This window comes from Eleutherodactylus coqui, chromosome 1 (genome assembly GCF_035609145.1).
Source record: "Eleutherodactylus coqui strain aEleCoq1 chromosome 1, aEleCoq1.hap1, whole genome shotgun sequence".
Taxonomy (NCBI): Eukaryota; Metazoa; Chordata; class Amphibia; order Anura; family Eleutherodactylidae; genus Eleutherodactylus; species Eleutherodactylus coqui.
In genome coordinates this window covers 42,137,566-42,272,941 of record NC_089837.1, presented here as the reverse complement: position 1 = coordinate 42,272,941, position 135,376 = coordinate 42,137,566, and the positions used below count along the sequence as shown (strand labels likewise).

Genomic DNA, 135,376 nt, shown 5'->3' with positions numbered 1-135,376 from the left:
ACTCCCTCTGCAAAAGGTCTAAAAATCTTATCTAAGAAACGTGCCACAGCCTGACACTATTGGCCTACCCAGTGGATTTTGTAAATTTTTGTGAATTTTTGGTAAGACGTATATTGTCGGGACTATCAGGTGTTGGATATCCAAGAATTGTAACAAACTACTGTCAATAACGCCATTTATTAAGGCTTCATTGTACATAATACGTAGTTGTGTTTGCAAAGCGGACTGTGGGGTTCCCATCAAGTCATTCATATATCGTCGCATCGTTCATTTGTCTCATTATTTCGCCTCGATATTGTACAGCATTCATGATGACAATTGCACCCTCCTTATCTGCAGCTTTAATGACTATAGACTTATCTTGAGATAATGTTTTTAAAGCTGTCTAGAGATGAGGGAGCACACTTGTCCGAGCTTGATGCTCGTTCGAGCATTAGGGTACTCGAGATGCTCGTTACTCGAGTCGAACACCACGCGGTACTCGCGTCAATTCCATTTCCTTCCCCGCATGTTTAGTGCCATTTTCTAGCCAATAGACATGCAGGGAAGGCATTACCACTTCCTCCTGTGACATGCCAGCCCTATCCCACCTCCCAGCAGTGAGGGGGTGGCGAGATCAATTAACCGCGGAGTACTTAAAGCGGTCCCGCCCGTGGCTCACCTCAGACACATGCTGTCAGAGGTTAGGGAAAGTGCTGCTGCTGATATAGGGAAAGTGTTAGCCTAGGTCCTGTCTTCAAGAACCCCAATGGTCCTTCTTAGGGCTACATCTGATCGTGTGCATTATACTTGTGGCTGGCTGGGAGTTGTAGTGCTTCCATTTTCGTATTACGCATCTAGGCCTGTTGGCAGCCTTTCAGTAATAGTTTTTTTAAGGCTGCAGTGCCGTACAACCAGCTCTCACCATAAAACTGCACTCAAATATTTTCTTGCTTGCTGCGAACGACTTCATTTATACCGTTCTCTGTCTGCAGTGCATAACAGAGTGCTGGGGCACAGCCACTTCTATAGGGAATGTTATATACACTTTACAGTCCGTATCCTCCATGCAAAAACCCCAAAGCTCCTTCGTTGGGCTACATCTGACCGTGTGCATTATACTTGGGGCCTGCTGGGAGTTGTAGTGCATCCATTTTTGTATTACGCATCTAGGCCTGTTTGCAGCCTTTCAGTAATAGCTTTTTCAGGCTACAGTGCCGTACAATACTGCTCTCACCGTGAAACTGCACTCAAATATTTCCTAGCTTGCTGCGAAAGACTTCATTTATACCGTTCTGTGTCTACAGTGAATTAGACACCGAGCATAGGGACACAGCCACTTCTGTAGGGGAAGTTATATACACTATACAGTCCTCAAAGTCCTCCGTGAAAAAACCCCAAAGCTCCTTTTTAGGGCTACATCTGACCGTGTGCATTATACTTGTGGCCTGCTGGGAGTTGTAGTGCATCCATTTTTGTATTACGCATCTAGGGCCTAGGCCTGTTCCCAGCCTGTCAGTAATAGCGTTCTCAGGCTGCTGTGCCGTACAACCAGCTCTCACCGTGAAACTGCACTCAAATATTTCCTAGCCTACTGCGAACGACTTTGTTTATACCGTTCTGTGTCTGCAGTGCATTAGACAGAGGTCTCACCGCTAAACAGTACTGTAATATTTCCGGGGCCACTGCAAAGTATTTCAGCTCTGCCGCTGTGCAAAGCGTCTCACAATACCATTTCCTTGGTGGGGTTGAGATAGTCGCAGTTACCAGCACTATCCACTGGCTTTAGAGTCTTCTCCCACTCCATACAGCCTCTATTATCCACAAGTCTCTTTCGAGCAGTAAATTACCCCTAGGTATCAGCACAAGACAGCGGGTTACTTTTTTCAAGTCACAGCATAGAGCCTCCGCTATCTACAAGTCTCTGTGTGCGGTGAATTAGCCACATTTGTCAGTGCTGCACAGTGGAGTAATTTATTTGGGCCCTGCTCTATTCTTAATCCGCCATGATGAGGAGTAGGGGTAAGGGTCGAGGACGCGGACGTCCAAGTGAGGGTGTGCGCACAGGCCGAGTTCCTGGTCGTGGTGAATCACAGCCGGCTGCTGTGGGATTAGGAGAGAGACAAGTTTCTGGGCTCCACAGCTTCATATCACAATTTATGGGTCCACGTGGTAGACGTTTATTACAAACAGAGCAGTGTGAGCAGGTCCTGTCGTGGATGGCAGAAAATGCGTCCAGCAATGTATTGACCACCGAGTCTTCTACGCAGTCCACTACTCCCGGCCTAGGGACTGCAACTCTGAATCCTCTGGCTGCTGCTCCTCCTTCCTCCCAGCCTCCTCACTCCATGAAAATGACATATTCTGATGAGCAGGCAGACTCCCAGGAACTGTTCTCGGGTCCATGCCATGAGTGGGAAAAAATGGTTCCTCTCTCACCTGAGGAGTTTGTCGTGACCAATGCCCAACCTTTGGAAAGTTCCCGGAGTCCGGGGGACGAGGCTGGGGACTTCCGGCAACTATCTCAAGAGCTTTTTGTGGGTGAGGAGGATGATGATGATGAGTTACAGTTGTCTGTCAGTGAGGTAGTAGTAAGGGCAGTAAGTCCGAGGGAGGAGCGCACAGAGCATTCGGAGGAAGAGCAGTTGGACGACGAAGTGTGGATGTTTTTCAGTGAGAGTGCGGACGACTGACAAACAGTGGTGTGCAACCTGTGTCACACCAAGATCAGCTGGGAAGCCACCACTACCAGCCTCATCACCACCAGCATGCACAGGCATAGGATGGCCAAGCACCCCACAAGGTGGGACGAAGGCCGTTCATCTCCTCCGGGTCAGATCACTGCCTCTTCCCTGTGCCCCAACCTGCCACAAAGATCCAATCCCCCTCTCAGGACACAGACACGAGCGCCTCCCGGCCTGCACCCACACCCTCACCTCCACTGTCCTCCACCCCATCCAGCAATGTCTCTCAGCGCAGCGTTCAGCTGTCGCTAACACAAGCATTGAAGTGAAAGCGCAAAAACGCCGCCACGCGCCCACACGCACAAGCTTTAAACGTGCACATTGCCAAATTAATCAGCCTGGAGATGCTCCCCTACAGGCTGGTGGAAACTGAGGCGTTCAAAAACATGATGGCGGCGGCAGCCCCGCGCTACTCTGTCCCCAGTCGCCACTATTTTTCATGGTGTGCCATTCCAGCCCTGCACGACGACGTCTCACGCAACATTGTATGCGCCCTCACCAACTCGGTTACTGGCATGGTCCACTTAACCACGGACACGTGGACAAGTACTGGCGGGCAGGGCCACTATATCTCCCTGATGGCACATTGGGTGAATTTGGTGGAGGCTGGGACCGAGTCAGAGCCTGGGACCGCTGACGTCCTACCCACACCCAGAATAGCGGGTCCTACCTCGGTGCTGGTATCTGTGGCGTTTTACGCCACCTCCTCCAAACCCTCCCCCTCCTCCTCCTCCGCCACCTCTACCTCTCAATTAAGAAATGTGAGCACGTCGCCAGCAGTCGGTATCGCACGGCAGCACAGCGGTGGGCAAGCTTCAGCAGGCCCTGCTAAAACTAATCAGCTTAGGTGACAAGAGGCACACGGCCCCTGAACTGTTGCAGGGTCTGACAGAGCAGACCGACCTCTGGCTTTCACCGCTGAGCCTCCAACCGGGCATGGTCGTGTGTGACAACGGCCGTAACCTTGTGGCAGCTCGGCAGCCTCACACGTGCCATGCCTGGCCCATGTCTTCAATCTGGTGGTTCAGCGGTTTCTGAAAAACTACCCCCACTTGTCTGACCTCCTCGGCAAGCTGTTCCGCGTCTGCGCACATTTCCGCAAGTCCACCACGGATGCTGCCACGCTGAGGACCCTGCAACATCTTTTCAGCTGCCAGAGCACCGACTGCTGTGCGATGTGCCCACATGCTGGAATTCTACGCTGTACATGTTGGCCAGGCTGTAAAGCAGAGTAGCTGCAACATGGGCAGTGGAGTGATAGTCAACCTCCCCAATTCTTTACTGAGGAGTGGGCCTTGATGGCAGATATCTACCAGGTCCTCGGAAACTTTGAGGAGTCTACCCAGATGGTGAGCGGCGATGCTGCAATCATTAGCATTACCATCCTGCTGCTTTGCCTGCTGAGAAGTTCGCTGCAAAGCATAAAGGCCGACGCTTTGCGGTTGGAACAGGAGATGGGGAATGACAGTATGTCGCTTGATAGCCAGACCAACCTCATCACTATATCTCAGCGTGTTTTGGAGGAGGAGGAGGAGGGGGAAGAGACATCTGGGCACACTGCAGAGGGTACCCATGCTACTTACCTCTCATCTGTTCAGCGTGTATGGGCTGAAGAGGAGGAGGATCCTGAAAGTCCTCTTCCTAGTGAGGACAGCGATGTGTTGCATACTGGTACCCTGGCACACATGGCTGACTTCATGTTAGGCTGCCTTTCTCGTGACCCTCACGTTAGACGCATTATAGCCAACACGGATTACTGGGTGTACACCCTTGTCGACCCACAGTATTAGGAGAACCTTTCCACTCTCATTCCAGAAGAGGAAAGGGGTAAGAGAGTGATGCAATACCACAGGGCCCTGGTGGAAAAAGTGATGCTAAAGTTCCCATCTGACAGCGCTAGTGGCAGACGACGCAGTTCTGAGAACCAACTAGTAGGGGAAGCATGGGGATCAGGCAGCATGTCCAGCGCAGGCATGGGAACACTCTCCAAGGCCTTTGCCAGCTTTATGGCTGCACAGCAAGACTGTGTCACCACTCCCCAATCAAGGTTGAGTTGGAGGGAGCACTGTAAAAAGATGGTGAGGGAGTACGTAGCCGATCGTACCACCGTCCTCCGTGTCAAAGCTGGGTGTCAAAGCTGGACATGTGGCACAAACTTGCACTGTACGCCCTAAAGGTACTGTCCTGCCGTGGCGCTAGCGTCTTGTCAGAGAGGGTGTTTAGTGCAGCTGGTGGAATCATCACAGATAAGCGTACCCGCCTGTCAACAGCCAGTGCCGACATGCTTACACTCATAAAGATGAACAAAGGCTGGATTTCCCCAGACTTCTCTTCTCCACCGGCAGAGAGTAGCGGAACCTAAAGATTCTTTTCGCTGCAACCAGAGAAAAAAAGCATTCTCTATCACCGGAAAAAAAGAGGGAAATTAGCTTTGTCAATCACTCTCGAATATTATTACTCCTCCTCCTTCTCCTAAAACAGCATGTCATCACGCTGAACTGCCAATTTTTCTGCGGCCCAAAAGGCTCTGCTTATAATTTTTTTTACAATTTTTCAAAGGTTCACAAGTATTGATACTTTAACAGAAACCAATTAAAAAATGTTTCTGAGTTTCACCTGCCTTCGCGGATGAGCAATTTTTCAGTGGTACACTTGTACTCTTGGTACACCAATTTTTCCGGCCTTCACCTACACTCATGGTACATCAATGTTTCAGGGGTTCGCCTATACTCTTGCTACAGAAATGTTACAGGGGTCTGCCTATACTTCTGCTACAGAAATGTTACTGGGGTCTGCCTATACTTCTGCTACAGAAATGTTACAGGGGTCTGCCTATACTTCTGCTACAGAAATGTTACAGGGGTCTGCCTATACTTTTGCTAAAGAAATGTTACTGGGGTCCATCTATACATTTACTACAGAAATATTACTGGGGTCTGCCTAAACCTTTGCTGCAGAAATGTTACAGGGATCTGCCTGTACTTTTGCTACAGAAATGTTACTGGGGTCCGTCTATACTTTTACTACAGAAATGTTACTGGGGTCTGCCTATACTTCTGCTACAGAAATGTTATAGGGGTCTGCCTATACTTTTGCTACAGAAATGTTACTGGGGTCCGCCTTTACTTTTACTACAGGAATGTTACTTGGGTCTGCCTATCCTTCTGCAACAGAAATGTTCCAGGGGTCTGCCTATACTTTTGCTACAGAAATATTACTGGCGTCCGTCTATACTTTTACTACAGAAATGTTACAGGGGTCTGCCTATACTTTTGCTACAGAAATGTTACAGGGGTCTGTCTATACCTTTACTACAGGAATGTTACTTGAGTCTGCCTATACTTATGCTACAGAAACGTTACTGGGGTCTGCCTATACCTTTGCTGCATTAATGTTACAGGGATCTACCTATACTACTGCTACAGAAATGTTACAAGGGTCTGCCTATACTTTTGCTACAGAAATGTTACTGGGGTCCGTCTATACTTTTACTACAGAAATGTTACTGGGGTCTGCCTATACTTCTGCTTCAGAAATGTTACTGGGGTCTACCTATACCTTTTCTACAGAAATGTTACAGGGGTCTGCCTATACTTCTGCTACAGAAATGTTACTGAGGTCCATCTATACCTTTGCTACAGAAATGTTACTGGGGTCCGCCTATACCTTTGCTGCAGAAATGTTACAGGGGTCTGCCTATACTTTTGCTACAGAAATGTTACTTTGGCCTGCCTATACCTTTGCTAAAGAAATGTTACTGGGGGTCCGCCTATACCTTTGCTGCAGAAATGTTACAGGGGTCTGCCTGTACTTCTGCTACAGGAATGTTACTGGGGTCCACCTATAGCTTTGATACAGAAATGTTACTGGGGTCTGCATATACCTTTGCTACAGAAATGTTACTTGGGTCTGCCTATACTTCTGCTACAGAAATGTTACAGGGGTCTGCCTATACTTTTGCTACAGAAATGTTACTGGGGTCCGCCTATACCTTTGCTAAAGAAATGTTACAGGCATGCGCCTATACCTTTGCTACAGAAATGTTACTGGGGTCCGCCTATACCTTTGCTACAGAAATGTTACTGGGGTCTGCCTATATCTTTGCTACAGAAATGCTACTGCTGTCCGCCTATGCTTTTACTACAGGAATTTTACAGGGGTCTGCCTATACTTTTGCTACAGAAATGTTACTGTGGTCTGCTTATACTTTTGCTACAGAAATGTTACTGGGGTCCGTCTATACTTTTACTACAGAAATGTTACTGGGGTCTGCCTATACTTCTGCTACAGAAATGTTCCAGGGGTCCGCCTATACCTTTGCTACAGAAATGCTACTGGGGTCCGCCTATACCTTTGCTACAGAAATGTTACTGGGGTCCGCCTATACCTTTGCTACAGAAATGTTACTGGGGTCTGCCTATACTTTTGCTACAGAAATGTTACTGGGGTCTGTCTTTACTTTTACTACAGAAATGTTACTTGGGTCTGCCTATGCCTTTGCTACAGAAATGTTACTTGGGTCTGCCTATACCTTTGCTACAGAAATGTTACTGGGGTCTGCCTATGCCTTTGCTACAGAAATGTTACTGGGGTCTGCCTATACTTCTGCTGCAGAAATGTTACTGGGGTCTGCCTATACTTTTGCTACAGAAATGTTACTTAGGTCCGTCTATACTTTTACTACAGAAATGTTACTGGGGTCTGCCTATACTTCTGCTGCAGAAATGTAACTGGGGTCTGCCTATACTTTTGCTACAGAAATTTTACTGGGGTCTGTCTATACTTTTACTACAGAAATGTTACTGGGGTCTGCCTATACCTTTGCTACAGAAATGTTACTGGGGTCTGCCTATACCTTTGCTACAGGAATGTTACAGGGGTCTGCCTATACTATAGGTGCACAAAGACTTCCCATCGCGGTGTTTTACATATCTGGCTCAAATACACTGACTGACTAGGGCAGAAATGTGGGCCAAGGCCAAGGTCCTTGCTGGGGTGAAACTCTCCCATGTTTAGGCACTCTGATTTCTTCCTGTGTAATACTATCTTTGTGCACTGACAGCATAGGCAAGCCCAAGGAACTCAAAGACTTCCCCTTGCAGTGTTGAGCTATCTGACACCTACACAGAATTGTGTGGGGACACATGGATTTCCCATTGCTATGTTACTCAGGGCACCTTGGGTCACACAAGGTGGAGGCTGGGACAGAGTCTGACCCAGGGCCCGCTCACATACTTCCCATGCAGACTATTGCAGGTCCTGGTCATGGTTTCTTGTCCTTGTAATGCCACCTCCTCCTCCTGCTTGGGGTCAGGGGATCAGCACAGGGCAACATGTATTTTCTCTCATGTTACCACAGTTGTCTGAGGCATTGGTTTGGGCCAAACATAAGGAGCATTGCTGCATTTATGAGACGTTCACTGCTGTACTAGCATCGGAGTCCGCTTTATGTCCATGATTGCTGTGGGTGTGGGCAGAGGCCTATGTCCTGGGGCAAATGCAGCTGCGCCAGGTTTGGCCCGTGGAACTTCTTCCTGGCTAATCCTGTCTTTGGAGCGGTGAAAGCAACCGTAACTGATTTAATGAGACGTTCACTGCTGTACTAGCATCGGAGTCCTCTTTATGTCCATGATTGCCGTGGGTGTGGGCAGAGGCCTATGTCCTGGGGGAAATGCAGCTGCACCAGGTTTGGCCCGTGGAACTTCTTCCTGGCTAATCCAGTCTTTGGAGCGGTGAAAGCAACCGTAACTGATTTAATGAGACGTTCACTGCTGTACTAGCATCAGAGTCCGCTTTATGCCCATGATTGCTAAGGGTGTGGGCAGAGGCCGAGGTCCTTGGTGGAGTGAAAGTCTGCCATGTTTGGGCACTGTAATTGCTTCATGTTCAATGGTTTCCTTGGGTTCCTTTAGCTCGCCTATGTTGTGAGTGCACAAAGACTTCTCATAGCGGTGTTTTTCCTGTCTGGCACAAACACACTGACTGACTAGGGCAGAAAAGTAGGCTGAGGCACTTAGCAGGGTGAAACTCTGCCAAGTTTTGGCACTCTGATTTCCCCATGTGTAGTACCATGCTTGAGTTCCTTGGGCTCGCCTATGCTGTGAGTGCACAAAGACTTCCCATTGCGTTGCTTTACTTGTCTGGCACAAATACACTGACTGACTAGGGTAGAAATGTGGGCCGAGATGAAACTCCGCCATGTTTGGGCGCTCTGATTTCTTCTTGTGTAATACCATCTTTGTGCACCGACAGCATAGGCAAGCCCAAGGAACTCAAAGACTTTCCATTGCGGTGTTGAGCTCTCTAACACCTACACAGAATGAATTGTGTGGGGACCCATGGATTTCCCATTGCTATGTAACTCAGGGCACCTTGGGTCACACACGGTGGAGGCTGGGACCGAGCCTGACCCTGGACCGGCTCTCGTGCTTCCCACACAGAGTATTGCTGCATTGTGGAGATGTGTAGAAGTGCTGGGCTGGCACCGGAGTCCCCTTTATGCCTATGTTTGCGGCTCCTGACAATTTTGTGACGGAGGTGGCACGGGACTGGAATGATGACCGTACGTCAATTTATCATCAATTTTCGATAGCATCATGGGCTATCACCCACACTTTCAAAGAGGTTCGCTGCCTGGCCCTGCCAACCCTCTGTAGTGTGTGCCTCCGCTTCCTCCTCATCCAGTACGCGCTTATAAATAGACATGAGGGGGGTGTGGCTATGAAGCGAGCGTGTGGCATGAGGGCAGCTGAACGCTGGGCAGGGAAATTTTTGGGTGCGCTGTGGATGCAGGATCGTGCGGGGGGGGTTGGACAGCAAGCCAGCATGTAACCCAGGAGAAGAGGCAGCGGTGTCACCCGCAGGCAGTGATTGTCCTTGGCTGCAGGTAGTGTGGTGCTTAGCCAAGGTGTGCCTTGCTAATAAGTGAAAATTGTTAGGGGGGTGACGCCAGACTCTTGTCCTATTTTCTCTTAATAGTGGGACCTGGGAGCCTCAGATGCAGCCATGCATGCTGCCCCTGCCCTTCCCTATCCAGTTCTGGGGTGTTTCCATGACTTTCTGAGGTTTTCCAATGTTTCACAAGTCATGACCTATGCGGAGCATCGGTCGCATACAAAAATGCTCGAGTCACCCATTGACTTCAATGGGGTTCATTACTTGAAACGGGCTCTCGAGCATTGCGAAAAGTCGACTTGAGCAACGAGCACCCGAGCATTTTGGTGCTCGCTCATCTCTAGTATCCATTTTGGGGTCTAAATGCTCATTTTCATGTGCACTATAGAAAAAAATGACATATTTGCAAAAATATGAAATTTTATTTTTCTCTTCTAAATTGAATTAACTCCTGAAAAAACTGTACGGTCAAAATACCCCTGATCCCCCTCAGTGAATATATTAAGGGGTGTAGTTTTTAAAAAGGGGTCATTTGTGGAGGTATCTCATTCTGACACCTACGAGCCTTTGCAATCTTGGCTTGTTGTAGGAAAATAAAGTGTTCCTCAAAATGTTGATAATTAATGTTACATTTGTATGTCTCCTAAATGGTTAAAAAAAACACTAAAGTTTGTTAAATCTGCACCCAGAATAAAGTAAACAGATGGAAATATATATCTTATCAAAAATGTGTACAGTATATATGCACATATGTGAGATATTTGTTTAAAACCTTAATAAATTATTAAAAATTTGATTTAGATATTTCATAGGTGGCCTTGTCCAAATTTACAAATCATTTGTGGTATTTGAACCCAGAGCAAGTTGCTTTCACTTTTTTTGATAAAATTTTAGGCAAACAAAACAAAACTCAAAACCTCTACAACCTAATTGATTCTGGTGACTCAATCTGACAATTCTACCTACCCAATTCAACCTACCTACTTATTTTATTGTTGTAAAAATGTAGACATAAAACCTGTTCTGATGTTACTACCTGCTATTTTTGGAGATTCTTTTTGTAATAATTAAGTCCAATGTTTTAAATTCATTATAGTTCGATTATAAAAAATAATTGATTTATATGTCAATATTTTCTTTCTTCTTTCCCCCTTCTATCCCACTCCTTCCTTTCACATATCAAGTTGAAAATCTACATTTTAAAAAGCATCTTACTTAAACTTTTTGATGGTAAAGAATTCCAAATTAGTAGGAAAAAAATTCAAAATAAAACAAATTGTCAACTTAGTTGAATTTCCAAAATTTTTGAAAAACGTCATTTTCTAGGTTCAGAATAAAATCAGTCCTCGAAAAAGCCAAATACCTCCCGATCTGTACATTTGTCAAACAAGCTGTGGAAGTAAAAATTGAAGTACTATTATTGCGACGAGAGAGCGCACTCTTTGTAAAAGAATGAGACTCACTTCTTAAAGTGTTAACATGTTTGGGTTTTTCCTGTCAAAGATACTGCAAAAAAAAAAAAAAATACCCTCTATGTATTTTTTTACATCTACTGTAAAAAAATTGTAATATCACCATATTCTGAACCTCAAAACATTTTTACTTTTCTTTGTGAGCACTTGTTTTTGTGGGGTGAACTGTAGTTTTTATTGCTACCATTTTGGTGTATATTTGACTTTTTGATCACATTTTATTCAAATTATTTGGGAGATAAGGTGACTAAAGAATTCTGGAATTGTGTATTTTTTCATCATTCAACATGTGTGGGAAAATACTGTGATATGGACAAGGCGATACCAATTCTTTTAAAGATTTTATTGTTTAGATATTTTTGTGTAAAAAATTGGAAGAGGGATGATTGAATTTTCTTCCCCCTTATTTTTAAACAATTTATTTAAAGGGGTTTTCCAGAGAGAATGCTATTGATCACCTTTCCTCAGGAAAGGTCATCAGTAGTTGATCGGCTGTGGTCTGTTGCTCGGGTTAGTGCCAGAAATACACAGAGGTCAGAGCAGAAGCAGTGGAAGTTTACGGGCTGACTTCCATGTAGTGGCTGGCGCTTGAAACCCTATGCATGTCTCTCATTGAAATTATTGAAGTCTCTTAAAATGTATGTCGTCAGGTGAGCTTTTGCCTTACCTACTAATGCTTCCTAGTTTTTGGATGCCATGAGATAGTGATTTTTTTCTGCAACTGCCGGGTGGCAAGTACTTTCGCGCGTGTCAGTTGTCGGCATGTGACGTGTCACTCCTACGCCAGCAGCGTCTAACCTCCGGAGTCGATGGCGAGAGCACATGCATCCCCCTCCCCTATGCGCATGCGCACTCGTCGTCGACGCTGGCGGTTAGACGCAGCCGGTGTAGGAGTGACGCGTCACACGTCATGTGTTGACCGCTGACCCGGGCGGAAGTACTTGCCGTCTGGCAGTGGTTGAGGCAATTGCAGAAGCTGGAACTTTGCCAGCTTCTGCACTGCCTTATACAGCCTGCAGGACGGACATGGAAAGACAAGGAGGTATCTGGTGAACAGCCCGTTATTATTTTTTTTTTTTTTGCTGACAGAACCCCTTTAATGGGAGTGAGGCAGTAGCCTATATAGGAAGTAGACAGAGGACATCATGTTGGGTATTCCCGACAATGATGGTTGTACGACCTAAGTAAACAAACTGTTCATGCTCTAGCAGCTGCTGTTGTTGGTTGACCATGATTGAGGCATGTGTGACTGTGGCATATCCAACTTGCATAATCTGTGTCTTCTCACAGTTAATCCATAAACCAACCATTGCTGCTTCTCTTTCAAGAGCTGATACTGTTTAGGGAGCGATGGTGCGAAGAGTGCTACAGCATCAGCAAAGTCCAAGTCAATAAACCATTGTAGTGGATTACCTCCCACAATGCCTACTATATTTGGCCCAATTGCTCGTTTCATCACATGGTTGAACACTAGTTTAAAAGTGAATGGCAACAGGATATAGCCTAGTTGGACAACTGCATTGATGTCAAAGAAATCTGTAGCTCCTGTATTGGTTTGAATGTAGCAATTAGAGCTGGAGTACAGTACACAAAAAACGTTAATGAACTGATCGAGTTTGCCATAGGGCTTGATGATATTCGTAGCGCATCTCGGTGGAGGCTGTGGAATGCTTTCTTAAAATCAATATAACTTACACACAGCTTCATCTGGAACTTAATTATATTTCGAAGTGTGAATATCCGTTTGATACATAAACAACCATTTCATAATCCTATCTGCTACTCACATAGTTGCTCCTCAGCCACTCTTGCAGGATGTTGCAACAGGACATTACAGAATACCTTTCCTGTGACCATTAAAAGTGTGATACTTCACCAATTGTTGCAACTTGAAAGGTCGCCCTTCTTTGAAAACGTTACAATAACCTCTCTTGTACAATCTCTTGGGACTTGGCCACTTGTCCAGCAAGCATTGAAGAGGGAGGTGAGGGCTCCTGTTTATGGTTCAAAAGTAGCAATTAGAGCTGGAGTACAGTACACGAAAGCTGTTAGTGAACTGATCGAGTATGCCATAGGATTTGATTATATCCATAGGGCATCTCTGTGGAGGCTGTCGAATGCTTTCAATAAATCAATAAAACTCACACACAGCTTCTGCTGGAACTCAAGGCTCTTTTCAATTATGGTTAGAAGTGTGAATATCTGTTTGATACATGACCAACCTTTTCGTAATCCTGTTTGCTCTTTATATAGGTGCTCATCAGCCACTCTTGCAGGGCGTTGCAACAGAACATTACAGAAAACCTTGCCTGTGACCATTACAAGTGTGATACTATACCAGTTGTTGCATCTTTAAAGGTCACCCTTCTTTGAAAACTTTACAATAACCTCTCTTGTCCAATCTCTTGGGCCTTGGCCACTTGTCCAGCAAGCATTGAAGAGGGAGGTGAGGGCATTAATCAGGGTTAGATTGGCAAGCTTCAGTAGTTCTGGGGTGATCTCATCAGTACCAGCAGTCTTGCCATTTTAACAGTCTCGGCCTCAATGCTGGTGATCATTCCAATGTTGAACAGAAGCTCCACAGCTTGAACTAGGGGTTCTTCTGATAGTGGAGTCACAGGAGTAGGCTGATTCAAAAGTTTTTTAAAGTGCTCGACCCAGTGCAGATCTTGGTCTGCTTGTGTGATAAGTGACCAGCCATCTTTGTACTTAACTTTGTACTCTTTGTCCAGTGCCCGTGGGGTAGTGGCTTTGGGGTCACAGACTTACCTTTATAGGCTATATCATATATCATTCCGAAGAACAACTTCTTGTGCTTTGCTTTCATTCAACTCATTCATGTTTGTCTCAGAGGCAACTGCGTTTAACTTGGCAATTAAGGAATTGATACTGCTCTTTTGTGGCATGTCATTGGTCAGTTGATACAGCATGGTCTCGCATCAGTTTCCTTGCTGTCGTTCATCTGTCAATCACCATGACAGCTCCTGGATCCATCACTCTTTAGAAGTTCCTCTTTGGCGTGCAATGGTACCCTTGGCAATGTACCCACTGGTGATACGAAACCTTATTTAGTGTTCAGCTCTTCAGTTCCCTCCAAAATGGTGAAGCAGTTCTGAATGTCAACATTGTATTGGTTTGCAGTGACAGGATCTTTAAGTTTGGTGACATCAAAGGGACTTGCTTGTTTTGTGCTTGGTTGTATACGCTTAAGGTATAGGCAGACTCAAGCCAAGATAGAGTAGTGGTCAGAGCCAATGTCTGCTCCACGGCATGTGATAATGTCAGTGATTGATGATCACCACTATCTAGAGAAACAGATGTAGTCAATTTCATTAGTTGTTTGACCACCTGGGCTCCGCTATGTTTTCTTATGGATATCCTTATGTTGAAAAAAAATAATTTCTGATGCAGAGACTGTTATCACTCGTTGTTTGAGCTGATCTACGAAAGTCAATGGTTTATTTGAATACACGATGAGTTGGACTAATCTGTGCATAAAAATTCCCTGTAAGTATGACCAGGTCATGCCAAGGAACCTCATTGAGGATCATTTCTAAGTGATCATAAAGAGCGACTTTATCTATATCATCAGCATTTTTAGTCGGAGAATAGGCTCGAAGGATTGAGGTCTTCACATGATGAGGCTCAAATCGTCCAATGATTACTCTATCAGAAAATGGCTTCCAGCTGTGGTTTGATCTGTTCATGTGTTTGGTAGAATGTCTGCAAACAAGACAGTCTTCTTATCATTAATGATCCGCTTTTCTCTCATCCACCTCATTTCACAAAAGCCCAGGATGTCAAACTTATAAGGATCAAATTTGTAAAGTAGCTGGGTTAATCAACTGCTTGGAAATACTGTACATATATAGTTATATACAGGAGATACCTAGGTTATACCAACATTGTCCATATCACTATATACAGGAGATGTAGAACTTATACCAGCTGTACATATATAATTATATACAGAAGATACGTAGGTTATACCAACATGCTCCATATCACTTAAACATGGTGGTATTCTGGTTACTATTCTGCGTCAGTATTTGGAAGCCAGAACCAGGAGTGGAACCTTCAGAAAGTAAGTATAATAGATAGATTTTCCCCTCCCCCATGATTTACACCTGCTGCTGGTTTGGGCTTACAAATACTGATGCTAAATACTAACCATCATAGTGCCATGTGAGAGTGCCCTAACAGAGGAACTGGCCCGTACACTTAGGGATCTGAGGCTCAGAGCTCTGGTGGGGGTCCTTACTAGGGTGCATTTACATGGCCGAGTGCGACATGGGTCCGAGAAACTTTGACTAATATTGCACTTGTGAATTTGTGATGTTTACTGCGAGTGCGTTGCAATTTGTGAAAAAAGTCACAACTGATCACTGAACATGTGATTTTCATGCACATCTTTCACGTGGAAAAATCGCTTCGCACTCAGATAGCACTCAATAGGTGAAATATAGAACATACTACGATTTCTCTATCCTGCGGCAAAGCTGCAAGAAAAACAGACCCATTAAGAAACTCATGTGATGCACCCTTCAAGGCATCTTTTTGGAGACTCTTTCTCTTAACTGGATGAAAGATGAACGGTTGAATGGGCTGTCATCCTTCGTTGTTCTATCAAAGTCAAGAAGTATATCATGTAGACCAAAACCAACAGAAAAAGAAATAAAAGGCACTCCGAGGTTAAAATAAAATCTCAATTTTATTAAATCCCTTAATTAATGTTCGGATGCCTGATACAGACGTCCCCACTGTTGCACTATGATTGACAATGGTATGCATATAGTAATCATAATCCATAAATACGAAAGGACAAAATAACCCATATTAAGTATATACTTATCAAAAAATTCATGTAATTCTCCTAAAGTGTGGAAGGCGACTGAGAAGTTAATTGATTAAAATGACCCCAAGCTCCGTAGGAAATGCATGTAATAGTCCATAAATGGCGATGCATTCATAGTCACTAATATGTGGCCATAAGAACTACATCCACCTTCTTGATGAATATATGCTATACTTGTTATTGTCTCCTTTGATTTGATGGAAGTCACTCATCATAATAATAAGGCCAAACATGCACGGCCGTACCGGTAAGATGCAGTGTTATACCGGCTCAGCGACTGCACTGTGCATGACCGGGTATCTCACACATGTGGCTATACGAAGTGTGACTCTGTCTTTTCTTTTTTAGATTCCCCCTCTGTTTCATAATGTTTTGCACTCGGACAGCATTTGCTTACGCTGCCTATACAAAAGTATGCGAATTACCCTTGGATGTGAGGTGTTTTTCTTTAAAAACGCCAGCCTTCACTTCAGGAAAGGAGGCGATCCTCCAGTATGGTTTAAAGGATTGACAAGTGTTTCCCATAGTTTTGAATAGGAAACCTCACATTGCCTGCTTGGTGCCCTACATGTAACTGTGTGACCGACACCCTGTAGAGGCCTCATCTATGTGCAAGTATAATACTAAGCCGCCTCCTCCTATGACCGGTCGCTGTGTGAGGGGCCGCTCCTCTGTAAGCCTGCATGGTGCCCTACATGTAACTGTGTGACCGACACCCTGCAGAGGCCTCATCTATGTACAAGTAAAATACTAAGCCGCCTCCTCCTATGACCGGTCGCTGTGTGAGGGGCCGCTCCTCTGTAAGCCTGCATGGTGCCCTACAAGTAACTGTGTGACCGACACCCTGCAGAGGCCTCATCTATGTACAAGTATAATACTAAGCCGCCTCCTCCTATGACCGGTCGCTGTGTGAGGGGCTGCTCCTCTGTAAGCCTGCATGGTGCCCTACAAGTAACTGTGTGACCGACACCCTGCAGAGGCCTCATCTATGTACAAGTATAACACTAAGCCGCCTCCTCCTATGACTGATCGCTGTGTGAGGGGCCGCTCCTCTGTAAGCCTGCATGGTGCCCTACATGTAACTGTGTGACCGACACCCTGCAGAGGCCTCATCTATGTACAAGTATAATACTAAGCCGCCTCCTCCTATGACCGGTCGCTGTGTGAGGGGCCGCTCCTCTGTAAGCCTGCATGGTGCCCTACATGTAACTGTGTGACCGACACCCTGCAGAGGCCTCATCTATGTACAAGTAAAATACTAAGCCGCATCCTCCTATGACCGGTCGCTGTGTGAGGGGCCGCTCCTCTGTAAGCCTGCATGGTGCCCTACATGTAACTGTGTGACCGACACCCTGCAGAGGCCTCATCTATGTACAAGTATAATACTAAGCCGCCTCCTATGACTGGTGGCTGTGTGAGGGGCCGCTCCTCTGTAAGCCTGCATGGTGCCCTACATGTAACTGTGTGACCGACACCCTGCAGAGGCCTCATCTATGTACAAGTATAACACTAAGCCGCCTCCTCCTATGACCGGTCGCTGTGTGAGAGGCCGCTCCTCTGTAAGCCTGCATGGTGCCCTATATGTAACTGTGTGACCGACACCCTGCAGAGGCCTCATCTATGTACAAGTATAATACTAAGCCGCCTCCTCCTATGACCGGTCGCTGTGTGAGGGGCCGCTCCTCTGTAAGCCTGCATGGTGGCCTACATGTAACTGTGTGACCGACACCCTGTAGAGGCCTCATCTATGTACAAGTATAATACTAAGCCACCTCCTCCTATGACCGGTCGCTGTGTGAGGGGCTGCTCCTCTGTAAGCCTGCATGGTGCCCTACATGTAACTGTGTTACCGACACCCTGCAGAGGCCTCATCTATGTACAAGTATAACACTAAGCCGCCTCCTCCTATGACCGGTCGCTGTGTGAGGGGCCGCTCCTCTGTAAGCCTGCATGGTGCCCTACATGTAACTGTGTGACCAACACCCTGTAGAGGTCTCATCTATGTACAAGTATAACACTAAGCCGCCTCCTCCTATGACCGGTCGCTGTGTGAGGGGCTTGTTGTCAGGAATTCCCACCTGTGTGACCTCCTCATATATCATTCTGCTTAGTACTAACAGTTGGTGTCTGTCCTTCACCCTCCTCACAGATCACAGGAGCTCCGTCCCTCCCGTCACATCACCGGCGTCACAGAGCCTTCATCTGCCACTTCTCACTGCTGAGCTCCGCCCCTTATATACTGATCACATGACTGTGACATCATCACAGGTCCTTCAGCCACCACTTCTCCCCCTGCTGAGCTCCGCCCCTTATATACTGTCCACATGGTGATGACATCATCGCAGGTCCTATTGCAGTGTAGCAGCTGCTTCTGTTCCCTCTGTTATCAGCCAGAGGATATATATACATATATACACATATACAGTGGTGACTGATATCACCTACATTATAGTTTTGTATCAGGCCTCTGCGTGTGACTCCGGCCGGCAGGTAAGAGACGGCGAAGGGTTTGTTGCTTGTGGTGACGTCAGACATGTTCTATCTGTATCCGTGTAGTCGGCCACCTCTCAGACACTTTACGGATCGGCGCTCTCCACGCGGTTCTGTGTTGTGCGGCTTCTTTCAGTTCCATCATGTTGGTGTCGGCTTTAATCCAGCACATTGTTTGGTGCCCGGGTCTTCTTTTTCCGCTGACCACTCCAAGCATCATCCCTGATCCTCATGAATTAGCTCACGTTATGTGGCCGGAGTGCGAGAGTCTCTGTTTCATTATTTTGCCCTCCAATGACAACTTTGGTTTGGTGCGATCTAGGACAGCTTTGTTCATGATCATGGCGGTCCAGGGTGTTCGTTGGAGTTTCCTCCAGCATCAGAGTGCAAAGGCATCAATCTTCCTCCCATTTTCTTCAGTGTCCAACGGGCGCAGCTATAAGTTGTGATTGGGAAGATGATTGCGTTGACCATCCGGCATTTTGTTACAATGCTTATGTCTTTGTTTTTTCAGATCTTATCCATACATAACATTCATTGTTGATTTAGATTTTTTTTCTTGTACCGTTACCGGCTGTTGTCATGATCAAGGTAGTGAGTTTAAATTGAATTCTGTATTTAAGGGGAGCCAGTGCAGTGACCGGCACATGGCAGAGGCGTCCAAGTAGCGGCTGGACAGGAAGATGAGCCTGGCTGGCGCATTTAGGATAGATTGGAGAGGGTAGAGTCTGATGCAGGGGAGGCCAATCAGCAATGAGTGGATGAGGGCAACAGTAAGCGTTTTTAGTGTGTCCACACCTATAGAACTCCGCTGAAGGAAAAATTAAAAAGTTATGGCTCCTATAATGCATTAAAGGAAAAAAAAAGAAAAATCAAATGGTCATTAAGGTGCAAACAGGTTTTGTTACTAAGGGGTTAACTTTTAGTATCAGTTATTCAAGATCCTCCTGACTTTCTGCCACAAGGTTGTATCATCTGCAGATCTGAGATTGTTAATGTTTCTTGCACCGATCTTGTAGGCGATTTTGTAGTTGATCTTGTACTGACTACAATGTTGGATTAGTCTAAATTACATTGCCTCTAGATCGCATCTGCATACAGGTTGAACAATGTATCCTTGGTGTACGCCTTTCTCGATTCTGAACCATTTTGTGTTACCATTGGAGGTCCTGACTGCAACCTCTTGGTTCACATATAACAACAGATGTCCTGGGACTCCCATTTGTCTTCGGCATGGCCACAGCTTTTCATGTTCAATGCAAGCAAAGGCTTTGCTGTAATGGATAAAGCATATGTACCCCGCGATCCATTAGAGATTTACAATTTGGTCTCTTGTCCCTCTTTCTTGGTGAACCCCGGCTTGTGTGTCAGGGAGTTTCCATTCCACTGTCGCTGTCATGCGTTCTTGTATAATCTTCAGTAGGATTTTGCTTGCATGAGATGTTAAGGCTATTATTTTGGGTACGAAAACTGTCCATACCCAATCTTTTGACACAATTTGGTTTCCCATATCTTGCGACAGAGTGCTGTCAGCATCTGGACTGGCAGGGGATTGGGGAGGTCAGGGGGTATGCAATCGATTCCATGGGATATATGATTTGGTAGCTGATTCACGGCCCACTCCACTTTATCCTCCAGGATATCAGGTTCTAATTCTGTTAGGCTGATTTTACATCTGCATTAGAACCTCCAGTTGGACCTCCCATCATAGATGTGGCTGAAGATACAAAAAAAAAAAGCCGGGCAGCTAGGTGGAGAGCGGGTGGACCGCATTCTAGTCAATAAGGTCCATCTGATGCTGTTCGGTTCCCGGCAAACAGTGCAAGTTTGATGACTCTAGCGAACAGAGTCGCCAAGAATAGTACAATCTGTGCCGTGGATCTGGGTAATGGTTACACTATAAGTGAGTGAGCGTGGTGAATCAGAGGATGGATAAAAGCAAGAAAACTAGGATGTGGCGAACATGTTCAATAGTGTGGGACGAATCTCACAATTAGGGCATGCCCTGAATTTTCTCTTATTTAAACCAGCATATATAACACAGTTCAGGCCAAGGCTGTATATCACACATGATGATGTCCCCTGTATGATTCAGAGTTTTTTCTTTACATAAAGATGATGTTAGTGCTAAAAACCATCCAGTTGATCCAATGATCTCACATTATCCTCCAACATGGTCCTTCTATCGAAAGAACTACCAAAAATGGACAAGGACAGGAATGGAGTTACCAAAAGAATATCCTTTCATACATATCCCGAATGTGCGGGACGTAACTGTACATCATGTAGTGTTAAGGGGTTAAGGGTGTTCAGATTGCAGAATTCAGCATTGATTTTTCCACATGAATACCGCGAACTGTGGATTTCTGAAAATCTGCATGTCTCATTCTCGGCATGTAAATTGCATGGAGTCCATGTTTTTTTTTCTGCACGGGGATTTCAAATCTGCATGTGGGAAAAATCTGTATAATATGAATTATAGCACAGATTCCCACTGATTATAATGGGTGCAGATTTCAATGTCAATTTCCACTGCAAAAATCTGCCATCTGTGTGAACATACCCGTATACATGTGGTGACGGCTCTGAGAACCTGCGTCTCTCAATGCTCAGTAAGTGAGGTTCTGTATATCACACATGATGATGTCCCCGTATGATTTAGAGTCTCTCCTTCTCTCATAAAGGGCCGGCAGCACTAGAACCCTCCAGTTCGTCCAGTTCTCTCATGTCCTCATCCAAAATGGTCCTCATGAATGACCCACCGAGGATGGAGAAGGCCAGCAATGAGATTACCAAGAGGATATTAAACTTCACCTTGGAGATCATCTACCTGCTGACCGGAGAGGTAAACTTTTCTGTTTCTAATATCTTTGGCTGCTAAACAGGTCAAAACAGTCAAATGACATTGCAAACTAAGGCCTCATGTCAGCTTGCATGCAGGGATTTCACTGCTAAATCTCGCAGTAGAATCCCTGTGTTCCCACGGACATGCAGAGAAGAAAACAATTTCTTACCTGTCTGGATCCAGTGCCAGCCTCCTCCGTGCAGGTCAGATCTTCTTTCTTTAACATGGCGGATGTGTCCGGGTGTGCCAAATCAAATCTCCTCTTTCCCGTGGATCCACGGCACATCCACAGTGACAGCTGTGGGTGTACCAAGGTTCGAACGGCTTTCATTTACTTCACTGGAAACTGTCTGTGTGGGATACGCAGGAAAATGGAGCATGCTACATGCTTTAAGCCTGCTATGCGGGCGCCTATGTATCCCCATGGGTGGCTTGATTTGCAAATCTCCCGTGCAGGTTCTGCAAATCAAACCCACCTGTGGGCATTGGGCCTATCGGATGAGAGTGCAATCATGTGCCTCACAAACCAAACTTAATAGATTTCTTGCAATTATCAGGTTGCAAAAACCTGTGAGCCACAATGTGACCACATTCACTTCCATTACTTTGTGATGTTGCAGGGCTAACTGCAATCTCTGATGCCATGACCTTTTTTCGGTCAAAGCCTTAGCCTCATTTATAGCTTACCTAACTTTTCAAATGATTTTTCAGAATAATCTGCAGTGTGAGTATGAGGAATCACTATTTATGGCCATTGTATGACTTGAATCCTGTATTATTTCCCCCTTTGTGGATATCTACGTGCCTCCTGCTATGTTATATGTACTGTGTTCTATAGATTGTACACAGAGAACTGCAGATTCTGCTCTCTAAGTCTCTACAACAGACACAGACATAAAATCATCCTGTAGAACACTATGATATAGAGAAATTACTGCTCTCCTACACTGTTTTCACATGATGTGATTGTTTTAATCTAAGGCCAGATACACATGGGCAGATTTGCATTGCAAAATCCGGGGCTGGCATCCGCCTCCAGGTTCCGCAGCAAATACTTGCCCTTTACATGTTATGAAAAAATGCTATTTCCTGTCCATGAGCAGAAATCAATTGCTATTTTACGCTCGCGTGGGAAAATCATTGCATGTTGTATTTTAGTACGTGCTATGCACAGCAGGCTACCATTGAAGTCAATGGAAGTCATCCATCCCGCAGGCCTTCCGCAATGAACTTTGCAGAAGGGTTACGGGATCCACATCATTGCCTAGCGACTGTGCGGGAGAATCTGTACTGCGCATGTCCAATAGCTTGCCAGCCGGAACATCCACAGTACAAAAGGCCATCTACACTCACAGGTACGCGGGGTCACCGGGCGGGCACGGACCTTCCAAGTGAAGGGAAACTAAAGAACTGAACAGCAGACAATGTTAAAGGGGTTCTGACATGAATAATGTTTTTATGCGTTAGCAGCCATTGTTCCCTGGTCTGCCTATAGGACACAGGGAACCCATGATTAATGGCTGTTAAAGCATAAAAACATGATACTTACCTTGTCTCCTGTTGTTGTTGACATCGGGGGGGGGGGGGGGGGTCATCTCCCGGCAGGTGCTGTTCTTCCTCTTCTTCCTCCACAAGCCGTGCCGCTCCGGGATCGCGCGCATGCGCAGTGGAGAGGTGCCCTCTGACAGGAGTCAGGACGGGCTGCGTGTCCACTGCGCATGCGCAGAATCTCAGAGTTCAGCCAGGACGGACGGGCCGCGCACAGCAAGCACTGCTTGTGACGTGCTTGCTGTGGGTGGCCCGTCCGTTCACCTGGGAAGTGACTGATGGACGGTGCGGAGCAGGAAGCGGTCATTTTGACCGCTCCTGCTCTGCTTCTACAAGCCACAGAAAAAGATGCCAGCTGGAGGGGACATGCCTGGCGATTGGTCCTAGCCAGGCAAGGTGAGTAAATTTTTTTTTTTTTAATGTCAGAACCCATTTAAGATCGGCCACCAATATGGTCAGTTCTTTATGGTGGGAACCAATGACCCAATAGTAATGTTGTAGGAGGAATGAGAATGGAAAGTAGGCTCCTTTTAATAAGGAAGAACCAACCAACAGCCCGGAACCAGCAGGATCACATGACCAGAGTTCGGTGGAGACTTGGATTTTTGCTGCTAGTTTGACATCTATGTAGAAACAATGCAGACTGACGGCAGGAGGAGCACATGGTCCATCTAGTCTGCCCTTATATTATTATCTTTTATGTATCTGCTAAGATAGATATATGTTTATCCCAGGCAGGTTTACAGTCACTTATTGTTGACTTTCCAACCTCTTGTGCCGGAACTTTTTTTTTCCAGTATCTACTACTCTTTTCGAAAATATTTTGTGACATTGCTTCTGATCTCCACTCACTCTAATTTCAGGTTGCTCCTACTTGTTTTGGAGTTTACTTTTTTTCTTCCTGTAACATTTATAATGGTTTCCATCATCTCCTCCCTTTTCCGTCTTTCTGCCGGGCTATACAGATGAAGTATTTTATCTCTCCTGATATGTTTTGCATTTCAGATCCTTAACCATCTTTGGACTTGTTCTATTGTTTATCAATGTTCTTCCGTACATGAAGTATTCCAGATGTGGTCTCACCAGAGCTTTATACAGCGGGATCACATTCTCTATCCCTCTTCTAAGGGAGGAATACAGGGTTCAGTCATCTACATGTCTCTCTCCATACACAGGATTACACAATGGTGAAGAAGACATCGGGTGACGGTACGACTCCCAACAGCCATCTCCATGAGTCAGTAGGATGGAGCAGGAGCCAGAGCCCCATCACAGAGGCTCCTCCTCACTTACCGATACATGAGCAGAAGATCCTAGAACTCACCAACAAGATCACTGAGCTGCTGACTGGAGAGGTGATACTGCTGTGAATGCTGGGTAATTATACAGTAACAGCACTAGAGGAGTCTGGGTAATGACGGTATCATTGTGTTGTCAGGTTCCTATAAGGTGTCAGGATGTCGCTGTCTATTTCTCCATGGAGGAGTGGGAGTATTTAGAAGAACGCAAGAATCTGTACAAGGATGTCAAGATAGAGAAAGAGCAGCCTTTTATATCACAAGGTAAGAAGATACAGGATATATATTATGTTGTACAAATAAAAACATATATACACAGCCCACCCTAAAGCTACATGGGAATAATACGTGTTGAAGAGGCATAATGGTCCTTATTGACTGCAAGCTCTGAGGGATTAAATGGTCGGGATCATAGTTAAGGTTTTATTCACATGGGAGGAATTGAAGTGCGATGATAAAATGCCCAAAAACACATATAATCTGGAAACCTGTTATGGCTACAGCTCTCACTTTAGGTTCCTTAGTGTACTGTGCTGATGCAAGGCATGGGCCAACTGAAGATAACATGTTATTTCTGTGGTCCAGGAATACCTTGGTGTTTTATGTTACATGCCACAATGTTGTTTTTTAAAAATTAATAAAATACTGAATGAGGAGAAGTAGAGATCCAAAATGGAGTTAGACATGTTTGTATCAAGGCCTTCTTGTCTTCAGGTCCCGTTAAAGAACCAACTTGTTCTACTTGAAATTTTAACATATAGCATACATATATATTAATATTAATCTAACTTTATATAACCATATAGTCTTTATAGTAACTCATTTATTAATTTGTAGCCTTCATATTACCTTTAATTTAATGCAGAAATTCCGCAGTCAGCATGTAGTTTACCTATGAAACCCATTTCCTATTTTGAGTCTAATTAATGTTAGTTTTTCTAACACCGGCTGTGTTTTTAAATCCCGTGGTTAAGAGAACACTCTCCGTCCTTCCCGGTGACCTTTCACCAGAACTCTTAACTTTTTGTCAAGTTTACCATAACTCATCACCGAATAATATCGGTTTGAATGCCCACTTCTGAAACCAGTAAAGCCACTATCTTGGCAGCTGTGTATGTGTGGTCACATGGTAGCTCTTGGTCAATTATTTATGACCCGAAGCAGTGACGCCAATTCTCTGGTCTGTGCTTTTACGATCACAGAGCAAAATTGGGGCATAATATCAATTACCCCAGGTGGAATAACCACCATTTGTTGAGCTGACAAGTCAATCCACAGCATAATGAGGCAGTATTGTTAAGGGAGACATATCCTTAACAACCTTATCTGCTGAAGTTATTATAGCTGAAATTCCAGCAGATAAGCAGCAACATCAGAGGCTCTGAATGCTGTCTCAGCAGCATTAGATTCCTCGTCTAAGGTTGCATGTAAAGAAATATCTCTGCTCCTACGCTGTGTACAGACTTTATTCATACACAACCAATTAATGAGGTGTACAACATCTAGGTCATCCACAATTGTCAGATCTATACAGTTCACTCATCTGTGTGAAATACTTGATTCCTTATTGGACACATTACCAAATCATCAAGTACTCACAGTGTGATAATAGGAGTTACAAGTTTCTGTTTCCAATCAATAAAGGAACTTAAAAATCTAGCTCGAAAAATCCTGATGAATCAACTACAAATTCTATGTAGTTGAGGAAACGCATCGATTAGATCAATTCAGGAGCTTAGGATTACAATAACCGAGTATCAGTCACATGGTACCTGGTACACTTATATACTGAGGTTTGTGATAAACACACGGCCTGATTTACCCTTGGTCCGTGAACAAACAGTAACTACTGCATTTAGACAGACTAATCTTTTGATTTACGGAGTATCGCAGGTCCTTGTAACAATAGGACATAGATACTCTAGGGCATTCCTTGGTTTTAAGACCACAATCTGTAGTGCTGAATTCCAATTTTTAAGAAACAAATTGGATTCGGCTACTTTGAAATGGTACAAGTCGGCCCCATAGCTATATCTGCAGCATAGTGAAGCACCGATTTATGTTCTGGGGAATAGAAACCTTAATAGGGATCATCCTAACAAGATCTTCTCCAATCCATCTTGGAGTGATATTATTGTAAGAAAATATTCCCTTATAATCCCTATATTCGGGAATTTTTTGTACCTCAAAAATTGGCTGTGGTCAAAAGCTGTCGTCTAAACCTTTAATAATCATCTGGGTATTTTACGACACTATATTTGTTTTATGTTTTATGTTTCTGTGTTTGTAATAGTGGGTTCCGCAGTTTTAAATATCCTTAATAAAAGTTAATTTTTAGTACATTTTCTAAAAAACATAGTGGGTTTTTCCAGTGAATACAACCCGCAGCTCTAAATGCATCAAAAACCTAAAGTGTTTCTAGCCTAAGTTAGTATTTACGTAGGTGATGCGGGGTTGCACCCGGGCACAACTTGCATCGCACAGTGCATGGAACTAATTATAAATTTGTCTACTTTGTGATTTGAAAATAAAGATATATAATTTAATCCATTTTAATCCTAACAGATAATCCCAGTGAAATCTTTGATGGAAACTTCATGTTATCGCCTAATTATACCGTAGAAGAAGATATCGTTCAGCAGTTTTCAGGAGAAAAGCTCACTACCCTTTATGTACAGCCAGAATATCACAGTTTAGATAAGAAGCCATACTGTTCAGAATATGGGAAATGTTTAACAGATAAAGCAAATTGTATTATACCTGAGAGAAGTCATGCAGGGGAGAAGCAAGTTCCATGTTCAGAATATGGAAATTCCAAACTCACAGATCTGCCAATTCATTCAGAAGAGAAACCATTTTCAATTTCAGAATGTGAGAAAAATTTTGCAAGAAAATCAAATCTTGTTACACATGAAAAAAGTCACACAGGAGAGAAGCCATATTCATGCTCAGAATGTGGGAAATGTTTTAAGCACAAATCAATCCTTGTAAATCATGAAAGAATTCACACAGGAGAAAAATTATTTTCATGTTTACAATGTGGAAAATGCTTTACACAGAAATCAAAACTTATTACACATGAAACATGTCACACAGGAGAGAAGCCATATTATTGCTCAGTATGTGGGAAATATTTTAAGCATAAATCAGTCCTTGTAAATCATGAGAGAATTCACACAGGAGAAAAAACGTTTTCATGTTCACAATGTGGAAAATGCTTTACACAGAAATCAAAACTTATTACACATCAGAGAATCCATACAGGAGAGACACCTTATTCATGTTCAGTATGTGGTAAATATTTTAGATACAAATCAAATATTGTTAGACATTTGAAAATTCACACAGGAGAAAAGCCACACACATGTTCAGAATGTGGGAAAAGTTTTAGAGATAAGCCAGATCTGGTTAAACATCAGAGGATTCACACAGGGGAGAAGCCATACACATGTTCAGAATGTGGGAAGACTTTTATAGATAAGTCAGGTCTTGTTAAACATAACAGGATTCACACAGGGGAGAAGCCATATTCATGTTCAGAATGTGGGAAGAGCTTTATAGAGAAGTCAGATCTTGTTAAACATCAGAAGATTCACACAAGAGAGAAGCCATACACATGTTCAGAATGTGGGAAAGCTTTTATAGGAAAATCAGCTCTTAGTAAGCATCAGAGGATTCACACAGGGGAAAAGCCATACACTTGTTCAGAATGTGGGAAAAGTTTTATATTAAAGACAGATCTTGTTAAACATCTAAGGATTCACACAGGGGAGAAGCCATACACATGTTCAGAATGTGGGAAAAGTTTTAGAGTTAAGACAGATCTTGGTAAACATCAGAGGATTCACACAGGGGAGAAGCCATACACATGTTCAGAATGTGGGAAGAGTTTTAGAAATAACTCAGATCTTGTTAAACATCAGAGGGTTCACACAGGAAAAAAGACATATTTATGTGCAGAATGTGGGAAAGGTTTTGCTACCTTTGACCAATGTAGGGAGCATCAAAGACGCCACTTAGAGAAGAAGCTATTTTGATATATTTTTTTAATGTGTAAACTGTCTTACGAGGAAATTCTGAAAGCTCTGTCAGAATTCACATAGAGAAAAACAATATTTTTTTCTAGAAAGGGGAAAATGTACCATATAATGTAATGAAAAAAGTTTTTTTTTCACTTTTTTGAGCGGAATGTAAGAAAAATTCAGTTTTTGGTGGGGGGGGCAGGGTTTTACAGCATTTATTGAGCAGCAAAAATATAAATGTTATTATGCAAGTTCAGCCAATTATGGCAATACCAAATTTGCTGTTAAGACTAAAAATAATCTCTAATTAAAAAACCTTGGTTCCTGTTACCAAATTTGAAGCATTGCTTTAATTTTCTTATTGCTGTGCACTTGTTTGTTGTGGGATGAGCTATAGCCTTTAGTGGTACCATTTTTGGGTGCTTACAACTTTTTGTTGCCTTTTTTTGACACTGTGTCCATCACCCCACCACAAATTTTGACTTTGCATAATATTTACAAAGATCACAGTGCAGGATATATGTTTATTTTACTTGTTGGTACTACCGGTAGTAAAGTATACATTTACAAATTTATCGAAATAGAAAACTAAAAGATCAAAAATCCCCCATATTTCTGTTTTAATTTAGTGTATTGTGTCAACCTACTGCACTCTGTGAAATATGAAGGAAGACTGTAATGGCAGCTGGGGCTTAGTGACGGCTCCCATTTCTGCCATATTAGCACTTGGGGTGTAATAGGATAGTGCTGATGGCACTATACACTGCAATACAGAAATATTACACTGCATTGCATAAGTGATCCCATGGTTGCATTCTCAAGTTTGACGAAATTAAGAAAATATAAAAAATCCCTCTTTTCCCATTTATCGTGTATAAAACTCTTAAAACGTAATTGCTATAGTCACGTCTGTAAAAGTTTGAACTATTACAATAAACAAAACAATTGCACAATTCAGTTTATTTTATTTCACTCCACTTCAATTTTTTTCAGCACACTACATAATAGATTAAATAGTCCTCTTAAAAATTATAACTTACTCAGCCCTCCTACTGTCATTCGGCAAAGCCCCGCAATTTTACTGTATGAAAGGCTCCATTGAAAACAATGGGACAGTTATACCACGATTAGCGCAGCGCTGAAAACTACATATTAATTGCGGAAAAAAGGGCTTGTGTAAGGGGGAGGCCTAAGTCAACAGAAAAATAAAACGTTACATTATGCCTCTTGAAAGGCAGTGATAAAAAATATAAAACTGCTGCTGCATAGGGAAGGGGTTAACATAAGCTGAGGATAGGTCATCAATAGTATTTTTGCTAGGAAAACCTATTTATTCTATAAAGCAGTTTTTTTTAATAGCCTACCTTCATTTTTCTTTTTCATATCTGTAATCCACAGCTGTAAAATCACAGGGCAATATTCGATGTGATCTAAATGATAGTCTGATTGTTATCTACAAGATTACTTGGTTTTTCTTGCTGAGATGAGACCTTTTAATGGCTAACAAAAATACGTGATGTTATAGCGAGCTTTCGAACCTACTCAGGGTTCTTCCTCAGACTTATGGAATAGATCCGAAGAAGCATGCATTTATTTATACATACATATGAAAAGGCACAAACATGACGTGATTAATTTGCTCTTAAAAAAATACCAGAACAGGATGAGCAGAGGTGTAGGAGGTGTCATAAATACTTAATTAGTTCACTGATTAGGATGTGAAAGTTTTATGGTCTCTGAATTGGTGTTAGGGGTCATCCTGTTCTAGTATTTTTTTAAGTACAAATTAATCACACCATGTCTGTGCCTTGTCATATGTATTCCTATATAAATGCATTTTTCATCAGATATCTTCCATAAGCATGAGGAAGAACCCAAAGTAGGTTTGAAAGTTCACTATAACATCATGTATTTTTGTTAGCCATTAAAAGTTATCACATCTACAAGATTACTTGGTTTCTCTTGCTGAGAACAATCACATTTTGCTCTACTGGCTAACACCGTACCAAACTTTGTAAATTTTAACTAAATGAATTCTATAATTCTATGAAATGATCATGATACACTTTACTTTAGTATTTGTTTCTTCCCCTTTTTCTTTATCTATCTGCTTAGATTTATTGCTTAACCCCTTCATGACGCGGCCCTTTTTTTTTCCATTTTCGTTTTTTCCTCCCCCGCCCTTAAAAAAATCATAACTCCTTTATTTATCCATCGACGTCGCTGTATGAAGGCTTGTTTTTGCGGGACGAGTTGTATTTTTCAATGGTGCTATTTAATGTTCCATATAATGTACTGAAAAAATAAAAAAAAATTCTAAGTGGAGTGAAATGAAAAAAAAGACATTCCACCATCTTTCAGTGCGTCTTGCTTCTACGCCTCACAAACTGCAACAAAAACTACATGATAACTTTATTCTATGGGTCAGTATGATTGCTACGATACCAAACTTGTATAATTTTTTTTTTACTATACTACTCTTTTTTTTTTTTTTTCAAACACATTTAATTTTTTTTCAATTATTTTCTGCCATCATCTTGTGCGCACAATAGCTTTTTTATTTTTCCGTCGACGTAGTTTAACGAGGGCTCATTTTTTGCGGGATGTCCCGTAGTTTATGTTAGTATCAATTTGGAATACGTATGACTTTTTGATCGTTTTTTATTGCGTTTTTTCTGGGAGACAGGGTAACTGAAAAAGTGCATTTCTGGCGTTCTTTATTCTTTACAATATGCGATACTTTGATCGCTCCTGCAGTATGACGTAATGCTATAGTGTTACGTCATACTGCATTCTGCCAGGCAGCCTATCAAGCCACCCCACGGGGAGGGCTTGATAGGCAGTCTCTCAAGGCAGCCCTAGGGCCTTTCAGAAGATCCCCGGCAGCCATGACACCTGCATGGCTCTCCCGATCTCACCAGGGGGGGCTGTACAGGACCCCCGAACAGCGTTCGGGGGCTTTAAATGCCGCTGTTAGAGTTGACAGCGGCATTTAAAGGGTTAATAGCCACGATCGGTTGCAAGCAGCTGACGCCTACGCTGTATGCAGAGTGGTCGCCCCGCGACCTCTCTGCATACATACCCTGCCGCTCCAGGACGTAAACATACGTCCTGGAGCGGTAAGGGGTTAAAAGTATTAGCCCAATTATTTGAATACAAAAGCCTAAAAGAGAATATAATCAAACAAAAAACACAAAACAATTGGCCAAATACTTACTATCATTATCTGCAACATAGAGGGCGCAGATAATGCACCATATCCCTCAGCTTGCAAAGAGCCAAACTGCTATCAGGAGGAGCTCAGGTTCAAGTTACTGATGACAGCCACTCACACATCCTCCCTACATGGAGGGGGAGGCTGCCTAGCACCATATTTGCACATAGGAAAAAAATGCGTGAGCAAGTATATGTATATATATATATATATATATATATATATATATATATATATATATATATGGTGTCAGACCACACAGTACGTGTACTGCACCAGGTAGAGGTACGGGGTTTTCTTTTACCCTTTTGAATAAATGCGCCCTTTAGCCATTCCTTATAACTTTCTGTTCATTTCTGTCACTTAATTGAGTCTATACTTGATCCAAGTTTTCTGGATCTACACATTCCTCACGTAGGAATTCTGGCTCTTCATTTGCAGTAATTCTACCACACTCCTTGCCATGCTTACTGATAACTATTCCCAGTGGACTTCGCCCTGGTTCTAACCACCACAGAGTGTGTCTGTGTCATTATGGCCGGCGTTTGCAACAAAAAACAAAGTCAGCACTTCTACAAAATAATTTAAAGTGAAGGTAGATGTAAGCCATGGCTGTGCCAAGTACAGTAACAGAAACACATGCTTCAACACTCATACAAATGTAATATCAGAATAAAATTGCAAAACTGCTGTTTACTCTAACTGCATAAGAATGTAAGGATCTTAGCACTAGTTTTGAGCAAAACATGGGTGCCGAATAATTTAGGGTGGTCGCAAGAAATCGCTGTCCGAATTTATTTGATGGGAACCACTAAAAAGATGTTAATTGTGTAAAAATGTCAGCTTGATCGGATAATGTACTGATCCGTCTCATCAAGCTTAAAACATTCAAAAACGCTATTTTTCTATAGAAAAAAATATTCTTTCTGCTATAAAATTTGAACATTTTATCTTAGGAATGTGTTATTGTTTTAGTTTTGTGGAGAATGTTCCTGACTTCAATATTAACTCGCACAATTTACTCATTATAACCAATTTGGAGCAGACCGGTGAAATTTTCTGAAATATGATATTTTCTCATAACATTCCACAGAAGTTAACAATCAGTAAGTCTACCGTACGAGTCTATGGACAGGGATGTCAAGAGGAAGAAGTACAGATTATTAAAAATAGGTTTGAAGATTTACATTTACATGGTGCTGTCCTACATTCGGTTGGTAAGGCCGCCTGTACACGGGCGGATTTGCATTGCGGAATCAGGAGTGAGCATCCGACTCTGGATTACGCAGCGAACACTGCCCATAACTTGCTATTAAAAATGCTCTTTCCTCTATGCTAGTGGAAATCAATTGTGATTTTCCGCTCACAGAGGAAAAATCGCTGCGTGTTCTATTTTTACGTGGATTCCATGCGGACGTCTTCCATTGAATGATATTGCAGAAAGGTCGTGGATTCTGCGTTATCGCTGGACGATGACATGGGAAAAGCAGATCTTGGGACCAATATAAGTGACTCTTACTAATTTTACTACTGAGGTCACTGTTACTACTGGGACCAATATAGGGGACACTATTACTACTGGGGTGGATAGAGGGGACAGTATTATTACTGGGGCCACTGTGGGGAGTCACTATTATTATTAGGGCTAATATAAGGGACACTATTACAACTGGATCACTATTACTACTGAGGCCACTGTGGGAATCATTATTACTACTGCACATGGCAGCATACCTCAAGCTGATGGTAGAGAATATTTACTCATGGAATAAATGCTGAATGTCTGCGGCAAATTCCAAAGCATTCCTGTATCCAAAAAAACCTGTTAAAATACGTAGCATTGGATCATACCATGTGGCGATCCCCCTCACCCCTGCAAAGGCTTCCCGGTGTCAGCGCTCCCCAGCTCCCAGTGGCTTCGTCAGGTGTGGCACCGTTGGTCAGTTAATCCCACTACAGGCCGCTGGGGAGCGCTGACAGCGGGAAGCCTTTGGAGGAGGTGAGGGGGAGCGCCGCATAGTATAAAATCAGCTGCAGGTATGCACTAATATCTCCCACTTATTATGTCTGCAGGAAGCAGTTTGGCTTTAGAATGCTGGAGGATCTCGGGGTGTCAGTACTTTGTGGGGTACAGAAGGTGCGGCACAGCCCGCCTGAGGTAATAGTATGGGGGTCACTAATAGGCGGTAAGCCTGCATGGTGCCCTACATGTAACTGTGTGACCGACACCCTGCAGAGGCCTCATCTATGTACAAGTATAACACTAAGCCGCCTCCTCCTATGACCGGTCGCTGTGTGAGGGGCCGCTCCTCTGTAAGCCTGCATGGTGCGCTACATGTAACTGTGTGACCGACACCCTGTAGAGGCCTCATCTATGTACAAGTATAATACTAAGCCGCCTCCTCCTATGACCAGTCGCTGTGTGAGGGGCCGCTCCTCTGTAAGCCTGCATGGTGCCCTACATGTAACTGTGTGACCGACACCCTGTAGAGGCCTCATCTATGTACAAGTATAATACTAAGCCTCCTCCTATGACCGGTCGCTGTGTGAGGGGCCGCTCCTCTGTAAGCCTGCATGGTGCCCTACATGTAACTGTGTGACCGACACCCTGTAGAGGCCTCATCTGTGTACAAGTATAATACTAAGCCGCCTCCTACTATGGCTGGTCGCTGTGTGAGGGGCTGCTCCTCTGTAAGCCTGCATGGTGCCCTACATGTAACTGTGAGACCGACAACCTGTAGAGGCCTCATCTATGTACAAGTATAACACTAAGCCGCCTCCTCCTATGGCCGGTCGCTGTGTGAGGGGCCGCTCCTCTGTAAGCTTGCATGGTGCCCTACATGTAACTGTGTGACCGACACCCTGCAGAGGCCTCATCTATGTACAAGTATAACACTAAGCCGCCTCCTCCTATGACCGGTCGCTGTGTGAGGGGCCGCTCCTCTGTAAGCCTGCATGGTGCCCTACATGTAACTGTGTGACCGACACCCTGTAGAGGCCTCATCTATGTACAAGTATAATACTAAGCCGCCTCCTCCTATGACCGGTCGCTGTGTGAGGGGCTTGTTGTCAGGTATTCCCACCTGTGTGACCACCTCATATATCATTCTGCTTAGTACTAAGAGTTGGTGACTGTCCTTTACCCTCGTGCGTCAGGAGGGGTTTTGTGTCTCTTTAAAGAGAGACACCTAGCGGGTGAGTGGGTCAGGGGATGCTATATTCTCTCCCCAAGGAGGTGTCCCAGCTCCCTCCTCAGAGATCACAGGAGCTCCATCCCTCCCGTCACATCACCGGCATCACAGAGCCTTCATCTGCCACTTCTCACTGCTGAGCTCCTCCCCTTATATACTGATCACATGACAGTGACATCATCACAGGTCCTTCAGCCACCACTTCTCCTCCTCACTGCTAAGCTCCGCCCCTTAAATACTGATCATATGGTGGTGGCATCATCACAGGTCCTATTGCAGTGTAGCAGATCCTGGTCCCTGCTGTTGTCTCTGTTATCAGCCAGCAGATAAATATACACATATACAGCTACATTATAGTCTTGTATCAGGCGTGTGACTCCGGCCGGCAGGTAAGAGACGGCGGAGGGTTTGTTGCTTGTGGTGAGGTCAGACATGTTCTATGTGTATCCGTGTAGTCGGCCACCTCTCGGACACTTTACGGATCGGCGCTCTCCACGCGGTTCTGTGTTGTGCGTCTTCTTTCAGTTTGATCATTTGCATGTTGGTATCGGCTTTAGTAGTATTCAGCCAGCGCGTTGTTTGGTGGCCGGGTCTTCTTTTGCCACTGACCGCTCCAAACATTATAATGTGTGATGGCCCAGAAATGGGTCCTACCAAGCATCTTCCCTAGTTTGCAGCATTTACAAAACATCCCTGGCAAACAGGGGTTAACCAGCAGGTCGATCTGCCCTGTTACAGAACTAATTATAGTCTGCCTGGCAACCAGCGATATCTCATTGGCTGCCAGCAGACACTATCCCGATTGGTCAGATGCAGGAGTGAGCCATAGGCTCTGATTGGCCGCTAAGCGGTGAGGTGACAATACTGTGGACGCCTGTGATTGGAGTAGCCGAGACAAAAGAGCAGCGCATGGGAGGTTATTTGTAGGTGTGTAGGCAGTTGGACAGTTAGTCCAGTCAGAGGAGAGCAGCGAGAGAGGAGTCGGGTCAGCGGGTCCAGTGAAAAGAGAGAAATTAGGGTTAGTCAGTCAATGAGTTGATAGACAGAGAGTAGTACAGCCAATATACTGAGAGTGCAGTGGATGCCGTGTGGAGGAGCCGCAGAGTAGAGGAACAATAGTGAGTGTTCAGTCAGCTGTCAGTCAGCGTCAGTATAGGAGAGAATGTCAGGAGAATAGTGATAGTCTGTTAGTCTGTCATAGTGAAAGATAGCAGTATAGTGGAGCGTGCACGTAGGTGTCGTCCGAGGGACGCAGTCGTCGGATAGTGAGGAGAGGGTTAGTGGCAGTGAAAGTTGTTGTCAGGATTTTGGAAGAGTCCGGAGCCCTGCGGATTCCTGTCAGGAGAGCCACTAGACCCTGCAGTGGGTTGTGGCCTGCTACAGCCGAGTGATGGCTCTGAGCCCTGGTGAAAAAGTAGAGAAAGCAATTGCCAAAAAAGGATAGGTTCCTCCAAAATCCCCTTACCATACACCATCCATTATCAGGATTTCCAGAGAGGCTATTTATGTCGGGACGTCCCTTCAGCAGCGCCCCCCTCACAATCAGGAAAGATAAGGTCCCAAATTTCCGTTAGGGCCTAACGGTCCAACAGCTCCTGCACGGTGGCAAATTAATGTGGAGACCAGGAGTCAAAAAGCCATACCTAGGCACAATTACAAGGCTACCAAAAAGAAGCCCATACACCGATATCACCAGTTTGTGGATTTAGTAAAAGTGTTTAATTGCTGCGGATTGACTGTACTCTACACCAATATAATTACTGCTATAATCTCCATCACAAAAGAGAGAGGAAAAAAGAATAATTAATTATGTTCATGTTACTAAACCCTGGCTTGGTGTGATTTATTCATCATCTTCATCGCTCATTACATTTTGTGCTGTAAAGCACTGGCGTCACGAACAAATCAATAGGAATATTAAATATATTCCATAAGACCCATTTATAGCGCCATGTGGAGGACGTTTGTGCAGAATCTGCCAGGCGGATGCCAGGGAATAGCCACCTGCAGGAGAAGAGAGTGGGCCCCCGTTACCATAACCAACCACATATCACAGATGTTTCTTATGAATTAGCTCACGTTATGTGGCTGCAGTATGAGAGCGTCCGTTTCATAATTTTGCCCTCCAATGACAACTTTCGTTTGATGAGGTCTAGGATTGTTTTGTTCATGTTCTTTGTGGTCCAAGAAATTCCAAGGAGTTTCCTCCAGAACCAAAGTTCGAAGGTATCAATCTTCGGTCGGTCTTCAGTGTCCAACGTGCGCAGCCATAAGCTTTGGTTTGGAAGATGATTCCATTGACCATCCAGCATTTCGTTGCAATGCTCATATCTAAAAAGTTATACAATACATTAAAGGTACTCAAGAATGATGCCATTAAAAAAATACAAAGCCCTCATATGGCTATGGAAAAATGTAAAGTTAGGCTCCTAGAATGCAACGATGAAAAAATTGAAAACTAATTGGTCTTTAAGGTGCAAACAGGCTTCGTCACTAAAAGTTTAACTTATAGTATCAGTTGTTCAAGATCCTCCAGACCTTCTGCCACAAGGTTGTATCATCTGCAGATCTAAGTTTTTTTGTTGTTTCTTCCACCGATCTTAACTCCGATGTTGGATTTGTCTAAATTGCATTTCCACAAGTTGACCTCTGAATACAGGTTGACCAATGCAGGGTATAAGATGCATCCTTGACATACCTTTCCCCAGTCTGAAGCATTTCGTGTTACCATTTAGGGTCCTGACTGTAGCCGCTTGGAAAGGATATAACGACTGTATGAATTGTCCCGGGATTCCCATTAGTCTTAGGGATGGCCACAGCTTCTCATGTTTAATGCAGCCGAAGGCTTTGCTGTAATCAATAAAGCAAGTGTACACCATGATCCATCAGAGATTTGCAATGTGGTCTCTTGTTCCTTTTCCTTGGCAAAAACAAGCTTGTGTGTCAGGGAGTTCCCGTTCCACTATTGCCGTTATGTGTTTTTTTAATAATGTTCAGTAGGATTGAGCTATTATGTGGTAGTTTGAGCATTCTCTTGGGTCGCCGTTTTTGGGAAACTGCATGAAAATTGACCGTACTCAATCTTTTGGCCATGATTTGGTTTCCCAAATCTTACGATAGAGTTCTGTTTGCGTCTGGACTGGCAGGGGTTTGAGCATAGCAGGTACGCAATAGATTCTAGGGGCTTCCCAATTTGGCAGCTGATTCACGGCCCACTCAAGTTTATCCTTCAGGATACCAGGTTCTAATAATGACCGGAGGTTCCATCACTGACGCTGTCTGAAAATACCGGAATAAAAAGCTGGACAGCTGGGTGGTTAGTAGGCAGACCCCATTATAGTCAATGTGGTCCGCCTGGCGTTGTTTGGTTCTGCCCAGAGACGGAACAGTCGGCTGCAGGGATTCCCCTCTCTTGCTTCCTGAATGGAGCAAGATAGCAGAATCACCAGCGCAGATGTGAAAGCACCCTTAGTTCTTCAGTTTGTGGTTGATGGTTTCCATGATTGCTTGCATACAGTTCTTTATATTCCCACCCTCTATGCTTGATTTGTTCAGGTTCGTGTAGTTCCTTTCCATTATAGTCAAAATCAAACTTAGATACCGCATTAAACTTCCTAAAATCATTACAAACCTTAATAGTACTGTCTGTTTTTTCACTGTTATGCACAACAGAACACCTTGTGCCTTCGCATCTACAAGCCTCCACTGCGTATATCCACTGTTCCAACCGTGGGGGTAAAGGGACACCCCCAACATATATAATGATAGAAATGCCATCACCAACAACATAACGTTTTTCTCCCAAAACTTTGTTTTGTGGTATTTTCAGGGAAGCCTGAAATATAAGCCCTACCCTGAAAATTAGCCGTAGTTACACTGCATTAAAAAAGGAACACATTACCTTTGACCTCTGCTAAGCCAATCAACAGCCATCGTGTTGTGGAGGCTGGATTTATGAATTGGCTGGCCGTGGCTGTGATTGGTTCATCAAGCGCTACATTGATTGGCTGACCAGCGGTTGAAGAACCAATCACAGCCATCGCTTCCTGGAGGTGGTATTTATGAATCCAATAACCAGGAAATTATAGTGTAGGAGCTGCTGAGGACTGCAGGAACCATGCCGGAGAGCAGCGGGAGGGACCTGGACCGAGCCTGCAAGGTAAGTATAAGACCTCCCTGAAAATAGGACCTAGTGTCTAACTTTGGGCTAAAATTTATATAAGACATGGTCTTATTTTCAGGGAAACACGGCATATAGTCAATTACTTCATGTGAAACGTATTATCCAGGATATAGCTCAGCTTGAAATTGCACTGCATACTATATTTTTCAAAATTTGTAGTTCGTATGTGTCACAGAAAGAGAAGGGGCGATACCTATTGATCCCACCTATCATTCTCATGCTCTTGCATTGCAGCGCCCAATGTCTTTAATGGGGCTGGCTGCAGCATCGCACCACATGCTAGGTGCACATGATGCAATGTCTCTTATTAAAAAAAGAGGCGAGGTATCTGACAACCGCGGCAGATGATCGCTTCTTCCCCCGAAGTGATGAGAGACTGTTTTGACAAGAAAAGTTCTTGCATCCATGGGGAACTCCCATTCGCCCATGTAAAGCTATCCTAAGTGTTCAGTGCAGCTACAATCCAGCTTTTTTTGATGAAGAGTGTTTTTCTCTGAAACACATTATCTGTTGGTGGCTATTGAATGTGTGCGTCACATCCTGGTTTTATTTATTTTTTTCTCTAGTGTTTAACTTTTATCGCAGTTATGGCAAAAACGTCACGGGAACTACTGAGATACCACCAACAGATGGAACCTCACCTGACATTTATGGTCTATCCTGTGGATATGCCAAATATATCCATTTTCAAAGCAACCCTTTAATGTGGTGAATGATCTCTCAATAATCAATAAGTGAGGTTCTGTATGTCACACCTGATGTCCATCGTACGATTTACAGTCTGTCTTTTTTTCATAAAGATGACGACCGTGCTCAAACCATCCAGTTGATTCAAAACAGTCCATCTACCAAAAAACTCACCAAAGATGGAGAAGCACAGCAATGATATTACCGAAAGTATATTAAACTTCACCTTGGAGATCATCTACCTGCTGACCGGAGAGGTAAACTTTTCAATGATCTTTAGACTAGGGGCTATAGTGACTTTGGATACAAAACAGGTGAAAACAATCAAATGACATTGCAAACTAGTGGATGAGAATGCAATCATGATGTGCAAACCAAATTTGTGAGTCACAATGTGTCCACATTCACTTCCATTAGTTTCTGATGTTGCAGAACTATACTGCAATCTTTGAGGGCATGACCTAGCCTTATCTAAAGCATACCTGACTTTTCAAATGATTTTTCAGAATAATCTGCAGTGTGTACATGAGGAATCACTCTTTTTTGGCCATTCTATGATGTGAATCCTGTATTTTCCCATTTTCGCCCTCTGTGGATTGTATATCTAATTCTCAGTGTTGGTTGGAGGTGCCTGCTGCTACGTTAAGTGTGCTGTGTTCTATAGATTGTACACAGAGAACTGCAGATTATGATCTCTAAGTCTCTGCAACAGACGCAGACATAAAATCATCATAAAGGACTCTTATCATATAGAAAAATTATCACTCTCTATCGATACTTTCACATAATGTGAGTGTTTTAATCTAAAGCTCCCCAGTGCACAGGCAGGACATGAGTCAAGTGGCTTATAATACAACAAAAAGTAGGAGAATGCCAGCTCTATATAACAACCCTCGTCCACAGCAGTGATCAAGAAGCCAGTCTGCTTTGAAACGCCTAAAAGCATGGACAGAAGTCTTAATAGTATTTTTTAATAACATGTAATTTTATATGTTTGGAATTTAAAAAAAGAGAGTTTTTTTACAGATCCGGCATTCTCCTACTTGATGTAGAACACTACAATGTGAATGAGCAGAAGAGATATGATTTCTTTAGCTAAACTCAGTAAACCATAGTTTACTATGAGGCCTCGGTCACACGACCGTTTTTTGGTCCGATCTGCAAACGCGCTTGCGATCTGCAGATCTATAGATCAAATGCATCCCAATGGGATGGGTCACATGTCCGCTTTTTATGCAGATGTGCGATCAATTATAGGACACAACGATTCGCAGAACGCTCCTATCTGCGTTCTGCGCATCGCTGTGTTCTATATATGCGCTCAATGGGGCCGGCGGCAGCAGCGCCGACCCCATTGAGAACATATACTATAAAGATCGTTCTCCTCTGCCACATCTGTAACAGCTGTGGCAGAGGAGAACGATGTTCGCCCATTGAATTCAATGGAGCCGGCAATACAGCCGGCTCCATTGAAAGCAATGGGCTGCCGGCGAGCGCGGGATGAATTGTCGGGAAGGGCTTAAAAATATAAGCCCTTCCCTGAAAACCATCCTAAAATGTGTAAAATTAAAAAGTATACTCACCTTTTCCCTGCAGCCGGAGTTCAGCCGCGTCCGGCCGGCAGTTCTCCTGAACTGCTCTGTGTAGTATTAAGCAGGCGGGGATTTAAAATCTCCGCCTGCTGAATGGGCTGCCTCTGATTGGTCACAGCCCTCACCAATGAGAGGCAGCTCTCACTCACCCATTCATGAATTCAGGAATGGGTGAGTGAGTGCTGCCTCTGATTGGCTGAGCGCAGGGACCAATCAGAGGCAGCTCTCAGCTATTGAACGACAGCTGAGAGCTGCTAGGTGCAGCTTTTTCAGCGAATCGTCGGCCCCAGTCACGCGATTTGTGGATGCGCCCGTGTGACCGAGGCCTTAGTTTGTAGGCAGTATCAATGCAAGTCTCTGTTTCTCTTGCCACCTACCCCTCTGCTCTTTATACAGTTCAATGACCACAATAACTCCTCCTTCTCCTCCAAAGCCTGTTCTAAAGTCCATTTGTCTTCTGTCAGTCATTTGACAGTGAAAAGTAAGCTAATAAAAAGGGAGATCCCTCGTGGCCAGCATTGTAGAGGGACTTTCTAGCACAAAAGCATAATTTTAGGTGAATAAAGTAAATACAGAATTCAGTTCCCTACGTGTCTCTCCCCAAACACAGGATTACACGATGGTGAAGAAGACATTGGGTGACGGTGTGACTCCCAACAGCTATCTCCATGAGTCAGGAGGATGGAGCAGGAGCCAGAGCCCCATCACAGAGGCTCCTCCTCACTTACCGATACATGAGCAGAAGATCCTAGAACTCACCAACAAGATCACTGAGCTGCTGACTGGAGAGGTGACACTGCTGGGAATGCTGGGTAATTATACAGTAACAGCACTAGAGGGGTCTGGGTAATGATGTTATCATTGTGTTGTCAGGTTCCTATAAGGTGTCAGGATGTCGCTGTCTATTTCTCCATGGAGGAGTGGGAATATTTAGAAAGACACTCATATCTGTACAAGGACATCATGATGGAAAACCACCAGCCTCCGATACCACAAGGTAAGAAGATACATACAGAATATATATCATGTTGTACAAAGAAAGACATATATACACAGCCAGCATATATTTCAGACTATTTGATGCACTTTTTATCAGAAAACAGTCCTGAAAGGTTTGTGTGACTATTAGACAGTTAATGGTGAGGATTCATTTAGACACTGGCGACCAGCTTTCTTACACTCCAGCAGGTACCGTAGTTGGACTTTTGGGTCAATGGTCATGAAATGGTGGGGTCGGATTGGGGTGCCTTGAGCCCATAATTGGAATTGATTCTTGGGCTCACCCTAAAGCTTCATGGGAACAACAGTTGTTGAAGAGGCATAATGGCCCATATTGACTGCAGGCTCTGAGGGATTCAATAGTCGGGATCATAGTTAAGGTTTTATTCACATGGGAGAAATTGCAGTGCGATGATAAGATGCCATAAAAACACATATTATCTGGGAACCTGATATAGCTACAGCTCTCACGTAAAGTTTTTCAGATGATTAACAGTTATGCCACGGCAAGAAAATTGCAGCAATATCACATCTGTGTTCTGTGCAATATCGCTGCGTTTGCTTATTATGATACCACGATTCTGTGTCACTACAAAGTTGCACGAGTTTGGAGCAACTCTTTTTCCGGGATTTTCAGGGAGGCTTGAAATATAAGCCCTACCCTGAAAATAAGACCTGGCTGTAGTAAAAAAACAAAACAAAAAAAAACACAATACATCACCTAAGAAGCGCTGTCCGCACATCTCCTCTACAGCTCTGGCAAACTTGCTTGTAGTTTTCACCCAGCACTTCCTGTTCAGGGGTTCAAAATCCCTTCCCCTAGGATACAATGGCTTTGATTGGCTGAGCCGTGGCATTCAATGAACCAATCAGAGCCAGCACATTGAATGGTTGTAATTGGTTTATTGGGGACTAAGAGGAGTTAACAACAGGACAGTTAAAAAGTGCTTCTAAACAGAAGCACCTTTTATTGCCCTGCTGCAAGCAGACGGGAATCTATCGCTAGCAAAGGAGTTTCCATTAACTCCTATTTCCGTAGGAGTCAATGGAAACTCCTGCAAAACACACACCAAAGATAGAATGTGTCCTATCTTTTTAGGTGCACGGCATTTTGTGCCTCTAATTCCTCACATATGAATGCTTCTATAAGAACTAGAGATGAGCGAACGTACTCGGTAAGACCGATTTTGCAATCGAGCACCGCGATTTTCGAGTACTTCACTACTCGGGTGAAAAGATTCGGGGGGCGCCGTGGGTGAGTGGGGGGTTGCAGAGGGGAGTGAGAGAGAGAGCTCCCACCTGTTCCGCGCTGCTACCCCCCGCTCCACCACACCACGCCCCGCCCCCCCCGGCGACCCCCCGAATCTTTTCACCCGAGTAGTGAAGTACTCGAAAATCACGGTGCTCGACTGCGAAATCGGCCTTACTGAGTACGTTTGCCCATTGGTTCTTTTAGAAGCGTGCATTATGCACGCACAAAACACACGCTCATCTGACAGAACTCTAAGGCCCCGCACGTTCTGCATGTTGACTCCTATGTTAAACTGTGTTACCTACCTGATTGATTACAGCATGGATAGTCCTAGTAATGTAGCAGCGCTCCTAGAAACTGATCAGTTTAAATGTATCATATTGGAACTTGTGAAACCACCCTCAGACCATCTTCAGAAGCCCGCAATCACACGTGTTTCTTGTGCCAGCTTTTGCGCCAAAACCAGGAGTGGATTAAAAAAAGGAAAATATAAAATAATTACTTCTACTACTTCCTGTGGGGTCCACTTCTGACTCAGAAAATTGTATCATGAAAAGTAAAGATCCAACCTGGCTTTGTACGGTGTTCTCTAATGCATGCAGTCGCGAACGCCAGACAAGTTCCATCCTTCATCTCGTAAGGGTCATTGTTTCTTTTACTCACTGGATGTGAAGTCTGTTTGCTTCCCAGACCACCTAATTTGTTGATATGGCTATTTTTCTAATGTTTTCCCTTTCTTTATGTTATTTGTGTGTTCCAGGTAGTTTTATGTTACATGCCACTATATTGTTTTTGAAAAACTAATAAAATACTGAATGAGAAGAAGCAGAGATCCAAAATGGAGTTAGACATGTTTGTATCAAGGCCTTCTTGTCTTCAGGTCCCAGTAAAGAACCAACTTGTTTAAGAAATGTTGTTAACCTCTTATATAGCATATATATATATTACTGTTAATATAACTCCATATAACCATAAAGCCTTTATATAAACTCCATTATTAATTTGTTGCCTTCATATTACTATGAGGGTTAAAATTCTAAGTACAGCACCAATCGGCCCCACCCCACTTGCCCCGCTGCCGGCGGTAAGAAGAGACACCACACACAGGAGTCTGGTCTAGCTCCTCACACGGGAGAAAAAACTGCGCACTTTATTACAGATTACATGAGATCTTATACATTCTGCCCCCCTCACCACCAAGGGGTGATGGGCTTATAACCATATATGGGCAGTCCGGTTTTGCGGACTGAGACAGTGAAAATTATATAACAGTCATGTACATTTGAACATCTTGATATGGGCTTCTGGGAAAACAGCCAAGTACATGCGGCCTTGTCTGGTTCCGTATCTTCTCTGAATTTCTTAGAACATCTCTCTCAGCCTTGGGATATCTGATGTAAGGCGAAGTATTAAAGTTTTTTCTCATTTGGAATTGATTAAAACTTGCATATAGGTATAAAAGTATAAAGAACATATGGCAATATATATATATACCCTCACAAACCCCCCTAAAAAACTTAATATGGAGATCAAGCATCAGACCTTGCACTCTTCCTCGGTCGTCTCTCCCTTGCGTCAGGGTTTCTCCACTGCCCGTAAGTCCCTACTCCTAAAAGGGAGGGATCCCTACCTCACCTCAGAAGGAGGCCATGGATTCCCTGGGCTTATTTCCGGGCCTCCATACCCTCTATCTGTACAAGTTAACACCCCACAGGGTGTGCCCTCGCCGGAACCTAAGGTCTTCTGCACTTTCCCTAGGCAAATGGGAAGTCCACTGACAGTCCATCTTATGAGACTGAGGCAGACACAGTACTGGTCCATCTCTCCATTCTTCTGGTAACATACCTGGTTGGCATTATCGGAACTGGCTCTTCATCTTTTTTCAAACAAGGGAAATTTTGGTCACATTATCCAGTCCCTTACTCATACTCTTTGATCAAAGGGATAATACACATACAGAAAATTACATACCCCACCTCTTTCTGCTAAAATCATATCCACGGCCACTCTATTTTAGAACACCATGGATGCAGTGGGCCCTAACTGGTCAGCTAACCCTTGCAAAGCATCTCTGGTGTAGTTTACAAACCTCTGCTAATTGTAATAGATATAATTCATCTAATCTACATTATTATTAACAGTGACAATGCAAATAAGGACTCAAAACTTGCTTTAACCTGATCTCTAGAATTAAATTCATCTGGCACCCCCCTTGGCACTCCTATTGCATCTATGTATACATGTGGATCAAAGTTACCACCTGGAGCGTCAATGTCTCTCTTAGCACGATGCGGTGTTGGATTCTCATCCTCAGTGTAGGCTTATTGCACATTTCATTATATTAATTTGTTCTGAAACAGGGGGCTAGTGTACAGTAGTCAAAGGTGTGTGTTAGAGGAATTGTACCACATTATAGCATGTAAAGGATATACAGGATCATTAGTTTTTTCAGTGCGAAGTGTGGATCCAAGTGGGCTTTCCTTCGAGCTTGACTGCAGTTGGGTGAACAACATCTGGTAGGGACATTCAAACCGGGTTTCTCTCAAACTTTTTCACATAGACCCTGTCACCTGGTTTTAGATTGTGACACTCATCTGTCGGACCTGGGATAAAAGCAGAGACTGCAGAATGCATTACTAACAATTCCTTGGAGAAACCTAGGACAAAATTAACAAGAAAATCATTCCCCAAACTCTGCTACTGTGGCATGTATCCTCCTGGAAAAAAGAAAAACTAATAGAAGACACTCAATTCAAGATTTTACCCATTTCCTTCATTGCCTTTTGTATCTACTTTCCCACTACTCGGCGGATGGTAGGGTGTGTGAAAAGCCTGGAATATACCCAAAACAGACATAATGTGTTGAATTATTTCACCTGTGAAGTGTGTACCTTTGTTTGACTCAATCACTTCTGGTACCCCATATCTGCAGATTACCTCATTCATGAGCTTCTGTGCGGTTACCTGCTTATTTACTTTGGTAACAGAGTAGGTCTCCAACCTGAAAAACATCAACAACAACAAGCACATTTTCATGCTTCCCAACAAGTAGGAGCTGAGTGTAGCCAATTTGCAATCCCTGAAATGGGTAGAGTGGTCTAGGCAAGTGTAATGTGGCAAATTTTACTTCTGCCCTGTTGCTTACGGCAAAGATCATGCAAAATTGGACAAATGATGCAGCAGCTACAGAAAACCAAGGAGCCACCCGTCCTCGTTCAAGCGTCGACATCATTGTTGCTTTAAGAGGTGCGTCTTTTCGTGCGTCAGCTGGGCCATCATGGGGCACAGGGACTATGGTAAGCAAGTTCTGTTGACTGTTCACCATACGCCGTCCCTTTTTAGTCCATTTGTCTTTTTCTTAACTGTAAAGTCATTAGCATATCGAAGTCCAATGTTCAAATCAAAGTCCAAGTTCAAATCAAAGTCCAAGATTTTTATCAAAGTCCAAAATTATTGTTAAATTCTTCTTTTCTTCTTTCTTTCACGGCTTGAGGGCCGCTGCTTTTGCTGTGTGGTCTGTGATGGCGTTGCCTTTCGCTTCTCCGGTGTAGGAATTGGTGTGAGCTTTCCACTTTGTCAGGTAGAAGTAGGGTCTCCATGAGACTGCACCATTGCATCATTCTTAATTGGCTGTCCTGCTGTGGTAAAAAACGGTCTGGCCTTCTATGTTGGGCCGTAATCATGAGCTATGCCAAATGCATACCGGGAGTCAGTGTAAATGTTTGCCGTCTTACCTTCCTCCACTCTACACGCCTCCGTGAGTGCTTTTAATTCCGCTTCTTGTACTGCGACATGCGGAGACATTCTGCTTTTAGGACATCTTGTTGTGCAACCACTGTATATCCAGTGTGGAGTCGTCAATCACCCTGGGTACCATCTATAAAAAACAACTCAAAATATGCATTATTAACAAGGGCTTTCAGTAACTTTTTTAAAACTTAAATTTTCTTGTTGCATCACTGCTAGACAATCAGGCTGATATTCTATTTCAAATAGATCAGAATCTTGTTGCAAAAAATTAAAAATGTAAAAATGACTTGCAAAAAAATTTAAAAATGGCTGATTTGCAATACCTAAAATGGCTGACTTGCCATACCTAAAATGGCTGACTTGCCATACCTAAATCACCTATGCCTATTCCTCCCCCCCCTTTGAAACCAGGGTACTCAATTGGAACAATAGTAGCCGGGTTTAAGTTATTATAACATTGTAAAAAGATTTGATGGATGCAGATAAGGCCTGTAAAATGTTAGCACCTATAACAAAAACATGAGTTACACCGGGGAAGAATAATCTACAAACACCTATTAATATTTGAAATGTGATATCCCTTTAAGTGAATTCATTATTAGTCTGTTCCTGCCTGCAGTCTTATCTAAATTTCAGACAGGAGAAAAAAAAAACAAAACAAAAAACTAGCTGCTCACCCCCTCCCTCGTCGAGAGGAGGGATGAAACATTACTACGTACTATTACATCATCTAGCTCCACCCCTTCGATATTGGCACATTGCGTCCGTCTTCTCAACTTAATTTCAGTGTAACAGTCCAAGCATCCACATCACAACCAAGCAAAGTCCCATGCATGGGGTAGGACTTTTACCCCCAGTCAATTTCCACATCACACATTCCACCACAGCTTGAACACGGGTCACTAACTCACATCCATCCATGCTCTCAAGTTTGCTCCGTCGCCCCCCTTTAAAGGTGTACCAGTCCATACAGATGCACGGACAAAAAAAGTTTGGCAAACATACATACATCAGTTGAAAAACATTGAGGTGAGTGCTTTTATAAAGTACATGATTCTATTGAGATGAGATTGTGAATGAGCGCTATTTATGACAAATTATGTGAAAAAGTTTGCTGAGTGACAGAAATATTCTATATTTCTTATCTACTGAAGCTATTATATGCTGTATTAAACGCTGAAGTATTTAGTTTCTGTGACCCTGAATTTGGAGTGAGTTCTGAAAGCCCCCACCTTTTCAAAACAAATCTCTTATCTCTCCACGACTATGAAACACAAACTGAAATAAGTTTTAGCTTAAACTATTGAAAAAAAACATTTGAACTCATAATTAACACATATCCTGGGACCTTGCAACATTCATTTTCAACCCCTGTATAAGTAAGAATATACATTAGAAATTACTATATTTCCCTGCCTACTAAGACAGTATAACTAATTAAATTAATTTCAATTCATTGCAAGCAAGCAAAGATATTAACCAAGGATGTTATTGTATTTTCTCTCTCGCTGTTATCTTCCTGACCTTGGAGACTGAACAGACTTTGCAGCTATATGTCAACAGACTCTTCTCCCCTTCAGCTAACTATTTGCACTTACAGTATATATATATACACATATATATCCACCTAGTATGGATTATACATTATCTATTATCTATCTTGTATTATACACATTTTCATCTCTCTTTGCCAACCAATCACATGCATTGTACTTCTCTCCCCTACCTAACTGCCAATATAACCTTCAATAGACACTCTCCTGACGCCCTCTTGATCACTTACTGTACTTTTCAACATTTCACTTACGGACACTTTCTTAAACAAATAATGTGTACATACGTAACTTTCTCTGACTGTCTCTCTCTCTCTAGCAAACCTTGGTCTTCCAAGGCACCTCTGGGTCCTAAAGACCTCCCTCCCAGACACCATTTTGTAATCTGCCATGCGGTCGGTGTCACACATTTTCATAAGTTTTCTTACATTCTACAGATTCATCCACACGGCGGCAGCCCTTGAGGGGCTCTATCTTCTTTAATAAGATCTTACGCATATTAGAACATCAACAACAATAAAAATAACACGCTCCATAGAATGCATCCCTCTTAATTTTCAAATTGTCAGCCCCTTATATACCGGCAGAACAACCGAGGGTCCCTTCTCCTTATGGAACCAATCCCATAAAAATGCATCTCTCTGAAATCAAATCGCTAGCCCCATATATAAGGCAAACCGACCGAAAGTCCCTTCTTTCTATGAGACATCTCACAAAATGCATCCCTCTCTGCTAAACCATTAACAACTAACTAAACTAACCTGAGGGTCCCTTCTCTTGTGAGATCAAATGAAAAGTAAGAGAAAAAAAAAATTCTGCAGATACAACAAACAATCTCCACTATCGTTAAAACGCTACGGACTTCAAAGTACAAATAAACTACAGACTAATTTCTGGGTGAGCCATTGGTGCGCATATCACGGTCAGTGGTCCATGACGGCAAACCCGGAGCCCACACGAGTTACCGTGTAGAACTCTTAACCCAACCCGTCCGGTCACAAACCACAGATAGTCCCTCCTGCTGCAAGACTCGCAGTGTAAAACACAACATAAATATATGTTTGTCTTACCTGGAGTTCTAAGTGAGTTGATCAGGCTCGGTTTGCAGTAGGACGGTTTCTCAGTAGCGTGGATCCGGGTGAATTGCGCTGTAAGCTCCGATTTTACCGCCGCACGTTCGGGCGCCATTTATGAGGGTTAAAATTCTAAGTACAGCACCAATCGGCCCCACCCCACTTGCCCCGCTGCCGGCGGTAAGAAGAGACACCACACACAGGAGTCTGGTCTAGCTCCTCACACGGGAGAAAAAACTGCGCACTTTATTACAGATTACATGAGATCTTATACATTCTGCCCCCCTCACCACCAAGGGGTGATGGGCTTATAACCATATATGGGCAGTCCGGTTTTGCGGACTGAGACAGTGAAAATTATATAACAGTCATGTACATTTGAACATCTTGATATGGGCTTCTGGGAAAACAGCCAAGTACATGCGGCCTTGTCTGGTTCCGTATCTTCTCTGAATTTCTTAGAACATCTCTCTCAGCCTTGGGATATCTGATGTAAGGCGAAGTATTAAAGTTTTTTCTCATTTGGAATTGATTAAAACTTGCATATAGGTATAAAAGTATAAAGAACATATGGCAATATATATATATACCCTCACATTACCTTTAATTTAAAGTAGAAATCCTGCAGTCAGCATGTAGTTTCCTTATGAAACCAATTTCCTATTATGAGTCTAATTAATGTTAGTTTTTCTAGCACCGGCTGTGTTTTTTCAATTCAGTGATTAATATAACACTCTCCGTCCTTCCCAGTGACCTTTCACCAGAACTCTATTTTTTGTCAAGTTTACCATAACTCATTATAATTAGGAAACCCCCTGCTTCCATGTCTTGTGTTCAAGGTATTGACACTATACCAAAGATGTGTGTGTATTTGTTGTAAAACACTGTAGATTATATCTCGGCAGCATGTCTGTTTATGCTGTGGATTTATACTGTGGAATTCAACCCCTAAAATACAAGGGTCAAATCCTGGAGCATTTCTGCAATTAATAACGTGGCCAAATGATGATCATTTATGTGCAGATTTGGCCTTTGCGGATTTAAAGCGTATTTGCTGTGAGTTTTCTGCTATGGAAAGCCGTCAGCAGATATTAGTGTGGAGGGGCCCTAAGAAATCCTGTTCTGACATTTTCACTTGCAATATACTTGTTGTTGCTGTGAACCAATGGATGTATCCATGTCTCAGTATAATATATACATCAGCAAGCATTTAGTCTGCTGTCGCTGCTTCAAAGCATCAACAGTTTAATCACAACCCACAGCTCAAGCTGCATCAACAACCTAAAGCGTTTCCAGCATGATGTTGTATTTACATAGGCTATGCAGGGTGGCGCCCGGGCACAACTTGCCTCGCACAGCACATGGACACATATTATAAGTTTGTCTACTTTGTGATTTGAAAATAAAGATGAATAATTCAATCCATTTTAATCCTAACAGACTATCCCACTGAGAACTCTGATGGAAACTTCATGTTATCGCCTAATTATACAGTAGAAGAAGATATTTTACAGCACTCTCCAGGAGAAAACCTCACTACCCTTCATGAACAGCCAGAACATCACAGTTTAGATAAGAAGCCATACTCCTGTTCAGAATATGGGAAATGTTTGACAGATGAAGCAAATTGTATTATACATGAGAGGATTGACTCTGGGGAGAAGCAATTTCCATGTTCAGAATATGGAAATTCCCAACTTAAAGATCATCTAACAATTCATTCAGAAGAGAGAACATTTTCAAATTCAGAATGTGAGAAATATTTTACAAGAAAATCACATCTTCTTACACAGGAGAAAAGTTACACAGGAGAAAAGCCATACACATGTTCAGATTGTGGGAAAGGTTTCAAAGGAAAATCATATCTTGTTAAACATCGAAGGGTTCACACGGGAGAAAAGCTGTATTTATGTTCAGAATGTGGAAAATGTTTTACAGATAGGTCAGATTTTGTTAAACATCAGAGGATTCACACAGGGGAGAAGCCATATTCATGTTCAGAATGTGGGAAATGTTTTACGGATAGGTCAGATTTTGTTAAACATCAGAGGATTCACACAGGGGAGAAGCCATATTCATGTTTAGAATGTGGGAAGAGTTTTAGATATAAGTCCGTTCTTGTTAAACATCAGAGAATTCACACAGGGGAAAGGCCATATTTATGTTCAGAGTGTGGGAAGAGTTTTACAAATAACTCACATCTTGTTAAACATCAGAGAATTCACACAGGAGAAAAGCCATATTTATGTTCAGAATGTGGGAAGAGTTTCACAACTAAGTCACATCTTGTTAAACATCAGAGGACTCACACAGGGGAGAAGCCATATTTATGTTTAGAATGTGGGAAAGGTTTTACTGCTAATGACAAATGTAGGGAGCATCAGAGACGTCACTTAGAGAAGAAGCTATTTTGATATCTTTTATGTGTAAACTGTTTTACAAGGAAATTTTTAAAGCTTACCAGAATTCACAAAGAAAAACAACATTCTTGTCTTGAATGACCAAAATGTAAGAAAAATTCAGTTTTCTGGGGAGGGTTTCTTTTTACAGCATTTAATGAGCAGCAAAAATAGAAACTTTATTCTGCAGGTTAGCCCAATTACAGCAACATCAAATTAACCGTTAAGAAAAAAATAATAAAAACAATTTCTGTTGCCAAATTCGAAGCACTGTTTAATTAATTAATTTTCCATTACTGTTTGTTGCGGGATGAGCTATAGCATTTAGTGGTACCAGTTTTGGATACTAACAACTTTATTCCATTTTTTGGCACTGTAACAACCCCTTCTCCCCAAATTCTGGCTTTCCATATTGTTTACAAAGATCACAGTGCAGGATACATGTTTATTTCACTCATTCTACTAGTAAATATACATTTACAAATATATAGAATAATTAATAGTTCAAAAATCCTTCTTATTTCAATTTTACTTTAGTGCATTGTGTCAACCTATTTCACACTGTGAAATGTGAAGGAAGACTGTAATGGCTGCCGGGGCTTAGTGAGGGCTCCCATTTCTGCCATATTAGCACTTGGGGTCTAATATACACTGCAATTCAGATCTATTACACTGCATTGTATAAGTAATCAAGTGGTTGCATTCTCAAGGTTGCCGAAATAAAGAAAGAAAAATATCAAAACTCTCTCTTTTCCCATTTATCATGTATAAAGATAATAAAGCGTAATTGCTATAGCCACGTCTGTAAAGGTTTGAACAACAAAACAATTGCACAAATCAGTTTATTTTATTCCACTCCACTTCAGAGGTTTTCAGTACTCTTCATGATAGATGAAATAGTCCCCTTAAAAATTATGACTTATTCTGCAATAAAAAGACCCTCGTACAGCTAAGGCCTCCCTCACACAGGCGTTCGGCGAAGTGCTGCGATTTTACTTTCACTTTTGGCAAACTGTGGAGTTTAGCATACCTCCTCGTGGATGAGGTGCATATAGAACCGATTTTGCAGCACTTGAAAGCACTGCGATTCTCGAGCAGAATCAGTTCGATTGAGCGGCTGTCTGAGAGACTCCATTGAAAATTATGGTAGCATTATACCACAATTAGCACGGCGCTAAAAACTCAGCGCCAATTGTGGAAAAAAGCGTGTGTGAGGGAGGCCTAAGTTAACAGAAAAATAAAAGGTTATGACTCTTGAAAGGCAGTGATAAAAATAAATAAAACTGCTGCTGTATAGGGAAAGGGTTAAAACAAGCTGAGGATAAGATCTGGAGCTGCGGGGCGCGGGTGAGTACGCGCTGCTCTCTGCAGGCGCTCGGGCCTGGTCCCGTGGCGAGAATTCTCGCTGACGGATCCGACCCGGCCGTCTGCAGGCGACCTAAGGTATAGGCGGACTAAAGGCAAGATAAAGTAGTGGTTAGAGTCAATGTCTGCTCCACGGCATGTGATGACGTCAGTGATCGATGATCTCTTTTATCTAGAGAGACAGATGTAGTCAATTTCGTTAGTTGTTCGACCACCCGGACTCCGCTATGCTTTTTTATGGATATTCTTATGTTGAAAAATAATAATTTCTGTTGCAAGGACTGTTTGCAGTGCGGAAACTGATTAGTCAATAACGGTTATCACTCTTTGTTTGAGACGATCCACAAAAGCCAATGGTTGGTTTGAATCCATGACGAGTTGGACTAATCTGTGCATTAAAATCTCCTGCAAGTATGACCAGGTCATGCCAAGGAACCTCACTGAGAACCATTTGTAATTGATCATAAAAAGCGACTTTATCTATATCATCTGCATTTTTAGTTACAACAGATTTTAATAGGATATTTTAAAATGTGGTACAGGTACATAACATTCTTACCTCCCCATGTAGAGGGGTATTATTGCTTTAACGTACACTAGATTTCAATATAGCATCTAACTCCTAGTATGGAGCACTGGGAAGGGGTAACAAAGGGTATAAACAGGAGGTCATCGAGGATCCACATCCGCTCCCTAGTGTAGCATAATAAAGAACCAAAGCTGTTTCCAATGGGGAAGTTTAGGTAATAGAGATAAAGTGATGCAGTCCTGGGACTTCAGGGTAGTCAATCCAGGGTTGCCACGTACCTAGGAAATTCATTAAGGTATCCATCATAATTGTGTGGATCCATTTGTATAGCATAATTGTAGATATTCTATTGATCACCTCAGGAAAAGAGAAGTTCTGGGATTTCCATCTAGAGGCGATGTGGATCCTTGTGGCAATACAAATATACTGTATGAGGTTATGAGCTCTGAATCTAACCCTAGGAGAGTGATCCCCGAGGAGGGAGGCCGTGGGTGATTTAGGTGTCGGACCCACAAACAGCTGGTTTAGCAAGTTATGAATTTGTGTCCACAGTTTCTCTACTTCTGGACAAGATCACCAGGTGTGATCATCTGCATTTTTAGTTAGAGAATAGGCTTGAAGGATTGTGGTCTTCACATGATGAGACTCAAACCATGCCATGATTACTCTATCCGAAAATGGCTTCAAGCTGATGAGAGCAGCTGTGGTTTGAGCTGAGAGTATGAGCCCCACACCAAGCATGTGTTCGGTCATATAAGACAGTCTTCTTATCACTAATGTTCTGCCCTTTTACGGTCCACCTCATTTCACAAACGTCCAGGATGTCAAACTTTTACTGGTCAAATTTGTGCAGTAACCAGGCTAATCAACTGCTTTGTAATATTGTTCAAGCATTCCATGTCCCAATTCCTGTTATTCGCTTAGCAGTGGAGGGAGTGTCATACCTCAAGTGATAAGTGATTGTTTGATATAATTATATACCAACTTGCTCCATATCACTATATACAGGAGATGTAGAACTTATACTGTGATAGACATGATGATTATTTATAAAATGTCTATCGCTTAATATAACCCTTTCTGTATTTTGCTATTGTAATGACTTTTAGCTCAGGAGTTTAAAGGACACACACACAATCTAATCATAGTATTTGCTAGACAATGGATGTCTGATCTAATGTTAGTTAAGTACATAGAAGTTACACAAGTTGCACAACCAGCTTCTAAGAGTTAAGGGCCATGTGTATATCCTTATATCCTGTGACCAACACTGAGTGTTGAATTAGCACTTCTTCACCCCTCCCATCCTGAAACTTCTACAACAAAGGAATTGCTTCAGCCTGAGCACATGTTGATAAGACTTGCTTATACACGGAGCTGACTTCAGCTAGTTAAACAAATGATTTGTCAACTACACAGAATTCCTTAAGGCTGTCTGCATGACAAAGTCCATACCTTGGCGGACGTGAGGACGGGAGGGTAGGGAGGCGGGAGACTCTGTATAATCTAGCGAATGAGAATCTTATATGTTACTGATGTAATCTGTTGCACGCCCATTAAAGGGCGGTTGTCATGTGTTATAATAAAAGGCCTGAGCCTCTACACATTGTAGAGACTCTCCCGGTCTTAGACCAGCATTTGTGTCTGATTCTGGTCGATGTGTGCACACGATACTCAATTCGGAAAGCGACAAAATACCCCAAAGCCTGCTGGAGAAATCATATTCCAGATCAGTGGCGTCCCTGGGTGGGCCGAGTTAAGAGATTTTGATTTCTTTCATTCTGGAAAAATACAGAGATCGGCGGATGGCACGCAGAACTCAGGGGCCCGAAAATCTACAGAACACGGTAAGATTGCTTTATGTAAATCTACCGATGTGATCTGGGTTCTGACTGCTTTTCTGCCTGTTCCTGGTCCAGAGTGATAAATCAATGAAAGGCAGGTAATATAGTTCTTTCTTACTCGGAAAAGACCACCGTTTTAACCTGCTTAAGGGGTATTTTGTACGCTGTGGCTGTTATGTCTGAGACGGTTAAAAATTGTTTATGCAAGACCAAGAGATAAATTCTGTGAGGGTTAATGTGTCGGGAGGGCGGACTCGGCTGTTTAAGTCTGAGGGAACACGCCAGTGACACGTGCTCCTAGGTAAAACTAGTGTGAGGTTAGGAAGATTTATGATACGTATACTTACCATATGATTGAGCGTGTTATGTTCTCATATGTGGAAAGGTATTTACGGGTGAATATAGCCGTGGTGTGACGGCTGATTTCTCCAGAATATTATTGAGGTTTTGGTCATTGAAAATAATCATCAGTCTCTGTGTATAGCTAAATGTCCTGTCTAGATCGTGTACAAGGAGTGCTCTTGGGGATTACTAGTATACGGTGGGCTGATATAAAGGTAGATGAGATATATATATACCTTGAGCCGTTGTGGGTATTCTCCAGTAATCCCGTCTGTCTGCTATTATAGAAAGAATGTGCAGTGTTGATTATTGGGGGAGGGGTGCTGGTAAGAGAGTGGACTGAAGTTAAGCCACTAAGAGCACTTCTCAATTAACCCTTTCTGTTTACTTTGTCTTTCCCTGTGTTTTATAGAATTAATGCGTATTGTAATCTGAGTGGGAAAGAGGTTATATGGGAAGGATTTGAAGAAAGCAGATTTTACAAGAGAAACACTACTGTGTCTTCGAATAGAATGAATAGAAACTTTGAATAGAATAGAATAAGCAGGTAGCATAGAGTTGAGCAAAGTGAACAAGGACAAAGGTCATAGAGCTTGTCATCTGGTTGCTGAAGGCAGCAGAGTTTACTGAACATGTAGAAATGTTATACAAAGAGAAGGACCAGGAAAAGTTGCAGAAAGAAATGTTAGGTCATGGACAGGTAAGATAGGTTGTAGAAAGTTTTCAGAAGATGAGCAGGAAGCCTAGCAGAAAGAAATGTGTTTTTAGATTGCTAGAAGGAGGTATAACGTAGTTAAGAGATTGAAGAGGGGAAAGCATGTAGGGGGGTATGTGTATTGCTTATGAACAATGTAATGTCTTTGTGTTGACTGCGGCCCCTCCCTGTAATGGCGGCCGTGCTTGCAATGTTTACAATCCAACATAGTGTGACTCTGCAGTAAATGTAGTGAGGCCTGCCCCCACCCTGAAGTTACTTCCCCCCATGTGCTCACTTTCAGGGTGTGTGATGTTACTTCCGGTCCCTCCCCATCCGGGACAGGACCTGGCCCCGCCCCTTCCTCCTCCAGCAGCCATCTTGCCTCACCTGGAAGTGCTGCTGCCCCTGGCCCCGCCCGTTCCTCCGGCAGCCATTTTGCCTCACTTGGGAGATTTGTAGCCCCGCCCCTTTCTGCCTCTGCCGGCCATTTTGCTGCACTTGGGAGGCCTACATTCCCCAATGCCACTGTATCCAGTGCTAACATCATGATTGTCTGAACAAAGGTTTTGTTTGACCAGACTTTGTTACGCTCCAAGATGTGGCCACTTTGGATGTGTGATAGGTTCAGGGAAACAAACCATTGTGAGGATGCAGCTTGGGACATAGTAGATGACTAAGCTGGTTTATAGTGCATGGAAGATTGGAGTTGATGCATGGGGGGCAGAGGCTGGGAATACATGACAGGGGACGCTCTCTCATGTTCCCAGGGGCTCTGTTTTCCACTGCCCGCTTCTCCAATGGATACTCAGACAGATGATGTTATGGAAGGCTCCTACAGATGGAATAATTTCACTATAGTCACCCAGCAAACTTTTTCATGCAATTTGGTGAAGTAATTTTACTTTTTATGTGAAGAAAGAGGGACTGAATTGCCTAGAGTAGGATGTTAATTCATCCATATTCTTTAGTTTTTCTTTAAGTCTTTTGTATATTCTAGTGTCAGTTTACACTGAAGCTATAATTATATTCCGACAGGAGAGTAAAAGCTAAACGCTGGCCATACCCTGAAATACTATTACACTGGGTGACGTAAAACTTGAATTGTGTGGCGCCCCCTTGTGTTAAAAAATGCTAACTGCGACCTGAAAGGAAATAAAAAAAAAAAAAAAATTTTTTTTTTTTAAGGAGATTTTCGCTCAGACTTCGCTGCATACAATGTCACCTTGACCTACAAAGTGCTTGTTTTTGTGCCTCTTGGTTTACTAGTTTGAACGCAATGACTCTTTTTTTCCATTGAGTATTGCGGTTCAAAAGGGGGGAGGCATAGGTGATCTGGGTCATAGATGATCTAGGTGTTGTAGATCAGCTATTGGGTTTGAAAAAAAAAATAAATAAATGATTTTGTGCTACAAGATTCCGAGCCATGTGAAATAGAACATCAGCACGATTATTTAGTACTAATTCAGTAAGAAACTGCAGATATGCAAACAGTTACCAGAACCCCTGTTGATAATGCATATGTTGAGCTTTTTGCAGATGGTACCAGGGTGAGGATTGATGACTCCACATCGGATATGCAGTGGTCACACAACAAGATGTCCTAGAAGCAGAAGCTCTGCCTCCGCATGTCACAGTACAATAAGCGGAATGGAAGGCCCTCACTGAGGCGTGTAGAGTGGCGAGAGGTAAGACCGGCAATCCTTTACACTGACTCCTGGTATGCATTTGGCATAGCTCATGATTACGGCCCAATATGGAAGGCCAGACAGTTTTTTACCTTAGCAGGACAACCAATTGAGAATGGTGCAACGGTACAGAGTCGCATGGAGGCCCTACTTCTACCTGACAAAGTTGAGAGTTCGCACCGATTCCTACACTGGAGAGGCGAGAGACGACACACTCGCTGACAGCGCAGCAAAGGCAGCGGCCCTCAAGCCGTGGAAGAAAGAAGAAAGATACTGACAGCATGAGTCAGTGGTAAAAAACTTTGGACATTGACAAAAATTTGGACTTTGATATGCTAAAGACTTTTACAGTTACCAGCCAGCAAGGAAGGAAAGAATAAATGGACTAATATGGGAGCAGCAGAAACAGGACAGCGTGTGGTGAACAGTCAACAGCACTTGCCCACCACAGTTCCTGTATCCCATGATGGCCCAGCTGATGGACGCAAAGACCCACCTAGTAAAGCAGTAATGACGACGACGCTTGAAAGAGGTTGGGCGACTTCTAGGTTCTCTGTAGCTGCTGCATCATTTGTCCGGTTTAGCATGATCTATGCCATGGGTAAGTCAGGGCAGAAGTAAATTTGCCACATCACACTTGCCGGGACCACTCTACCCATTTCAGGGATTGCAAATTGACTACGTTCAGCTCCCACTTGTTGGGAAGTATGACTACGTGCTTGTTGTTGTTGATGTCTTTGCAGGTTGGAGGCCGACCCTGTTACCAAGGTAAACAAGTAGGTAACCGCAAAGAAGCTCATGAACGAGGTAAACTGTGAATATGGGGTACCAGAGGTGATTCAGAGTCAGACAGAGGTATAAACTTCGCAGGTGAATGTAACATGTCATATCTGCTCTGGGTGTATCCCAGGCCTTTTACATACTGTACCACCTTTAGTGTAGTGGAAAGGTGGAGAGACGTAGTGGCACGCTAAAAAGTAAGATACTTAAAAATGACGCCACTTTGGAAAGACTGTCATCCAATAGCCTTATACAGTGTTAGATATGAACCCAGGGGGGATTATACATTATCTCCCTACGAGATTGTTTGGGCTAGCCCCAAGGCTAGGTCGTTACTATCCTCAGTGGTTACAATTACAATCTGATGTGTTGACTGAGTATGTGATTTCCGTTGTTAAAGAACTAACCAAAGCCTATGCACAGGTGTTCTCTTCCAGACTCAGAGGCAGACACTGGGACACATATCTTGCAGCCTGGGGATTGGGTGTGCGTCAAGAAGTTCCCCAGGAAGCACCCTCCTGAGCCCCGATTTGATGGCCCCTACCAGGTGCTTCTGACTACTGCCACAGCTGTGAAACTAGCCGAAAGACTTACATGGATCCATGCTTCATACTGTAAGAAAGCTTCAGATCCGGGAGACCAGTCTTAGTTGTGCCAAAGACGTTACTCTGGTTAGGGCTAGTGAGAGAGGAAGGTAGCAACTGGAATCCTTAGTCGGAAGAATATGGGGGTATGGTTACCTTCTAGTATAACTCGTCCAATGCTCAAGTAGCCGCATATTCCTTCGACTATTGTACTGTGGTCCCGTGTCTAGGCGCAAGATCCCACCGCAGGCCAGATTTAGCTCAGTCCAGCTGGTTATATGACTTATATACCCGGGGAATACAATATGTTTGCGCCACTGATAACGTCTGGGGAGAAGACTGCCGTTATTGGGGATTAGTGGGATGGAACGCAGGAACAGACTAGTCCTATAAACCGCGAAGTGCCTTAAATAAGAAAAATAAGAGCGGGAAATCCCTAATTAGTCGTATAACCCTCCTTGAGAGTAATAAGGACAGCAGGTATTGGAAGGCTGAACTTAGTATGCTGCTTGGTTTTAATGCGGTTGTTACACTAACCATGGAAGATCCAAGCCCAGGGGACGGGGAGACTTATAGTCTGGGGACATACCGGTACGGGAGGATAGATCCCTTAGGGAAGTTTAAAATAAGGGATATGGTAGATGCAGCCGAATGGAAGCCTTCACTTAGTCCCGTGCCCATAATTAACCCCCTCCGCCGTAAGATAAAGACCTTGACGAACATGATGATCATAGCCGACCCTACCTTTTGAGGACACCTTGACAGTAGCGACTGGCTACTCTGACCAGAATCTCTGGTTGGAGTTGATGAGGTACAATGCTAACAGGAGCAACAAGTCTAACTGTTGCGTGTGCGGTAGTGCCCGACCACACTCGGGGATGGTCCCCCTAAATCTCCCTGTAGATGCTGAAGAGTGGTTTATTAGTCTCTTCACGAACATTTCCGCTAATTACACTGTCCGTGAGAAATGGAAGAAGGAATACTCTATAACTACTTAAGTGTTTTGCACCGGAGAGAGTATTACTGACTACCCTGGAAACTACACCTGCCAGGCAAATAGGCAGGGTGGAGGGAGATTTTTGGGGAACTCGCCAACGGGTATTGCTCCTCCTACAGTATGATAGGAGGGGAATAGATGCAGAATCAGGTCCAGTCCTTAGGAGACGTTTACTGGCTTTGTGGAGACATGAGGTAGAGGACCCGCCTGGAGGGTAATTGGACAGGGGAGTGTGCTTTAGTAAAGCCCTTATGCTCCTCCACATCCTGTCAGACACCAACGTTTCCCTTGTTTGAAAAAGATGAAGAGCCAGTTCCGATAATGCCAAACACATACGCTACCAAAGAAAAGGAGAAATGTACTAGTACTGTGCCTGCCCCGATCTCCTAAGATGGATTGTCAGTGGAATTCCCATTTGCCTAGGGATAGTGCAGAAGACCTTAGGTTCCGGCGAGGGCACACCCTGTGGGGTGTTAACTTGTACAGATAGAGGGTATGGATGCCCGGAAATGAGCCCAGGGAATCCATGGCCTCCCTCTGAGGTGAGGTAGGGATCCCCCCCCTCCTAGGAGTAGGGACTTACGGGCAGTGGGAAAACCCTGACGCAAGGGTGAGGCGACTTGGACGTGTTCACCATTAGGACTATCTCCAGGAGGGACACTGGTGTGGGTGAAGATTAGGGAGTCCCACGCCGTGCGTACCTGTGTACGCTACTAGTATTGTAACATTATGCTAGAGCGAGAAGAGAAACCCCTGGTGGTAGTTTTGATCTACACGTATACATTGACATCATAGGATAGCCAAGGGGGGTACCTGACGAGTTTTAAAAATTAGAGACCAAGTTAAAACTAGATTCGAGTCCATTTTCCTGATCATTAGGGTAAATAAACGTTGACTGGATTAATTATGTTTATTATAATTAGCAGTGGTTTATAAATTATACTAGAGACGCCTTATAGGGACTAGTCGACCAATAGGACCTACCTCGACTATGACTTTTTTTAAAATAGAGTGACCTTAGATATGACTTTAGCTAAAAAGGGGAGTGTCTGTAAGGTGATAGGGGAGACTTGTTGTACCTACATCCTAGACGACACGTGACCCGCGGGTAAAGACGCAGTTGCTATTAAGAAGCTGACCGCACTAACTAAAAAGAGCTAACTTTTGGGACCAGCCCTCGCCATGGATGAGCGGGTGGTAAAGGATCCTGGCACAGACGGGCGTCGCTGTTGTATGTGAACTGATGGTTACCTTTTCTGTTCTAGTCTGCTGTGTTATCCCCTGTGTCAGAGAGACCTGTGAAACTGATGCTGGAAAAGCCGCTCCCACCATGAGTTTGCTGAATGCATCCCCAGAAGGAGTGGACAAGTCCTACACCCCCTTGAAGACCCTAAAACGAACCTTCAACGCACTCCGGTTATAGGCTCATGCGCAGAAGACTGTGAAAATTAGATAAAGAATTAGAGGATAGACATTTTAAGGGGGGATTGTGATAGACATGATGATTATTTATAAAATGTCTATCGCTTAATATAACCCTTTCTGTATTTTGCTATTGTAATGACTTTTAGCTCAGGAGTTTAAAGGACACACACACAATCTAATCATAGTATTTGCTAGACAATGGATGTCTGATCTAATGTTAGTTAAGTACATAGAAGTTACACAAGTTGCACAACCAGCTTCTAAGAGTTAAGGGCCATGTGTATATCCTTATATCCTGTGACCAACACTGAGTGTTGAATTAGCACTTCTTCACCCCTCCCATCCTGAAACTTCTACAACAAAGGAATTGCTTCAGCCTGAGCACATGTTGATAAGACTTGCTTATACACGGAGCTGACTTCAGCTAGTTAAACAAATGATTTGTCAACTACACAGAATTCCTTAAGGCTGTCTGCATGACAAAGTCCATACCTTGGCGGACGTGAGGACGGGAGGGTAGGGAGGCGGGAGACTCTGTATAATCTAGCGAATGAGAATCTTATATGTTACTGATGTAATCTGTTGCACGCCCATTAAAGGGCGGTTGTCATGTGTTATAATAAAAGGCCTGAGCCTCTACACATTGTAGAGACTCTCCCGGTCTTAGACCAGCATTTGTGTCTGATTCTGGTCGATGTGTGCACACGATACTCAATTCGGAAAGCGACAAAATACCCCAAAGCCTGCTGGAGAAATCATATTCCAGATCAATACCAGCTGTACATATATAGTTATATACAGAAGATACCCAGGTTATACCAACATGGTCCACATCACTATATAAAGGAGATGTAGAACTTCTGGCAGCTGTACATATACAGTTATATACAGGAGATACCCAGGTTATACCAACATGGTCCATATCACTTTAACACGGCAGTATTCTGGTCACTATCTTGTATCAGTATTTGGAGGCCAGAACCAGGAGTGGAACCTTCAGAAAGATAGTATAATAGATAGATTTGCCCCTCCCCCATGATTTACACCTGCTGCTGGTTTTGGCTTACAAATACTGATGCTAAATACTAACCATCATACTGCCCTGTGAGAGGAACCAGCCCGTACACTTAGGGATCTGAGGCTCAGAGCTCTGGTGGGGGTCCTTGTTAGGGCATATTCACATGGCCGAACACAACATGGGTTCGAGAAACTTGGACTGATATTGCTCTTGTAAAATTGCGATGTTTACTGAGAGTGCGTTGTGATTTGCGAAAAAAGTCACAACTCATCACTGAACATGCGATTTTAATGCACATTTTTCACATGGAAAAACGAAAAATCGCATTGTACTCAGATAACACTCAATGGGGGAGATTTCTGAGGACTCACAGAAAAATAGAACATGCTACGAATTTTCTATTTGGCAGAAAAACATTATTTTATGGTTTTTAGATAAGTTGGAGGTTTGTAATGTCAGTGTGGGGTTCACAGGGCAATGAAGATCCTTGATGTGTATCATGAACTTGTGTACTTTGTTCAAAATCTCACTAATATCTCCCACTTATTATGTCTGCAGGAAGCAGTTTGGCTTTAGAATGCTGGGGGATCTCGGGGTGCCAGTACTTTGTGGGGTACATAAGGTGCGGCACGGCCTGCCTGAGGTAATAGTATGGGGGTCACTAATAGGCGGTAAGCCTGCATGGTGCCCTACATGTAACTGTGTGACCGACACCCTGTAGAGGCCTCATCTATGTACAAGTATAATACTAAGCCGCCTCCTCCTATGACCGGTCGCTGTGTGAGGGGCCGCTCCTCTGTAAGCCTGCATGGTGCCCTACATGTAACTGTGTGACCGACACCCTGCAGAGGCCTCATCTATGTACAAGTATAATACTAAGCCGTCTCCTCCTATGGCCGGTCGCTGTGTGAGGGGCCGCTCCTCTGTAAGCCTGCATGGTGCCCTACATGTAACTGTGTGACCGACACCCTGCAGAGGCCTCATCTATGTACAAGTATAATACTAAGCCGTCTCCTCCTATGGCCGGTCGCTGTGTGAGGGGCCGCTCCTCTGTAAGCCTGCATGGTGCCCTACATGTAACTGTGTGGCCGACACCCTGTAGAGGCCTCATCTATGTACAAGTATAATACTAAGCCGCCTCCTCCTATGACCGGTCGCTGTGTGAGGGGCCGCTCCTCTGTAAGCCTGCATGGTGCCCTACATGTAACTGTGTGACCGACACCCTGTAGAGGCCCCATCTATGTACAAGTATAATACTAAGCCGCTTCCTCCTATGACCGGTCACTGTGTGAGGGGCCGCTCCTCTGTAAGCCTGCATGGTGCCCTAAATATAACTGTGTGACCGACACCCTGTAGAGGCCTCATCTATGTACAAGTATAATACTAAGCCGCCTCCTCCTATGACCGGTCGCTGTGTGAGGGGCCGCTCCTCTGTAAGCCTGCATGGAGCCCTACATATAACTGTGTGACCGACACCCTGTAGAGGCCTCATCTATGTACAAGTATAATACTAAGCCGCCTCCTCCTATGACCGGTCGCTGTGTGAGGGGCCGCTCCTCTGTAAGCCTGCATGGTGGCCTACATGTAACTGTGTGACCGACACCCTGCAGAGGCCTCATCTGTGTACAAGTATAATACTAAGCCGCCGCCTCCTCCTATGACCGGTCGCTGTGTGAGGGGCCGCTCCTCTGTAAGCCTGCATGGAGCCCTACATGTAACTGTGTGACCGACACCCTGTAGAGACCTCATCTATGTACAAGTATAATACTAAGCCGCCTCCTCCTATGACCGGTCGCTGTGTGAGGGGCCGCTCCTCTGTAAGCCTGCATGGTGGCCTACATGTAACTGTGTGACCGACACCCTGCAGAGGCCTCATCTGTGTACAAGTATAATACTAAGCCGCCGCCTCCTCCTATGACCGGTCGCTGTGTGAGGGGCCGCTCCTCTGTAAGCCTGCATGGAGCCCTACATGTAACTGTGTGACCGACACCCTGCAGAGGCCTCATCTATGTACAAGTATAATACTAAGCCGCCTCCTCCTATGACCGGTCGCTGTGTGAGGGGCTTGTTGTCAGGAATTCCCACCTGTGTGACCTCCTCATATATCATTCTGCTTAGTACTAAGAGTTGGTGTCTGTCCTTCACCCTCCTCACAGATCACATCACCGACATCACAGAGCCTTAAAGGGGTTGTCCCGCGGCAGCAAGTGGGTCTATACACTTCTGTATGGCCATATTAATGCACTTTGTAATGTACATTGTGCATTAATTATGAGCCATACAGAAGTTATAAAAAGTTTTATACTTACCTGCTCCGTTGCTGGCGTCCTCGTTCCCATGGAGCCGACTAATTTTCGCCCTCCGATGGCCAAATTAGCCACGCTTGCGCAGTCCGGGTCTTCTGCAGTCTTCTATGGGGCCGCTCGTGTAGAATGCCGGCTCCGTGTAGCTCCGCCCCGTCACGTGCCGATTCCAGCCAATCAGGAGGCTGGAATCGGCAATGGACCGCACAGAAGCCCTGCGGTCCACGGAGACAGAGGATCCCGGCGGCCATCTTCAGCAGGTAAGTATGAAGACGCCGGACCGCCGGAATTCAGGTAAGCGCTGTGCGGGTTGTTTTTTTAACCCCTGCATCGGGGTTGTCTCGCGCCGACCGGGGAAGGGGGGGGTTAAAAAAAAAAAAAAAAAACCCGTTTCGGCGCAGTACAACCCCTTTAATCTACCCCTTCACCTCACTGCTGAGCTTCGCCCCTACTTATCACATGATGGTGACATCATCACAGGTCCTTCAGCCACCACTTCTCCTCCTCACTGCTGAGCTCCGCCCCCTTATATACTGATCACATGATGGTGACATCATCACAGGTCCTTCATCTGCCACTTCTCCTCCTCACTGCTGAGCTCCGCCCCCTTATAAACTGATCACATGGTGGTGACATCATCACAGGTCCTTCGGCTATTGCATTGTAGCAGATCCTGGTCCCTGCTACTGTCTCTGTTATCAGCCAGAGGATATATATCCACATATACAGCACACTGATATCAGCTACATTATATTATAGCATCAGACCCCTGCGTGTGACTCCGGCCGGCAGGTAAGAGACGCCGGAGGGGTTGTTGCTTGTGGTGAGGTCAGACATGTTCTCTCTGTATCCGTGTAGTCGGCCCCCTCTCGGACACTTTACGGATCGGCGCTCTCCACGCGGTTCTGTGTTGTGCGGCTTCTTTCAGTTTGATCATTAGCATGTTGGTGTCGGCTTTAATAGCGTCCATCCAGCACGTTCTTTGGCCTTCTTTTACCGCTGACCGGAGGCATAACTTGAAGCTGCTGGGCCCCAGTGCAAAATCTGGAACTGGGGCCCCCAACTATAAAGCTTCATTGATAGTATTAGCTTGCAATATGGGGAAGAGCGACTTTATGGGCCCTCCTGGACCCGGGTAACACCACACCCTCTCTACCCTCTTATTAAAGTGATAGCTTTCTGCCATCACTCCCAAGGAAGGTGCTGACCCAACTCCTCTCCCAAGCTCCAACATATTGCGGGGCACTGTCCTCACCTCCCGAGACAGCAGCATCTTGTATAAGCACGATATTGGATGTTTAGCGGTATCCGTGGAGATGCATACTACCCCGAAGGGCTTAGGATGTTTGATTAAAACTGCACCAGGTGTCAGAGAGTCCAAGGCCCCCCGCAACTGGAAGTAGCTCAACCAGGCTCCTGTCGGATCCAAGTTCCCTCAAAGAACTCTACCAGAGGCCTTAACCCAACCGGGCCGAGAATATCCCTCAGACATGGGATAGGATCCGAATACATAGACAGAAGATGTGTACTATGTTCGAAGGCCCTGAACTGGGGGTTAGCCAGCAGAGGGATGAGAGGTCCTGGAATAGAGACCAATGAACTCTTTATAGCAAAGCAGGTCCAAGCGGACATTAATTGTGAGAGTAAGGGGGATAGATTAAAGGGGTTGTCCCGCGCTGAAACGGGGTTTTTTTTTTTCAACAGATCCCCCCGTTCGGCGCGAGACAAACCCGATGCAGGGACTTAAAAAAAAAAAACGCACAGCGCTTACCTGAATCCCCGCGCTCCGGTGACTTCTTACTTACCGGTTGAAGATGGCCGCCGGGATCTTCTCCTTCGGTGGACCACAGGGCTTCTGTGCGGTCCATTGCCGATTCCAGCCTCCTGATTGGCTGGAATCGGCACGTGACGGGGCGGAGCTACACGGAGCCGCTCTCCGGCACGAGCGGCCCCATTCAGAAAAGAAGACGACCGGACTGCACAAGCGCGTCTAATCTGGCGATTAGACGCTGAAAATTAGACGGCACCATGGAGACGAGGACGCCAGCAACGGAGCAGGTAAGTGAATAACTTCTGATAACTTCTGTATGGCTCATAATTAATGCACAATGTACATTACAAAGTGCATTAATATGGCCATACAGAAGTGTATAGACCCACTTGCTTTCGCGGGACAACCCCTTTAAGGGACTCACTAATGCAACCCCCCTGGAATCCAAAACACCTCCTTTGCTAACCTGGGCTCAGTGAAATATTCTATTTCAACCCATAGCTTAGATGCTTGATGTTTGAGCAAGTTCCATACGCAGTTTGCAATGTAAGCTTTATAATATAGGGAGAAATCAGGAAGGCTGAGTCCCGCTGAATCCTTAGTCTGAGGGAGAATATGGTATTTTAATCTGGGCCTGTGACCCCTTCAAACAAACCTAGTTATTAGGGCGCAAATGCGAAGCAAATATATCCTGGGTAGGGCTTGGCATAAGTAGAGAAATTTGGGGAGGGAGTCCATTTCAGCAGAGTTCACTCTTCCACACTAAAACAAAAAGAGAGGGTTCCATTTGTTCAAATCTTTTTCGAGACTTGATAGGAAAGGTTTGACATTGAGTGAATACGCTTTGGCAGGGTCAGCTGGGAGTTGACTCCCGACGTATGTAATGGAGGTGCTTCACCACCAAAATGGAAATTGCTTGCATGAGATACCAGGGCTATTCTTTTGGGCACAAAAACTGACCATACCCAATCTTTTGACACAGTTTGGTTTCCCAAATCTTGCGACAGAGTTCTGTTAGCATCTGGACTGCTAGGAGATTGGGCAGCTCAGCGGGCATGCAATCGATTCCAGAGGCTTTATGATTTGGTAGCTGATTTATGACCCACTCCACTTTATCCTCCAGGATATCAGGTTCTAATTCTGTTAGGGTGGTTTTACATCTGCGTTGGAACCTCCGATCGGAGGTCCCATCATGGATATGGCTGAAGATACCAGAAGAAAAGGCCGCACAGCTAGGCAGAGAGCGGGCAGACCACATTATAGTCAATAGGGTCCGCTTCAGACCGTCATTGCTGAGCTTTCATACTGCATAAACGATCAGCAATAAAGCTCATCGCTCATCATTCAGCTTAAACAGCCGCCGTTCAGTGGTGAACGGCGGCTGTGTTATGTGAATGGAGAGGGGCGGAAGAGTGAGAGGAGAGAAATCTCCTGCACTGCCCTGCCCCCCTGCTGGCCGCTTTGTGACCCAGCCAGCTCTGCTAGTTCCCGTGCAGATGCACGGGAGCGCGGAGACACGGAGACGAGTGTCGGGCATCGTTTGCCCAACACTCGTCCTGTGTAAATGGGGCTTAAGTCTGCTATTTGCTTGGTACTTCCAGTTGAGATCTGAACCTGCTCGCTCACTCGTAAAATCTTCAGACAGCTTGGTGCTATCCAGTTCCTGGCTTCCTGGTGACTAGTCCTGACAGGGCTAATCAGACTCCCGTGCGGGGCTGCCCTTGTTGGGACAAATTCTCTGCTGTTGATAGGCAGGGACTTTCCACCTCCTGCTAGGAGCATTGGGCTAGATTCCCTAATCCCCTTCACTTTCCAAGACACATCTTCAGCTTTGAGCATCCGTGTTTCCGGAGGTGGCTGTCAGCCCTGCTAGTCTGATCCATCTACTGGTTGGGCCACACAGTAGATCCACATTATCCATAAAATCCCTAACTTGGATGTGGCACAAATGTTCAAGAGTGAGGAATGAATCGCACAATTAAGGAGTGGCCTGACTTCATTTTTATTTAAACCTGCATATAACACATTTCTGGCCAAAATCCCTTCATCAGATAAAGCTGGGCTCTGCACAGTTGTAGCTGTACTCAATGATTACCTGTACCCAGAGGACAGAGAATCCTGTTACTTCTCTCTCCAGTTAAGGGTTCAGTGCAGCTACAGTCCAGCTTTATCTGATGAAGGGTTTTGTTGCCCTGAAACACGTTATATCTGCTGGTGGCTGTTGAATCACATCCTGGTTTCTTGTTTTTATCCACTGTTTAACTCCTAAGGCAGTTATGGGAACAGCTGAGATACCACCAAGAGGTAAGCCCCACCTATCTGACCTTTATGGTCTGTCCTGTGGATATGACACATATATTCATTTTCAAAGCACCCCTTTGGTGTGGTGAATGATCTGAGAAGCTGTTTCTCTCAATAAGTGAAGGCTGTATATCACACATGATGATGTCCCCGTATGATTTACAGTTCTCCTTTTTTCATAAAGATGATGATGTGCTAAAAGTGTCCATTTGATCCAATGATCTCATATTATTCTGCAAAATGGTCCTTTTACAGAATAACCTACCAAAAATGGGCAAGGACAGGAATGAAGTTACAAAAGAATATCCCTTCATACATACCTTGAATGTGCAGAACGTAACTGTACATCAGGTAGCGTTAAGGGTGTTCAGATTGCAGAATTCAACATGGATATTTCCACCTGGATACTGAGATCTGCATGTGCAAAAAATCTGGATCCTATGGATTATAGCACAGATTCCCATTGGTTATAATTACATTTCAATTTCCACTGCAAACATCTGCCTTCTGTGTGAACATACCCGTATACATGTGGTGACGGCTCTGAGAACCTGCGTCTCTCAATGCTCAGTGAGTGAGGTTCTGTATATCACACATGATGATGTCCCCGTATGATTTAGAGTCTCTCCTTCTCTCATAAAGGGCCGGCAGCACTAGAACCCTCCAGTTCATCCAGTTCTCTCATGTCCTCATCCAAAACGGTCTTCATGAATGACCCACCGAGGATGGAGAAGGACAGCCATGAGATTACCAAGAGAATATTAAACTTCACCTTGGAGATCATCTACCTGCTGACCGGAGAGGTAAACTGTTCTGTTTCTATGATCTTTGGCTGCAAAACAGGTCAAAACAGTCAAATGATATAGCAAACTAATGGATGAGAATGCAATCATGTTGTGCCTCACAACCCAAACTTAATAGATTTCTTGCAATTATCAGGTTGCAAAAACCTGTGAGCCACAATGTGACCACATTCACTTCCATTAGTTTGTGATGTTGCTTGGCTATACTCCTATACTTATGACTTGAATCCTGATTTTTTTTTTCTCCTATGGATTGTATATCTACGTGCCTGCTGCTATGCTATGTGTTATGTGTTCTATAGATTATACACAGAGAACTGCAGATTCTGCTCTCTGAGGCCTTAGTCAGACGGGCGTTTTTAGCCGCCATTTGCGCATGCGTCCGGCGATTTTATAAAACCATTGCTTTGCAATGGTATCGGACACATGAGCGCTTTTTATGCGCTCGTCCGATAAATTATAGAACAGAAATCTGCGATCTGCGATTCCTGTTCTCTTCTCTATATGCGCTCAATGGGGCCGGCGGCAGCAGCGCCGACCCCATTGAGAACATATAGAAGACAAATCATTCTTCTCTGCCACAGCTGTAACAGCTGTGACAGAGAAGAACGATGTTTGCCCATTGAATTCAATGGAGCCGGCAATACAGCCGCTCCATTGAAAGCAATGGGCTGCCGGCGTGCGCGGGGTGAATTGTCGGGAAGGGGTTAAATATATAAGCCCTTCCCTGCAATTCATCCTAAAATGTGTTAAAAAAAATTGTATACTCACCTTTCCGCTGCAGCCGGAGTCCAGCCGCGGCCGCTGTCAGTTCTCCTGAACTGCTTCTCGGCACTATTTAGCCGGCGGGGCTTTAAAATCCCCGCCTGCTGAATGGTCTGCCTCTGATTGGTCACAGCCCTGACCAATCAGAGGCAGGTTTCACTCACACACCCATTCATGAATTCATGAATGGGTGAGTGACTGCTGCCTCTCAGCGCTGAGCCAATCAGGGGCAGATCTGACTCACATCCATTCATGAATTCATGAATGGGTGTGAGTGAGACATGCCTCTGATTGGCTCAGCGCTGAGCCAATCAGGGGGCAGGTCTGACTCACACCCCCTTCACACCCACTGCAGGACGGCCGCGCGGAGCTCCGGCTGCCGGGAGAAGGTAAGTATATATATATTTTTATTTTTACACATTTTAGGATGAATTGCAGGGAAGGGCTTATATATTTAAGCCCTTCCCGACAATTCATCCTGGGCTCGCCCGCAGCGCATTGCTTTAAATGGAGCCGGCTCTATTGCAGTCTCCATTGAATGCAATGCGCTGGACAGCTCCGGCCCGTTTCTAATGAAACGCGGCTAGGAGCAGATTTTCGGGCGACTTGCGCGCACCGGTCACGCGATTTGCGGATGCGCATCCGTCATGCGATCCGCAAATCGCGTGAAAAAACGCCCGTGTGACTAAGGCCTGAGTCTCTACAGACACAGACATAAAATCATCCTGTAGAACACTACCATATAGAAACATTACCACTCTCCTACGCTGTTTACACATAATGTGATTGTTTTAATCTAAAGGTCCCCAGTGCACAGGCAAGCCACAAGTCAAGTGTTTCTTAGTAGAACAACAAGTAGGAGAATGCCGGCTCTGTATAAAGACCCCTGTCCACAGCAGTGATCAAGAATTCAGTCTGCTTTGAAACAGGTAAAAGCATGGACAGAAGTCTTAATGGTACCTTTTCTAACATGTAATTTTATGTGTTTGGAATTAAAAAAAGAGTTCTTTTTACAGAGCCGGCATTCTCCTACTTGATGTAGACCATTACAATGTGAGTGAGCAGGAGAGATGTGATTTCTTTAGCTAAACAGAGTAAACAGTAGTTCACTATTAGTTTGCAGGCTGTATCTATGTAAGTCTCTGTTTCTCTTGCCCTCTACCCCTCTGCTCTCTATACACTTCAATGACCACAATAACTCCTCCCCCTCCTCCACATCCAGTTCTAAAGTCTTTGTGTCTTCTGTCAGTCATTCGACAATAGGCTAGTAGGAAGGGAGACCCCTGGTGGCCAGCATTGTAGAGGGACTCTTCAGCACAAAAGCATAATTTTAGCTAAGTAAAGTAAATAGTAGTTTTGCTAGTTATCACATCATATAAGCACAATTTGTTTGAAATGTTAGTGACTATTTAACCAGTTAAATATAGGGAAGGTAAAATACATTCTAGGAAGTAATAGGAACAATCCAGTGTCCTGTATAACGGCTTCCAGACCTTCCAAGTGAGGGAGAACTAAAGAACTGAACAGCAGAGAATGTGAAGATCGGCCACTAATATGGTCAGTTCTGTATGGTGGTAACCAATGAGCTAATAGTAATGTTGTAGGAGCAGTGAGAATGGGAAGTAGGCTCATTGTAATGAGGAAGAACCAACCAACAGCCAGGAACCAACAGAATTAAATGGCCGGAGTTTGGCCTAGAGGTTTTTGTTACAAGTTGGACATCTATATAGAAACAATGCAGACTGACGGCAGGAGGAGCACACGGTCCATCTAGTCTGCCCTTATATTATTATCTTTTATGTATCTGTTAAGATAGATATATGTTTATCCCAGGCAGGTTTACAGTCACTTATTGTTGACTTTCCAACCTCTTGTGCTGGAACTATTTTTCCACTATCTACTACTCTTTTAGCTTCTGATCTCCACTCACACTAATTTCAGGTTGCTCCCCTTGTTCTTCAGTTTAATTTCTTTCTTCCTGTAACATTTATAAAGGTTTCCATCATGCCCCCCCTCTCCCTTCTTTCTGCCAGGTTATACAGATGAGGTATTCTGTTTCTCCTGATAAGTTTTGCGTTTCAGATCCTTAACCATCTTTAGACTTGTTCTATTTTTTATCAATGTTCTTCTGTACATGAAGTCTCCAGAACTGAATATAGTATTCCAGACGTGGTCTTACCAGAGCTCTATACAGCGGCATCATAATCTCTAACTTGCTACTGATAGATGAATACCGGGTTCAGTCCTCTACACGTCTCTCTCCATACACAGGATTACACGATGGTGAAGAAGACATCGGGTGACGATGCGACATCCAACAGCCATCTCCATGAGTCAGGAGGATGGAGCAGGAGCCAGAGCCACATCACAGAGGCTCCTCCTCACTTACCGATACATGAGCAGAAGATCCTAGAACTCACCAACAAGATCACTCAGCTGCTGACTGGAGAGGTGACACTGCTGGGAATGCTGGGTAATTATACAGTAACAGCACTAGAGGAGTCTGGGTAATGACGGTATCATTGTGTGTGTCAGGTTCCTATAAGGTGTCAGGATGTCGCTGTCTATTTCTCCATGGAGGAGTGGGAGTATTTAGAAGGACACAAGGATCTGTACAAGGACATCATGATGGAGAACCACCAGCCTCTTATATCACAAGGTAAGGAGATACATACAGGATATATATTATGTTGTACAGATAAAAACATATACACACAGCCAGCATATTTTTCAGACTATTTGATGCACTTTTTATGAGAAAAAAGTCCTGGAAGGTTTGTGTGTCTAATAGTCACAAGTTAATGGTGAGAAGGATCCTTTTAGACACTGGCGACCAGCTTTCTTACACTCTACATGGGAACAATACTTGTTGAAGAGGCATAATGGTCCGTATTAACCACATGCTCTGAGGGATTAAATGGTCGGGATCATAGTTTAGGTGGGAGGAATTGAAGTGCGATGATAAAAAGCCCCCAAAACACATATAATCTGGGAACCTGTTATGGCTACAGCTCTCACGTTAAGTTCCTTAGTGTACTGTGCTGATGCAAGGCATGGGCCAACTGGAGATTCCCTTCAGAGCCAGTCCAAGCCCTTGAGGTGAGGAGTCTGTTCACACTGAGGCTCCAATCTTTGTGCATGTTGACTCCTATGTTAAACTGTGTTATCTTTCTGATTGATTACAGCATGGATAGTCCTAGTAATGTAGCACCGCTCCTAGCATCTGATCTGTTTAAATGTATCATATTGGAACCTGTGAAACCACCTTCAGACAAATCTTCAAAAGCCTGAAATCACATGTGTGTTTCTTATGCCAGTTTTTGAGCGACAACTAAGAGTGAATTTAAAAAAAGGGAAATATAAAGGAAGTACCTCTACTACTTCCTGTGGGGTCCACTTCTGGCTTTCACTCAGAAAATTGTATCTTGAAAAGTAAAGATCCAATCTTGCTTTGTACAGTGTAATTTCAGTGGTTAAAGGGGTTGTCTGGCCAGAAACATTACATCTCATTACTTCTGTTTGCCCATTGCATGCACTTTGTAATATACATTGTGCAAACAGAAGTTATTGACTTACCTGTAGGGGTGCCCCTCCTGTGTTGCTTCTCCGTCGACCATGGTTATGACAAGTCTTCTGTTCTTCTTGTCGGGCCGGCTCCAGGTCTTGACGGGATGTCGGGGACGCGCTTCTTGCTTCCTGCTTCTTCTCTCTACTGCGCATGTGCAGTAGAGCTTCAGCGGCTGGGAAGCTCTGGTCTGCCTGCAGGGGACGCGCTGCTGCTGGATCTTCATTGGTAAGGTAAGAATCTGAGGGGGGGGCTTGGGGTGTCGGCCGGGCTGTCAGATGCCCCGGGGGGGGGGCTAGTGCCGGTGGCCGGGCTGTCAGATGCCACGGGGAGGGGTGTATGTGCTGGTGGTGTCGGTCGGGCCGTTATGGTGGGGTGTGCTGTCACATAGACTTCTTGTGGGGGTGGGGGTGCTGTCACATAGACTTCTTGCGGGGGTGGGGGTACTGTCACATAGACTTCTTGCGGGGGTGGGGGTGCTGTCACATAGACTTCTTGCGGGGGTGGGGGTGCTGTCACATAGACTTCTTGCGGGGGTGGGGTTCTGTCACATAGACTTCTTGCGGGGGTGGGGGTGCTGTCACATAGACTTCTTGCGGAGGTGGGGGTGCTGTCACATAGACTTGTCGCTGGTGGGTGCTGTCACATAGACTTCCTGCGGAGGTGGTGGTGCTGTCACATAGACTTGTCGCTGGTGGGTGCTGTCACATAGACTTCTTGCGGAGGTGGTGGTGCTGTCACATAGACTTCTTGTGGAGGTGGTGGTGCTGTCACATAGACTTCTTGTGGTGGTGATGTCACATAGACTTCTTGCTGAGGTGGTGGTGATGTCACAGACTTGTCGCTGGTGGGTGCTGTCACATAGACTTCTTGCGGAGGTGGGGGTGCTGTCACATAAACTTCTTGCGGAGGTGGTGGTGCTGTCACATAGACTTCGTGCATAGGTGGTGGTGCTGCCACATAGACTTCTTGTGGAGGTGGGGGTGCTGTCACATAGACTTCTTGCAGAGGTGGGGGTGCTGTCACATAGGCTTGTCGCTGTTGGGTGCTGTCACATATACTTCTTGCGGAGGTGGTGGTGCTGTCACATAAACTACTTGCGGAGGTGGTGGTGATGTCGCATAGACTTCTTGCAGAGGTGGGGGTGCTGTCACATAGACTTGTCGCGGGTGGGTGCTGTCACATAGATTTCTTGCGGAGGTGGGGTGCTGTCACATAGGCTTGTCGCTGTTGGGTGCTGTCACATAGGCTTGTCGCTGTTGGGTGCTGTCACATAGGCTTGTCGCTGTTGGGTGCTGTCACATAGGCTTGTCGCTGTTGGGTGCTGTCACATAGACTTCTTGAGGAGGTGGTGGTGCTGTCAAATAGATTACTTGCAGAGGTGGTGGTGCTGTCACATAGATTACTTGTGGATGTGGTGGTGCTGTCACTTAGACTACCTGCGGAGGTGGTGGTGGTGTCACATAGGCTTGTTGCTGTTGGGTGCTGTCACATAAAATTCTTGCATAGGTGGTGGTGCTGTCACATAGACTTCATGCGGAGGTGGGGGTGCTGTCACATAGACTTGTTGCTGGTGGGTGCTGTCACATAGACTTCTTGCGGAGGTGGTGGTGGTGTCACATAGGCTTGTTGCTGTTGGGTGCTGTCACATAAACTTCTTGCATAGGTGGTGGTGCTGTCACATAGACTTCATGCGGAGGTGGGGGTGCTGTCACTTTGTAATATACATTGTGCATGGAAAATGATGCAAACAGAAGTTATTGACTTACCTGTAGGGGTGCCCCCCCCCCCCCTGTGTTGCTCCTCCGTCGTCCATGGTTACGACAAGTCTTCTGTTCTTTTTGTCGGGCCGGCTCCAGGTCTTGACAGGATGTCAGGGACGTGCTTCTTGCTTCCTGCTTCTTCTCTCTACTGCGCATGTGCAATAAAGCTTCAGAGGCTGGGAAGCTCTGGTCTGCCTGCAGGGGACGCGCTGCTGCTAGAATTTCATTGGTAAGGTAAGAATCTGAGGGGGGGCTTGGGGTGTCGGCCGGGGCTAGTGCCGGTGGCCGGGCTGTCAGATGCCGCGGGGAGGGGTGTGTGTGCTGGTGGTGTCCGTCGGGCCGTTATGGTGGGGTGTGCTGTCACATAGACTTCTTGCGGGGGTGGGGGTGCTGTCACATAGACTTCTTGCGGGGTGGGGGTGCTGTCACATAGACTTCTTGCGGGGTGGGGGTGCTGTCACATAGACTTCTTGTGGGGGTGGGGGTGCTGTCACATAGACTTCTTGCGGAGGTGGGGGTGCTGTCACAGACTTCTTGCGGAGATGGGGGTGCTGTCACATAGACTTCTTGCGGAGGTGGGGGTGCTGTCACATAGACTTCTTGCGGAGGTGGGGGTGCTATCACATAGACTTCTTGCGGAGGTGGGGGTGCTGTCACATAGACTTGTCGCTGGTGGGTGCTGTCACATAGACTTCTTGCGGAGGTGGGGGTGCTGTCACATAGACTTGTCGCTGGTGGGTGCTGTCACATAGACTTCTTGTGGAGGTGGTGGTGCTGTCACATAGACTTCTTGTGGAGGTGGTAGTGATGTCACATAGACTTGTCGCTGGTGGGTGCTGTCACATAGATTTCGTGCATAGGTGGTGGTGCTGCCACATAGACTTCTTGCGGAGGTGGGGGTGCTGTCACAGGCTTGTCGCTGTTGGGTGCTGTCACATATACTTCTTGCAGAGGTGGTGGTGCTGTCACATAAACTACTTGCGGAGGTGGTGGTGATGTCACATAGACTTCTTGCAGAGGTGGGGGTGCTGTCACATAGACTTGTCGCTGGTGGGTGCTGTCACAGATTTCTTGCGGAGGTGGGGGTGCTGTCACATAGGCTTGTCGCTGTTGGGTGCTGTCACATAGGCTTGTCGCTGTTGGGTGCTGTCACATAGGCTTGTCGCTGTTGGGTGCTGTCACATAGGCTTGTCGCTGTTGGGTGCTGTTACATAGACTTCTTGCGGAGGTGGTGGTGCTGTCACATAAATTACTTGCGGAGGTGGTGGTGCTGTCACTTAGACTACTTGCGGAGGTGGTGGTGGTGTCACAGACTTCTTGCGGAAGTGGGGGTGCTGTCACATAGACTTGTTGCTGGTGGGTGCTGTCACATAGACTTCTTGCGGAGGTGGGGGTGCTGTCACATAGGCTTGTCGCTGTTGGGTGCTGTCACATAAACTTCTTGCATAGGTGGTGGTGCTGTCACATAGACTTCATGCGGAGGTGGGGGTGCTGTCACATAGACTTCTTGCATAGGAGGTGGTGCTGTCACATAGACTTCATGCGGAGGTGGGGGTGCTGTCACTTTGTAATATACATTGTGCATGGAAAAGGATGCAAACAGAAGTTATTGACTTACCTGTAGGGGTGCCCCCCCCTGTGTTGCTCCTCCGTCGTCCATGGTTACGACAAGTCTTCTGTTCTTTTTGTCGGGCCGCCTCCAGGTCTTGACGGGACGTCAGGGACGCGCTTCTTGCTTCCTGCTTCTTCTCTCTACTGCGCATGTGCAGTAAAGCTTCAGAGGCTGGGAAGCTCTGGTCTGCCTGCAGGGGATGCGCTGCTGCTGGATCTTCATTGGTAAGGTAAGTATCTGAGGGGGGGCTTGGGGTGTCGGCCGGGCTGTCAGATGCCCCGGGGAGTGGTGTGTTTGCTGATGGTGTCGGTCTGGGCCGTTATGGTGGGGTGTGCTGTCACATAGACTTCTTGCGGGGGTGGGGGTGCTGTCACATAGACTTCTTGCGGGGGTGGGGGTGCTGTCACATAGACTTCTTGCGGGGGTGGGGGTGCTGTCACATAGACTTCTTGCGGAGGTGGGGGTGCTGGCACATAGACTTGTCGCTGGTGGGTGCTGTCACATAGACTTCCTGCGGAGGTGGGGGTGCTGTCACATAGACTTGTCGCTGGTGGGTGCTGTCACATAGACTTGTCGCTGGTGGGTGCTGTCACATAGACTTGTCACTGGTGGGTGCTGTCACATAGACTTGTCGCTGGTGGGTGCTGTCACATAGACTTCTTGCGGAGGTGGTGGTGCTGTCACATAGACTTGTCGCTGGTGGGTGCTGTCACATAAACTTCTTGCGGAGGTGGGGGTGCTGTCACATAAACTTCTTGCGGAGGTGGTGGTGCTGTCACATAGACTTCGTGCATAGGTGGTGGTGCTGCCACATAGACTTCTTGTGGTGGTGGGGGTGCTGTCACATAGACTTCTTGCGGAGGTGGGGGTGCTGTCACATAGACTTGTTGCTGGTGGGTGCTGTCACATAAACTTCTTGCATAGGTGGTGGTGCTGTCACATAGACTTCATGCGGAGGTGGGGGTGCTGTCACATAGACTTCTTGCATAGGTGGTGGTGCTGTCACATAGACTTCATGCGGAGGTGGGGGTGCTGTCACTTTGTAATATACATTGTGCATGGAAAATGATGCAAACAGAAGTTATTGACTTACCTGTAGGGGTGCCCCCCCCTGTGTTGCTCCTCCGTCGTCCATGGTTACGACAAGTCTTCTGTTCTGTTTGTTGGGCCGGCTCCAGGTCTTGACGGGATGTCAGGGACGCGCTTCTTGCTTCCTGCTTCTTCTCTCCACTGCGCATGTGCAGTAAAGCTTCAGAGGCTGGGAAGCTCTGGTCTGCCTGCAGGGAACGCGCTGCTGCTGGATCTTCATTGGTAAGGTAAGAATCTGAGGGGCGGGGGGCTTGGGGTGTCGGCCCGTCTGTCAGATGCCCCGGGGGTGGGGGGGGGTGGGATGGGAGCTGCTGCTGTCGGTGACCGGGCTGTCAGATGCCGCGGGAGGGGGGGAGTTTGGTGCCGGCGGCCGGGCTGTCAGATGCCGTGGGGGGGGGGGGGGGGGCAGTGCTGGTGCCGGCGGCTGGGCTGTCAGATGCCGCGGGGGGGGGGGGGGCTAGTGCCGGCGGCCAGGCTGTCAGATGCCGCGGGGATGGGTATGTGTGCTGGTGGTGTCGGTTGGGCTGTCATGGTGGGGTGTGCTGTCACATAAACTTATTGTGGGGTGGGTGTGTTGTCACAGACTTATTGTGGGGTGGGGGTGCTGTCACATAGACTTCTTGCGAAGGTGGGGGTGCTGTCTCCTAGGCTTGTCGCTGTTGGTTGCTGTCACATAGACTTCTTGTGGAGGTGGTAGTGATGTCCCATAGACTTCTTGCATAGGTGGTGGTGCTGTCACATAGACTTCTTGCGGAGGTGGGGGTGCTGTCAAATAAACTTGTCGCCGGGGAAAGCGTGCGTGTGTGTGCGGGGTGTTGTCACAGTAATTTGTCGCTGTGGGGTGGGAAGGGGGCTGTGACAGTAATTTGTCGCGCTGGAGGGGTGGGGGGGGGGTCTGTCACAGTAATTTATCCCAGGGTGAGCTGTGTCTATTGTGAATGGTGGGTCCTGGGGGGGAGGGGGGGACTGTGCTGGGGCATTTGGGGGGGGGGGGCACTGAGGGGGGGTACTGTGGGGGGACACTGTGCAAGAGTGCACTGTGGGGGGGGGGACTGTGGGAGGGCATTGTGGGGAGTGACACTGTGGAGGGGCATGTGTGTGGTGGGAGCACTGAGGGGGTGTACTGTGGAGGGCACTGTGGGGGGTGCACTGTGTGGCGGCACTGTGGGGAGGTCATTGTGGGGGGGTGCATTGTGTGTGGGCACTGTGGGGAGGTCATTGTGGGGGGCTGCACGGGGGCACTGGAGGGGGACCCTGTGGAGGGGGGGGCAGTGTGGAGGGGGCACTGTGAGGGGGGCGTGTGTGTGTGTGTGTGTGTGTGTGTGTGTGTGTGTGTGTGGCATGCTTGGTGCTACTTTCACTTTCAATAGCAGAGCATCGCATGCTCTGCTATTAAAAGTACTGCTAGAGATCATGATCTGCTCCTACTGCTGTGACAGGTGTAGCAGGAGATTTCTTCATCTCCCCAGCATGTCCCCTCATCACTGGACACTGGGACACTGTTTGTCCCAGTGTCCAGTGATGAGGGAACATGCCGGGGAGATGAAGGAAGCTCTTTCTACTGCTGTCACAGCAGTAGGGGCAGATCGCACTGCTCTCTCTGCTCTCTCATTACTTTGAATGGGGCCGGCCGGCTGCCGGCTCCATTCAAAGCAGTGAAGCGTGCGTCTCCATTATGACGCTGGTCCTCCAGTCATGTGACCGGTGTCATCGGGAGCGCGCACTGAGGAGAGAGAGGCAGCAGTGCATCATGGGAACTACCCAGCGGCGCCATCTTTGAAAAATCCTTCAGGCAAACTTTATAAAGGGAAGAAAAGGAATAAAAAGGTGAGCAAAATATAGTTTTTTATGGGTAAAGCTGTAGTGTGTGATGCATCTACTCTACAGGGCATTCATGGGGGGAAAAAAAATCAGTTTCGGCGGCGATAAGATAACACTCTCTGTCCTTCCCGGTGACCTTTCACCAGAACTCTAATTTTTTTAAGTTTACCATAACTCCTTTTAATTAGGAAACCTTCTGCTTCTATGTCTTGTGTTCAAGTTACTGACACTATACGAAAGAATTGTGTGTATTTGTTGTAAAACGCTGTGAATTATATAATTATATTATGTATATTTATCTCCGCAGCATGACTGTTTATACTGTGGATTTATACTGTGGAATGCAACTCCTGAAATACAAGGGTTAAATCCTGGAGCATTTCTGCAGTTAAAAACGTGGCCAAATCCGTATCATTTATGTGCAGATTTGGCCTTGCGAATTCAAAGCGTTTTTGCTGTGAGTTTTTCACTGTGGAAAGCCCTCAGCAGATGTTCGTGTGAAGGGGCCCTAAGAAATCCTGTTTTGACATTTTCACTTGCAATATACTTGTTGTGCTGCTGTGAACCAATGGATGTATCCATGTCTCAGAAAGCATTTAATATGCTGTCACTGTTTCAAAACATCAACATTTTAATCACAACCCACAGCTCAAACTGCTTCAAAAACCTGAAGCGTTTCCAGCATGATATATTTACATAGGCTATGCAGGGTGGCACCCGGGCACAACTTGCATCGCACAACACATGGACACATATTATAACTATGGCTACACTGTGATTTGAAGATAAAGATATATAATTTAATCCATTTTAATCCTAACAGATAATCCCAGTGAGAACTCTGATGGAAACTTCATGTTATCGCCTAACTATATAGTAGAAGAAGATATTGTGCAGCACTCTTCAGGAGAAAAGCTCACTACCTTGACAGATAAAGAAAATTGTATTATACATGAGATGAGTCACTCTGGGAAGAAGAAATTTCCATGTTCAGAATATAGAAATTCTAAACTCAAGAATCATCTAACAATTCATTCAGAAGAGAAAACACTTTCAAATTCAGAATGTGAGAAATATTTTACAAGAAAATCAAACCTTGTTACACATGAAAAAAGTCACACAGGAGAGAAGCCATATTCATGCTCAGAATGTGGTAAACGTTTCAAAGTACAATCATGTCTTGTTAAACATCTAAGGATTCACACGGGAGAAAATCTGTATTCGTGTTCAGAATGTGGGAAATGTTTTATGGATAAGTCATATTTTGTTAAACATCAGAGGATTCACACATGGGGGAAGCCATACTCATGTTCAGAATGTGGGAAGAGTTTTACATATAAGTCCGTTCTTGTTAAACATCAGAGAATTCACACAGGAGAAAAGCCATATTTATGTTCAGAATGTGGGAAGAGTTTTAGACATAAGTCAGTTCTTGTTAAACATCAGAGGACTCACACAGGAGAAAAGCCGTATTCATGTTCAGAATGTGGGAAGAGTTTTACAAATAAGACACAACTTGTTAAACATCAGAGGACTCACACAGGAGAAAAGCCCTATACATGTTCAGAATGTGGGAAGAGTTTTACAGATAAGTCACATCTTGTTAGACATCAGAGGATTCACACAGGAGAAAAGCCATATTTATGTTCAGAATGTGGGAAGAGTTTTACCACTAATGACAAATGTACGGCGCACAAAAGACATCACTTAGGGAGAAAGCTATTTTGATCTTTTATATCAAAAAGAAAAATCTGTCTTTTCTCTGGTGTGTGTGTGTGTGTGGGGGGGGGGGGGCTGTTGTTGTTACAGCATTTAATGAACAGCAAAAATATTAACTTTATTCTGCAGGTTAGTCCAATTACAGCAATACTTACAAATTTTTATTCCCCCAAATTCTGGCTTTGCATATTATTTACAAAGATCACAGTGCAGGATAAATGTTTATTTTAGGCCGCCTGCAGACGAGCGGGTCGGATCCGGCAGCGAGAATTCTCGCCGCGGGACCCGACCCGAGAGCCTGCAGGGACGAGCGCATGCTCTCCCGCGCCTGGCGGCCCCGGCTCTTTCATGTGCCGGCTGCTGCGCAGCCGATGCATGCGCAGACCGGAGCCGGCGGCCGGGTGAGTGCGTGCCCCGCACAAAAATAGGACATGCCGCGGTTTGTTTGCTGCGCGAGATTTTGCTCGGCCAAACCGCGGCCGTCTGCATAGGAGTGCGTATTGTAATGCACTCCTATGCAACCTTTCAGTGGCGGAATTCCCGTGGGAAATCCCGCCGCGGGGTTTCTGCCCGTGTGCAGGCGGCCTTACTCATTTGTACTAATAAATATACATTTACAAATATATAGAATAATTAATAGTTCAAAAATTCTCCTTATTTCCATTTTATTTTAGTGAATTGTGTCAACCTATTTCACTCTGTGAAATGTGAAGGAAGACTGTAGTAGCTGTCGGGGCTTAGTGAGGGCTCCCATTTCTGCCATATTAGCACTTGGGGTGTAATATACACAGAAATACCGAATTATTACACTGCATTGTATAAGTAACCAAGTGGTTGCATTCTCAAGGTTGCCAAAAGCTAATCACAAACAGCTCTTTCAGCAGGCGGGGATTTTAAATTCTGCTGATAGATCAGCACTAGAGAGCCGGTGAAAGCGAGGAGAAGACGCGACTGAGCCCCGGCAGCTGAAGGGAGGTAAATATGTTTTTTTTTGTTTGTTTTTTTAAACAACTTTTACTGGATTTTCAGGGAATGGCTTATATTTAAAGCCCTTTCTGCCTCTTCCTTAGAAATTTTGATCTTTTCTTTCCATATTTAGTTTTTTTAACTTTTTTTTACGTTTATTGCCCCCCCTAACCGTCTTATCGAGCCACATTGGTCTCCTTCTACTTGTGGTTCTTTTTTTTTTAAAGGGTATGAACTGCTCACATGAGGTAATTAGGATGTTTTTAAACTTTTCCCATTTGTTGTCTGTACTGATATTTTTGAGGATGTTGTCCCAATTAATGTTACCGATAGTAATTCTGAGTTGATCAAATTTTGCTTTACTAAAGTTTAGTTTTTTGTCGCTCCCTGTTAATGTGTCTTATTGAATGACAGCTGAAAATTAATTATATTGTGGTCCCTATTTACAAAGTGTCCCTCAACCTGCACCCCCATTATTCGGTCTGGTTTGTTAGTTAGTACTAAGTCCAGAGTGGCCCTCCCTTACTAAGATGGTGAGCGGTTTGCAAGTCAGTCCTATGAGGAATGGTTAAAGGATCTGGGAATGTTTAGCTTGCAAAAAAGAAGGCTGAGAGGAGACTTAATAGCAGTCTACAAATATCTGAAGGCCTGTCACAGTGCAGAGGGATCAGCCGTATTACCATTTGCACAAGGAAGGACTAGAAGCAATGGGATGAAAGTGAAAGGGAGGAGACACAGATTAGATATTAGAAAAAACTTTCTGACAGTGAGAGTGATCAATGAGTGGAACAGGTTACCACAGGAGGTGGTGAGTTCTCCTTTAATAGAAGTGTTCAAACAAAGACTGGACAAATATCTGTCTGGGATAATTTAGTGAATCCTGCACTGAGCAGGAGGTTGGACCCGATGACCCTGGAGGTCCCTTCCAACTCTACCATTCTATGATTTGCGGCATACAGCGGAGTTTAGCATACCTCCTCATGGATGAGGGGCACTAAATGTCAAAAATACAACCGACTCTGCTCGTAAATCGCGGCGCTTTCTAGTGCTGCAATTCAACGGCTGTCTGAGAGGCACCATTGAAAATTATAGTAGCATTTTACCCTAATTAGTACGGAACTAAAATCTCAGCGCTAATTGTGGAAAAAAGCACTTCTGTGAGGGAGACCTAAGTTAACGGAAAAATTAAAGGGTATAACTCATAAAAGGCAGTGATAAAAAAATAAAACTGCTGCTGCATAGGAAAAGGGTTAAATAAAGCTGAGGATAAGTTATCTATAGTGTTTTTGCCAGGAAAAGCCTCTAATCCATAAAGCAGTTTGTTTTTATAGGCTGCCTTTAAATTCCTTTTTCAGACTATCAACCCACAGTGTAAAATCATAGAGTAATATTCCATGTGATCTAAATAATTATCATCTGGTTGTTCTCTGCAAGAGAAACCAAGTAATCTTGTAGATATAATACCTATTAATGGCTAATAAAAATACATGATGTTATGGCGAGCTTTCAAACCTACTTCCGAGGTCTTCCTCAGGCTTATGGAATAGATCTGAAGAATCATGCAATTATATATGCATACACATGGAAAGACACAGACATGGTGTGATTAATTTGCAATTAAAAAATACAAGAAAAGGATAAGCAGAGGAGTAAATACTTAATTAGTCCACTGATAAAGAGGTGAAAGTTTTATGGTCTCTTAATTGATTTTAGGGGGTCAGTAGACGAGCGTGTTATCTGTGCTATAGATTTCTCATACATCCCAGTCACGCATGAACCCTTTTGAAAAAATGTAGGCCTTTGTTGAAAGTGTCAAAGGTGGTTATAAACTTGTACTCCCAAATTCTTCTATGGCTTTGTGATTTGAAATGGCCTTTTAATATAGTGACTTTCATCTGTTCTATGTTGTGTCCGTAACTAGAAAAATGCTCAGATACAGGTAATTCTGTCTTTCTCTCTTTAATTGTGTGGCGATAAGATCTCATCCCCGCTTTCAGTTGTTGTCCTGCTTCTCCAACATAAAGCCCCCCAACAGGACATTTACTGCAAAGAATCAGGTACACAACAGACGTGGAACATGTGAATGTCCCCGGGATCTTATAGTCCTGCTGTGTGTTGGGGATTTGTATCCCGTCCGTAGTCCGTACATGTCAGCAGCTCTTACAGCTCCTTACATCGAAGGGATTAGTTCTTTTTTTGTGTGTCAGAGGGCAATTCACTCTTGATTATGAAGTTCCTCAAATTTGGAAGTTGCCTGTAACACAGAAGGGGAGCGTCCGGGAATATGGTTTTCAGACCGTCATCCTTGTGTATGATACCCTACACAGATAATATGCTGGGCTGGTGACCCCCTAAAACTAATCCAGAGACCATAAAACTCACATCCTTATCAGTGAGCTAATTAAAGGGGTTGTCCCGCGGCAGCAAGTGGGTCTATACACTTCTGTATGACCATATTAATGCACTTTGTAATGTACATTGTGCATTAATTATGAGCCATACAGAAGTTATAAGAAGTTTTTCACTTACCTGCTCCGTTGCTAGCGTCCTCGTTTCCATGGAGCAGACTAATTTTCGCCGTCTAATGGCCAAATTAGCCACGCTTGCGCAGTCCGGGTCTTCTTCTTTCCTCAATGGGGCCGCTCGTGCTGGATGCCGGCTCCTTGTAGCTCCGCCCCGTCACGTGCCGATTCCAGCCAATCAGGAGGCTGGAATCGGCAATGGACCGCACAGAAGCCCTGCGGTCCACCGAGGGTGAAGATCCCGGCGGCCATCTTCAGCAGGTAAGTAAGAAGTCACCGGAGCGCGGGGATTCAGGTAAGCACTCTCCGGTGTTCTTTTTTAACCCCTGCATCGGGGTTGTCTCGCGCCGAACGGGGGGGGGGGGGGGGGGTTGAAAAAAAAAAAAACCCGTTTCGGCGCGGGACAACCCCTTTAAGTATTTTCTCCTCTGCTCATCCTGTTCTGGATAATCACATAATGTCTGAGCCTTGATTTATTCCATAAGCCTGAGGAAAAACTCAAAGTAGGTTTGAAAGCTCGCTATAACATCATGTATTTTGTTAGCCATTAAAAGGTCTCATATCTACAAGATTACTTGGTTTCTCTTGCTGAGAACAATCAGATTTTGTTCTACTGGCAAATACGGTACCAAACTTTTTTCATTTTACCTAAATAATGATGCCACAGTTTACTTAATATTTCTTTCTTCTGCTTTTTCTTTATCTACGTGCTTAGATTTAATACTTAAAAGGGTTGTCCCAATTATTTAAATACAAGTCTAAAAGAGGACATAATCAGACAAAAACACAAAAGAATCGGCCAAATACTTACTAGCATGTAACATAGGGGGTTCAGATAATGCACCATATCCCTCAGCATGCAGAGAGGCAAACTGCTATCAGGAGGAGCTCAGGTGCAAGTTACTGATGACAGCCTCTGCATCCTCCGCTGGGAGCGCAAGGTGATTGCTCAACGTTTGAGCGATCACCTTTTGCTTAAATGACACAACGATTATCCCTTAAAAGACATCTTTTGAGCAAAAATTGTTGTGTTTAAATGAGCCTTAAACCAGCTTTAAGCAAGTAGTGAGACACAAAGGCAGTAGAGTTAGGCCCCTGCACACGGGCGGAAATTCTGCGGCGGGATTTCCCGCAGAATTTCCACCCGTGGAAGCTGCCATAGAATTGCAATAAAAAACGCAATCCTAGGCAGACGGCCGCGATTTGTCTGCGCAAATTCACGTGCAAAAAACAAATTGCGGCATGCTCTATTTCTGTGCAGGGCTCGCACAGAAATGTCACTCCCCGGCCGCCGGCTCTGGTCTGCGCATGCGCCGGCTGCCCGGCAGCCAGCACATGAAAGATCCGTAACCGCAGGTGCAGGTGAGTGCTGCGCTGGTCTCTGAAGGGGCTCGGTTCAGGTCCCGCTATGAGAATTCTCGCAGCCAGATCCGACCCGGCTGTCTGCAGGCAGCCATAAGAGTTTGGTTCTCTGCAAGCTATAATCTCTAATGATCTGGTTTCTAATTACTTGCTTAGCAAAGCTGATTTTAGTTTGCCAACCTTTATATCTTCCCCAAACCCATCAGACCCTATATCCAGAAGTTGTCAGAGTTTACCTCATCTGCATATATATGCACACACACACTCACAATAGTCAATTAAAGTTAGATTCCTAGTCGAGATAAGATTTTACTTTTCTGCAACCTCTTATCTATATTGAGCTTGTGACTCAGACCCACCAACTCCCAACCCCTGCATGGACTGGTCTGTGCAGACTGTAAGCGCTTCTGATAACTGCAGTAGGAGAACTGCTCTTTAACCCCTTAACGACGGCCCCATCGGGAAACTACGTCCTCAGAAAGTGGGCCTTAATCCTAGAGGACGTAGTTTTATGCATCCTCTTTGGATTGATGCCCACTGGCCTGAGGACGTGACAGCTCCATGCTGTCGGTGCCCGCAGGTAGCCGACAGCATGGAGCTGTCATCCCAGGATGCGGGCAGTCCCCCCCGGCTTTGCGATCGGCGCTATAAAATGAATAGCGCCGATCGCAAAAAAGTAAACAAAACAGTGTAAAAAAGTAGTAATTCAGCTGCTATGATGGATCGGATCCATCACGGCAGCTGAAAATACTCACACGGCTTGTCGGCGGTGTCCCCCCGGAGATCTGGTCCTCCCGGACCCGCCGGCGGCCTTCTGCGCATGCGCGCCTGACGATGACGTCACGCGCACGCGCAGAAGCCCGGGTGTCCCCGGCAGATTTAAAATCTCCTGGCTCCCGACTCCTGAAGGTAGCCGGGAACCAGGAGGTGTTACCGGGGACCACTGTGAGCGGTCCCCGGGCCCGCGATCACCGCTATCCATTGCGATAGCGGTGATCGCGAAAAAGTTTAAAAAGTAAAACAAAAGTAAAGTTTCACCTCCCCTCATGGATCGGATCCATGAGGGGAGGTGAAGATACTCACCCCCGGTCCTCTGCGATGTCCCGATGTCCCGGGACCCGAAATCCCCGTCTGCGCATGCGCGCCCGATGATTGACATCGGGCGCGTGCACAGAGGGGCTCGAGCCCGGGAAATTCAAAATTGCTCTGCTCCTGGCTGCCATGTGTAGCCAAGAGCAGAGGGATGTCGCTGGGGACATGATCACTGTCATCCAATGGATGACAGTGATCATGTAAAGTAAAAAAAAAGTGCAAAAAGTAAAAAAAAAAAGGGGTAAAAGGTAAAAAAAAAAAAGTGCAAAAAGTAAAAAAAAAGTTTTAAAAAGTTAAAAAAAGCTTGCGTTTCATCTCCCCCCACGGATCATATCCGTGAGGGAGGATGAAATGACGTACCTAAGGCCTGCAGATTTATCCGCGGACCTCAACCCAGCTTCTGCGCACGCGCCCGTCGCCAAAGTGGCAGGCGCATGCGCAAAAGCCGTGGTTTTTTAAAATCTCCCTGCTCCTGGCTACAAAACTTAGCCGAGAGCCTGGAGATTTCACGGAGAGCCGCGGTGAGCGGTTCCTGATCACGTGTTCGCCGTTATCCAAAGAATAATGGCGATCACGTAAAAGTTAAAAAAAGGTGAAGCTTCATCTCCCCTCACTGATGCGATCGGTGAGAGGAGATAAAATTTTTTACCGGAGGCCTCCGTATTTGAATCCCGACGCGATCTTCTTCCGTGAACTTTCCCGTATTCTGCGCATGCGACCGCCGGCAAAACACCGGACACATGCGCAGGAGTCGGGGAGCCCAGGAAACTTAATATCTCCTTGCTCTCGGCGACCGTTGGTCGCCGAGAGCCTGGAGCAGTGACGGGTGGCCTCGTTGAGCGGTCCCCGGTCACGTGAAAAAATGGTAGCGATCTACCTTTGGCCGGTCTCACATGACCGGATAGGAATTACGGATTCCGCATGCGTTTGATTAGCGGTAATACGCAGATCAATCGCATTGGATTACACAATTCCGCTCACAGTAGCGGGTTGGAATTGCGTAATCCACTCGCAGAAAAGAGAACGCAGCAGGTTCTATTTTACCGCGGATATCCGCAACATAGAGCCCATTGTGCTCCATGGTCGTGGATATACCCGCTGCCCATACGCTACTACGTTGTATACGGGCTGCGGGTACCCGCGTCATCGCTAAGCGACGGTGCGGGAAATACAAACAACAAAAAAAAAAGTGTACTGCGCATGACCGCCCGTGTAAGTACGCAGTTATGCGCAGTACATTACGCGGCCGTACGCAGGGTCACAGCCGGGCTCACAGCTGGGATCCACCTACGGCTGTGTGAGCCCGGCGTTATTCAGACCGCTACCTGTAATACGCAATTTACAAGAAGCCCCGGGAATGCTCGCCTTCCTGGAGTTCCAGGAGCAGCTTGTTGAGCGCCTTCTGTGTGAGACCGCCGCACCTCATCAAGCTTACGGAGACTCACAGAGCGCCACTTTTTACACCCCATCCCCGCCACTGAGGTCAAAAAATGACTCCCAAAAAGCATGAGAGGGGGGATACCCGATTTTATTGCCCTATGTGCCCATCCCAACCAGCCTCCATAATTACCCGTCTTTGGAAATACTACACAGTTCACATTATTACTTTTATCTAAGATTTGGGGAACGCCGAAAAGGGCGCGGGGGGGGGGGGGGTATTTTTAGGGAGTCAATTTTTATTCCGTACAAATGAGCAATGGGGCCTGGAATTTATTCAGTTATGCCCTGCAATCCAACTGGTGTTCCCTCCATTACAGGCCTTGCCATGTTTCCTGTAAGTAGATTAGGGCCACAATGGGTATGTTTTTGAACACGGGACAAACGGGGGGATCCATTTGGGGGTGAATGTCTTCATTCCTATGTAAACTGTACAAAAAAAAAGTTTTTAAATTGACAAAATTGCCAAAAAAATGAAAATTGTAATTTTTTTCTTCTGCTTTGCTGAAATTTATTCAAATACTGTGTGGTCAAAATACGCAGTACACCCCTAGATGAATTCGTTAAGGGGTCTAGTTTTTAAAATGGGGATATTTGTGGGGGTTCTTTATAGTTTTGGACACTCAATGACTCTATAAGTGGGCAATGGGGCCTGGAATTTATTCCGTTGTACCCTAAAATCCAACGGGTGCTCCTTCCATTATAGGCCTAGCCATGCGTCCTTTAAGTAGATTAGGGTCACAAGGGGTATGGTTCTGAACACGGGACAAACAGGGGTATCCATTTTGGGGTGAAAGTCTTCATCCCTATGTGTGCTGTACAAAAAAAACAGTTTTTAAATTGATACAACTGCCAAAAAAATGAAAATTGTAATTTTTCTCCTACTGCTTTGCTTAGATTTATTCAAACATTGTAGGGTAAAAATACACAGTACACCCTGAGATGAATTCGTTAGGGGGTCTAGTTTTCAAAATGGGATCATTTGTGGGGGTTCTATGTTGTTTTGGCCGCTCAAGGGCTCTACAAGTGGGCAATGGGGCCTAAATCACCTTCATGCTAAATTTCTGTTCTGAAAGCCACCGACTACTCCTTTCATTTTGGGCCCCGTTGTGCATCCAGACAAAAGATTAGGGCCACAATGGGTATGTCTCTGAACACGGGACAAACAGGGGTATCCACTTTGGGGTGCAAGTCTTCATTCATGTGTGTGCTGTACCAAAAAAGCAGTTTTTAAAACAGAATTGCCAAAAAAACGAAAATCACAATTTTTTCCTTTTGCTTTGCTTCAATTCATTCAAAAACTGTGGGATCAAAATGGGCAGTACACCCCTAGATAAATTCATTAAGGGGTCTAGTTTTCAAAATGGGGTCACTTGTGGGGGTTCTCTTTGATTTTGGCCGCTCAAGAGCTCTACAAAAGTGCTATGGGCCTAAAACTCCTTCAAGGAAAATCTATGTTCTTAAAGCCACCGACTACTCCTTTCGTTTTGGGCCCCATTGTGCATCCAGACATAAGATTAGGGCCACAATGGGTATGTCTCTGAACACGGGAGAAACAGGGGTATCCATTTTGGGATGAAAGGCTTCATTCATGCGTGTGCTGTACAAAAAAAGCTGTTTTTAAAATGACAGAATTGACAAAAAATGAAAATCACAATTTTTTCCTTTTGCTTGGCTTGAATTCATTCAAAAACTGTGCGGTCAAAATGGTCAGTACACGCCTAGATAAATTCGTTAAGGGGTCTAGTTTTCAAAATGGGGTCACTTGTGGGGGTTCTCTTTGGTTTTGGCCACTCAAGAGCTCTACAAAAGTGCTATGGGGCCTAAAACGCCTTCAAGCAAAATTTATGTTCTGAAAGACACCGACTACTCCTTTCATTTTGGCTCCCGTTATGCATCCAGACATAAGATTAGGGCCACAATGGGTATGTTTCTGAACACGGGAGAAACGGGGGTATCCATTTTGGTGTGTAAATCCTCATTTTCATGGGCTCTATAGGAAAAAAATATGTCTTTAAAATGACATATTTGCAAAAATATGAAATTTTATTTTTTGTCCCCTAAATTGAACTAATTCCTGAAAAAAACTGGTGGGGTCAAAATACTCATGACACCCCTCAGTGAATACACTAAGGGGTGTAGTTTTTAAAATGGGGTCATTTGTGGGTGTATCTATTATTCTGACACTTATAAGCCTCTGCAAACTTGGCTTGGTGCAGGAAAACAAAGTGCTCCTCAAAATGCTAAAAAGTAATGTTAAATTTGTACGTCCTCTAAATGGTTAAAAAAAACACAAAAGTTTTTCAATTGTGCATTCAGAATAAAGTAAACAGATGGAAATACATATCTTATCAAAAATTTGTACAGTATGTTTGGACATATTTGAGATATTACGGTTGAAAATGTGAAAAAATGACAATTTTTTCAAAATTTTTCCAATATTGGTACTTTTAATAAATATACACAAATTATATCGGTCTCTTTTTACAATCTAAATGAAGTACAACATGTGGCGAAAAAACAATGTCAGAATCACTGGGATATGTAAAGCCTTTACGGAGTTATGCCACGTTGAACGACGCATGTCAGATTTCCAAAATTTGGCTCCGTCACTAAGGCGCAAACAGGCTTCGTCACTAAGGGGTTAAATCCATACAATTTTTTTTTTATTTTAAAAATAAGTCTTCTGACAACATGGAGCAACAGAGGGAGATGTGGAACCTGTCAGATCAGCTGCGGTGGACTCAGAGGCCGCTAAACCTGCAAAGCCCAGCATGAGCCTGGGGACACGTCCCGAGTTGCCAGCTTCAGCAACGCTAGTGATGCCACCCAGGAAGAGGGGCAGGCCAATTGCATAGGATCCACCTCCATTGCTGTCGAAATGCAGCGAGAGGTAATGCTGCTGCTGCAGCACCAAGCAGCTGCCAGGGACCCATACAACAGCTTTGGGCAGCATGTCACATTCGTAATGCGTGCTCTCCCGGCTGAAAGACAATTGCCCATTCAGGAGTATATGCTATACCTGCTAAGGATGGCGACTCCACCTAACTGCCCAGCAGAGGTCCAGTGCCTGCTGGAAAACCACCGCCACAGGGAAGCGGTTCGGGACCTAGAAAGAGTCCCTAGAAAGAAACCTAGAGAATGCTACATAAACAGTGCATGATCAGCAGAACAATGAGCATTCAGTGTAAATAGCAGCCATTCAAAACTGAACGGCCGCTATGCTAAGTGAATGCAAAGGGGTGTTGGAGATCAAGGAGAGAATTCTTCTGCCATCATGCTCTGTGAAAACAACAGTCGCTGATGTGCAGTAGTGAGTATGTGAAGGGACTAGTGTCTGCCTTCGTTTGTCCAACATTCGTCCAGTTAACTCACCCTTAAAACTCCTGATCCATAGCCAGTATTTGCATTCCACAAAATAATGGCAACCTTGCGTATCCGCTATTTACATTTTTAAATAGGGGGGGGGGGGGCTGAAGACAGATACTAAGGAAATGTATTTAAGGATGTACCGAGCTGGCTCATGCATACTCATATGCTATCCTCCATCCATTTTGGCCTTCGCAATAAAAGAATTCTGATTGAATTTAATGGACGTATGGCTTTTTCCCCCCAAAAAAGAGGAAAGGGGTAAAACACGTAAAAACCATGAACAGTGACAGAAGACACTTGAATGAAGCGTAAAAAAAAATCAATTGTATTTATTTTCAACAATGATGGATAATGAGGTAGTAGTCTATAATAAGGCTGAATGCTGAAAATACCCATTTATGTGCACCAATCGGCCATGTATTAGCCCACAACGCGCGTCAAAGGTCCTCATTTTCTTGCGAGTCCCTAACTGAAAAAAAAACAAAACAAAAAAAATAATAATTTGGAGGCCAGGAAAAAAGTATCAAATGCGGTTTATCAACACCTGCAACTTGTAGAGAGGAGGAAAGAGAGGGGTGGAGCAAAAACCCGTACGGTCGAAGAATGAAACTACCTATGTAGTGAAGAGAGTAGAGTGGTATCTTCAGTTGTGGAGGTGCTGCCTGTCCAGATGACGCACCATCCGGGTGGGGCGATAGAGCAAGAGAATAGGACTAAAAACTGGCAGTGAAGAAGGTGCAACACTCCAGGACTGAAGTAACTAGGAAGTAACCAAAGATGTGGAAAACTTCTCCTTTTATTTAATAAAATGTGTTCAACATAAGAAAACGCATTTCAGGGATAACCTCTTCCTCAGTTCAGCTGGTGTTTAAAAATATGCAAGCTATATAGTACATATTAAAAGGCAGAGTTATAGGTAAAAGGTGGAAGAGGAGAAAAAAAAAACCAAATGTATTATATGTAGAGATGAGCGAACGTGTTCGTCCGAACTTGATATCCGTGCGGATATTAGGGTGTTCGGGATGTTCGTTATTCGTAACGAACACCATGCGGTGTTTGGGTTACTTTCACTTCCTTCCCTGAGACATTAGCGCGCTTTTCTGGCCAATTGAAAGACAGGGAAGGCATTACAACTTCCCCCTGCGTCGTTCAAGCCCTATACCACCCCCCTGCAGTGAGTGGCTGGGGAGATCAGGTGTCCGCCTAATATAAAAGTTGGCCCCTCCCGCGGCTCGCCTCAGATGCCGTGTGAGTTAGATGAGGGACAGTGCTGTTTGTACCGGAGCTGCTGTAGGGAAAGAATTGGTAGTTAGTGTAGGCTTCAAGACCCCCCAAAGGTCCTTATTAGGGCCAGTAATACCTGTGTGTTGGCTGCTGTTAGCAGTGGCAATTTTTTTTTTCTCAAAATCGGCTCTGCAGAGCGTTGCACCCGGCATTAGGGACAGAAGTGTTGCATAGGCAGGGAGAGTGTTAGGAGTGAGTGTAGCCTTCAAGAACCTCAACGGTCCTTTCTAGGGCCATATTTAACCGTGTGCAGTACTGTGCTGGCTGCTGTTAGCTGTGCTGCATATTTTTTTTCTTCTCAAAATCGCCTCTGCAGAGCATTGCACCCTCCATTGATACTGCAGGGAAAGAATTGTGTAGGCAGGGCCACAACACAGTTATTATTCATTGAATATACGCAGTGCGGCCTTTTGCTTGTAAAACAAGTGAAAATAATTCTATTTGTCCTGCCTCTGTCCGTCCTAAGGGCGGTGGACACGTGTCGGCTGCGTGTGCAACGTTTAAAAATCAGACGCACCCAGCTACGTTTTACTCCTGGCTTCGCCATTTGCTTTCCTTAATTTGGAAAAAAAATACCTGCTCTGCCAGAGTTATAATAACTCTGCTACCCTCAAGTTCTGTGCCACATTAGCAGGGCCACAGCACAGTTATTAAACTTCTCATGTTCATTGAATATACGCAGTGCTGCCTTTTGGTGGAAAAAAACTGAAAATAATTCTATTTGTCCTGCCTCTGTCCGTCCTAAGGGCGGTGGACACGTGTCGGCTGCGTGTGCAACGTTTAAAAATCAGACGCACCCAGCTACGTTTTACTCCTGGCTTCGCCATTTGCTTTCCTTAATTTGGAAAAAAAATACCTGCTCTGCCAGAGTTATAATAACTCTGTTACCCTCAAGTTCTGTGCCACATTAGCAGGGCCACAGCACAGTTATTAAACTTCTCATGTTCATTGAATATACGCAGTGCTGCCTTTTGGTAGAATTATTTTCAGTTTTTTTCCATTTGTCCTGCCTCTGTCCGTCCTAAGGGTGGTGGACACGTGTCGGCTGCGTGTGCAACGTTTAAAAATCAGACGCACCCAGCTACGTTTTACTCCTGGCTTCGCCATTTGCTTTCCTTAATTTGGAAAAAAAATACCTGCTCTGCCAGACTTAATAACTCTGCTACCCTCACGTTCTGTGCCACATTAGCAGGGCCACAGCACAGTTATTAAACTTCTCATGTTCATTGAATATACGCAGTGCTGCCTTTTGGTGGAAAAAAAACTGAAAATAATTCTATTTGTCCTGCCTCTGTCCGTCCTAAGGGCGGTGGACACGTGTCGGCTGCGTGTGCAACGTTTAAAAATCAGACGCACCCAGCTACGTTTTACTCCTGGCTTCGCCATTTGCTTTCCTTAATTTGGAAAAAAAATACCTGCTCTGCCAGAGTTATAATAACTCTGCTACCCTCACGTTCTGTGACACATTAGCAGGGCTACAGCACAGTTATTAAACTTAGATTATTCATTCACTAGAGGCAGTGGGGCCTTTCGTTTTCAAAAAAGGGAAAAAATTATATTTGGCCTGCAGTCTTGCGCCAATTTATTTCCTGCCTGTGAAATCAAATCACTGGTAATACAGCATGCTGAGGGGTAGGGGTAGGCCTAGAGGACGTGGACGCGGCCGAGGACGCGGAGGGCCAAGTCAGGGTGTGGGCACAGGCCGAGCTCCTGATCCAGGTGTGTCGCAGCCGACTGCTGCGCGATTAGGAGAGAGGCACGTTTCTGGCGTCCCCACATTCATCGCCCAATTAATGGGTCCACGCGGGAGACGGTTATTAGAAAATGAGCAGTGTGAGCAGGTCCTGTCCTGGATGGCAGAAAGTGCTTCGAGCAACCTATCGTCAACACGCAGTTCTGTGCCGTCCACTGCTGCAAATCCGAATCCTCTGTCTGCTGCTCCTCCTTCCTCCCAGCCTCCTCACTCCACTACAATGACACCTGCTCAGGAGCGGGAACACTCCCAGGAACTGTTCTCGGGCCCCTGCTTAGATTGGGCAGCAGCGGTTCCTCTCCCACCAGAGGAGTTTATCGTCACTGATGCCCAACCATTCGATAGTTCCCGGGGTCCGCCAACTGTCTCAACAACTTTCTGTGGGTGAGGAGGACGATGACGATCAGACACAGTTGTCTTGCAGTGAGGTAGTAGTAAGGGCAGTAAGTCCGAGGGAGCAGCGCACAGAGGATTCGGAGGAAGAGCAGCAGGACGATGAGGTGACTGACCCCACCTGGTGTGCAACGCTTACTCAGGAGGACAGGTCTTCAGAGGGGGAGTCAAGGGCATCAGCAGGGCAGGTTGCAAGAGGCAGTGCGGTGGCCAGGGGTAGAGGCAGGGCCAGACCGAATAATCCACCAACTGTTTCCCAAAGCGCCCCCTCGCGCCATGCCACCCTGCAGAGGCCGAGGTGCTCTAAGGTCTGGCAGTTTTTCACAGAGACGCCTGACGACTGACGAACAGTGGTGTGCAACCTTTGTCGCGCAAAGCTCAGCCGGGGAGCCAACACCAACAGCCTCACCACCACCACCATGCGCAGACATATGATGGCCAAGCACCCCACAAGGTGGGACGAAGGCCGTTCAGCGCCTCCGGTTTGCACCACTGCCTCTCCCCCTGTGCCCCAACCTGCCACTGAGATCCAACCCCCCTCTCAGGACACGGGCACTACCGCCTCATGGCCTGCACCCACACCCTCATCTCCGCTGTCCTCGGCCCCATCCAGCAGTGTAGTTCAGCGCACCGTCCAGCCGTCGCTTGCGCAACTGTTGGAGCGCAAGCGCAAGTACACCGCCACGCACCCGCACGCTCAAACGTTAACTGTCCGCATAGCAAAATTCATCAGCCTTGAGATGCTGCCGTATAGGGTTGTGGAAACTGAGTCCTTCAAAAGTATCATGGAGGCGGCGGCCCCGCGCTACTCAGTTCCCAGTCGCCACTACTTTTCCCGATGTGCCGTCCCAGCCCTGCACGACCACGTCTCCCGCAACATTGTACGCGCCCTCACCAACGCGGTTACTGCCACGGTCCACTTAACAACGGACACGTGGACAAGCACAGGCGGGCAGGGCCACTACATCTCCCTGACGGCACATTGGGTGAATTTAGTGGAGGCTGGGACAGAGTCAGAGCCTGGGACCGCTCACGTCCTACCCACCCCCAGAATTGCGGGCCCCAGCTCGGTGGTGGTATCTGTGGAGGTGTATGCTTCCTCCACTAAAGCACCCTCCTCCTCCTCCTCCTCCTCTGTCTCGCAATCAAGATGTGTTAGCAGCAGCATGTCGCCAGCAGTCGGTGTCGCGCGGTGTGGCAGCACAGCGGTGGGCAAGCGTCAGCAGGCCGTGCTGAAACTACTCAGCATAGGCGATAAGAGGCACACGGCCCACGAACTGCTGCAGGGTCTGACACAGCAGACCGACCGCTGGCTTGCGCCACTGAGCCTCCAACCGGGCATGGTCGTGTGTGACAACGGCCGTAACCTGGTGGCGGCTCTGCAGCTCGGCAGCCTCACGCACGTGCCATGCCTGGCCCACGTCTTTAATTTGGTGGTTCAGCGCTTTCTGAAAAGCTACCCACGCTTGTCAGACCTGCTCGTAAAGGCGCGCCGGCTCTGCGCACATTTCCGCAAGTCCCACACGGACGCTGCCACCCTGCGCACCCTGCAACATCACTTTAAGCTGCCAGTGCACCGACTGCTGAGCGACGTGCCCACACGGTGGAACTCTACGCTCCACATGTTGGCCAGGCTCTATGAACAGCGTAGAGCTATAGTCGAATACCAACTCCAACATGGGCGGCGCAGTGGGAGTCAGCCTCCTCAATTCCTTTCAGAAGAGTGGGCCTGGTTGGCAGACATCTGCCATGTCCTTGGTAATTTTGAGGAGTCTACCCAGGTGGTGAGCGGCGATGCTACAATCATTAGCGTCACCATTCCTCTGCTATGCATCTTGAGAAATTCCCTGCAAACCATAAAGGCAGCTGCTTTGCGCTCGGAAACGGGGGCGGTGGAAGACAGTATGCCGCTGGATAGTCAGGGCACCCTCCTGTCTATTTCTCAGCGCGTACAGGAGGAGGAGGAGGAGCATGAGGAGGATGAGGAGGAGGGGGAAGAGACAGCTTGGCCCGCTGCTGACGGTACACCGGCTGATTGCCTGTCATCCTTTCAGCGTGTATGGCCTGAGGAGGAGGAGGAGGAGGAGGATCCTGAAAGTGATCTTCCTAGTGAAGACAGCCATGTGTTGCGTACTGGTACCCTGGCACACATGGCTGACTTCATGTTAGGATGCCTTTCTCGTGACCCTCGCGTTGCACGCATTCTGGCCACAACGGATTACTGGGTGTACACACTGCTCGACCCACGCTATAAGGAGAACCTGCCCACTCTCATTCCCGAAGAGGAAAGGGGTTCGAGAGTGTTGCTATACCACAGGACCCTTGCGGACAAGCTGATGGTAAAATTCCCAGCCGACAGCGCTAGTGGCAGAAGGCGCAGTACCGAGGGCAAGGTAGCAGGGGAGGTGCGGAGATCGAGCAGCATGTACATCCCAGGCAGTGCAACAGTCTTTAAGGGCCTGGCCAGCTTTATGGCTCCCCAGCAAGACTGTGTCACCGCTCCCCAGTCAAGGCTGAGTCGGCGGGAGCACTGTAAAAGGATGGTGAGGGAGTACGTAGCCGATCGCACGACCATCCTCGGTGACGCCTCTGCCCCCTACAACTACTGGGTGTCGAAGCTGGACACGTGGCCTGAACTAGCGCTGTATGCCCTGGAGGTGCTTGCTTGTCCTGCAGCTAGCGTCTTGTCGGAGAGGGTGTTTAGTGCGGCTGGGGGAATCATCACAGATAAGCGTAGCCGCTTGTCAACCGACAGTGCCGACAGGCTAACACTCATCAAGATGAACAAAGGCTGGATTTCCCCAGACTTCTGTTCTCCACCAGCGGACAGCAGCGATACGTAAGCAATACGTAGGCTGCACCCGCGGATGGAAGCTACGTTCTCTCTCACCATCCAAAACGGGGACATTTCTGCTTCATCAATCTGTGTCTAATATTCCTCCTCCTCCTCCTGCTCCTCCTCCTGAAACCTCACGTAATCACGCTGAACGGGCAATTTTTCTTAGGGCCACAAGGCTCACTCAAATAATTTTTCTGAACAATTTTTATAAGTTTCAATGCGCTTAAAAGCGTTGAAACTTTAACTTGAACCAATTTTTCGTTAAACTGGGCTGCCTCCCACTATACTGCTGCTTCAGAATTGTTACTGGGGCCTGTCTTGAGTGCTACTATTGCTGACATGGAACGAAGACTGCGCTCCCGCTATACTGCTGCTTCGGAATTGTTACTGGGGCCTGTCTTGAGTGCTACTATTGCTGACATGGAACGAAGACTGCGCTCCCGCTATACTGCTGCTTCGGAATTGTTACTGGGGCCTGTCTTGAGTGCTACTATTGCTGACATGGAACGAAGACTGCGCTCCCGCTATACTGCTGCTTCGGAATTGTTACTGGGGCCTGTCTTGAGTGCTACTATTGCTGACATGGAATGAAGACTGCGCTCCCGCTATACTGCTGCTTCGGAATTGTTACTGGGGCCTGTCTTGAGTGCTACTATTGCTGACTTGGAACGAAGACTGCGCTCCTCCTATAATGCTGCTACTGATATGTTAGTGGGGCCTGTCCAATGCTACGGCTGAAATGTTACGAATTCTGGGCTCTGCCTATACCGCTGCTAATGGTATGTCTCTGGGGTGTGGAAACAGAGGCTTCCCAAAGACATGATGGCGGCGAGGCCATTTCCCACCAACGCGGTTACTGTTAAGGTGCTTATAACCACGGACACGTGGAGAGGACACGTAGTGCCTCAAAAACATCCCCCTCCTCCTCCAACAGGGAAAACATTCTTGGCAAATGCCTTTGCATTGGTTCGGCTGGTGGCAGTCCAAGAATTTCACCTTTACCGACACAACAAGAGAGCCCCCACACCATCCCCCCGCCACGGCCCACTTAATCCTGGCCGCATTCCGAAAACCAACAAAATACAACCGTGCTACTAGGTCCGCAGTCACCACCACATTACCACCAACGCGGTTACTGTTAAGGTGCATATAACCACGGACACGTGGAGAGGACACGTAGTGCCTCAAAAACATCCCCCTCCTCCTCCAACAGGGAAAACATTCTTGGCAAATGCCTTTGCATTGGTTCGTCTGGTGGCAGTCCAAGAATTTCACCTTTACCGACACAACAAGAGAGCCCCCACACCATCCCCCCGCCACGGCCCACTTAATCCTGGCCGCATTCCGAAAACCAACAAAATACAACCGTGCTACTAGGTCCGCAGTCACCACCACATTACCACCAACGCGGTTACTGTTAAGGTACATATTACCAGTCTGACTGGGGCATGCAGACACCTTGACAGAATGAATAGTGTGTGGCACATAGGTTCCCCATTGCTATGCCCACGTGTGCAGCTCCTGATGGCGGTGGCACAGGATTCTATTTCTCATTGCTTCTGTACAGCATTGTGGGCTATCGCCCCGCCCCTTTTAAAGAGGGTCGCTGCCTAGCTGTGCCAACCCTCTGCAGTGTGTGCCTGCGGTTCCTCCTCATGGCAGACGCACTTCTAAATAGACATGAGGGTGGTGTGGCATGAGGGCAGCTGAAGGCTGCCCAGGGACACTTTGGTGTGCGCTGTGGGGGGGGAGGGGGGGGGCGGTTGGTCAGCATGTAACCCAGGAGAAGTGGCAGCGGAGTGTCATCCAGGCAGTGATTGTGCTTTGTTGTAGCTAGTGTGGTGCTTAGCAAAGGTATGCCATGCTAATGAGGGCTTTTCAGAAGTAAAAGTTGTTGGGAGGGGGGGGGGGGCCCACTCTTGCCGGTATTGTGGCTTAATAGTGGGACCTGTGAATTTGAGATGCAGCCCAACATGTAGCCCCTCGCCTGCACTATCCGTTTCTGTGTCATTCCCATCACTTTCTTGAATTGCCCAGATTTTCACACATGAAAACCTTAGCGAACATCGGGGAAATACAAAAATGCTCTGGTCGCCCATTGACTTCAATGGGGTTCGTTATTCGAAACGAACCCTCGAACATCGCGGGAAGTTCGTTTCGAATAACGAACACCCAAACATTTTGGTGTTCGCTCATCTCTAATTATATGTATCTGTTATATAAAACTCATGCGGGTATATGTAAATATAGAGTTATACAACACCTTAGTACATTAGTATATGTAGAAAATAAAGACAGAAAAAAGGAATATGCATAAAACTATTAAAAATCAATCTAAAACAAATGTATAGTAAAAGACTATACAGCAAAAATATGTGATAGAGTAAAAGTACATAGAAAATATGTATAATATATAATATGTAATAAGAGTTGGACTACTGAGGGGTAGTGCAATTACAGAAATGCGCGCAGAAAAACGTGATTCCGCAATACATCGTAGTGGCTAAAAATTGAAAAAAAAAGCTGTGCCTTCGCGACGGAAAATTGCTTGCGTTCAACACAATACCCGTGGACAGGCAGCCTTACAGAGAACTTGTGGAACGTTTGCCTTAACGCAGGGGTGTCAAACGCATTTTCACCAAGGGCCACATCAGTCTTATGGTTGCCTTCAAAGGGCCGATTCTAATTGTAAGACAGTATAGTAAAAGTGAATCCCATAGTGGCCCGATTGGTAATAAGGTCCCCCATAGTGGCCAGTGGCGCAAACTATTATATATATATATATATATATATATATATATATATATATATACACACACAGGTGCCCACTATTATTATACATATATATGTATACACAGTCGCACACTATTCTAAGTATATATGCAGAGACGCACACTAATATACATATATACACACAGACGCACACTATTCTACACATATACACACAGACACACACTATTCTACACATATACACACAGATGCACACTATTATGCATATATACGCACAGACGCACACTATTATGCATATATACGCACAGACGCACACTATTATGCATATATACGCACAGACGCACACTATTATGCATATATACGCACAGACGCACACAATTATGCATATATACGCACAGACGCACACAATTATGCATATATACGCACAGAGCCACACCATTCTACACATATACGCACACTATTCTACACATATACGCACAGACGCACACTATTCTACACATATACGCACAGACGCACACTATTCTACACATATACGTACAGACGCACACTATTCTACACATATACGTACAGACACACATTATTATACATATATACGTACAGACACACACACTATTATACATATATACGTACAGACACACAGACACATTATATATATATAATACATACATACATACATACATACACATAAGTGCGCATACACACACATATATATATATATATATATATACACACACACATACATACATACACACAGGTGCACATACATATATCATATATACACACACATATACACATACATACATATGCACACAAGGACACTTCTGCATTTTTATACTTACCTGCATCCAATGTGGTCACACTGGCAGGTATACCAGCTGCTCTCTTCTTGGGGCCCTCCTGCTACTTGAGCTCCTGATGTCTCCCTAGGCCTGCAGCCATGAACAGAGGGAGGGCCGGTGAGAGGAGGTCAGCGCTGATCAAGCTCTCACCCTGCAGCTGCTCCTCCTCAGCTCCGCTCTCCTGGCACCAAAGATCATGTTTTCTGCAGTGTTCTTCCCTCCTCCGAGGCTGTTGTCAATGTGCTATCTGCACTCCTCTACTACTGTCTGCACTGGACAGAACAAGCTGATAGAAGATCGCATACTGAAAACAGCACAGAGGGTGAGAGAACTTACTGCCCAGCCGGCGGGCCACAGAAAATGAGGTGGCGGGCCGGATTCGGCCCGCGGGCCTTGTGTTTGACACCTGTGCCTTAATGTGTTGCCACTGCAATACAAGCAAAAGGAGGGCCGACACATTACTAAATAGAATAAAGCACTTTTTCTGAAAAACATGCAGTATCCAATTACTTTTGTCCATATAGTGTATATAAATAGGGTGTCAGGCCAAAATACCAAGTAATACCTTGAATCTATTAAAAAAAGTGTTTATACATATTTTTTTCATGCTGTGCAACTTTGAACACAGAGGAGCCCGGGGTGCCGGTGCCAGTACCAGTGTGGGCCACCTATATGCAGCGCAGCCCCCCAAAATATGGTGTCACTAATAGGTTGCGAACTATGCATGTTGTATTACATGTAAGGTGTGGCCTGCCACCCTATTTTTATATACTTGTTCACACATTTTTTACGTACTGTATGTGCAAGTATGCTGTTGGGCAGTTCCCCCTCCATATAGGGAGGATGTTAGGAGAGGGTCTGGATAGGAGTCTTCAGGTTGTGTCCAACTAAGTGGGAGCAGTGTAGTAACAGGAAAGCCGGGGTCATACACGGAGGCAGCGGTAACAGCAAGGCAGCAGGCAGATGCATAGTCACAGGAAAGCCGGGGTAAGTACACAGAGGCAGAGGTAACAGCAAGGCAGCAAACAAATGCAAAGTCAAGGAAAGCTGAGGGCATACACAGAGCAGCAGTTTACAGCAAGGCAGCAGCTAGTTACGTACAGGAGCTTGCTTAAAGCTAATGGCTCATTATTCACACAAGGGAGGCGTGCCAGTACCACATTTAAGTAGCCAGACTAATTAACTAGGTGGAGCCTCTACAGGACCAGAAGCTGGAGCAAAGAATCAAGAACAAGTTCAGCAGGGAGGCTGTCCACAGGAGGAATAGCTCACTGGGAAGAGTCCTGGGCTGGTATACAGGAACTTAAGGGTTCGAGTCCTGACAGTAGCTCTCCTCTTTCAAGATGGCCTCTGAACATCCTAGGCCCTTGCTTCTGGGGGTATCTCCAATGAAAACAGGGCATGAACATTGCAGGCCAGCTCCTAAGAATTCTCCTCTGACCTGTATCCCTTCCAGAGCATCAAACACTGTAATTGCCTCTGAATATCCTGAAGTCAAGGATTCTATCAACAACATATTCTTCCTCTCCTTTGACCTTTACTGGTGGAGGGGGAGGTTGCGTTCTTCCTGGAAATGGGTTTTCTTTAAACAATTTTAGCAGAGAAACATTGAAAACAGGATGAATCTTCAAACTGCTCGGAAGCTTCAAACAAAACGCTACTTGGCCAATGTTTGGAGAAATTGGAAATGGTCCAATAAATTTTTGACCTGGATTGGGAGAGAGCAAACCTTATCACCCTCCTGAAAGGTGGGGGGAGCCAGGCTGACCTTTTATACTTCTTCTGAGCGTCTGGCTGTGAGAGACGGTGAGCAAGGGTGTATTCACAAGAAGGTCGGGAAGGAACACGGGTGAAAGCCATAGTTAGCAAAGAATGGACTCAGAGAAGTAGAACTGTGTTCGGCGTTACTGTAAGCAAACTCTGCTGTGGGTAGGTAATCCACCCAATCAACCTGTAGGTGTGAAATAAAACAGCAGAGATATTGTTCCAGGGTTTGGTTAGTTCTTGAGAATGGAAACCAGAATAAAAATTGACTGAAATCCCTAAGGCTATCCACAATTCCATGTAATTTAAATACTTCTTTAATGATCAGTTCTGCAGTCTGTTCTGCTGAAAAAATCTTCCTAGCAGGAATGAAGTAAGCCATTTTTGTGAGTCGGTCCACTACCACCAGGATGGCTATCATCTCCTTAGAAGAGGGCAGATCTACAATAAAATCCATAGATATTGATCCCCAAGGCCTGGATGGAACAGGTAATAGTTGAAGGAGACCTAATGGAGAAGATCGACGAGTCTTATTTCGGGGACATGACCCACAGGAAGAGATGTATCTTTTCACATCTGTATTGCAATTGGGCCACCAAAATGAATAGAGTAAAAATGCTAGAGTCTTTCTGACTCCAAGATGCCAGTTTAAAGTCATGGGTCAGCTTAAGAATTTCAAGTTGAACTGACTTAGGAACATACAGTCTGTTTCCCTGCTTACAGAACCCCTCACTAAATGAAAGATGTACAGTTTTAGAGGGTTGGTGAAAAGAATCATCCTGATATCCTTCCTTAAACTTTAAGAATTTGTTTGAGTCTAGGCTTCCCAAAAAAGTTTTGAAGATAGATTTGTACAATCTGTATTCAACCTTTCCTCCAGGTCGTCATGAATCCTGGACAAGGCATCGGCCTTGCCATTTCTCAATCCAGGTCGGTAGGAAATAGTAAAATTTAATCTAGAGAAGAACAGAAGCCAGCAAGCTGGTCTTGCAGACAATCTTTTAGCTGATGGGTTGAATTCTAGATTTCTATGATCTGTAAAGACTGACACTAGGTACTTCACACCTTCCAAAAGATGTCTACACTCAGAGAAGGCAACTTTGATGGCCAACAGTTTTTTGTTCCCAATATCATAATTTCTTTCCACAGGAGATATGGGACAGGAAGGCACAAGGATGTAACTGCATGTTGTCTCTGCTTCGCTGAGACAAGATGGCTCCGACAGCCAAGTTCGAGGCGTCTACTTCTACAACGAAAGGTAGTTCAGGATTTGGGTGGGTTAATATCGGAGCAGAGGTAAAATGAGACTTGAGTTCCTCAAAGGCTACCTGTGCCTCTGGGGACCAAAGAAAGGTTTTGGATTTCTTGGTGAGCGTAATGATTAGGAGGATGGCCTTAGAGAAATCCTTGATAAATTTTCGATAAAAGTTTGCAAAACCAACGAAATGCTGAACTTCTTTTAGATTTCTCGGGGTAGGCCAATTGACCACAGCTTTGATTTTTTTCAGGATCCATCCTCAGGGAAGATGACATACCCCAGAATCTGAATACTGGCTTTTTTAAATGCACATTTTTCTAATTTGATGTAAAGATGATTTTTCTGAAGAGGACCTAGAACCTCCTGAATATGTTTGCGATGATCTTCCAAATTATTTAAAAAAAATAAGAATGTCATTAAGGTAGACCAGCATAAATTGATCCAAAACATTCTGAAAGATGTCGTTGATAAAATGCTGGAAGGTAAGGGGGGGACGTTACAGAAGCCAAAAGGCATCACTAGATATTCGAAATATCCATACCTCGTTCTAAAGGCAGTTTTCCACTCGTCCCCAGAACAAATCCATATGAGGTTCTAAGCCCCTTTCAAATCAAGTTTGGTGAAAATTTTTACAGAACAAAGTCTTTTCAACAACTCAGGAGTTAAAGGGAGAGGGTAATGATTCTTGACCATAATTTTATTCAGTTCCCTATAATCGATGCATGTCGAATCCTTCTTCTCCACTAAGAAAAGAGGCAGAGGTGCACCCGCAGGAGAAGATGAGGGTCTAATGTAATATTTCTTTAAATTCTCATCTAGGTATTCTCTTAGGGCCACTAATTCAGGTTCAGACAGACTGTAAATTTGCCCAAAAGTAACAGTTGTTTCAGGGAGCAATTCAATTGGACAATCATATGGTCGGTGTAGAGGTGATTGATCAGATTTTTTCTTGTTGCAGACCACATGAAACTGCTGGTATTGTTGGGTTAGCTTATCAGAACAAAATTGACAGTCCTCTTAATCTAGGATAATTTCCTGCGTATGCGGAATCAGCTGACAATTTTCTTTGCAGTGTTCTGAGGTGAACTGGCCTTAAGTCCCAGTTGACAGATGGATTATGAGTCAAGAGCCAGGGAATCCCTAAAATGACAGGAAATGTAGGGGAGGCAATAAGATGGGGATTAATCATTTCACGGTGACCAGGATCTATAATGATTTCAAGTTCAATAGTCTCGTGGGTCACAGACCCAGAAGACAACGGTGAACTGTCCACTGTTTCCCTATTGACTGGGATGGATTTGGTTCTACCTGGGATGTTGTTGTCAAGGGCCCCCGAATCTTTAGAGACGAGCGGGGGGATACTCGGCTAAGGCACTACTCGCTCGAGTAATGTGCCTTAGCAAGTATACTCGCTCATCTCTACTACCTACCAATTCGACCTACAAACCTTCACAATATTTGTACAGAAAGGGAAAAAGGGGTTACCTATACATTTCTATTGGGATATATTTCCAATGGTTAGTGCTGACCCCCTTTTTCCCTTTCTGTACAAATATTATGAAGTTTTGGCTGCCTTCACTGGGTCGTGCACACCTGCCGCCCATTTACCTCCTGTCCCTCCTATTGGAACAGCTATATGGTATCCTACCCTCCCTGGTTTTATTTGCAGGCTTAGTCCCAAGAGAGGAGCATGTTGAGAGGTAGGAACTCAGCTTTCCCAGGTTAAGATATACCACCTGGAATTAATGTTAGGACCCATCTGAGAGCTTGGTCACCTAGACGTTGGTAGATGGGCCAATGTAATTTAATCAAATTATATACTAAGAACCTTGCATTATTTAATGTGGTTAGATTATAGGTATGTATACCTCTGATAGTAAATTTATTTTGCATGCTGTTGCCAATTTTGGTTTCTGCTTCTACTGTGTGTTGCAGCCATGATTTAACATGCACCTATACATTTCTATTGGGATATATTTCCAATGGTTAGTGGTGACCCCCTTTTTTCCTTTCTGTACAACTTGGCAGATTAGGCGATACTTGTAACTGCCACATAATCTTCGTCCTCAGTAGACACTATTGATCCTCGATTTTAGGGTCAATTTCCCCTACTAAGAGAGCCTGGTCTACCCTCGGCTTATCCTGCCAACTATGCCATGTTTAACAGGTTCAGAACTTTCCATCACCCTTTTTCACTCAGAAATAAGCTGAAGGGGGCGGCAGATCTGAAGGGCTTACCCGTGGCTCCTGTGTCTCTAGAGACACACTCCCGGTAGCTCAGAGCCGCAGATGTTGAGATGTCAGATTATTGAAGAACGCTTGGTTACATGCGGAATTCTTTGCTTTCATCTTCTCTGAGAAGTCTACTGCTTCAACATACTTACAAAAACTTGGAAATGTTTATTTAATAGGTACAATCGAGTAATGGTTCATAACAGGCCTCAGTCTTTGGTTTCAAAGATCTGTACAGAACTGATGACCTGGATCCTGGCAACCTGTCGGTTAGGCAACTGGACACTTTCAGGATCAGCTCTCTATTAAATAACATCCTCTCATGCCCACAAGACAGCTGAGCATTCAATACTAATATGCTAATAAGAGGGGTACATCCTGTTCCAATTGGACAGATGAATTTCAAATTCACATCTTCAAAAAAGGAGTGGCATTACAGCTAGGAGCTGCTGGCTGAATGAGTCGTGCTATATCACCATCCCTAGATGAGCTGCTACCTTTACAAAAACAAACAAGTGCATATTTCCTTAACTACTAGCTAATTTTCAGGTTGTTATTTTAATATCTTTCGTCCTTGCCTTTCAAGAGCTGTAATTTTTTTCTTATTTTTCTGTCAGCAAAGACATTTTGCTTCTTTGGGGGACAAGCTGTATTTTTAATGGTACCATAAATACACCATAGAGTGTGTTAAAAACTTTATAAAAATTTTAAGTGCAGTAAACTTAAAAAACAAAAAATCACAATTGTGTCATTTTTTGGCAGGTTTTGCTTTTACAGCAGTCATTGTATCGTAAAAATGACATTTAACTTTATTCGATTAGTCAGTACGATTACGTCAATGTCATGTTTATTAACTCCTAAAATGTTTTACGACTTTTAGAACATTAACACCTCTTTTTTAACAAATAACAATACTGCTTTCTGTCATCCTATTCTGAGCTTCAAAACATTTTTACTTTTCTTTGTGAGTTCTTGTTTTTTGTTGGCTGAACTATAGTTTTTATTGCTATCATTTTGGTGTACTTATATCTTTTTGATTGGTTTTTGTTCAAATTTTTGGGGAGATGGGGTGACTGAAGAATTCTAAAAAAAATTGTGTAAATTGTGTATTCTGAGTCCACCGAAAATTCGGTGAACTCACAGAAAAATAGAACATGCTACGATTTTTTTATCTTGCAGTATAATTGTGAGAAAAATAGGCCCATGGCCACTGTGGGGTTCAAAATCACTACTAAGGCCACTGTGGAGATCACTATTAGTACTGGGACCACTGTGGGGGTTACTATTACTACTGGGGCCATTGTGGGGGACACTATTACTACTGGGACCACTATGGGGGTCACTATTACTACTGGGGCCACTGTGGGTGTCACTATTACTACCGAGACCACTGTGGGGGTCCCTATTACTACTGGGGCCACTGTGGGGGTCACTATTACTACTGGAGCCACTGTGGGGGTCACCATTACTACTGGAGCCACTGTGTAGGTCACTATTACTACTGAGGTCACCGTGGGGGTCACTATTACTGCTGGGACCACTATTGGGGTCACTATTTCTAATGAGGTAAACGTGTGGGTCACTATTACTAATAAGGACACTGTGGGGGTCACTATTACTACTGAGGACGCTGTGGGGGTCACTATTACTGCTGGGGGCACTGTGTGGGGGCCCTATAATTTCCCCAGCATATCTGCATCCAAAACACAGCCAAAATCCATATAGTACACATTTAGACTGGAAATCAGCCGTGCATCTGCAGCTGATTTCATACTAGGCGGTGCCCCCCTAACCTTCTCTGAAGGCTTCCTGCAGTCAGTGCTTATCATACGTCATGATAAGCCCCGCTCATGATCACATCCCTCTGTCCCACTTTGACTCTGGAAAAATCTGGTCACCTTAGTAATGCCAGTGTGGGGCTCACAGGACAATGAAGACCTTTGATGTGTATCATGAACTTCTGTACTTTGCCCAAAATCTCACTAATATCTCCCACTTATTATGTCTGCAGGAAGCAGTTTGGCTTTAGAATGCTGGAGGATCTCGGGGTGTCAGTACTTTTTGGGGTACATAAGGTGCAGCACAGCCTGCCTGAGGTAATAGTATGGGGGGGCACTAATAGGCGGTAAGCCTGCATGGTGCCCTACATATAACTGTGTGACCGACACCCTGCAGAGGCCTCATCTATGTACAAGTATAATACTAAGCCGCCTCCTCCTATGACCGGTCGCTGTGTGAGGGGCCGCTCCTCTGTAAGCCTGCATGGTGCCCTACATGTAACTGTGTGACCGACACCCTGCAGAGGCCTCATCTATGTACAAGTATAATACTAAGCCGCCTCCTCCTATGACCGGTCGCTGTGTGAGGGGCCGCTCCTCTGTAAGCCTGCACGGTGCCCTACATGTAACTGTGTGACCGACACCCTGCAGAGGCCTCATCTATGTACAAGTATAATACTAAGCCGCCTCCTCCTATGACCGGTCGCTGTGTGAGGGGCCGCTCCTCTGTAAGCCTGCATGGTGCCCTACATGTAACTGTGTGACCGACACCCTGCAGAGGCCTCATCTATGTACAAGTATAATACTAAGCTGCCTCCTATGACCGGTCGCTGTGTGAGGGGCCGCTCCTCTGTAAGCCCCTCTGCCATATAACATTCTGCCTGTTCCGCACATTGCTGGAAATTGGTGTCTGTCCTTCACCCTCCTCACAGATCACAGGAGCTCAGTCCCTCCCGTCACATCACCGGCATCACAGAGCCTTCATGATTCCCAGTCATTGTAACAAGACTTGTATAAAAAGTCCTACTTTGACTCGAAGGAATGCTGCCTTTCAATAGGTGGCACTGTGGAGGATTTATTCCATCTCCCTTATTTGCATATTACCCAGAGGAGCGTGCGTGGCCATTTGAGTCTCCTCACTTAGTTTATAGTATATAGTTGCTCTCCCTAAGGAGAAAAGAGCGTTTCTGACCCCTGTCCCAGGCCTCTCACTAGCAAAAGCCAGACTCCTACTGTACACTGATGATGGGCAATAACCCGGAAACAGCTGTATGTACATGGAGTCTGGCTTTGCTTTTGATTCCCAGTCATTGTAACAAGACTTGTATAAAAAGTCCTACTTTGACTCGAAGGAATGCTGCCTTTCAATAGGTGGCACTGTGGAGGATTTATTCCATCTCCCTTATTTGCATATTACCCAGAGGAGCGTGCGTGGCCATTTGAGTCTCCTCACTTAGTTTATAGTATATAGTTGCTCTCCCTAAGGAGAAAAGAGCGTTTCTGACCCCAGAGCCTTCATCTGCCACTTCTCACTGCTGAGCTCCGCCCCCTTATATACTGATCACATGACGGTGACATCATCACAGGTCCTTCAGCCACCACTTCTCCTCACTGCTGAGCTCCGCCCCTTATATACTGATCACATGACAGTGACATCATCACAGATCCTATTGCAGTGTATCAGAACACATCCTCGTCACTGCTGTTGTCCCTGTTATCAGCCAGAGGATATATGCACACATACAACACGTGGTCCCTGCTGTTCCCTCTGTTCTCAGCCAGAGGATATATATACACATATACAGCACACTGATATCCGCTACATTATATTACAGTAGCAGAGCTCTGCGAGTGACGCCGGCCGGCAGGTAAGAGACGCCGGAGGGTTTGTTGCTTGTGGTGAGGTCAGACATGTTCTATCTGTTTCCATGTAGTCGGCCCCCTCTCGCACACTTTACGGATCGGCGCTCTCCACGCGGTTCTGTGTTGTGCGGCTTCTTTCAGTTTGATCATTTGCATGTTGGTGTCGGCTTTAGTGGTATTCAGCCAGCGAGTTGTTTTGCCGCTGACCACTCCAAGCATTATGGATGTGTGATGGCCCAGAAATGGGTTCTACAAAGCGTCTGCCCTAGTTTACGTCATTTACAAAACATCCCGGGTGAGCGGGGGTTAACCGGCAGGTCGATCTGCCCTGTTACAGAACTAATTATAGTCTGCCGTCCAACTAGCGATATCTCATTGGCTGCCAGCAGACACAGCCCCGATTGGTCAGATGCAGGAGTGAGGCACGGGCTGTGATTGGCCACTAAGCAGTGAGGTGACAGTACCGTGGAAGACTGTGATTGGCGCTACCGAAACACCAGAGCAGCGCACGGGAGGATATTTGTAGATGTGCCCCAGATTTCCCGGGATTCCCATTTGTCTTCGGCATGGCCACAGGTTCTCGTGTTTAATGCAAACAAAGGCTTGCTGCAATGGATAAAGCATATCTACACCATGATCCACTAGAGATTTACAATTTCCTCTCTTGTCCCTTTTTCTTCGCAAACCCCAGCTTGTGTGTCAGGGAGTTTCCATCCCACTGTCGCTATTATGTGCTTTTCTATAATTTTCAGTAGGATTTTGCTTGCATGAGATATGCAGTAGTTTAAGCATTCTCTTGGGTCACCTTTCTTAGGAAGCAGCATGAAAACTGACTGTATCAAATCTTTTGGCCACGATTTGGCTTCCCAAATCTTTCGATAGAGTGCTGTTAACATCTGGACTGGCAGGGGATTGGGCAGCTCAGCAGGTATGCAATCGATTCCAGGGGCTTTATGATTTGTTAGATGATCCACGGCCCACTCAACTTTATCCTCAAGGATATCAGGTTCTAATTATGGCCAGAGGTTCCATCACCAAAAATACCAGAAGAAAAAGCTGGGCAGCTGAGCAAAAAATGGACAGACCCGTTATAGTTAATGGGGTCCGCCTGGCGCTGTTTGGTTCTGTCTAGAGATGGAACCGCTCGGCCGCAGATCTTCCCTGAATAGAGCAGGAAAGCGGAATCATCAGCGCAGATGTGAAACCAGCCTTAGTTCTTCTGTTTGCGGTTGATGGTTTCTGCTTTCATTTGCATACAGTTCTTCCCACCATCAAGCTTGATTTGTTCAGGATCGTGTAGTTCCTTGCTATTATGATCAAAATCAAATAAAAATGTGTAATCCTAACCTACTTCCACCACCATGAGGGCACATGGACATCCTCAAGATATAAAATGATAGAAATGCCATCACCAACCACATATATAGCCAATGACTTCATGTGAAACGTGTTATCCAGCTCAGCTTGAAATTGGACTGGATGATATGTTTTACTAAATTTGTAGGTTTGTATGTTTGCACCATTTTAATTGTAGACCATTATTGCCTGTTTTAAATATGGCGCAAACCGACTTCGTTAACCGGAATGCATGCAAGAGCACAGAAGGGTGGATGACGTTCTACTATTATGAACAATGGACTTGTGTAGTAGAAACTCGTAGACGCTGAAGTGGTCGACAGGAGGAGAAAGGATCCATTAATTTCTGATTTTAATCAATATTTTATAAAGGACTTGTTCACAGGTGGGGATTATAATTGTTTAATTGATACTTTATGGATATCATTTAATATTGTTGTTAGGTTGCGAGCACTCAACACCCAGCGAGCTCAATTGTGTATTGATAAATAATGATTGATTATACGTTCTTTAATTTACTACATACATAAACATTTTTTGGGTGTTCTGAAGCCCTTGGGATCCGTGAAGGTGCCAGCAGTTAGACCCCACCAATCACAAAGTTATCCTCTATCCAACTTTATAATTTGGCACAACCCTTTAACTCTTAAGGATACTAAAAGGTAGAGAACCCCGGAGGGCGCCCGGCAAACAGAGCAGTTTTGATGTTTCTAGTGATTGGAGTCACCAATAGAGATGAGCGAGCACGCTCGGTTAAGGCAGATACTCGAGTGAGCAGCACTCTCACTCTTCCCCCCGCTTCCCCCGCTGCCCCCCCCCCCACACACACACACACACACATTTGCTCGGACGACTATGCAGTTACTCCAGTATCTCAGTTACTCGAGTATGCAGTTACTCTGCCTTAACCGAGCGTCCTCGCTCATCTCTAGTCGCCAATAATAGCACAATCTGTGCTGTGGATCTGGGTTATGGTTACACTATAAGTGAGTGAGCGCGGTGAGGGTGGATAAAAGCAAGAAAACTAGGATGTGGCGCACATGTTCAATAGCGCAGGATGAATCACACCATCAAGGTGTGGCCTGACTTCTCTTTTATTTAAACCAGATATAAAATCACACATTTTAGGGCAAAACCCCTTCATCAGCTAATGCTGTGAAAGAATCCTATGACTTTCTAATGTTAAAAATGCATCGCACAAAAATCGCAAAGCACAAACGTGCGATGTGTTTTTAACATTAGAAACTCCCATTGACAATTGTGTTAAAAAAACGCAGCGATATCGTGTGAAAAAAACAATGAAGAAAAACGCAAGTGGGTGTCCACCCTAAGGCTGCCTTCACACAGGCGAGAAAATCACGTACGATTTGTGCATTGCGAGATGCACAAACATGAACTCAATTCTTTTGAATGGGGTCATACACATGAGTGATGCTTTCCTGCATGGCACCATGATGCAATGTGGGAATCAAATCATGGCATGTTCCACCTTTCTGCGTGCTCTCGCATCGCAGCGGCCATTGTTGTTAATGGTACCGGTGGCAGCATCGCGCCAGGTGCATGAGATGCGATGCGAGATCTCATATTGAAAACAACATGAAGTCTCCCACTGACAGCCGCGGCAGAGGATCGCTTCTTCCCCGAAGTGATGAGAGGCTGTTTTGACATAAGGCACTTTATGTTGGCAAGCACAACATGGGGCAGTAATTCATGGCCCCATATCACACTCGCCCATGTGAAGTTAGCCTGAGCATTCAGTGCAGGTACAATCCAGCTTTATCTGATGAAGGGGTTTTGTTGCCCTGAAACACGTTCTATCTGCTGGTGGCTGTTGAATCACATCCTGGTTTTCTTGTTTTTATCCCCTGTTTAACTCCTAAGGCAGTTATGGGAACAGCTGAGATACCACCAAGAAGTGAACCCCACCTGACCTTTATGGTCTATCCTGTGGATATGCCACATATATCCATTTTTAAATCACCCCTTTGGTGTGGTGAATGATCGGAGAAGCTGTTTCCCCCAATAAGTGAGGTTCTTTATGTCACACCTGATGATGTCCCTCGTATGATTTACAGTCTGTCTTTTTTCATAAAGATGACGACCGTGCTCAAACCATCCAGTTGATACAAAACGATCCATCTACCAAATAACCCACCAAAGATGGAGAAGTACAGCAATGATATTACCAAGAGGATACTAAACTTTACCTTGGAGATCATCTACCTGCTGACCGGAGAGGTAAACTTCCCTATGTTTCTATGATCTTTAGACTAGGGGCTACAGTGACTTTGGATGCTAAGCAAAAGAGATGAGCGAACCTACTCGGCCACGCCCCTTTTTCGCCCGAGCGACGCGATTTTCGAGTACTTCCGTACTCGGGCGAAAAGATTCGGGGGGCGCCGTGGGTGAGTGGGGGGTTGCAGCGGGGAATGGGGGGGAGAGGGAGAGAGAGAGGGCTCCCCCCTGTTCCCCGCTGCTACCCCCCGCTCCGCCACGCCTCCCCCAACCCCCCCTGGCGCCCCCCGAATCTTTTCACCCGAGTACGGAAGTACTCGAAAATCGCGGTGCTCGATCGAGTAATTACTCGAAATGAGTATATTCGCTCATCTCTACTAAGCAAACTAATGGATGAGAATGTAATCATGTTGTGCCTCACAAACCAAACTTGTGATACACAACGCTGTCGCACTCACTTCCATTAGTTTGTGATGTTGCAGGGCTATACTACAATCTTTGATTGTATGACCTTTCATCTCGGTCAAAGCCCTCGCCTTATCTAAAGCACCTAACTTTTTAAATGATTTTTCAGAGTAATCTGCAGTGTGTGTATAAGAAATCACTCGATTTCTGGCTTTTATATGGGCTCTTACCCACTTGTGTTTTTTTTAATGCTGCAATATTGCTGTGTTTTTTTAAGGTGATTGTCAATGGGACTTTCTAATATTAAAAACGCATGACTCAAAAATTGCAAAGCACAAACTAGTGATGACTTGAATCCTGTATTTTCCCATCCCCCCCCCCCCCCCCCTGTGGATTGTATATCTAATTCTCAGTGTTGGTTGGATGTGCCTCCTGCTATGTTATGTGTACTGTGTTCTATAGATTGTACGTAGAGAACTGCAAATTCTGCTCTCTAAGTTTCTGCAGCAGACACAGACATAAAATCATCATAGAGGACTCTATCATATAGAAAAATTATTACTCTCCCACACTACTTTGACATGATGTGATTGTTTTAATCTAAATGTCCCTGGGGCACAGGCAAGCCATGAGTCTAGTGACTTATATTGCAACAAGTAGGAGATTTCCAGCTCTGTGTAAAGACCCCTGTCCACAGCAATGATCAATTAGCCATTCACTTTTGAGACATATAAAAGCATGGACAGAAGTCTTAATGGTAACTTTTATAACATGTAATTTTAAATATTAGGAATTAATTAGGAAGATTTCTTTTTACAGAGCCGGCATTCTCCTACTTGATGTAGAACACTACAATGTAAGTGAGCAGGAGAGATATGATTTCTTTATCTAAACACAGTAAACAGAAGCCTACTATTAGTTTGTAGGCAGTATCCGTGCAAGTCTCTGTTTCTCTTGTCCCCTACCACTCTGCACTCTATATGGTTCAATGACCAAAATAACTCATCCTCCTCCTCCAAATCCTGTTCTAAACCCCTTGTGTCCTCTCAGTCACTTTGACAATGGAAAGTAAGCTAGTAGGAAGAGAAACTCCTGGTGGCGAGCATTGTAGAGGGCCTTCTGGCACAAAGGCATCATTTTATGTAAGTAATGTAAATACTGTGTTCAGTCCTCTACACGTCTCTCTCCATACACAGGATTACACAATGGTGAAGAAGACATCAGGTGATGGTATGACTGCCAACAGCCATCTCCATGAGTCAGGAGGATGGAGCAGGAGCCAGAGCCCCATCACAGAGGCTCCTCCTCACTTACCGATACATGAGCAGAAGATCCTAGAACTCACCAACAAGATCACTGAGCTGCTGACTGGAGAGGTGACACTGCTGGGAATGCTGGGTAATTATACAGTAACAGCACTAGAGATGTCTGGGTAATGACGGTATCATTGTGTTGTCAGGTTCCTATAAGGTGTCAGGATGTCACTATCTATTTCTCCATGGAGGAGTGGGAGTATTTAGAAGAACACAAGGATCTGTACAAGGACGTCATGATTGAAAACTACCAGCCTCCGATATCACAAGGTAAGAAGATACATACAGGAGATAATATTTATATAAATGTGTATATATTAGTGTGTATGTTGTGCAAAAAAGTTGCACTTTTTAGCAGACAAAAGTCCTGGAAGGTCTGTGTGGCTAATAGTCACGTGTTAATGGGGAGATAGATCCTTTTAGACATTGGCGACCAGCTTTATTTATGTTTCTTGTGTTAGTGTTAGAGCCCAATAGGGAAATGTAAAGGGATTACTTCTACTCCCTGTGGGGTCCACTTCTGGCTTTGACTCAGAAAATTGTATAGTAAAAAGTAAAGATCCAATCCTGATTTGTACAGTGTTCTTTTTTGCAGCTGAGTGTAAATGCCAGACAAGTTCCATCCTTCACCTCGTAAGGGTCATTGTTTCTTTTACTCACTGGATGTGAAGCCGGTTTGGGTTCCCAGACCACCTAATTTGTTAATGAGGCTCTTTTTTTTCCTAATGTCTTTCCCCATCTTTTGTCTTTTTGTTATATCACTATATGCTTTCATGTTGTTTGTGTGTTCTAGCTATACCTTTATGTTGCTATGTTACGTGGCACTATGTTGCTTTTGGAAAATGTAATAAAATACTGAATGAGAAGTTGTAGAAATTAGAGATGAGCGAGCACACTCAGCCGAGCTTGATGCTCGTTCGAGCATTAGGGTACTCGAGATGCTTGTTACTAGAGAGGAACACCACGCGGTACTTGAGTCAATTGCATTTCCTTCCCCACATGTTTAGCGCCATTTTCTAGCCAATAGACATGCAGGGAAGGCTTTACCACTTCCTCCTCTGACGTGCCAGCCCTATCCCACCCCCCTGCAGTGAGTGGCTGGCGAGATCAAGTGACCGCTGAGTACTTAAAGCGGTCCCACCCTCGGCTCGCCTCAGCACATACTGGCAGAGATTAGGGAAAGTGCTGCTGCTCATTCAGGGATAGTGTTAGTGTAGGATCCTGTCCTCAAGAACCCCAACGGTCCTTCTTAGGGCCACATCTGACAGTGTGCATTACTGTTGTGGCTGGCTGGGAGCAGTAGTGCACTTTTTTTTTTTTCCATCTCGGGCTGTGCAGGCCATTACAGCTATAGCGTTCTCAGTCTGCAGTCTATTATACAGAGTATAGGGAAAGTGCTGCTGATATAGGGAAAGTGTTAGCAGAGGTGTGTCTTCAAGAACCAGAACGGTCCTTCTTAGGGCTACATCTGACCGTGTGCATTTTACTTGGTGGCTGCTGGGAGTTGTAGTGCTACCATTTTTGTATTACGCAGCTAGGCCTGTTTGCAGCCTTTCGTCATATTTTTTTCTGGCTGGATTGTGCAGTAAAATACCGCTCTCACCGTGAAAGTGCACGCAAATAATTCCTAGCCTGCAGCTGCCAACAAACTTATTTATACCGTTCTGTGTCTGCAGTAAATTAGACAGCGGTCTCACCGCAAAACAGTACCGTTATATTACCGGGGCCACTGCAAAGTATTTTAGCTCAGCCGCTGTGCAGAGCGTCTCACAATACCATTTCCGTTGGGGGGGGGGGGGGGGGGGGTTGGCTTTAGAGTCTTTTCCCCCTCCACACAGCCTCTATAATCTACAAGTCTCTGCGAGCAGTAAATTACCCCTAGGTATCAGCGCAAGACAGCGGGTTACTTTTTTCAAGTCACAGCATAGAGCCTCCGTTATCTACAAGTCTCTGTGTGCAGTGAATTAAGGCCCAGTTGTCAGTGCTATGCAGTGGGGTAATTTATTTGGGCCCTGCTCTATTCTTAATCCGCCATGATGAGGAGTAGGGGTAAGGGTCGAGGACGTGGATGTGGACGTGGACGAGGACGCGGATGTCCAAGTGAGGGTGTGGGCACAGGCTGAGTTCCTGGTCCAGGTGAATCACAGCCGGCTGCCACAGGATTAGGAGAGAGGCAAGTTTCAGGGGTCCCCAGCTTCATATCACAATTTATGGGACCACGTGGTAGACCTTTATTACAAACAGAGCAGTGTGAGCAGGTCCTGTCGTGGATGGCAGAAAATGCATCCAGCAATGTATTGACCACCCAGTCTTCTACGCAGTCCACTACTCCCGGCTTAGGGACTGCAACTCTGAATCCTCTGGCTGCTGCTCCTCCTTCCTCCCAGCCTCCTCACTCCATGAAAATGACATATTCCGATGAGCAGGAAGACTCCCGGGAACTGTTCTCAGGTCCCTGCCATGAGTGGGAAAAAATGGTTCCTCACTCACCTGAGGAGTTTGTCGTGACCGATGCCCAACCTTTGGAAAGTTCCGGGGTCCGGATGAGGCTGGGGACTTCGGGCAACTGTCTCAAGAGCTTTCAATGGGTGAGGAGGAGGATGATGATGATGAGACACAGATGTCTATCACTGAAGTAGTAGAAAAGGCAGTAAGTCCGAGGGAGGAGCGCACAGAGGATTCGGAGGAAGAGCAGCTGGACAATGAGGTAACTGACCCCACCTGGTTTGCTAAGCCTACTGAGGACAGGTCTTCAGAGGGGGAGGCAAGTGCAGCAGCAGGACAGGTTGGAAGAGGCAATGGAGTGGCCAGGGTTAGAGGCAGGGCCAGAGCGAAGAATCCCGCAACTGTTTCTCAAAGCATCCCCTCGCGCCAAGCCTCTGTGCAGAGGGCTAGGTGTTCCAAGGTGTGGGGTTTTTTCAGTGAGAGTGCGGACGACCCATTAACAGTGGTGTGCAACCTGTGTCGCACCAAGATCAGCCGGGGAGCCACCAGTACCAGCCTCACCACCACCAGCATGCGCAGGCATATAATGGCCAAGCACCCCACAAGGTGGTACAAAGGCCGTTCACCGCCTCCGGGTCACACCACTGCCTCTTCCCCTGTGCCCCAACCTGCCACTCAGATCCAACCCCCCCTCAGGACACAGGCACGAGCGTCTCCTGGCCTGCACCCACACCTTCACCTCCACTGTCCTCCACCACATCCAGCAATGTCTCTCAGCGCAGCGTTCAGCTGTCGCTAGCACAAGCGTTGGAGCAAAAGCACAAATACGCCGCCACGCACCCGCACGCACAAGCTTTAAAGGTGCACATTGCCAATTTAATCAGCCTGGAGATGCTGCTGTACAGGCTTGTGGAAACGGAGACTTTCAAAAACATGATGGCGGTGGTCCCACGCTACTCTGTCCCCAGTCGCCACTATTTGTCCCGGTGTGCCGTCCCAGCCCTACACTAGCACGTTTCCCACAACATAAATCGTGCCCTCACCAACGCGGTTACTGGGAAGGTCCACTTAACCACGGACACATGGACAAGTACTGGCGGGCAGGGCCACTATATCTCCCTGACGGCACATTGGGTGAATTTGGTGGAGGCTGGGACCGAGTCAGAGCCTGGGACTGCTCACGTCCTACCCACACCCAGGATAGCGGGTCCTACCTCGGTGCTGGTATCTGCGGCGGTTTATACCACCTCCTCTAAACCCTCCCCTTCCTCCTCCTCCTACGCAACCTCTACCTCTCAATTAAGAAGTGTGAGCAGCACATCGCCAGCAGTCGGTGTGGTGTGGCAGCACAGCGGTGGGCAAGCGTCAGCAGGCCATGCTGATACTACTCAGCTTAGGTGATAAGAGGCACACGGCCTCCGAACTGTTGCAGGGTCTGACAGAGCAGACCGACCTCTGGCTTTCGCCACTGAGCCTCCAACCGGGCATGGTCGTGTGTGACAATGGCCGTAACCTGGTGGCGGCTCTGCAGCTCGGCAGCCTCACACACGTGCCATGCCTGGCCCACGTCTTCAATCTGGTGGTTCAGCGGTTTCTTAAAAACTACCCTCACTTGTCTGACCTGCTCGGCAAGGTGCGCCGCGTCTGCGCACATTTCCACAAGTCCACCATGGACGCTGCCACCCTGAGGACCCTGCAACATCGGTTTAATCTGCCAGAGCACCGACTGCTGTGCGACATGCCCACACGGTAGAATTCTACGCTGCACATGTTGGCCAGGCTCTATGAGCAGCGTAGAGCAATAGTGGAATACCAACTCCAACAGGGGCGGCGTAGTGGTAGTCAGCCTCCCAATTCTTTACCGAGGAGTGGGCCTGGATGGCAGATATCTGCCAGGTCCTCGGAAACTTTGAGGAGTCTACCCAGATGGTGAGCGGCGATGCTGCAATCATTAGTGTTACCATCCTGCTGCTATGCCTGCTGAGAAGTTCGCTGCAAAGCATAAAGGCCGACGCTTTGTGGTTGGAACAGGAGACGGGGGATGACAGTATGTCACTTTATAGCCAGACCACCCTCATGTCTATATCTCAGGGTGTTTTGGAGGAGGAGGAGGAGGAGGGGGAGGAGCAGGAGGAGGAGGAGGAGGAGGAGGAGGGGGAAGAGGCAGCTGGGCACACTGCAGAGGGTACCCATGCTGCTTGCCTCTCATCTGTTCAGCGTGTATGGGCTGTGGAGAAGGAGGAGGATCCTGAAAGTCATCTTCCTAGTGAGGACAGCCATGTCTTGCGTACTGGTACCCTGGCACGCATGTCTGACTACATGTTAGGCTGCCTTTCTCGTGACCCTCGCATTAGACGCATTCTGGCCAACACGGATTACTGGGTGTACACCCTTCTCGACCCACGGTATAAGGGGAACCTTTCCACTCTCATTCTCGAAGAGGAAAGGGCTACGAGAGTAATGCAATACCACAGGGCCCTGGTGGAAAAAGCGATGTTAAACTTCCCATCTGACAGCGCTAGCGGCAGAAGGCGCAGTTCCGAGGGCCAAGTAGCAGGGGAGGCGTGGAGATCAGGCAGCATGTATAGCGCAGCAGTGGAACACTCTCCAAGGCCTTTGCCAGCTTTATGGCTCCCCAGCAAGACTGTGTCACCACTCCCCAGTCAAGGTTGAGTCGGAGGGAGCACTGTAAAAAGATGGTGAGGGAGTACGTAGCCGATCGTACCACCATCCTCCGTGATAACTCTGCTCCATACAACTATTGGGTGTCAAAGCTGGACACGTGGCACGAACTTGCGCTGTATGCCCTGGAGGTGCTGGCTTGCCCTGCCGCTAGCGTCTTGTCAGAGAGACTGTTAAGTGCAGCTGGGGGAATCATCACGGATAAGCATACCCGCCTGTCAACTGCTACAGAAATGTTACAGGGGTCTGCCTATACTTCTGCTACAGAAATGTTACAGGGTTCTTCCTATACTTCTGCTACAGAAATGTTACAGTGGTCTGCCTATACTTGTGCTACAGAAATATTACAGGGGTCTGCCTATACTTTTACTACAGAAATGTTAATGGGGCCTGCCTTTACTTCTGCGACAAAAATGTTACTGGGGTCCGCCTATACCTTTGCTACTGAAATGTTGCTGGTATTTGTATGCCTATACTACTGCTACAGAAATGTATAGGGGTCTGCTAATACTTTTACAACAGAAATGCTACTGGGGTCTGCCTATACTTCTGCTACAGAAGTGTTACTGGTGTCTGCCTATACTTCTGCTACAGAAATGTTACAGGGGTCCGCCTATACTTTTACTACAGAAATGTTAATGGGGTCTGCCTATACTTCTGCTACAGAAATGTTACTGGGGTCCGCCTATACCTTTGCTACAGAAATTTTACTGGGGTCTGCCTATACTTTTACTACAGAAATGTTACTAGGGTCTGCCTATACTTCTGCTACAGAAATGTTACAGGGGTCTGCTAATACTTTTACAACAGAAATGTTACTGGGGTCTGCGTATACTTCTACTACAGAAAGGTTACTAGGGTCTGCCTATACTTCTGCTACAGAAATGTTACAGGGGTCTGCCTATACTTCTGCTACAGAAATGTTACAGGGGTCTGCTAATACTTTTACAACAGAAATGTTACTGGGGTCTGCTTATACTTCTACTACAGAAATGTTACAGGGGTCTGCCTATAGTTGTGCTACAGAAATGTTACAGGGGTCTGCTAATACTTCTACAACAGAAATGTTACTGGGGTCTGCGTATATTTCTACTACAGAAATGTTACAGGGGTCTGCCTATACTTGTGCTACAGAAATGTTACAGGGGTCTGCCTATACTTGTGCTACAGAAATGTTACAGGGGTCTGCCTATACTTTTACAACAGAAATGTTACTGGGGTCTGCCTATACTTCTGCTACAGAAACAACACTCTTGCGTTGTTGATGAGGTATCAGGCACCCAAACAAAATGAGTAGTGTGTGGACACATGGATTCCCCATTGTTATGTCACTCGCGGTACCTTGGGCCACACAAGGTATTTGCTGGGACCGAGCCTGACGCAGGGCGTGTTCACATACTTCCCACACTGACTATAGCGGATCCTGGTCATGGTTTCTTGGCCTTGTAATTCCACCTCCTCCTCCAGCTTGGGGTCATAGGATCAGCACTGGGCAACATGTATTTTCTCTCGTGTTACCACAGTTATCCATGGCACTGGTTTGGGCCAAACAAGAGGAGCGATACTGCACTAATGAGACGTTCACAGCTGCACTAGCATCGGAGTCCGCTTCATGCCCGGGATTGCTGAGGGTTTGTGCAGAGGCTTATGTCCTCGGCGCAGTGAAAGTCTGCCATGTTTGGGCACTCTGATTTCTTCATGATCACCACTTGCTATGTCACTCGCTGCACCTTGGGTCAAACAAGATGGAGGCTGGGACCGAGCCTGACCCAGGGCCTGCTCACTTACTTCCCACACAGAGTACTGCTGCATTGTGGAGATGTGCAGAAGTGCTGGGCTGACACCTGAGTCCCCTTTATGCCCACATTTGCGGCTCCTGACAATTTTGCGACGGTGGCGGCAAGGGATTAGAATGATGATCGTACGTCAATTTATCATCGATTCTCAAAAGCATTGTGGGCTATCGCCCCCCCCTTTCAAAGAGGGTCTCTGCAGTGTGTGCCTCCGGTTCCTCCTCATCGCAGACGCACTTAGAAATAGACATAAGGGTGGTGTAGCTATGAAACGAGCAGTTGGCATGAGGGCAGCTGAAGGCTGCACAGAGAAAATTTTGTGTGCGCTGTGGACGCAGGGTCGTGCGGGGGGTTGGGCAGCATGTAACCCAGGAGAAGAGGCAGCGCTGTGTCCCACAGGCAGGGATTGTCCTTGGTTGCAGGTAGTGTGGTGCTTAGCTAAGGTGTGCCTTGCTAATGAGGGTTTGTCCGAAGTAAAAATTGTTAGGGGGGGGGGCAGACTCATGCCCCCATTGTGGCTTAATAGTGGGACCTGGGAGACTAAGATGCAGCCATGCATGCTGCCCCTGCCCTTCCCTATCTGTTTCTGTGGTGTTTCCATGACTTTCAGATGTTTTCCAGAGTTTCACAAGTGAAGACCTATGCGGAGCATCAGTCATATAGAAAAATGCTCGAGTCACCCATTGACTTCAATGGGGTTCGTTACTCGAAACGAGCTCTCGAGCATCGCGGAAAGTTTGACTCGAGCAACGAGACCCCGAGCATTTTGGTGCTTGCTCATCTCTAGTAGAAATCCAAAATGGAGTTAGGCATATGTTTCTAAAGTTTTTCTTGTATCCAGGTCTCAGTAAAGAACCACCTTGTTGGTTAAAAAAATGTAGCATATTATATAGTATAGCTATAAATCAATGTTAAGCTAACTTTGTCAGAATGTATTTTCCTTATGAAACCAATTTACTGTTTTGAGTTTAATTAATGTTAGTTTTTCTAGCACCAGCTGTATTTTTAAATTCTGTGGTTAAGTGAACACTCTCCGTCCTTCATGGTGATCTTTCACCATACCTGTAACTTTTTATCAAGTTTACCATAACTCTTAATTCGGAAACTCCTTGCTTCTATATCTTGTTTTCATGTTTTTGACATTATGCCAAAAAATTGTATGCCAAAGAATTCTTCACAAATGTCAGAAATGTTGTGGAATTTCTGCTGCCTGATTTGGAGTGGAAATTCCATTGCATTTACAGGACAAGGCACGTCGAAGAGATTTCTCAGATATATTATTGTGAAGGGGGCCTAAGCAATTGAATGACGCTGAGAGCTGCCTCTGATTGGTCCCTGCGCTCAGCCAATCAGAGGCAGCACTCACTCACCCATTCATAAATTCATGAATGGGTGAGTGAGAGCTGCCTCTGATTGGTGAGGGCTATGACCAATCAGAGGCAGCCCATTCAGCAGGCGGGGATTTTAAATCCCCCGCCTGCTGAATACTACACAGAGCAGTTCAGGAGAACTGCCGGCCGGACGCGGCTGAACTCCGTCTGCAGGGAAAAGGTGAGTGTATATATATATTTTTTATTTTTACACAATTTAGGATGTTTTTTAGGGAAGGGCTTATATTTTTAAGCCCTTCCCTAAAATTCATCCCGCGCTCGCCGGCAGCCCATTGCTTTCAATGGAGCCGGCTGTATTGCCGGCTCCATGGAATTCAATGGGCTGTGCGGCAGAGGATAGCGGGCAGCACTGGACCGTTTCGGCGAAAACGCTGCTAGCTGCAGATTTTTCAGTGAATCGTCGGCCCCGGTCACGCGATTTGCAGATGCGCATCCGTCATGCTATCCGCAAATCGCGCGAAAAAACGCCCTTCTTCGATATCTGCCAATTTATTTCGCAAGATTTCAACTTCGTCTTCCAAATTGTTATGTGAGTCCGCCAGTGAGTTATGGGCTGATGCAAATTCTTCCATTTTACGCTCTGTATGGTCTACTCGACCTCCCAGCTCCTCCACTGACGCATTTATGCCAGCTAGGCTTCTGGCAATATCTTTTTGTATTGAAGTCTGTAATGCCAGCATAGCCTCTTTCATAAACAGCTCAGAGGCTGCCTGGTTGATAGCTGGAATATCTTGTAGGGTCATTTCTTGCGAGAGGTCAGGGTTGGAAGAGTAACGGACTCTTTGTTTTAATGGGCTGGAAGAGTTTGAATGATTATTCTTTGTTGTTGCTGAGTTAGACGGTGGGCGCTGTGGTCCCCTCTTGCTGTTTATCCCCACATGAGTAGGGAGAGATAGATCGGTGGGGTTTATGCAAGCCCAGTTCGAAAGAGGGTTGTTGGTCGTGGCAGGGGGGTCGTTCGGAGCACTCTCAGAGTGTGTTGCATTAGTGAGATCATGTGTTTCTGTGAGAGTATAGTTGTTTCGTACTGTTGTTTGGTCTTCCAGAAATTTGCATACTTCTTGAGGAATAGCGCATGAGTTACTTTCTATATTGGGCTCTGTATTGTTAAACGCTTTTATTGCCTGTTTATCACAGTAACTTGTGGTTGCTTCTGGATGTACAGATTGAGACTTGTTGCAGAGAGGCTTTTCAAGGGTTAATTGTGCACTCCTAAAAGGCTTCAGTGTAGAGGCAGAGTGCTTATAAGAGTCTCTGTTTTTAACTGTGTCTTGGTGTCCAGGGCTTATAATAGCCTCTTGATGGGCTTTCTTATTGTTTAGGGTAGCCTGTTCCCCTTCTGGCAGATTTACCGCAAGCCCGGTGAGTGACAGTGTCGGGGGATCTGTGTTACTGTCAGAGCGGGCAGGAGAGACTTCCCGAGCCGCGGCTGCTTTGCTAGTGATCACCGCGGGGGGGGACACACCACGGGGGGTCTCCGAGGAGATCTGTGTGCATCAGAGGGATCCCTGCTGTTGTTTTTCAGCCGGGCTTTAATGGGGCTGGCCGGGGATGCATCGGGAGAGGCAGCGGAGGTGTTAGCTGAGTCGGCTGCAGGAGGATCCCCCGTGTTCCGGCGTGCGCGGCTGCCTGACAGATCGCCGGCACCTTTGTTACTGTCAGAGCGGGCAGGAGAGGCCTCCCGAGCCGCGGCTGCTTTGCTAGTGATCACCGCGGGGGGGGGGGGGGGGGGGGACTCCACGGGGGGTCTCCGAGGAGAGCTATGTGCAGCAGGGGGATCTCTGCTGATGTTTTTCAGCCGGGTTTTATTGGGGCTGGCCGGGGATGCAGCGGGAGAGACAGCGGAGGTGCTAGCCAAGTCGGCTGCAGGAGGATCCTCCGTGCTCTGGCGTGCGCGGCTGCCTGACAGATCGCCGGCATCTGCTGTCAGCGGAGGGTCTCCGGATGAAGTAGGGAGCAGATTCATCCTACCTTGAGGAGATTTAGGGAGGCTTCTGCTTCCACGGCGGCATGTGTCCTCTCCGGCAGTGTTAAGTGTGGCTTTCATCTTTTCCTCCTCTCTCCTGGGGCGCGGGAAACCTTGGGCGCCATTTTCTGTTTCTTCACCCCGGCTCCGTGTGGCATAAAAGTCTGTGAGTCTCTTAGGAGGCAGGTTTTTTTCTCTCCTGGGCATATTGCCGGTGTTGCGGAAGGCTTCTTATGATGAGTGGGGTTGTTTTTGGCTTGTTTCCCCGTCGCTTGTGAGTCGCTGGGTAGGTTATAAGGAGAGCTGTATTAGAATACGTCCATCCAGGTCTCCTTCCAGGCCATGCCCCCAAAAAACGCCCTTCTGACCGAGGCTTAAGGTTGCATTTACATAGGTGATGCCGGGTTGCGCTCAACATTTTTGGGCACAACTCTCATCGCACAGCACATAGTCACTTTGTCCATGTGTGTGTAGTATGCAAGATTCCACACATTGTATTTCCCATTCATGTCCAAGAATCATATAAAAATGTGACTTACAGCAATTTTTCAAACGCAGACCTCCAGTCTGAGTGAAAAATTTTTCATGTGAATGAACTAATTCAAATTTTTCTTGTGAGTTTTGTCCATGTCCACAGGACAGAACTCGCAAATTTAAGGGCCGCGTGAAAGTGGCCTAATAGAAATGTTATAAGTTTGTCTACTTTCTGATTTGAAGATAAAGATATATAATTTAATACATTTTATTCCTAGCAGATAATCCCACCGAGAACTCTGAGAGAAACTTCATGCTATCGCCTAATTTTATAGTAGAAGATATCGTGCAGCACTCTTCAGGAGAAAAGCTCACTAACCTTCATGAACAGCCAGGACATCACAGTTTAGATAAGAAGCCATACTCCTGTTCAGAATATGGGAAATGTTTGACGGATAAAGCAAATTGTATTATACCTGAGAGAAGTCACACAGGGGAGAAGCAATTTCCATGTTTCGAATATGAAAATACCAAACTCAAAGATCATCTTACAATTCATTCAGAAGAGAAAACATTTTCAATTTCAGAATGTGAGAAATATTTTACAAGAAAATCAAATCTTGTTACGCATGAAAAAAGTCACACGGGAGAGAAGCCATATTATTGCTCAGAATGTGGAAAATGTTTTAAGCACAAATCAGGCCTTGTTAATCATGAGAGAATTCACACAGGAGAAAAAATGTTTTCATGTTCACAATGTGGAAAAAGCTTTACACAGAAATCAAATCTTACTACACATCAGAGAATCCATACAGGAGAGAAGCCTTATTCGTGTTCAGTATGTGGTAAATGTTTTACAGACAAATCAAATCTTGTTACACATGGAAAAAGTCACACAGGAGAGAAGCCATATTATTGCTCAGAATGTGGGAAATGTTTTAAGCACAAACCAGCCCTTGTTAAACATGAGAAAATTCACACAGGAGATAAGACATTTTCATGCTCACAGTGTGGAAAATACTTTACACACAAATCAAATCTTATTATACATCAGAGGATTCACACAGGAGAGAAACCTTATTCATGTTTCAAATGTGGAAAATGTTTTACAGAAAAATCACAACTTGTTACACATAAGAGAATTCACTCGGGCGACAAGCCGCTTCCATGTTCAGAATGTGCGAAATGTTTTACAAATAAATCACATCTTGTCACACATGAGAGAATTCACACAGGAGAGAAGCCATTTGCATGTTCACAATGTGGAAAATGCTTTAGACTCAAAACAGATCTTGTTAAACATGAGAGAATTCACACAGGAGAGAAACCATTTGCATGTTCACAATGTGGGAAATGTTTTAAGCTAAAATCATATCTTATTAAACATTGGAGATTTCACACAGGAGAAAACCCATATTCATGTTTAGAATGCGGGAAATCTTTTAAGCTAAAATCAGATCTTGTTAAACATGAGAGAATTCACACAGGAGAGAAGCCTTTTTCTTGTTCAGAATGTGGGAAATGTTTTACAGAAAAATCTAATCTTGTTAGACATCAGAGAATTCACACAGGAGAGAAGCTTTATTCATGTTCAGTATGTGGTAAATGTTTTAGAAATAAATCATGTCTTGTCACACATGAGGGACGTCACAAAGGGCAGAAACCATATTCATGTTCAGAATGTGGGAAATGTTTTACAGACAAATCAACTATTGCTAGACATGAGAAAATTCACACAGGAGAGAAGCCATATCCATGTTCAGAATGTGGGAAAGGTTTTATACGAAAATCAGATCTTGTTAAACATCAAAGGACTCACACAGGAGAGAAGCCGTATTCATGTTCAGAATGTGAGAAAAGTTTTACAGATAAGTCAGACCTTGTTAAACATCAAAGGATTCACACAAGGGAGAAGCCGTATTCATGTTCAGAATGTGAGAAAAGTTTTACAGATAAGTCAGACCTTGTTAAACATCAAAGGATTCACACAAGGGAGAAGCCGTATTCATGTTCAGAATGTGAGAAAAGTTTTACAGATAAGTCAGATCATGTTAAACATCAGAGGATTCACACTGGGGAGAAGCCGTATACATGTACAGAATGTGAGAAGAGTTTTACAGATAAGTCAGGTCTTGTTAAACATCAGAGAACTCACACAGGAGAGAAGCCATATTTATGTTCAGAATGTGGGAAATGTTTTGCTAATAATGACAAACGTAGGAAGCACCAGAGGCGTCACTTAGGGAAGAAGCTATTTTGATCTTTTTTATGTATGAACAGTTTTACAAGGAAATTTCGAAAGCTCAACAGAATTCACATAGAGAAAAACAATATTTTTGTCTGGAATGGAATGTACGAAAAATACAGCTTTTTGGGGGGATTTGTTTTTACAGCCTTTTCTGGACAGCAAAAATAGTATAGTCTTTTTATTTTGGAAATCAGTTCAATTACAGCAATACTAAATTTAGTGAATGAAAAAAATCTCTAATTAAAAAACCTTCATTATTGTTGCCAAATTCAAAGCCCTTTTTTTATTTTTCCATTGCTGTACTTATTTTTTATTGGATGAGCTATAGTATTTAGTGGTACCATTTTTAGATACCTACAACTTTTTGTTATACAAACTTGCTTTGCATATTATTTACAAAGATTACAGTGCAGGATAAATGCAGATTTTAGTAGTTTGTAAATATAAATTTTACTAGTACGTATATATAGAAAAAGAAAATAAAAATATCAAATTTTCCTTTTGTCCATTTTAATTTAGTGTATTGTGTCAACTTATACTGATGTCAAGACACTCGAAATTCCTGTGCTCCAGGCAGCAACTCTGCCTGTCGAGCAATTCAGCTTACTGCACAGCTTTTAATGTTGAATCATGCCCTAGTCCTTGATCCAGATGATCCAGTTCCTGCTTCCCTGGATCCGCCCTGTTCCCTTGACTAGCCTCGCCTTGTACCTCCCTCAGTGCATGATTATTGCGCTCCCAGGTTGTAGTTAGCCCCACCACCTGCCTGCTTCTCTGAACCAAACTACTACTACCATATGCTGACCTCTGGCTTAGCATGACTATGTGCTTGCAGTTCCTGCTTCCCTGCTTACCACCTTACGAAAACAGGTTGGTGAGTTTCAAGAATTTTGTGCCACCTAGCAGGGGAAGGTTGCTGACCTTCAAAGGGAGATTGCTCATTTACAGGGACAACTTCTAGAGTTGCGCAATTCCAATTCTGCTGTTCACATACCACTGCCAGCTAAGTTTTGTGGGGATCATTGCCAGTATCAAGGGTTCCTCAACCAGTGCTATATCTATTTCCAGATGCAACCCGCACTGTTTACCAGTGACAGAAAGAAGGTGTTATTTATTGTCAACCTCCTCACAGATGAGTGGCTTGCATGGGCCTTGCCGTATGTGGAAAACAATTATAACCTCCACATTAGTCTTGATGCCTTCACTACCGTTATGGATCAAGTCTTTGATCTTTGATCACTGTGCCACCGCAGAGGGTAGGTTACATAACCTACAACAAGGGCAATGCTGTGTTGTCAAATATATGGCAGAATTTCATCACTGGGTGACTGATACCACATAGAACTTGGCTGCCCAGAAGAGTCAATTCCGATGAGGATTACCTGAACCAGTAAAAGATGAGCTTGCCAGAGTCCAGACCCCTGACAATTTGGTTGTGTATTCAAATTGATTAGAGACTTTCCTGAATGTAAAAAGGAGAAGGCGCAGGTTTTAGGGAATCACCCTGCCTATTCTTTCATTCTTCCAGCTTTTAACAACCAAGAAAAGACTGAAGACGTCTCTGAACTAATACAGATTGACGTAATCCGCAAACCTCTTTCCCTAGCAGAGAAGGAAAGGTGCAGTACGGATATATCTTTATTATGGGGGCTTGGGACATTATACTGCCCCAACAAGTTCCAAAGACTATTGCTCTTACCAGTTCTAAGACCATAGGCAAATCTGACATTCCCAAACGGCTGGGTTCGGTATCAAAGGTCATCCCATCAATCACGCAAAATAAGTATGAGATACGTCCCTCATCTTCTCACTTTGTCATTCCCATACAGGTCCTAATTGGAGTACAACAATTGCAGTGCTCTGCTATGTTAGATTCTGGAGCTGGAGGAAACTTCATGGACTTAAAATACACTCTTGATAACAATATCTCAAGTAAGACCAGAACCATACCAATTGAGATGGAAACTGTGGATGGATCACCATTGTCTTCGGGGCCTGTAATTAATGAGACAATTGAACTTGGAATCCTTATTGAACTTAATCATCATGAAACGATTAGTTTCCATCTTATCTCTTCTCCCAAATTTCCAGCTATTCTAGGAATCTCTTGGTTTTTTACACACAATCCTTTCATTAACTGGGACTTAAGGACTATTACCTTCCCCACTGAGTACTGTAAAGAAAGATGTCAAATGTCACTACCCACCCTCGAACATACCCAAACCTTTGAAGGTTGTCAGCAGATTTCTGATAAGTTGCCACCTCAGTACCAGCAATTTAATGCTGTCTGCAGCAAGAAAGAATCTGACCAACTAACCTCTCATCGGCCATATTTATTGTCCAATAGAATTCAACCATTCTTTTCAGGCGATTTTAAAATCTTACCAAATCAGAATTATGGTGACTAGTAGAGATGAGCGAGCACCAAAGTGCTGGGGTGCTCGTTGCTCAAGTCGAACTTTCCGCGATGCTCGAGGGTTCGTTTCGGGTAGAGAACCCCATTGAAGTCAATGGGCGACTCGAGCATTTTTGTATATCGCCGATGCTCTCTAAGGTTTTCATTGGTGAAAATCTGCAAAACCCAAGAAATTGCTGGAAACGACACAGAAATGGATAGGGCTGCATTTCAGGTTCCCAGGTTCCACTATTCAGCCACAATAGCAGCAAGAGTGGGTCCCCCCCTTTACCACTTTATACTTCGGACAAACCCTCATTAGCAAGGAACACCTTAGCTAAGCACCCCACTACCTCCACCAAAGCACAAGCACCGCCTGCGGGACACACCCCTGCCTCTTTTCCTGGGTTACATGCTGCCCAACCCCCCCACCCCCCACCCCGCACGACCCAGTGTCCACAGCGCACACCAAAGTGTCCCTGTGCAGCCTTTAGCTGTCCTCATGCCACACGCTGGCCTCACAGCCACACCACCCTCATGTCTATTTATAAGTGCGTCAGCCATGAGGAGGAACCGGAGGCACACACTGCAGAGGGTTGGCAGGGCCAGGTAGCGACCCTCTTTAAAAGGGGCAGGGCGATAGCCCACAATGCTGTACAGAAGCAATGAGACATCCAATCCTGTGCCACCTCCATCAGGAGCTGCAAACGTGGGCATAGCAATGGGGAATCCGTGTGCCACACAGTATTCATTCTGTCAAGGTGTCGCATAGCTCAATCCACACTGCAAGGGGAAAGCCTTCAGCGCTCTGCCCCCTACCCAAGTCAGTCAGTGTCTTTGTCCAGACAGGTCAAACACCGCGATGGGAACTAAGTTTGCACCAACAGCATAGGGGGGTCCTAGGAAGCCCAAGACATGAACAAAAAATTGATCTGAGCGGCCAAACATGGCAGACTTGCACCGCGCCCACGACATAGGCCTCGGCCCACAGCTTCAGCAATCCTAGGCAGGAAGCAAACTTTCACTGCACCAAGGACATAGGCCTCTGCACAAACCCCCAGCAATCGCGGGCCTACAGCAGACTCCTATGCTAGCGTAGCTGTGCATGTCTCATTAGCGCTGTATTGCTCCTGTAGTTTGTCCCATTGCAGTGCCCCGGATAGTAGAGCTAACGTCAGATTAAATACAGGTGGGCTTCGGCTCACACTGCATGCCCCAGTCAGACGGGGTTTTTTTATAAATAGTCACAGGCAGGTACAACTCCGCAATGGGAATTCCGTGTGCACCCACAGCATGGGTGGCTCCCTGGAACCCACCGGCAGTACAAATATATCCCATTGCAGTGCCCTGGACAGCAGAGCTAACGTCAGATTAAATGCAGGTGGGCTTCGGCCCACACTGCATGCCCCAGTCAGACTGGGTTTTTTTTATAAGTAGACACAGACAGGTACAACTCCCTATTGTGAAGTCCGTGTGAACCGACAGCATGGGAGGGTCCCAGGAAGCCACCGGTGGTACATAAATAAATCCCATTGCATTGCCCAGCACAGCTGAGGTAACGTCAGATTAAATGCAGGTGGGCTTCGGCCCACACTGCATGCCCAACCTGACCGGGGTTCTTAATACATAGACACAGGCAGGTACAAATCCCCTATGTGAAGTCCCTGTGGACCTACAGCATGGGTGGCTCCCTGGAACCCACCGGCGGTACATAAATAAATCCCATTGCATTGCCCAGCACAGCTGAGGTAACGTCAGGTTAAATGCAGGTGGGCTTCGGCCCACACTGCATGCCCAACCTGACCGGGGTTCTTAATACATAGACACAGGCAGGTACAAATCCCCTATGTGAAGTCCCTGTGGACCGACAGCATGGGTGGCTCCCTGGAACCCACCTGCGGTACATAAATATATACCATTGTAGTGCCCAGCACAGCTGAGGTAACGTCAGATTTAATGCAGGTGGGCTTCGGCCCACACTGCATTCCCCAGTCAGACCGGGGTTTTTAATACATAGACACAGGCAGGTACAACTCACTAATGTGAAGTCCGTGCATATGACTGAGCTACTGGAATTCACAGCGAAGAACCAGTCAAGTGGCCAAAGGCCAGTGGTAGGCCTTAAGTATTTTGCTTCAATTTTTTAAATTGGTGAGGTGAAAAACCAGACAGACACCGTATGCAGCGTATATATGTATACTCTTTCCCTCTGGCGGGATGACGGCGATCATGTAACGGACACAGCAGAGCCAGGAAACAATTATGCGCAAGCCTGTAGTCAGACCTAAGTGCGTATGACTGAGCTACTGGAATTCACAGGGCAGAACCAGTCAAGTGGCCAAAGGCCAGTGGTAGGCCTTAAAGGAGATGT

General features: G+C 45.4%; 2 protein-coding genes across 2 annotated transcripts; both read left to right on the top strand.

Moving 5' to 3' along the window:
• Positions 1-18,325: 18,325 nt before the first annotated feature.
• On the top strand, positions 18,326-41,864 carry LOC136614276 (oocyte zinc finger protein XlCOF29-like). Its single transcript, XM_066594107.1, has 3 exons — positions 18,326-18,434; positions 21,119-21,279; positions 41,625-41,864. The coding sequence occupies exons 2-3, from the start codon at positions 21,160-21,162 to the stop codon at positions 41,862-41,864; spliced, it is 360 nt and encodes a 119-aa protein (XP_066450204.1). The 5' UTR covers positions 18,326-18,434; positions 21,119-21,159.
• Positions 41,865-41,891: 27 nt separating this feature from the next.
• On the top strand, positions 41,892-131,028 carry LOC136614116 (zinc finger protein 585A-like). The gene is made up of 9 exons (XM_066594102.1): positions 41,892-42,011; positions 51,082-52,050; positions 70,324-70,484; positions 73,653-73,700; positions 73,785-73,908; positions 81,923-82,821; positions 115,819-115,896; positions 117,764-117,881; positions 128,644-131,028. The coding sequence occupies exons 1-9, from the start codon at positions 41,927-41,929 to the stop codon at positions 130,620-130,622; spliced, it is 4,461 nt and encodes a 1,486-aa protein (XP_066450199.1). The 5' UTR covers positions 41,892-41,926; the 3' UTR covers positions 130,623-131,028.
• Positions 131,029-135,376: the final 4,348 nt, after the last annotated feature.

Excerpts from the sequence above, each read along its gene's own strand:
- LOC136614116 (XM_066594102.1), top strand. The coding sequence starts at position 41,927 with ATGGAGGAGTGGGAATATTTAGAAAGACACTCATATCTGTACAAGGAC. Across the intron at positions 73,909-81,922 it reads CCAGCCTCTTATATCACAAG|ATAATCCCAGTGAGAACTCT; the intron begins GTAAGGAGATAC and ends TAATCCTAACAG. Across the intron at positions 115,897-117,763 it reads TCTACCTGCTGACCGGAGAG|ATAAGGTGTCAGGATGTCAC; the intron begins GTAAACTTCCCT and ends TGTCAGGTTCCT.
- LOC136614276 (XM_066594107.1), top strand. The coding sequence starts at position 21,160 with ATGTCCTCATCCAAAATGGTCCTCATGAATGACCCACCGAGGATGGAG. Across the intron at positions 21,280-41,624 it reads TCTACCTGCTGACCGGAGAG|GATTACACGATGGTGAAGAA; the intron begins GTAAACTTTTCT and ends CCCCAAACACAG.